The 144,179-nt window shown below is 39.1% G+C and overlaps 1 protein-coding gene and 2 non-coding genes across 3 annotated transcripts; 2 read left to right on the top strand and 1 right to left on the bottom strand.

The window, feature by feature from the left end:
• Positions 1-40,824: 40,824 nt before the first annotated feature.
• Positions 40,825-133,851, top strand: RAB2A (RAB2A, member RAS oncogene family). Its single transcript, XM_066378999.1, has 8 exons — positions 40,825-41,183; positions 77,241-77,312; positions 87,222-87,289; positions 96,712-96,794; positions 97,195-97,287; positions 105,279-105,390; positions 129,961-130,029; positions 132,545-133,851. Exons 1-8 carry the CDS (start codon positions 41,138-41,140, stop codon positions 132,638-132,640), a joined length of 639 nt encoding a protein of 212 aa, XP_066235096.1. The 5' UTR covers positions 40,825-41,137; the 3' UTR covers positions 132,641-133,851.
• Positions 128,454-128,529, bottom strand: TRNAS-AGA (transfer RNA serine (anticodon AGA)). The gene has a single exon. It is a non-coding gene; the product is annotated as a tRNA-Ser (tRNA).
• LOC136401744 (U1 spliceosomal RNA) lies at positions 131,091-131,249 on the top strand. Its single transcript, XR_010750745.1, has one exon. It is a non-coding gene; the product is annotated as a U1 spliceosomal RNA (small nuclear RNA).
• Positions 133,852-144,179: the final 10,328 nt, after the last annotated feature.

Here is a 144,179-nt window from a genome sequence, read left to right as displayed (position 1 = left end):
ACAATTAAGAGTAAAAAGAAAGGAATTCTTCAATGTATTGACAAGGAAATGAGAGTCTGCCTTTCAAATATATGCCCAAACATTGAAGAAATCACTAGGACACATCAGGCTCATGTTTCTCATAAACACAAGAATGAAAAAACTTAACACATCCGCACTGGAACCTGCCGAATTTACTAAATCTTACTAAGAATGTATCTATCTATATAAAAAGATAACTTTTTTGTCATTTTTTAATTTTTTAACCCCTCTTTTTTACAAATTCTAAAAAGTGTAACTCAAAAAAATATAACATAAAAATTTTTTGTTTTTGTTTTTTTTTAATTTTTTTACAGAGACAGAGAGTGAGTCAGAGAGAGGGAGAGACAGGGACAGACAGGAACGGAGAGAGATGAGAAGCATCAATCATTAATTTTTCATTGCACGTTGCAACACCTTAGTTGTTCATTGATTGCTTTCTCATATGTGCCTTGACCACGGGCGGACCTTCAACAGACCGAGTAGTCCCTTGCTGGAACCAGTGACCTTGGATTCAAGCTGGTGAGCTTTTGCTCAAACCAGATAAGCCCGCACTCCAGCTGGTGACCTCGGAGTCTCGAACCTGGGTCCTCTGCATCCCAGTCTGATGCTTTATCCACTGCGCCACCGCCTGGTCAGGCCATAAAAATGTTTTTTAATGTCAGAATAAATTTAATTTTGTCGTATTTATTTCATTTAACTACCATAAAAACATACTTGGACTTTATATTTTTTCTTTAATACTTGACTTAATTATTATAACATATTTCTCAGAAATTTGTATATAGTGCACCTACAATTTTTTGTAGGATTTTAAATGCACCCCAGCTTCAAAAAGTTTGAGAACTTCTGCATTAGAGCCTCAGACTTTATATAAAATAATGTTTTTTTCACCATAATTAATTCATTTATTTAATCAATAGGCACATGCACACATCTATACTATAAGTCAAACTCTGTGCTCAGTACTCAGTGTATAAAAGTGAAAAATTAATGCCCAATCTAGTGGGGAATTATTTACCATTTATTCACTGCCAAACCTGTAAATAAATAAGTACAACAAAATATTTCAGTATGAGCAAAGAAAGCCTGGGAAATATTTGATTTTACCTAGGAACATCAGGAAAAGCTTGACAAGAGAGATGATTCTTGAATCTTGAAAAATGAATAAATGATCCCAAGATGGATATTTTACATGAAGACAGCAGAAAACACATTCCAGGAAGACAGATCAGAACAGTATCATGAATACGCCAAAACTAGCCTCTTGTGTCTACAAACAGCTGGGGATGGTTTAAGCCTATGTGAGAAAGGAGGCATTACATTAAAGTAAAACAGGACTAGCCTTTATTTCATCCTGGGAATTTAGATGTATCCTTTGAGCAGGAAGAAGAATTAAAGGATTTAAGCATGACCAGATTTGTATTGTAGAAAATGGATCTGGCAAAGCAGTGGAGATTGAATTGGGAAGATAGGGGGACAAGTGACAGGAAGTGGAGTTAATCACAACTGCCCACACTTCAGGTGGTACTGTGGTTCAGACCATGGCAATAGCAGTGGAGTGAAAAGGTAGAGAAGATATGAAAAATTCTGAGGAAATGGAGAAGTGGAAGGAAGGGATTCAGTAGGGCTCCTAGCTTTCTCCTCTGAGTGAATGGATAGATTTTGGTATCATTCACTGAAATGGGGATTTAAAAAAGATGTTATAGGGGAAATGGTGAGATTGCTTATGGAACAAGTTGATGAAATATCTAGCAGATAGTTAAAAGGATCTAGAATTCAAGGGAGTTCTGGCCTAGAGCTATAGATTTGGGAATAAACACCTTGTAGCTAATAAAGATAGAAGAATTGATGAGGTCATCCAGAAAGAATATGCAGGTCAGTGTTTCTCAAAGTGTGATTCTTTCACCACATGCATGAGAATCATGGAAGAGCTTATGAAAATGAAAATTCACATGCTCAATTCCATACTTACTGAAGTCATATTGTAAAGAAGGGATTCACTGGGTATTCTGTATTATGACCAAAACACCTTCAGTGATTTTAATGCCACTGGAGTTTGTCAAGGTTGTCCTGAGAAAATAGAACCAGAAAGTGTGCATGCGTGTGTGTGTGTGTGTGTGTTTGTAGCTAGATTATAAATATCTCGTATATATATGAAAGAGAAAAAGAGAGAGAAAGAGAGATGTATTTTAAGGAATTGGCACATATGATTGTGAAGACTGGTAATTCCAAAATCTGCGGGTAAATTGGCAGTCTGAAGACCCTGGGAAGAGGTATGCTACAGCTTGAGTCCAAAGGCTGTCAGCTGGTAGAATTCCCTCTTCATTCTAAGAGATCAATCTTTTTTCTCTTAAGGCCTTCAACTGATTAGATGAAGTCCACCTACATTATAATCTCATCTAAAAATACCTTCACAGAGACATCTAGAATTATGTTTGAAAAAATATCTGGGTCCTGTGGCCTAAGTTGACATATAAAAATTAAACATCACAGGTGGGAAATCAGTGAGTGGAAAAGGAAGAGTTAAAGAAAGAACCCAAATGGCCCTGGCTGGTTGGCTCAGCGGTAGAGCGTCGGCCTGGCGTGCGGGGGACCCGGGTTCAATTCCTGGCCAGGGCACATAGGAGAGGCGCCCATTTGCTTCTCCACCCCCCACCTTCCTTCCTCTCTGTCTCTCTCTTCCCCTCCCGCAGCCAAGGCTCCATTGGAGCAAAGTTGGCCCGGGCGCTGGGGATGGCTCCTTGGCCTCTGCCCCAGGTGCTACAGTGGCTCTGGTCGCGGCAGAGCGACGCCCGGAGGGGCAGAGCATCGCCCCCTGGTGGGCAGAGCGTTGCCCCTGGTGGGCGTGCCGGGTGGATCCTGGTCGGGCGCATGCGGGAGTCTGTCTGACTGTCTCTCCCCATTTCCAGCTTCAGAAAAATACAAAAAAAAAAAAAAAAAAAAAGAAAGAACCCAAATGGACACAACACTGAAGAACCAGGCAAAGCAAGAAAGGATGGAGGCAGAGAAGAGCAAGGAGAATGACACAGAGACATCAGGAGTATTTCAGAAATGGTGCCATAAAAGCCAAAATAACAACAACAACAACAACAAAAAACACACCTAAACTAAAATGGTCAATAGTGTTCAATGACATTGATAAATCAAGAAGACGAAAATAATAGAATTCACTGAATTTGGGAAACAGGTATTTGGTGCTGTGCCAAGCAGATTCAGTGACACAGTGGAGGTAGAAACTTAATTGAAGTTAAATGGAGATAAAATCATTAAAAAACAAGAACAAAGATTACAACCATAATTGATAAAAGTGAAGGGGATGTACTGTTCAAAAAAAGTACAAATAGTATGAATTTTTATATCAAAAGTCTTAATATGATCATACCATTTGGCAGAGTTATTCTACTTTTAGAAAATTATCCCAAGTAAATAAATGTATATCTATGCCAAGATTTAGCTATAAGCTATTTATCTGAATACAGTTTCTAATAATATTATCAAAAAAAGAAAAAAAGAAAGAAAGAGAGAGAGAGGAAAGAAGGAAGGAGGAAGGAAGGAAGGAAGGAAGGAAGGAAGGAAGGAAGGAAGGAAGGAAGGAAGGAAGGAAGGAAAAAGGAAGGAAGGAAAGAAGGAAGGAAGGAAGGAAGGAAGGAAGGAAGGAAGGAAGGAAGGAAGGAAGGAAGGAAGGAAGGAAAAAGGAAGGAAGGAAGGAAAAAAGGAAGGAAGGAAGGAAGGAAGGAAGGAAGGAAATAAAGAAGGAAGGAAAGAGAAAGAGAGAGGGAGAGAGAGAGAAAGAAAGAAAGAAAGAACTTAAATGTACAATAATAGGATATTGAGTAAACAAATTATGTTTTATCCAAGGCAGATTTACTGTGAAGATAATGAAAGTTGAGTTTTGAAGTCTTCATTTGCATGGAGTAGGTTCTCATAATTTTGTATAATTTTACAGTGTTTTCCTTAAATAGGGCCCACCAAATTGTATAATCTTTAGTCCCCCAAACTACACAATGGGAGAATATATTTGACAATACGTCTGATAAGGGGTTAATAACCAAAATTTATAAAGAACTTGTAAAACTCAATACCAGGAAGACAAACAATCCAATCAAAAAATGGGCAAAAGAAATGAATAGACACTTCTCCAAAGAGGACATACAGATGGCCAATAGGCAGATGAAAAAATGCTTAACATCACTAATCATTAGAGAAATGCAAATTAAAACCACAATGAGATATCACCTCACACCAGTCAGAATGGCACTCATCAACAAAACAACACAGAATAAGTGCTGGCGAGGATGTGGAGAAAAGGGATCCCTCCTGCACTGCTGGTGGGAATGCAGACTGGTGCAGCCACTATGGAAAACAGTATGGAGATTCAAGAAATTAAAAATCAAACTGCCTTTTGACCCAGCTATATCACTTTTAGGAATATACCCCAAGAACACCATAGCACTGTTTGAAAAGAAGAAATGCACCCCCATGTTTATGGCAGCATTGTTCACAATAGCGAAGATCTGGAAACAGCCCAAGTGTCCATCAGAGGACAAGTGGATTAAAAAGCTTTGGTACATATATACTATGGAATACTACTCAGCCATAAGAAATGATGACATCGGATCCTTTACAACAACATGGATGAACCTTGATAACATTATACTGAGCGAAATAAGTAAATCAGAAAAAACTAAGAACTATATGATTCCATACATAGGTGGAACATAAAAATGAGACTCAGAGACATGGACAAGAGTGTGGGGGTTATGGGGTGGGGGGGAGGAGAGGGAGGGGGTTGGGAGAGGGGAGGGGCACAAAGAAAACCAGTTAGAAGGTGACGGAAGACAATTGGACTTTGGATGATGGGAATGCAGCATAATCAAATGTCAAAATAACCTAGAGATGTTTTCTCTGAACATATATACCCTGATTTATCAATGTCACCCCATTAAAATTAATTTTTAAAAAATCTTTAGTCCCTTCCAAAACTGGATTCCTTCTGTGTGTATCTATATATAGTTATAAAAATAAAGCTGTGTTTAATAAAACAAACAACTTCCTCCAAATGGACAGATGATTGAACAGGGATTTCATCACAAGGGAGATATTGATGGCCTAGGGAAATGCAAAACACCGCTTCTCACCTACTAGAATGGCTAAATTTGTTTTTTAATGCTGGTGAGGATGCAAAGCACATAAGAGCTCTTCTATATTACTATTGGGAATTCAAAATGGCAGTGTACCACTTTGGAAAAAGTGTGGCAGCTTCTTATAAAGTTAAACCTGCACTTGCCATATGACTCAGCAGCCTCACTCCTAGGAATTTACCCAAGAGAAATGAAATTGCAGGTCCACACAAACACTTGTACATGAATGTTTATAGCAGCTTTATTACGGATCACCAAAGACTACAAACAACTCAACTGTCCATCAATTAGTGTATGGATAAATAATCTGTGGTACATCTAGATTTTTAAAAAATAAATTGGACTTTATCAAAATTAAAATCTGGCCCTGGCCGGTTGGTTCAGCGGTAGAGCGTCGGCCTGGCGTGCAGGGGACCCGGGTTCGATTCCCGGCCAGAGCACAGGGGAGAAGCACCCATTTGCTTCTCCACCCCCACCCCCTCCTTCCTCTCTGTCTCTCTCTTCCCCTCCCGCAGCCAAGGTTCCATTGGAGCAAGGATGGCCCGGGCGCTGGGGATGGCTCCTTGGCCTCTGCCCCAGGCGCTACAGTGGCTCTGGTCGCGGCAGAGCGACGCCCCGGAGGGGCAGAGCATCACCCCCTGGTGGGCAGAGCCTCGCCCCTGGTGGGCGTGCTGGGTGGATCCCAGTTGGGCACATGCGGGAGTCTGTCTGACTGTCTTTCCCCGTTTCCAGCTTCAGAAAAAAAAAAAAAGAAAAAAAAATCTGCAGCTATTTGAAAGTCATTGTTATGGAAATGAAAAGACAAGTTACAGATTGGGAAAAATATTCACAATATGTATATTTCACAAATTACTTGTATCCAGAATTTATAAATACTTTTCACAAATTTATAAACCCAATTAGAAAATGGGCAAAATATTTGAACAGATGATTAACCAAAGAAGAGATTCTTATAGCAAACAATCACATGAAAAGGTGCTCTACATCATTAGAAAGATGCAAATTAAAATCACTGCAATAGGCTCTGGCAGAGCTGCTCAGTGGATAGAATGTTATCTTGGCATGCCGGGGTCACAGGTTCCATCCCTGGTCAGGGCACATATGAGAAGCAACCAATGAGTGCATAACTAAATGGAACAACCAGTTGATGCTCTCTCTCTCCCTCTCTATTCAATGCAAAAAAAAATTTTTTTCTTGTTTATTTTCTCCTTTTAAATTCATTGTGTTGATATAGTTTCAAGCATCAATGGAAAAAAATTTTTAATTAAAACCATTGAAATTATTGAGAACGCACTCAACACCCAGAATGGCTAACATAAAAGAACAAATAAACAATAAATTCAGCAGTAAATAGAAACATACTATGGAATACATTCAACAATGTGAATGAATCTTAAAAGCCTATTTTAAGTCAAAGAATCTAGATATACACACACAAAAGTCTAAGTATTATATAATTCTATTTAAATGACATTCTGGAAAAGCTAAAACTACAGGAACAGAAGTCATATCCATAGTTGCCAGAGACTGGGAGTGAGGAAGCAAATGACAGAAATGTTTTAGATCTTGGTTTTTGTAGGGTTTATATGACTGTATATATTTTTCAAAAGCATCAAACTGAGCACTTAGAAAAAGGTAAGTTTTACCACATGTAAATAATATCTTAATAAATCTGGCCTAAAAAATGAAATTGTAGAAAAATATTTAATGACATGGAATGATGGCCATGTAATGTTACTAAAGGAAGAAAGCAGATTATTAAAAAATCTATATTCATTTTTATAGGTCAAATATTTTACATTAAAATAGATAAATATAAATACATGTACAGAGAAAAGAACAATATTTCAACTATAGTTACTTTGGAGTCATTGAATCATAAGTAAATTTTAATTTTTATATTTGGGGGAAAATGAATTTTCTAAATTTTTTGTAACAAGTATGTACATCATGTAATTTTTGAAGTGGATTTTTGTTGATGATGGTAGGGTGGGAGAGTTTTTAAAGAACATAGAAGAAGTGGAGGAGCCAGACACAGAGATTCTAGTCTGTTCTGACAGGCATGGCTGTTTAGAAAGTTATTATAAAGAGGTTCAGATCAAGGAAAGATCTTTTTGTTTTGTTTTGCTTCGTTTCTTATTTTATATTGAGAACTTTTCTGTCTGGGAAAAGTGAGAACAAGACACCCATGCAATCAAGCAGTAACATGATATTACCTGGGAGACACAGTCACGAAACAGTGTTGGGAGCAAAACACAGTTATCCTGAAATGCCTTGATGACTCACCTGTCCCCAAATAATGCTTTTGTTTTCCTTGGTACCCACCCACATAAACTCTATGTTCTAACCAAGAGTTTACTCATCATTCCCAACCAAAGCTGAACTCCTGCTCCATGCCTCTACTCTGTTCCTCTGTCTAGAATGCTCCCCCATCGCTCTGTCTTCAAATGAGAAGCAACAGTTAATCCCATCCACTCCATAACAGGCTTGTATTTCTTTGACACTGTCACCTAGCTATACTGTCTCACAGTTGTCTGTGATTCCCCTCTCCCTCATTATTCTTAACCTCTTAGTCTCTTTATATCCTCCATAGCATGGGACACAGTGCCTTATAAAAATGTTTGCTGATTTCCATTGAAGATAGCATCAGATTGAGGGTGCCAAATTATGGTACATCCATAAACTAAAATGCTCATACAATGAACTGATTACTGAGATCAGTCCCAGATTTGGACCAGTTATGAGAGAGAAACCACATTGATGGCCTATTCCAGAACATAAGTCTTTGAACCCTGGAGTTAGTAAGCAATGTGACATAGAAATGGACTGCCAATACAGAATTCAAGTATAAATATAACAAAAGTAAAAAAATTATGTCAAGACAACAAAATTAGAATCTATTTAAACAATGTTCATAGTTTCTTTTATTTTTTTAATCAAGCTGTTCTTTCAAATCTATATCTGTTTCAAAGTATGTTTTTTCAGGGACCATTACCAGCTTATTTTCATTATTGAAAATCATGTCTACATGCTCAGTGAGGAAGGGTCTGGCTTGATATTGTTTTTATTGAAATGAGTGCTATGGATTACGAATCGACTGATTGAGTTGTTCATTTATTAACAATAAAAGTGCAGTTGTGACAACATGCAACTGATAAAAATATACAAACTGTGAATACACTTCCTATAGTTGAGAGACTTGGAAATCACTATTTCAGGTTCTACAATGAAAGATGTTAAGTGTTTATGTCAATTATTTCTGTTCATGCAGCTAGTCAGCCTTCCCACATCTTTCAGACACTTTTAGGTTCTATGTCTTAAATCATCTGAGTTTCTCATTTTTGGAGGTCATTCCTGGGGCTATCCACGAATCTGGTGACATTGGGTGGAAGCCATAGACTCTCAGGAAAGCCATACAAAGACCCAGCCACCTTTAGGACTAAATTTGTGGCTTTTCCCAAGGGTGTGTGAACACAAAGCCAGTCAGACATCTTCCACAAGTGTTATAAATGTTTCTTGGCTATGTGAGTCAGAAGATTAGGGTAGTAATCTTCAGAGATGTGGACAGTCATCAGCCTAAAGTCAGTGACTGAAGTCATGACAGCAAATATGATCCTCACGGGCAAGTGAGTGTTAAGAAATGAAAGGGAAGAGGATGTTCATGTAATCGAGCAAAGAAGAAACCATCGATGGTGACCCTAGAAGAATAGGTAGAGATCAAAGAAAGACCAGAGCACATGATATCCTATTAATTGTGGTGAACAGTGTCAAGTGTCAATGCAAAGATGAATACTAAAAATGGCCAATTACTTGATAATCTGTCCACCAAAAGGTGGAGTTCTATGCCCTCTCCCCTTAAGTCTGGGTGGATTCTACAACTGTTTTTTAGCCTATTGAAATACAGTAGGAATGATGCTGTGCTCATTTTCAGGCATAGACTTGAAGAGACCGGCAGCTAATAATTTTTGTCCCTTGGAAAACTTCATCAAGAAGAATTCTGTCTGGCTACCCCAGATTATCACAAGAAAGCCCAAGTTAACCATAGGAAACAGATGTCCAGCCAGCCATGGATGCTCCAGTCATTTCATCTTACTGCAATTGCAAAGGAGACCTCGAGTGAGGACCAATTAACCGAAACTGATCAACCTGCAGAACTGTGAGAACAGTGAGTGAGAGAGAAAGAGAGAGAAGGGGGGAGAGGGAAGGATTTATTGATTATAAATAATTGGCTTACATGATTATGTTGGTTCAGAAACCCCATGATATGCCATCTGCAAGCTGGAGGTCCAGGAAAATCAGTGGTGTAAGTTGCAGTCCAAATCAGAAGACCTGAGAACCAGGGAAGCTGATGATGTAAGTCCTAGTCCAAGTGCAAAAAAAAAAACAACCTATCTCCCAGCTTATACATTTAGGCAAAGAGAGTGAATTCTTCCTTCCTCTGTCTTTTTGTTCTATTCAGTCCCTCAAGTGATGAGATGATGCCATCCACATTGAGGAAGGGAAATCTGTTCCATTCACTACCAATTCATAGGCTAGTGTCATCCAGAAACACCCTCACAAACACAATCAGAAATGATGTTTTGCCAAATATCTGGACACCCAGTGTCCCAGGTAAGTTAACTCAAAATGAACCATCACCCTGGGGTAACGTGCATCCTGTGCCTGAGTGAGATAGAGATGTAAGGTCCAGCCTTCCACCTAAAGCCTGTACCACAGCACAGCTTCTCCATTTGCACAGTGCTGTTTCCTCTCCTTTCCTTATATGAGTGTTGATTCCTATTGAATATCTTGTACCTCAAGCTTGGTCTCCACATCTGCCTCTGAAGACATGAATCTTCTCCATGTCTCCCTGAGTGCAAGGACACAGATTTTGAAGACGGACCTAGGTTTGAAACATAATTCTTCTACTTATTACCTATGTGATATTGGACAAGTAATTCAACATCACTTAGTTTTCTCATCTGTAAAATTTGAGTAAAATCTAAGCACCTTTCAGGGTCTGATGTCCATAAAAACCCTGGTGCATACAAACAATGGCATGTTAACAGGGATGGTACATCAAAATCCAAGAGTCACATCTTAAGTTTTCTAAATAGTTTTTGAAGTCCCTCTCGGATGACTTCCGGTGAGAGAGAAACTCTCTTCCCTCACCCATATGAGTGAAGGAGTGCAGAAAACCTGCAAATCTGTCCAAAATAATATGGAGGTGAGTGATCAGCTAACAATGGCCAGGACATTTCTGGATCAATCCCTTTTGCAAGCCCTGCACAGTGCACAGTGGCACCTATTGTTAGTTTCTCAGTCTCTTGTGCGTCTTCAAATCCTTTAAATTGCATTTAAAGTTCTATTTCACAATGATTGGGGGAAAAAAATCTTTGTTTTCATGGATCTTAGAGTCCATTAAGAGAGAGAAATAACATATGCAATATATAATTGCAAACAATGATGAAAGAAAGTAGTATGAAAGAAAGTTTCAATGGATATGTAGACTTTGGTGGTCCCCAATGAACCATGTCTCCTGATATTTTGTCCTTGTACAATCCCCATGTTGACACTGGTTTGTCCATGTGTCAACTTGTCCATTTTGACTGTTGGGACATTACATACATGGTTCAATCAAAGGTGTGATGAGCACTTGCACAGTGGGACTAGACCTCCTCTAATGTACTTTCTTAGAATCCAGGTATCATTCTGTGAAGAAGCTCATCAGCCACATGGTCCATGTGGAGGATAACCAAGGACCTTGGCCAACAACCCTGATTGAGTTCCCAGTAGGTGGCCAGCCTAATATGCCAGCCTGTGACCTTCCAGCTATTTCAGCACCTCAGACAAATATACATGATGCAGTGGCTCTCTCTACGGAGCTCGCCAGCGCTTTTCCCCACCCTCTTCTCTCCCCAGGGTGCTCTCTCTCTCTCTTTTCCAGGCACTCCTCACCTTTCCTCCCTCTTTGGTCTCTGAAGACGAATATCTTTCTCCCTCTTTCTCCTAAGCTCCAAGGGCCCTTCTACCTCAGCAACTTTCTAAATAAACTTGCTTATTTAAAAAAAAAGACCTCATGAAGCAGAACCACCTGATCAACCAAAAATAATAATAATAATAATAATAATCACGCAGTAAATAATAAATATCATTAGTATTTAAACTACTAAATTTTGAAGTAGTTTGTAATACAGCAATAGATAACAAAAACACAAGGACCTGAACACAGAAACAAATAATTTTATCTATGCTGAATAATTTGGAGTCCTTTCCAGAAAAATTGATTATTTACAAGGACTCTATTAAAAAAGTAGGAGTCATCTTCCAGAGAGAGCAGTATGCACAAAAGCCTGTGCTTGAAGGGAATAAAATGCTTTAAACCTGAATGAAGGCCATTTTCTTATGCATCTTCAGCTAATTATGAAACATATAAAAATGGCAAACATATGTGTGCATACATATTTTATTTTATATAGTAATAGTATATTTAAGAAGGAGATGAATGCCCAAAGCTAAAACTGATATGCCTATTTTTGCTTATTACTCCAGACTTGCTAGTATGAGCCATCTGTGACATGAACACATTGTGCTGGGACCATCTGTAATGTTCCTAGTCTAATGGTTTAAATGATGGCTCATGCTATCATTAGAAGATATTAGCACCTCAAAAAACATTTGTTGGAAATAGCAAGGTACTGATCCCTTCAATCCTAGCAAGTGGCTATACTGTAAATTAATGCACGAAAGAGCAGGCAGAAAGGAAAGTAATGCTCATTGAGTCCCTTCTATGGACTAGGACATTTATATTGTGTTATTAATCCTCTCAGTAATCTCATGAGGTAGGTATTATTATTCCATGTTTACTTACTAAACAAAAATAAGGCCTTTTTATTAACTTGCTCAAGATGACACAGCTCCAAAGTGGCAGAGCCAGGATTTAAACCTCTGGCCCTCTGCTTCTAAGATCTATCATATCTACAGTAGCTGTTGTCGGTTGCCTCTCCTATATCCACATGTCCCTTCCTTCCAGATTTTTGTTCAGATATCCATGTTCTTCTGGGGTGTTTTCCAAAACCTGTGAGCAGTTCTCAATGGACATTGACTGTGTGTTCTACAAATTTAACTCAGTTCTGACTCCATCTACTTGTAAATAGCAGTAGATCCCACAGCTTAAGGTCTCAGTCCCACCAAACTGCTCCCATTTTAGACAATAATCGCAAGTCTAAGGGGCCACCTGCATTGCTTGCTGATTGACCAGCTATTAACTGGAGTTCCCGGGACACTCACCTCAGGTCTGATCATTTGCTAGACTGTCTCACAAAGCTCGGGGAAACATTTACTTACATGTACCTGTTTATCATAGAAGGATATCGCTCAGGCACAGCTACGTGGATGGAAGAGAAGCACTCTCCTGGCACACCACCCTCCCAGCACCTCCTTGTGTTCACCAGTCCAGAGGTCCATCAAATCTCTCCTTGTTCAGGAGCTTTTCTAGAGCTTAATCTGCAGCAACCCTTCCTTTTCCTAGAGGTTGGTTGGTGGGCCTGAAGGTTCCAGTACTCTAATTACTTAGTCTTTAGAGTGACCCGCACCATCCTGAGACTATGTAGGGACCCCACCCTTAGTCACTTTATTAACACAAACTCAGATGTGATCAAAAAGGGACTCCTTATGAATACCAGAAGTCACTCCCATTGCTCAGCAATTTCCAAGGGTTTTAGGAGCTCTGTACTGTAAGCAGGAACGAAGACCAAATATATTTCTTATTATACCAACCTCCTCATGAAGCCAGTGAGTTTCAAGCGTCAAAGGGCCTCTTTGTCTATAGCAGTATTTCTTAGCAGGAGGCACAAGTAGCATTTTGGGCTGGCTAGTTCTTTGCTTTGCAAAAAACTAGTCGTCTAATTTTTGCCCCTAACTTCTCTAATGAAACTGTACTGGCAATATTCACTGATGTACTCCGAAATGATAAATACAATAGGTGTTTTCATCTTCATAATTTCTAATCTTTCTGTTAAATGTGTCAATCAAGTCTTCCTTCAAAAATTCTCTTTTGGTGTGTGACTACCTACCACCTTCTGATGCATAAGTCTTTTTGTTTTTGTTTTATTCAGTGAGACGAGGGGAGGCAGAGAGACAAACTCCTGCATGCTCCCTGACCAGGATCCACTGGCAAGCCCCCTACTAGGTGATGCTCTGCCTATCTGGGGCCTCTGCTCTGTTGCTCAGCAACCAAGTTCTTCTTAGCACCTGAGGCGGAGGCCATGGAGCCATCCTCAGTGCCCAGGGACAATTCACTCCAATCAAGTCATGGCTGCAGGAGAGGAAGAGAGAGACAGAGAAAGGGGGAGAGGTGGAGAAGCAGATGGTTGCTTTTCCTGTGTGCCCTGACCGCAAATCAAACCTGGGACATCCACATGCTAGACAGACACTCTGAGACAACCACTGAGCCACTGAGCCAACGGCCAGGGCAAGAAGCATAGGTTCTTAATCTGGAGTCCATGATTACTTAAATATGGATGGGTCAGGGTGAAGGGACTGCTTCAAAACCACATGCGACTGACAACTACAGTCACTGGGTTTGTTTTGTTTGTTTGTTTGTTTTTTCAGTCACTGGGTTTTACAGCATGGGTTTACCTAAGGATTTGGAAATAAGTTTGTATCCTGATAGTTTATTTTAAAATCCAACATACAGCCTGACCTGTGGTGGTGCAGTGGATAAAATGTCGACCTGGAAATACTGAGGTCGTCAGTTCGAAACCCTGGGCTTGCCTGGTCAAGGCACATATGGGAGTTGATGCTTCCTGCTCCTCCTTTCTGTCTGTCTCTCTGTCTCTGTCTCTCTCTCTCTAAAATGAATAAATAAAAAATATTTTTAAAAAAATCCAACATACAATTATGGCATGTGTTGATAATAACATAACATCCTGAAAGCCTTTCATGAACTCGGCACTGCGTGGTAACCCTATGACTTTGATATTATTTTCCCATTTTACAGAGTAAAAGACTGAAATGCAGATGGAATCAATGGCCTAGCTAAGTCATATAACCAGTAATTAATGAGACAGAGAGCTAACATACAGCAAATGAAGTTATAGGAGTGACCTAAAGATCTAGTTTGGGCCCTGGCCAGTTGGCTCAGGGGTGGAGCGTCGGCCTTGCGTGCAGGGGACCCGGGTTCGATTCCCGGCCAGGGAACATGGGAGAGGCGCCCATTTGCTTCTCCACCTCCCCCCTCCTTCCTCTCTGTCTCTCTCTTCCCCTCCCGCAGCCAAGGCTCCATTGGAGCGAGGATGGCCTGGGCGCTGGGGATGGCTCCTTGGCCTCTGCCCCGGGCACTGGAGTGGCTCTGGTCTCGGCAGAGCGACGCCCTGGAGGAGCAGAGCATCGCCCCCTGGTGGGCAGAGTGTCGCCCCTGGTGGGCGTGCCGGGTGGATCCCGGTCAGGTGTATGCGGGAGTCTGTCTGACTGTCTCTCCCCGTTTCCAGCTTCGATAAGGAAAAAATAAATAAATAAAAAATAAAATAAAATAAAAAAAAAGATCTAGTTTGGATCCCAGAGCCAGAACTTGATGACAATTGATGGAATTTGTTAAAATTTGAAGTGATTGTCCATCAGAAGGAGGGCTGGTCAGCCTTAGAAGCTCAAAAAAACCAGAAGTTCTCAGTGATAAACACTGGCATTCTTTATTGAATACTACTCAGAGGAGTTCTTCACAAATCAGCTTATTTGATACTTGGTTAAGGTCATTGGGCCAGGGTTACAATGCCTTTAGAGGCCACACAGATATGTCAAGCAGCTCAGAGTGAGACAACAAGCTGTGGTCAGAGGGATAAAATGGGAGAGTGATTGAGATGACAGAGGCGTTAGGAGTCACAAATTTTTCTTTCCCAGAAAGATTATCTCAAAAGTGAGATGGATGCTTTATATTCTCTTAGCTTAAAGTCATTAAATATTTCCATACACTTTAATTCTTGTCCAGGATAAGAAAAAGCAAATGACATAGATTTTATATATTCCTGTCTCTTGGACAGTGATTTCTCATGGCAATCTACTTTTAAAAATCAGACTTATTAACTAAGTAAACGTGAATCCAATCCAGGAAGAAGAATTCACTCTTGCTGTAAAGAGCAATTAGTTTCTAAGCCTGAGTTACTAAATATACCATCCTGTGAGATCCCTTAGGAGACTTGCTGTATTCCTCCTGCATGAACTTAAAGTGTCCATCTATCACTTCCTATTGGAGGACAAATACATTTTTCTTATGTGTTATATACAAATTTACATATATTACATATGGAGGTCAGAACTCTCATTAGCTTTCAGCACTGCCACTCGGCTGTCCTAAAGAGAAATTATTTAATCTCTTTAAACCTCAGATTTTCTCTATAAAATGAAGAATTTAAATTTTAAAATAAATGTATCAAATTTGTTGTGAAGTTTAGATGATTTGGCATAACCTGATGTTTATCAGGTACTTTAAAAAACATTTGGCCCCAATAATCATACCTGCTATATGGTATTTCTATCTCTAGTGCAGACCACTCCCTCAAGCTTCAGATTCAAATAGCCCACTGCTCATTTGACATCTTTACTTGGATGTCTATTGGAATCTCAATTTACCTGTTCAAAACAGAATTCTTCTTTTTTTCTTTCTTTTTTTTTTTTTTTAAGAGAGGGAGGAAGAAGAATATTGAGCTGCTCCTATATGTGCCCTGACCAGGGAATCCAACCAGCAACTTTCACACTCTAGGACTACACTCCAACCAACTGCGTTATCTGGCCAGGGATTAATTTTTCTTTCTTTTTTTTTCTCTTTTCTATTTTTTTTTTTTTTTGATTGATTGTTTAGAGAGACAGACAGAGGAAGGGAGAGGGAAGAAGGGAAGCAATCACTTCTTGTTCCACTCGGTTGTGCATTCTGGTTGCTTCCCGTGTATGTCCTGACCCGGGATTGAACCTGCCACATTGTCATTTCTGGAGGACGCTCTCAACCGACTGAGCTAACTGGTCAGGGCCAAAAACCAGAATCTTTGATTCTCTCTCCTCTTTCCCACACACCTGGTTTTCTCCTAGCTCAATTAATTGCATTACATTGTTCATTGGGCAAAATAACTAGCAATCTGCTTGCTGTTCTTCCCAGTCCTTCCATATACACTATGGCCCGAGCTGACCAGGTTAGACCCTGGATCTTGAGTGGTGCCTGGCCCACCCGGAAGCCAGAGAGGAGTGACATGGTTAAGTCCCTCAGACAGCCAGGGAAGATGTATACCCTCCCTCTTTCCTCACAAAACAATCGCATCCTTTCCGGAAGTTCACGTCTCAAAACTACACCAGCAGAACTGAAGAGAGAAAAGAACAAGTGGTAGGGACCCTGACCTGCCTAGATACCCCACCTGTGTGATTTGGGGTGACCACGGGTTGGGTTACAGTATTCTTTCTAACCCCACAAATTATGTTTTTTCTGGCCTTGAGGCCAGCCCTTTTCACCTATTCCCATATCATAATTTCTGGTCCTCTTCTGTTGGTTACCAAGCTTTCAGGAACTTCTTTGAAGTCAAAGTGAAAACTAATGAAGCTTAAAGTCAGCATCCCTCACTTGCATGAATCCTTCCCAAGGCAAATGTTTTAGTATTAGTGATGTGCAAGAGGCTGGAAAGCACAAGGATCAGGGCAGGTCCCCTCTCCTCTGAGTCCAAGACAGGCACTGAGCCTGCCTTATTATTTCTTTTCAAAATGCATTTCATCCTTGTAATCAACTACTAGTTTTGGTGTGTTCTGTAAAGACTTTTGTTATGAGTTAGTTCTCTATGACAAAATAATTTTATTAATTTATCATTCATCTAAATTGTATATTCTGTCAGTTTTTATGAACTCTTTTTTGTTTTCTTTTTTTGTGTAATGTACTCTTTTAATAAATAAGTGTCTGAAATTTCTCATTAGTTTTAATAGAAGTATTGCAATTACAGTAGTTTATTAGTCATGTCAACTTTTTGAATGAATTTCCACTTTATATTTGATTTTTCTTCCAAGTCTTGAAGGATATATATGCTCAGTTAAAAAGCTCTGTAATAGCCTGACCAGGCAGTGGCGCAGTGTATAGAGCTTCGGACTGGGATGCAGAGGACCCAGGTTTGAGACCCCAAGGTCGCCAGCTTGAGTGCAGGCTCATCTGGTTTGAGCAAAAGCTCACCAGCTTGGACCCAAGGTCACTGGCTCGAGCAAGGGGTCACTCAGTCTGCTGTAGCCTCCCGGTCAAGGCACATATGAGAAAGCAATCAATGAACAACTAAGGTGTCAAAACGAAAAACTGATGATCGATGCTTCTCATCTCTCTCCATTCCTGTCTGTCTGTCCCTATCTATCCCTCTCTCTGACTCTCTGTCCCTGTATAAAAAAAAAATGCTCTGTAATAGGTATACCTTGTACTAACCTACATATATGCCATGCTGGTAGACAGAAATCTAGTGTGGTAGGCTAGATGTGGAAGTCTAAGATGGCCCCCAAGATCTCCATACACTTCTCCCAGTTGTTTAATGAAATACTAATTTAGATGCTTATGGGGATTTTGCAGATGTAATTACTGTTCCAAATGAATTGATTTTAATATAGGGATATTGTCCTGGTTGGGCCAGACCTAATATTAAGTTTGTAAAAGAGATGGGGCCCTTCAGGACAAAGAGATTCAAAGCACAAGGAATTAAAAATAAGGGATTCTCTACGGTTGTCTTTGAAGAAGCATACAGCCATGTGGCAAGGAATGCAGGCAGCTTCTAGTTGCTAAGAGCAGCTCCTGGCCAACAGTCAGCAAGGAAATAGGGACCTCAGTCTTCCAACTGTAAGAAGCTGAATCCTGCCACACCACAGGAGCCTGAAAAATTACTTCAAGCTCCAAATGAGAATGCAGCTAAACTGAAGCCTTGAGAGAAAGACAGACAGACTGGAAGGGAGAGAGATAGGGAAGGAGATGAGAAGTATCAAATCGTAGTTGCTTTACCTTAGTTGTTAATTGAGTGCTTCCCATATCTGCTTTGACTCAGGGAGCTCAAGCTGAGTCAGTGACCCCTTGCCCAAGCTTGTGACCTTGGATTCATGTCAGTGACTTTTGGGCTTCCAGCCAGAAACCTTTGGGCTCAAGCCAGCACCCTTGCGATCATGTCAGTGATACCATATTCAAGCTAGCAACCTCATACTCAAGCTGGAGACCTTGGGATTTCATACTAAGGACCTCAACGTCTCGGGGCCCACACTCTATCCACTGTACCACCAGTGGTCAGGCAAATGCCTTGATTTCAGACTTGTGAGACCTGAGTAGAGAATTCATTCATACCATGCCAGACCTCTGCCCTACAGATTAGTGAGATAAAAAATGGGTACTGTTTTTTGTCCCTAAGTCTGTGGTATTTTGTTACGCATAGGTAGAAAACGAATCCAATAGGACATGCTTACATTGAGATATGACCTCCGCACACATGATGTGGTGTGAATCAGCACAGTAGGGACTGCAATATTCCTGGAAGCCTTTTCTACACCAGACAATGTGCTCTAATTCAACTATACATACAAGTCACTAAAAATGTTTATTTTCTTTTTCTTTTTCCTATACAAGGAATTTTATCTGTTGTTCAAAGAGAGGGCTGTCTGGCTCCCCAGAAGGTTGTGGGCTCTATTAAGATTGTCCATTTCATGACTCTAACTCTAGTGCTTCTTAGAGATGAAGAGATCCAAAAGCTTATGATCATGGCACCGATGAGAGCAGTGCCCCCTTTGGTTCTCGCTAAATCCCTGATGTTTAGGTGTGGGAGCTGGATTCTTGCTTCCTGGTCCAGCTCCTGAAGTAGCTGCATTAGGAGAATAAGGTTTTAAGGGGTGGGAGGCAGTTCCCTTTATTCTGGATCACTGCCTTCTTGGCCCCATCCTGCTTTCTCTGATTTGGGATCTGCAGCATTCTCATTCAGTCCCCATTCCGACCTTCCTACCCTGGAGCCAGTACTTGAAACAGCTCTGGGATCAAGTCTTCTCTGTAAGTCAGAAGTCAGCCAAGCAAGCGTATAGCTCCCAGCTTCCCAAAGTCATTGAGCTTTTCAGCATAGTCCCTCATCTAGTTCGTGCACGCCCATGACACTTTGATGCGTTTCTTTTGCATTCATCCTGTAAGCGAACTCCAGAATAAGTGGATGCAGCACCAGAGGTTGAGACCCAAGTGGTGGAATACACGGCCCTGGGAGATGGTAAAGGTGATGACAGCAGCATGCTGCATAAATATTTCTTATGAAGCTAAATGTGTTTCCAACTTAACTCTTCCTTAACCAGTAGAAAAATCCACAGATTTATATATATATATATATATATATATATATATTCATATATATATATATATATAAAAATCTGTGGAACTCTAGTACCTTCCAACACTAGGGGAAGGGTGACAGAAATTCTGAGTGGAGAGAAAGAACAGCATTCATGGATGAAGGTTTAAATATTTTACTTTAAAAATTTTACAGAAAGAGAGAGAGAAAGAAAGAAAGAAAGAAAGAAAGAAATAAAGAAAGAAAGAAAGAAAGAAAGAAAGAAAGAAAGAAAGAAAGAAAGAAAGAAAGAAAGAAAGAAAGAAAGAAAGAAAGAAAGGAGGAAAGGGAGGAAGGAAGGAAGGAAGGAAGGAAGGAAGGAAGGAAGGAAGGAAGGAAGGAAGGAAGGAAGGAGGGAAGGAAGGAGAAAATTGACCAAGTGAACATATTTGTCTTGTAAAGGGTTCATGCAAGTGAGAAACACTGAGTTTAAGTTGCATTAGCTTCATGGTAAACCTTTCTCTATATCTTATGCATCTACATTAAATTAATCATTGAATAGTTGTTTGTTGCAGTGACTTAGTGACTTCAAAATTTTAAGTGCATTAATGTTGAGGGATGCCTGTATACTGAGTCCACTTTCACTAAAATAAAATAAAATAACTGGGTCACTTATAATAAAACATTATATATTTATTTCCTCATCTCTGCTTGTTTTCAAGAAAGAAAAGGTAATAATTCAATCTTTGTTCTTCAGATAGTAATTCAAGAACTTCCATCTGTTCTTCTATAAATAAGCAGAATAGCTTATCTAAGGGTTCAGATGAGACAATCTCACATTTGGTGTTTAAATTTAGTGTCTTTTGGAGTGAAGTGAAAGAAGAACCTTCCAGAAATGTATTCAGTTCATTCAAAGAGAGGAATCAGGATCGAGTTATAAAGAGTTTTTTGTCTATAATTGATTTTTTAAAGGAAACATTAACAAAAAGTATAATATATCAATGTTGAATAATCAGCTCTTTCTAACAGGCGCTTTTGTGTTATAATTTTTATCAAATGCAGTATCAAGGAAATTAAAATATCCATTTACTAAGAGTAAAAAATATTGTCCATTAAGTCTAGTAATAAAAACTTCAAGATAAGATTCTAAAAATGACACAGGCCTGCAGTTCTTCTAATAAAGATTGTTAAACTATAGTACTAGAAAAGACCAATTTTAGGGAATGATAGTCAAACTTCTACTTGTACCTTAACCACGTTTAATTAAAGTCCATGCTTCTTCTACCTCATTTAATGTAGATTTATTTTATTTTATTTTTTAATATTTTTTTTATTTTGAGAGAGAGACAGGAAGGAAGAAAGAGGTTGAGAAGCACCAACTCATAGTTGCTTTTATTTAGTTGTGCATTGATAGCTTCTGAGAGAGAGAGAGGAGAGAGAGAAAGTGAGAAGCATCAACTTGTAGTTGCTTCTTATATGTGCTTTGACTGAGGGTGCCAGTGTCTCCTTGCTCAAGCCAGCAACCTTGGGCTTTTCATGCCAGCAATCTTTGGGCTCAAGGTGGCAAGCTTTGGGATCATGTGGATGATTCCCCCACCAAAGCCAAGGACTCCATGCTGACAAGCCCGTGCTCAGAGTCAGCAATCTCAGGCTTTCAAACCAGCAACCTCAGCATTCCAGGTGGATGCTTTATCCACTGTGTGACCATCAGTCAGGCTAATGTAGATTTTTATAAAATGCATAATCAACTATTATAATATTTTGATATAAGAGTTTTCACAGGTAGGAAAATACTAAGGTCTCATAAAAGTATTTAAAGACAGTGAAAAAGTTAAAATAAGTTGCTTACTCTGTTGAATCACATGAATCCTTAAGAACTTAGGATGGCCTGACCAGGCGGTGGCACAATGGATAGAGCATCGGACTGGGACACGGAAGACCCAGGTTTGAAACCCCAAGGTTGCCAGCTTGAGCAGGGGCTCATCTGGTTTGAGCACAGCTCACCAGCTTGAACCACAGGTCACTGGCTCAAGCAAGGGGTCACTTACTCTGCTGTAGCCTCCCCCCCCCCGCCCCATCAAGGCACATATGAGAAAGCAATCAATGAACAACTAAGGAGGTGAAACAAAGAGTTGATGCTTCTCATCTCTCTCCCTTCCTGTCTGTCCCTATCTCTCTGTTTCTGTTTCTCTCACAAAAAAAGAAAAAAGAAAAAAAGAACTTAGGATGAAAAAAACTCTTTTTAAAAAGAATTATATGTTGATTTTAAAGAGAGAGGAAAGAGAGAAAGAGACATCAATTTGTTGTTCTACTTATTTATTTGTTCATTGTTTAGTTCCTATATGTGCCCTGACCAGGGATCAAACCCACAACCTTGACATATGGGCATGATGCCCTATCAACTGAGCAACCCAGCAAAGCCTGGAAAGAAACAACTCTTTTTAAAAATCATTTAAGTAACTACATTGTCATTGTATTCTGTCCTCAATTGCTTTGAAGTATAATTCTTTTCTTTTCTTTTTTTTTCTTCTTTTTCCAAGTGAGAGGAGGAGAGATAGACAGACTCCTGCATTCACCTCCCTCACCCTGCACCACACTGGGATCCATCCAGCAATCCCTGTGTGGGGCCGATGCTCTGTCCATCTGGGGCCATGCTTACAACCAAGCTATTTTTAGCAACTAAGGTTGAGGCTCCATGGATCCATCCTCAGCACCCGGGGTAATGTGCTCAAACTAACTGAGCTATGGCTGTGGGAGAGGAAGAGAGAGAAAGAGAGAGAGAGAAAGGGGATGGGTGGAGAAGCAGCTGGTTGCTTCCTCCGTGTGCCCTGACCAGGAATCGAACCCAACATCTACAAGCTGGGCCAATGCTCTACCACTAAGCAAACCGGCCAGAGCTGAAGTATAATTTTTTAAAACTGAAGAGGATTTTCTTTTCCTTTTCCAATTGTAAAATAATTATTTTTAGGTCCTTTATCTAAAATATTTTTTGAAGCACCCAAAACCACCATTAACTTCTTTATAAACTAATCTATTTTTAGTAAAACTGTCTTATAGACAAGTTAAGTGAACCTGATTTGCCCCAAATGTATCTGATTTCATATTGTTAGATATAGGGAATCACCCATTTAACCTTGAACCCTCTATGACTTAGATTGGGGAATTCTCATTAAAAGCCCTGAGTGAACATCTCTTGGATGCAAACACCAAAAAGCTGTGTGAGTGAGTGACCTATGTGCAGACACAAAGGAATGCATGTGAACAGACTTTAGAAAATTAGCCTAGAGGTTCTAGGTTGCCCCTTTCTTTGTGCTTGTTAATTAGCAAAAGAAAAAGAAGTACTGACCCAAATTAACCCTTTCTCTGTGTCAGCAAAATGGCCATCATGTCATTCTTTCCCCTTATCATCTGATCTCCCTCCCTGTGATCCTGTTACCTCTGTTCTGCCTCTGATCAATAAAAGCTAAGGGAGAAGGACATTCAGGAGGTCTTCTTTCCATCCCTTAGCAGACCACCCCCTCTCTTCCTCTTGACATAAATTTGTGTCTTGAGTAGATTCCTTCCATGCGACACTGGTAGTTCCCAGTGGGCTGGAATACTAGAGTTAGATATTTATTAGATTATTGTTTATATTTCTTGATCTTTTCAGGTTGTGATAACTAGCTTCTGAGATGACCCCCAATGATCTTTGCCTCAGGTATTAATATATTGCTCACAAAAATTAGGGGATATTTCAAAATGAATATGAAGCGATAAAAAAAGCATTTGATTTTTTTTATTAAACAAGAACATCAGAAAAGCAAATGATAAGTCAAAGAAAGTTGTTCAATTATACAAATGAGATGCAAAACCAACTTTTATTTCATTGGTGAAAATGCACTATACAAAAGGCTGAAAGTACTGGAGTATCTGCATGTTCCCTGATCCCCTAATTTTTTTTTTTTAATAATTTTATTTTTTTAATGGGGTGACATCAATAAATCAGGATACATATATTCAAAGATAACAAGTCCAGGTTATCTTGTTGTTCAATTATGTTGCATACCCACCACCCAAAGTCAGATTGTCCTCTGTCACCTTCTATCTTGTTTTCTTGTGCCCCTCCCCACCCCCTTTCCCTCTCCCATTCCCCCCTCCCCCCGTAACCACCACACTCTTATCAATGTCTCTTAGTTTCACTATTATGTCCCACCTACGTATGGAATAATACAGTTCCTGGTTTTTTCTGATTTACTTATTTCGCTTCGTATCATGTTATCAAGATCCCACCATTTTGCTGTAAATGTTCCGATGTCATCATTTCTTATGGCTGAGTAGTATTCCATAGTGTATATGTGCCACATCTTCTTTATCCAGTCATCTATTGATGGGCTTTTTGGTTGTTTCCATGTCCTGGCCACTGTGAACTATGCTGCAATAAACATGGGGCTGCATGTGTCTTTACGTATCAATGTTTCTGAGTTTTTGGGATATATACCCAGTAGAGGGATTGCTGGGTCATAAGGTAGTTCTATTTTCAGTTTTTTGAGGAACCACCATACTTTCTTCCATAATGGTTGTACTAATTTACATTCCCACCAACAGTGTATGAGGGTTCCTTTTTCTCCACAGCCTCTCCAACATTTGCTATTACCTGTCTTGCTAATAACAGCTAATCGAACAGGTGTGAGGTGGTATCTCATTGCTGTTTTGATTTGCATTTCTCTAATAGCTAAAGAAGATGAGCATCTTTTCATATATCTGTTGGCCATTTGTATTTCTTCCTGGGAGAAGTGTCTATTCATATCCTCTTCCCATTTTTTTATTGGATTGTTTGTTTGTTTGTTGTTGAGTTTTATGAGTTCTTTGTATATTTTGGATATTAGGCCCTTATCTGAGCTGTTGTTTGAAAATATCATTTCCCATTTAGTTGGCTTTCTGTTTATTTTGTTATCAGTTTCTCTTGCTGAGCAAAAACTTCTTAGTCTGATGTAGTCCCATTCATTAATTTTTGCCTTCACTTCTCTTGCCTGTGGAGTCAAATTCATAAAATGCTCTTTAAAACCCAGGTCCATGAGTTGAGTACCTATGTCTTCTTCTATGTACTTAATTGTTTCAGGTCTTATGTTTAGATCTTTGATCCATTTTGAGTTAATTTTTGTACAGGGGGAGAGACTGTAGTCCAGTTTCATTCTTTTGCATGTGGCTTTCCAGTTTTCCCAGCACCATTTATTGAAGAGGCTTTCTTTTCTCCATTGTGTGTTGTTGGCCCCTTTATCAAAAATTATTTGACTATATATATGTGGTTTTATTTCTGAACTTTCTATTCTGTTCCATTGGTCGGATTGTCTATTTTTCTGCCAATACCATGCTGTTTTGATTGTCGTGGCCCTATAATATAGTTTGAAGTCAGGTATTGTAATGCCCCCAGCTACATTCTTTTTCTTTAGGATTGCTTTGGCTATTCGGGGTTTTTTATAGTTCCATATAAATCTGATGATTTTTTGCTCTATTTCTTTAAAAAACATCATTGGAAGTTTGATGGGAATTGCATTAAATATGTATATTGCTTTGGGTAATATAGCCATCCTGATTATATTTATTCTTCCTAGCCAAGAACAAGGTATATTCTTCCATCTCATTATATCTTTTTCGATTTCCCTTAACAATGGTTTATAGTTTTCATTATATAAGTCCTTTACATTCTTTGTTATGTTTATTCCTAAGTATTTTATTTTTTTTGTTGCAATCGTGAAGGGGATTATTCTTTTGAGTTCCTTCTCAGTTGTTTCATTGTTGGCATATAGAAAGGCTATTGACTTCTGTATGTTAATTTTGTATCCTGCGACCTTACTGTATTGGCTTATTGTTTCTAGTAGTCTTTTTGTGGATTCTTTGGGGTTTTCGATGTATAGGATCATATCATCTGCAAAAAGTGATACCTTTACTTCTTCTTTTCCAATATGGATGCCTTTTATTTCTTTGTCTTGTCTGATGGCTCTGGCTAGAACCTCTAGTACCACATTAAATAAGAGTGGAGAGAGTGGACAACCCTGTCTTGTTCCTGATTTAAGGGGGAAAGCCTTCAGTTTAGTGCCATTTAATATGATGTTAGCTGATGGTTTATCATATATGGCCTTTATCATGTTGAGATATTTTCCTTCTATACCCATTTTGTTGAGAGTCTTAAACATAAAATTGTGTTGTATTTTATCGAAAGCCTTTTCTGCGTCTATTGTTAAGATCATGTGGTTTTTGTTCTTTGTTTTGTTGATATGGTGTATTATGTTAACTGTTTTACGTATGTTGAACCATCCTTGAGATTCTGGGATGAATCCCACTTGATCATGATGTATTATTTTTTTAATATGTTGTTGTATTCGATTTGCTAGTATTTTGTTTAGTATTTTAGCATCTGTATTCATTAGAGATATTGGTCTGTAGTTTTCTTTTTTTGTGCCATCCTTGCCTGGTTTTGGTATGAGGGTTATGTTGGCCTCATAAAATGTGTTTGGAAGTATTGCTTCTTCTTCAATTTTTTGTAAGACTTTGAGTAGAATAGGAACCAAGTCTTCTTTGAATGTTTGATAAAATTCGCTGGTATAGCCGTCAGGGCCTGGATTTTTATTTTTGGGGAGGTTTTTAATGGTTTTTCCTATTTCTTCTCTACTGATAGGTCTGTTTAGGCTTTCTGCTTCTTCTTGACTCAGTCTAGGAAGGTTGTATTGTTCTAGGAATTTATCCATTTCTTCTAGGTTGTTGAATTTAGTGGCATAAAGTTTTTCATAGTATTCTACAATAATTCTTTGTATATCTACGGTGTGCGTGGTGATTTCTCCTCTTTCATTTTGGATTTTGTTTATATGAGTTCTTTCTCTTTTTTCCTTGGTAAGTCTTGCCAAGGGTTTGTCAATTTTGTTGATCTTTTCAAAGAACCAGCTCCTTGTTCTATTAATTTTTTCTAGAGTTTTTCTGTTCTCTATTTCATTTATTTCTGCTCTGATTTTTATTATCTCCTTTCTTCGGCTGGTTTTGGGTTGTCTTTGTTCTTCTTTTTCTAGTTCCTTAAGGTGTGAAGTTAAGTGGTTCACTTGGGCTCTCTCTTGTTTGTTCATATATGCCTGAAGTGATATGAACTTCCCTCTTATTACTGCTTTTGCTGCATCCCATAGATTCTGATATGTCGTATTGTCATTTTCATTAGTCTGTATATATCTTTTGATCTCTGCACTTATTTCTTCTTTGACCCATTCATTTTTTAAAAGTATGTTGTTTAGTTTCCACATTTTTGTGGGATTTTTTTCCTCTTTTTTGCAGTTGAATTCCAGTTTCAAGGCTTTATGATCAGAAAATATGCTTGGTACAACTTCAATTTTTCTGAATTTGCTGATGTTGTTTTTGTGGCCCAACATATGGTCAATTCTTGAGAATGATCCATGTACACTGGAGAAAAATGTATACTCAGTCACTTTGGGATGAAATGTCCTGTAGATGTCTATCATATCCAGGTGCTCTAGTGTTTTGTTTAAGGCCACTATGTCTTTGTTGATTCTCTGTTTGGATGACCGATATAGAGCCATCAGCGGTGTATTGAGGTCTCCAAGTATGATTGTGTTTTTGTCAGTTTTTGTTTTAAGATCAATAAGTAGCTGTCTTATATATTTTGGTGCTCCTTGGTTTTTTGCATATATATTAAGAATTGTTATGTCTTCTTGATTCAGTGTCCCCTTAGCCATTATGAAATGGCCATTTTTGTCTCTGAGTACTTTTCCTGTCTTGTAGTCAGCATTATCCGATATGAGTATTGCTACACCTGCTTTTTTTTGGATGTTATTTGCTTGGAGTATTGTTTTCCAGCCTTTCACTTTGAATTTGTTTTTATCCTTGTTACTTAGATGAGTTTCCTGTAGGCAGCATACAGTTGGATTTTCTTTTTTAATCCATTCTGCTACTCTGTGCCTTTTTATTGGTGAGTTTAATCCGTTTACATTTAGTGTAATTATTGATACTTGTGAGTTCCCTATTGCCATTTTATATCTTGCTTTCTGTTAGTTTTGTGTCTTGTTTGATCCTTCTCTTTCGTTTTTCTATCTTTTGTTTTTATTTGGTTGTATTCCATATATCTTTCCTCTGTTGCTATCTTTTTTATCTCATGTGCTTCTGTGGTGGTTTTTTCAATGGTGGTTACCTTTGAATAATGAAAAGGGTCCCTACCCTGTTCATTGTAGCAAACTATTTTGTGAGTACTTTTGCACTCCATCGACCTTTGCTACTGTTAATCTCCATCTTCTCCCCCTCTTTCTTTTTGTTGTTGTCACAGTTTAAATTTGGTTTTATTGTGTTCTTTTTGGAGCTTTTACTTGTGGCTCTGTTTTTTTTGTTCTTTGTATCTGATTGGAGAACCCCCTTTAGTAATTCCTGGAGTGGGGTTTTTCTGATGATAAATTCCCTCATCTTTTCTGTATCTGTGAATGTTTTTATTTCTCCTTCATATTTGAAGGATAGCTTTGATGGGTATAGTATTCGTGGCTGAAAGTTCCTCTCTTTCAGGACTTTAAATATTGGGGTCCACTCTCTTCTAGCTTGTAGAGTTTCTGCTGAGAAATCTGATGATAATCTAATGGGCCTTCCTTTATATGTTGTATTCTTCTTTTCCCTGGCTGCCTTGAGAATTTTTTCTTTGCTGTTGGTTTGTGTCAATTTCATTATGATATGCCTTGGAGTAGGTTTGTTGGGGTTAAGAAAACTCGGAGTTCTGTTTGCTTCTTGAACTTGAGGCTTTATTTCTTTCCACAGGCTTGGGAAGTTCTCATCTATTATTTGTTTGAGTATGTTCTCCATTCCATTTTCTCTCTCTTCTCCCTCTGATATACCTATTATTCTTATGTTATTCTTTTTTGATGGAGTCAGATAATTCTTGTAGGGCTATCTCATTTTTTTAAATTTTTGAGTCTCTTTCTTCTTCTCTCTGTTGTGCCTCAAGTTGCTTGTCTTCTATTTCACTAATCCTATCTTCTATCTGGGCTGTTCTATTAGCTAAGCTTGTTACCTCATTTTTCAGCTCATGAATTGAGTTTTTCATCTCTGTTTGATTTGTTTTTATAGTTTCAATTTCCTTGGTCATATATTCTTTGTGTTCATTGAGTTGTTTTCTGAGCTCCCTAAATTGCCTTTCTGTGTTTTCTTGTATATCTCGGAGGATTTTTAGGATTTCTATCTTGAATTCTCTGTCATTTAGCTCCAAGGTTTCCAATATATTAAATTTTTTCTCCATAGATTTGTCCTCATCTAGCTGTGTTACCTCTCTTTCTTTTGTATCCATGATATTCGATTTTCTCTTCCTTAATGGCATCTGAGGGTGGTTTTGTTGATAGTATTAATGAGATTTAATAAAGAATAAAGAGTTAAAAAAATTAATAAAAAAATCGAAAAGAGTTGTTTTTTTAAAAAAAAATTAATAATGAAATAAAGAAAAATAAAATAAAATAAAATAAAAATTTTTTAAAAAGGAAATTATTCCCCCCCTCCTTTTTTCCTCTCCTCTCCTCTCCCCTCTTTCTTGAGAAAATCTTGTGGTGAACTGTGAATTATAACAAACAATGCCTGTGATGGAGGGCCTGAATTGGGGAAAAGTAATAAATGGGCAAAAAAAAAAAAAAAAAAGAAAAAGAATAAAAAAGAAAAACGAAAAAAAAAAAAAAGAGCGTATGGACCCACAAAAAGCAAATAAGGAAAAAATTTGGGTCAAGAATAAAATGATTTGCCTTTAGGTGTTGGTTGTCTAAGAGTTATGATGAGAGGAATAAGAGGAAAACAGAAAAATGGGGGGACAAATTAAAAAATTACTATTGTATTTAGTGGAACAAGAACTAGATATAATGGAGAGCCAGGGATGAGAGCACTGCTAGTGAGTTAAAAAGGTGAAGTAAAACCCCCCCAAAATGCCACAAACATAAGTTTGAGTCCCAGATAAGATAATTTGTTTGTTATTGAGGTTTGAATGAGAGGAGATGTAAAGGAGAAAGGAAGAAACTAATATAGAGGGAGAAAAGAAAGAGAGAGAGAGAGAAAAAGAGGGAACCACTAAAAGAAGAAAAAGGAAAGGAGAGAGAGAGAGAGAGAGTTAAGGGTTTTGGAGTGCAACCCTCATAGAGAGAAAGGAAGAGAAGAGAAAAGATAATGGGAGATGTAACACTTATGGGTAGTGTAGTTCAAGGAGAGGAGAGAGTAAGACCGGCAGAGAGTTAATCGGCCAAATTGGAGGAGGAAAAAAAGTATCAAGAATGAAGATAAGAGAAACAAACGAACAAATATAATAAAATGGGATAGGTTATAAAGTCTGCAGACTATTCTTGATTTTGAGAGGTTATCTTCTTGCTTCTTCTTTTCTCTCCCTCTTCCTGGTCGGTGACTCTGTACCCCGGGTTCTGCCCCTTTGGCACGCTCAGGTAGAGGTTTGCAGTTGATAAGTCTCTATGGCAATGTCATGTATTGTGCTTTAGTCTCGTTGGCAGTCGAGGCTCATTAGCATTTATAGGCTCTGACAGTGAGAGAGTCCGTGTTCCTGGAGCCTTTCTCCTAGTCTTTCCTTCCTCAATTAGTAGCCTGATAATCCAGCTATGGGGTTGCTGCTGCCTCTGCCTGGATAGTAAGAGGCTCAAAGAGCTGGCAACTCCCCACTCTATTTCCACTCAGCACAGGGCTCTGGGTAAGGCTCAGTCAGTCAGAGCTGCTAGCATAATCAGGCGGGCTTTCCGCCCACTCAAAGACCTTTGGCTCTGTCTGCCACTCTGTCTGGTAACACAGGCGGGCGCCCACTTTCGGGGCGCTTGGAGGAAACTCTCACTCACTGGCTGCATGCGCAGACCAGGATATCTGGCCAGCAGTCTCACGCTCTGAGTGAAACCCCCAACCGCAGTGAAAAGTTGCAGCGTTGGAATTGAGTCTCGCTCCGTCCCCGTGCGCGGCTTTTGCAAGGCGCTGGGGTGGCCCGAGATTCTGCTTTGGCCCACACAAAGGCCCCTGACTCTGCCCCTCTGTGCGATAACATGGGCGCGCACTGCCGAGGCACTCGGAGGAATCTCTCATTCACTATCTGCGCGCGCAAACCAGGATATGAGGCCGGCCGCGTTTCCCTCTGAGTGAAACCCCTCCAGCACGGAAAATCTCCACCGTTGGAATTAGTTCTCACTCCCTCCCGTGCGTGGCTTTCCCAGGGCGCTGGGGCTGCCCAGAGACTCTGCCCTCGGCCCACAGAAAGGCCTCTGAACCTGCCTCTCCGTGAGGCAACACGGGCACCCACTCTTGGGGCCTAGGAAGAAATCTCTCGCCCACTAACTGCGCGCACGCCAACCAGGAGACCGGGTAAAATAGCCACCCCGCTTGTCTTTCTTTGTTTGGGTTTGGCGCGAGTGTTAGCTTGTATTGCCCGGGTTGCCACAGGATCAGTTTTTCCTCGGCTTGGATCTCCATGCCACAGCCTGGTTCGGCCGTTTGTGCCGCGGCCTGGATCTATTCACCCCCTTTGCCCGCCTCAGTTTCTATATTCACAGTTACCAGAGAAAGCCGCCCTGTTTAGGTTAGTGAGGAAGGCGGAGCATTTCTTACTCCCTATTTCCTTTGGGGTTTGGTTATATATTTAGCCAATTTTTCACTCGACCATACCTTTGGGTGTATTGCGAAGCTTCTGGAGGCTCCAAGTATAGGTTTTTCTGTTTCTGGTTGAAGCTCTTGTTGAGTTTTGGGGGAGATTTATCGGTATCGCTTCCTACCCCGCCATTACTCTGACGTCATCTCTGATCCCCTAATTTTTGTGAGCAGTGTATATAGCATAGTCCCTTTCTAAATTTTACCATAGTGGGTCCATGGAACCAAGAAAATATACAGAAGTGATGGTATGTGACTTCTGAGGCTAGATCGTAAAAGACTTTGAGGTTTGGTCTCGTCCTTTCTCTCATATCACTCACTCTGGGAGAAATCAGCTTCCATGTCATGAAGATACTCAAGAAATCCTATGAGAGGTCCACATGGTAAAGAACTAAGGACTTCATCAAATGGCATATGAATGAGCCATCATGGAAGTGGATCCTCCAGCCCCAGTCAAGCCTTCAGATAACTGCAGCCCTGGCTGAAAGATGAATATTTCCAAGCGAGATCCCAAGCCAGAACCACCCAACTAAGCTGCTCCTAGATTTCTGAAGCACAAAATTGTGTGAAAACAAATGTTGATCACTGTTTTAAGGTTGTACTATATATACTACTTCATAATCTTTTTATTTGAAGAAGTTCTTGAGAATTGATCCCCAGATTCCTTTCAGGGTCCCCAAACTTTTTACACAGGGGGCCAGTTCACTGTCCCTCAGACCATTGGAGGGCTCCCACATACAGTGCTCCTCTCACTGACCACCAATGAGAGAGTTGCCCCTTCTGGAAGTGCGGCGGGAGCTGGATAAATGGCCTTAGGGGGCCAAATTGCAGCCCACGGGCCCTAGTTTGGGGACGCCTGCAATGTAAAAGAGTAGAAGTGCTCAACAATTCTTGGAACAAATATAAATTAGCCTTGCAGATTTTTAAATGTGAGCCTTTTGATGTAATCGCAATATTTAAAGAACATATTTACTATTTTAATAACTTTTATTTTAAAAAATAAGAAAATTTAGGAAAACATACTATTTTCTTTATACTAGAAGTGGAATGTGATTGTGTGGAGTTGTTTTCCTCTGTTTCTCACTCCATATGTTGAAAATCTGATAAGAGATTGTTAGAAGCAGAGATAAAGATTAGATAGGACGGAGAGGAGATAGAAGAAGGTTGAAATGTGATTTCACAATACCCTATACCACTTATTTTCTAAGATCCCATCTCACACAAAAGACAGTGACAGAAGGTTTTCTCTGTCCAAACCTCTCAATGGGACAGAACTAGCTTATCATTTCCTCAAAAAGTGAGAGAAAACTAAAAATTTAAAGATGTGTAGGGGTAAAGATTAAAAATAATTGAAGCATTTACAGAAGTTGTAAATTTTACTAATAATCCTCATGTAATCAACATTCTCATTTCAATCCCAACCTTTCCAAAACAAGGAACCCCTACCAATGAACACAAGACACTAAAACACAGTAAAAATAAAGGGAGAGTAGGGTTTGAAGCAATTGTGCGGTGTAGTCTCTGCTGACACACACAAAAAAATGCAGATACTAAAATATCATTGCTCTTAGATGGTTGGTCTCTTAATATACTTAGATATATGTGCAGAAAATCATTTGCTCACCATTTGGTATATGTACCTTCTCCTAGTAATAATGTACTTTTCAGAGTGTTCTCATTTCTACCTCCCAGCAATTCTATTATATAAGCCATTGGAATTATTATATCTATTGAACATATGACAAAGGTTGAAGATAATTTTCTCAAGGTCACTAGATAGTGGCAAGGAAGAGATAATAATTCAGGCTTCACAGAATTCAATATTGGGCCTTTCTCCAGACTACTTTCTCTGCTGAAAGCATTACAGCAGGGGTTGGGAACCTATGGCTCGTGAGCCAGATGTGACTCTTTTGATGGCTGCATCTGGCTCGCAGACAAATCTTTAATAAAAAAAAATAATAACATTAAAAATATAAAACATTCTCATGTATTACAATCCATTCATTTCCTACCGCTCATGTTCATGGTTGCAGGTGGCTGGAGCCAATCACAGCTGTCCTCTGGGACAACACCAAATTTTTTTTCTTTATAAATAAATTTTTATTAATTTTAATGGGGTGACATCAATAAATCAGGGCACATATATTCAAAGAAAACAAGTCCAGGTTATCTTGTCATTCAATTATGTTGCATACCCATCACCCAAAGTCAGATTGTCCTCCGTCACCTTCTATCTAGTTTTCTTTGTGCCCCTCCCCCTCCTCTTCCCCCTCTTCCTCCTTCCCTCCCCCCCCCCCCGTAACCACCACACTCTTGTCCATGTCTCTTAGTCTCATTTTTATGTCCCACCAATGTATGGAATCATGAAGTTCTTGGTTTTTTCTGATTTACTTATTTCACTCCGTATAATGTTATCAAGATCCCACCATTTTGTTGTAAATGATCCGATGTCATCATTTCTTATGGCTGAGTAGTATACCATAGTGTATATGTGCCACATCTTCTTTATCCAGTCTTCTATTATTTTTTTTACAGTATTTAAAGCCTTTAAGCAAACTCTTGGCCAATACAGCAAGAATCCATAAAAGAGTAGTGTCCTTAACATGTTCACCAAATCCAAGTTGGCACCAACACCATTCCAAATCCCTGTGAATGCAACCCAACCCCAGTTCAGTCCGTTAAGAGCTGTCACAAGGAGCAGGAGTCCAGGAAAAGTCCACATCCAGGAAAAGTCTACATGGCACTGGAATTGTCATAATTCTATACTTTGCAGCTCATGTCCAAGTCCCAATGACCACTGCTTCTAGCTGGTAATGATTCAGGTAGACTGGAAAAGCCATCCGCAGCATGTGTGGATATGGAGCTTCTGTTCTCCTCTGCCTGGAGAGATGAGACCAGGTTGCTTTTCCCTGGAACTCTGCGACTGTGGAGTAGTAAAGAGAACCTTGGGATACATTAAGCTGGGTGGCAAAAGTAAATTCATAATAGAAGTTGGCAAAAGGGGGAAAGAGAGCTCTAAATTAGGAGTAAGTCCCAGCCTGAAATATGAGTGGGGCATTGAGGTAGGAGGAATAAAGGAAACACTATATATTAAACAAAGCAGCAGAAAATAGGACTATCAATACCCACAACAGAGATCTTTGAGGGAAGAATAAAAAACCTGACTCTTCAGGCAAGACATAGTTAAGTGGCCCTTGTGCAAGTGAGATCAGTTTACCTGCTTCTTGGAAGAAATACCCTAGGCTTGTCCACAGTGTCATAGATGGGGCCAACGGCCTTGGGCACCTTCAGCCTTCAGTGGCAAATCCCAGCATTCTGGGCAAGGTTAGGTCATAGGTGGCTGGAGCAGGGCTGGAAAAGACTGAACCCTCCCTTAGAGGAGCAAGGGGGAAGGCTACCTTCCAGCATCCCTTTTTCCTCACAGAGAAGGCATGTAAGCCTGGCAGGCTTTAGCTCAATGACCTTCCTATTCACTATTGAAGCAGGACCCAGATGGAATCCTATGAAACCCCTTTGGGGCGTTGGAGCCTTTAAGGGTGTATCCTAAAAGCTGCTAGTTCACCTGATTTCTATTGGGCTTTTTCTGCCTCTTGGTACCTTAAAAGCCACGCTCAGAAGATCTCGCTGAGGGGTTTGAGGATCCCCATCCACCTATATAAACCTTTTCCGTATATCTGGAGCTATTTGGAAAAAGACAAAACAGTGTTATTAGTTGGATCAAATAAAAGAAGGTAGAAGTTTGCAGGAGAAAAAGACTTAGTGTCTGCTGTTCATCAGCATTCAAAAGAAATTTAAATTTTTTTAAGTAAAAAGCATGATATGGTAGACCCATAGGAGTTCCAGGATATGACTCCCTCCTTTTAAATTTTTTTAAATTGACCTTAAAATATTTTCTGGGTACACTTTAATAATACCTTGACTTTAAAGATTGTAAGAAGTACCCATAATTCGAAAGGTTTGGCAAAATACAGTAAATGCTTTTGCTACATATGCAGGAGCATTGTCAGTTTAACCAGTTTAGGAAATCCAATATTAGAAAAGTGCATACAGACAATGAGCTATAACAGGGGTCCACAAACTACGGCCCGCGGGCCACATGCGGCCCCCTGAGGCCATTTGTCCGGCCCCCACCGCACTTCCGGAAGGGGCACCTCTTTCATTGGTGGTCAGTGAGAGGAGCATAGTTCCCATTGAAATACTGGTCAGTTTGTTGATCTAAATTTTCTTGTTCTTTATTTTAAATGTTATATTTGTTCCCGTTTTGTTTTTTTACTTTAAAATAAGGTATGTGCAGTGTGCATAGGGATTTGTTCATAGTTTTTTTTTTATAGTCAGGCCCTCCAATGGTCTGAGGGACAGTGAACTGGTCCCCTGTGTAAAAAGTTTGGGGACCCCTGAGCTATAACATGCTTAGCAGCCTCTCCTGTTCTGGCAGAGGTTACTATAAATCCAGAATATGTATCCACTGTAACGTGGTCATAGGACTATTTGCCAAATGAAGGTATATGAGTAACATCCATTTGCCAAAGTTGTCCTGGTAGGAGTCCTTGAGGGTTAACTCCAAATGAAGGGAGAGATTATAGTATAGGACCCCTTAGACAGGATTTACCAATCTGCCATGCTGCTTCCTGAGAAAGTTGAAACTGTTTACACAGGGCTACAGCGTTCTGGTGATGAATAGTATGAGACTGAATTGCTCGATCAACACCAAATTTTTATTGGATAATACGTAATGTACACAGGTCGTTGTATGGCTCTCACGGAACTACATTTTAAAGTATGTGGTGTTCCTGGCTCTCTCAGCCAAAAATGTTCCCGACCCCTGCATTACACAAATGTTAAGGGCTTAGAAAAGTAGTTAATTTAAGAACACTATGGTGGGCCCTGGCTGGTTAGCTCAGTTGGTTAGAATGTTGTGTCGTCTCCATAAGCCAAGGCTGTGGGTTAGATCCCCAGATAGGCCACATACAAAAATCAACCAATGAATGCATAAATAAGTAGAACAACAAATGGATGTTTCTCTCTCTTTCTCTCTCCTTTTCTCTCTCTCTAAAATCAATTTTAAAAAACTATATGATAGAATAAAACTATTCTGGTTTTTAACTCTTTTAAGATTTTTAATTATGAACACAAAATATTTCATGTAGTTATATTTTTAATCCACTATTTTATAAAATAACCTTATTATTATTCCTATAGTCACTGTTTCTCTGGTCCATGCACTCATGTAGGTCCCCAGTATTAGTAATATCAATCTATTGGTAAAAAGAATAGCCTACATATAAAAGAAAGTATCTTCAGTCATTTACATACACATTGACTAAGTATGTGGATATATAATTATTCACTTTAAAATTTATTTATTTATTTATTCATTTTAGAGAGGGCAGAGAAAGAGAGAGAGAAAGGGGGGACAGGAAGTGTCAACTGCCATATGTGCCTTGACCAGGCAAGCCCAGGGTTTCGAACTGATGACCTCAGTGTAAGGTCGGAGGATAATGGGAAAGGTCAGACCCACGAACTTTGGCTAGGATCGCCCACAACCAAGCGCGTCAAAAGAAACTTCCCAGGAACCCTTTGGAAAACAGCGACCATCTGCCAGCCAGTGAGATTTCACTACGTCATATTAGCCCGACTTCCCTAGAGGGATCCCTTTAAATATCTCCCACGCGGTTTAATCCTTGTGACTTCCCTGGCCTCCATCTTTCCTCAGGGCCAGGGAACCTCGCTAGGCAGGATGCGTGCTCTGTACTCAATAAAGCCTTTTGTTATTCCAAATTTGGTGGCTCTGAGCCCTCTTCCTTCCTTCTTGGCGGGGGGGGGGGGGGGGGGGGGGGGGGGGGGGGGGATACCTTACACTCAGCATTACAGGTAAACGCTTTTATCCACTGCGCCACCGCCACCACAGGTCAGGCTAATTATTCACTTTAGATTCTTCAAGTAAGCTTGTGAAGAATGAGCAGATGGAATAGAAGAGAGAAAACAGTCATATCTAGCTTTGACAAGTAGGTAACAATAGGTCATGCATAGAAATGTAAAACAGGGAATACTAGTGGGTTACCCAACTAGAGCGGAAATGGCAGATCAGGTGGATAAGGGGAACAAAGTACAAGGGAGAAAGCTGAAGCATTTGGAATGACCAGGTTAAAGCAACAACTATGAAACTATGAACCTTAAATGTTCAGTATAAATAAGTATCCTTTCATAAATCTACCCTCATTTCCCAGGACAAAATTCTGTACTCTAAAATAATACAGTACCTCTCCTGTAGCCTTCACTAGGTCAAAGTCACTCATGGCTCAACACAAGGAGATTCTAATCTCCTTTAAGGCAGGGTCTTTATTGGCTTCATTTGACTCCTACAGTTATTAGTGACAGGTTGGAAGTAGAGAACAAGGAGAGATTGAAAAAAAGGAGAAAATTACTTCAATGTTTATTTAATGTCTACTTGGAGCTTGACATTATGCTATATGCTAGATGCTGCACTTACGTTATCTCATGAAAAAAACTAAGGCTTAGGGAATTTAGTAATTTTCCAAGATCACTCAACTGATAGGTGGTAAATTCAATATTTGAAACTAGTTGTATCTTCCTCTAAAATTGGTACTGAGCTTATTAGTATTTGCTGAAAAATTAGTTCTATCATGGTATTTAGAAATGGTTAAAGAGGGCATTTCATAGTGGTTCTTAATTATTTTCGGGTCATAGACTCATGCAAGAAACTTTGCCATAAAATTGCATATATGCAAATACATAGAACATTTTTCATACCATTTCTAGAGGATCAGAGCCCCCCAATTTCATTCCAGAACTGGCTAAGGAAATCATGGAAACCAAAGTAAGTACCTATGGATTACAATATTCTAAACCACTCTTTCTCCCATCCCGACCCACCCTACTTTTCTTCCCATGTCTCAGAGCAAACAAAACCTTAAATAATGTAAACACATGAAAAGTTTGACTGAGCAGTAAATGCAAAATTCCAATATAATACTGTACTTTAAAATGTCATTGCCCTGGCCAGCTAACTCAGCTGGTTAAAGCATCATTTTGATATGCCAAGGTTGCAGGTTTGATCCCAGGTAGAGCACATATAAGAATCAACTAATGAATGCATAAATAAGTGGAACAACAAACTGATGTTTTCTTTCTGTCTCTCTCCTTTCTTCTTCTTTCTCTAAAAAAAGAAATCTATAAATAAAAATAAAATGTCATGGAGAACTTGGTTAAGAAGACCTCGGAGAAGCAGTCTCACAATCTTTAAATTTCAGTTATGACCTTCACACCATATATGATGTAAGACTCAGATATGAGGCTATTGGAATTCATTCCCAACAGGGTGAAATAGCTAAAAGCCAAACTGAATGGAAAATCCTAGGAAGTATCCTACCACTTAAGGGAAAAGAGGTTTATTTCTGTCATTTTGCTAGAGGAATTTTTCTTGAAAAATGTTTTTGAATTTTTGTTGTAAATGTGTTTTGCTTTTCGTCATAAATGTTTTAAATGAAGTTTCTGTGGCTTTTTAAAAATACTCAGTATTGTTTCAAAAAGGATTTAAGACAGCATCTAGGCTTAGAGGAAATATTATAAAGTACATGTAGGAAAAAATAAAGACAAAGATATAAAATAGAGACAGAAATGGAAGCTGATTTTAAAACATAAATTTATATTGTAATTGAGTCTTTACTCCCTCAAAGTAATTGTTAAAAATTATGCAGCACTAACAGTTTTATGTATTAAGTATATATTTTTCATAATTAACAGAATATTTTCATATACATTATCTCATCTGATCCTAAATTGACTTTGTGAGGCAGTTATTATCTACATTTTCTAGATAAGGAAATCAGGGCTCAGGGAAGGATTTGAAAATCAAGTCCTTGCTCTTTTGAAATTACACTGCTCAGCAGCAACTGATCATTAATTCCTGTGCACAAATAAGTAATGCATTTCAGTTCTGTTAAAGAATATACATCAAAATCCGTTGGCACTGACATTTTCCTGAGAGGATTATTACCTACTTTACAGGTGGCTTTAGATCTGTACATCAAATAAAAGGACTTCAGACTTGGAACAGCCCTCTTAGATATAACACTTAACTCCTTCAACTCATAGATGAATGCACTGCTCTAAGAGGCCAAATGATCTGTCACAATCATCTAATCAGTTAGCCGTAGGGCCAAGATCAAAAGCCAGGTTTCCTAAGTTCTTTTCTTTACATTGCATTGTCTCTATAGCATTATGTCCACTTCTATGATGTCTTACATGCCCAATTCTGGCCTTTCTTTTGTTTCCCTGGTGTCCACTGGGTAAATTTCTATGTGCACAGTGACATGGCTATAAGACCTAGCATGACCTGGCACCAATGATTTCTGCACCTCCTCTAATAGTATGGGAATGTTCCTGACTTATAAGGATGCTAGCTTTTGTGTAATATCCTGACACAGCTGTCTTATTGGGGCTACAAGGAGAGCAGTACCTCTGAAAGTAGTAGGAAACTGGGTTTCTCCTGGAAAGAGGGGACATTCTTGACGTCTGTCACCAGGAAAGATGAGAGAAGGCACTCAGATGGGAGGGACAAATGGGCTCTGGGACTCACAGGCCTTGGGCAGGGATCTCCCCTCCCCCAAGCAAAAGATTAGTGAACCAGGCAATTCTAGGTGACTTTTCATGTCAAATTTTTGTATGATATCCCTGAATCTTTAGTAAAATCTCCAAATACTCTAGAAAGAAACCTGAGTTCACACTTGGCAAGGCCATTCAAACCATGTAGCAACCAAGCATAGGCAGACTGGCATGAAGACGTTAACCGAACTACATGATAAACTATCTCAAAAGAGAGAGAAGAGTATTAGGAAACAGGAACCAGCCACAAATCCCAGTCACTTCTCCGCTTTACACAACTTTCAATTCCCTGAATAGATCCATGAACTTTGCACATTCTATTTCTTATGCCTAAAACTTCAGTTTCTTTCCCTAAATTTTTGTCCTTTCGACAAATTCTTATTCCTAATTTATATGCCTGGTTCAGACATGATCTTCTAGTTGCCCATGTGTTTTCTTTCAGATTGACTACTCATATATGGGTATTTAAGTATATTCCTGTCCTTATTTTTACGTAATAGTAAAAAATAATCTATATTTGTATTGATATAGCAACAAAATACTACATATCACTTATTATATTACAGGTAATTGTTATATATATTATATAAATAATATGTACTATAAATATGCATTTATTCACTGAGTCTTGTGCTTCCTTTTCACTTAACATGTCGGGCTTTTTATATTTTTTAGTTAAGAGCCTCGTAGTATTCCACAGTAGAGGCATACCATCATTTACTCCACATTTCCTTATTTACAGCTTTCAATATACAAATATTTCCATTTTCACTGTCAAGGCCGGGTCACCAAATTCAGAAATATCATCGCACTCCAATTCCGCTTAGGGAAGCTCCTGCATTTTCAAACGCCTTTTCATGATTCCCAAGGCAGGACCTGCGCCGACGCAACGTTCCCGGCACGTGCCCCCCGCGCGTTGCGGCTACAGAACACAACCCTTCCCTCCCTTCTCTCCTCCCGCTTCTCCGGGCCAACGCGGTACTGGCTCAAACCCCCTCGCCGGGCTTTGCGCGGATGGGGTGCGGTCGGCTACGACTGGACGAGGATCTGGCTGGGCGGGGCGGGGCGGGGCCCTGGCTGGGCGGGGCTCCGAGCTGCGGGCGCTGCCGGCGTGCGAGCTCCGCCCCTTTACTCCGCGGCTCAGGCGGTGCCGGCGGCCGAAGCCCTTCCGGGTCGGCGCGGAGGCGACGCGGAGGTGGGGTGGAGGTGCGGCGACGGCTGTTATTGTTCGGCTGGGCTCGGCTGTGCGCTGTCTCGCTCGGCTCTAGTGGTGTCAGTTTGTCGGGCCTCTCAGCTCCTCACTCCCGGTTGCTGACGGTGACGGGCGGCGGTTGCGGCGGGCGGGGCCTGGCGTTTCGAGGCTGAGCGTCGCCGGGTTGAGGGGCGCGGAGGAGGAGGAGGAGGAGCAGCAGGAGGAGGAGGAGCCGTGTGCCCTGGCACTGAGCGGCCGCGGCCATGGCGTACGCCTATCTCTTCAAGTACATCATCATCGGCGACACAGGTGAGGGCCCCGGGCGCGGCCGGGCGGGTGTCGGCGGCCTGCGGGCCCGCGCTAGGGAGAAGAGGGCGTCGGGCCGGGCGCGGGCGCCGACGCCGACCGGCGCCGCCCTCCGGGCCGAGCCGCTCCATTTCCGCAGTGGTAGAGCTGGTGACGTGGGCACTGCGAGCGGCCGCGGCCGGGCCCGGCCGGGCCCGGCCCGGGACCCCGCCCGGAGCGGCCCTGCAGCCGGCCCGTGGCAGCCCGCTGCGGTGCTCCTCTGCGGAGTGGGGCAGAAGGGGCCGCACTCTGGGCCGTGGGGGCCCGGCTCAGATGATTGCAGTCCCTCGCCAGGGCTTCTCTCTTGGAAGTCTCTTCACCGCCCCCGAATAGGCAGCGGGGAGGCAGCGAAGAGCAGAAGGTGATGGACGGGAGGAGGGTCTCGGGTTTCCTCCGCAGCCCATCTCCTCCGACCTGCATGCAGCTGCCTAGGCCTGGGCAAAGCGCTCCCTGATGTGGGACAGCCAGCCGAGGACGACAGCAGGAGGCCTTTCAAAACAATTAATTTTTTTTTTCAGGGTCCACAAATAAAAGTTTTTTCTTTTTCTAACGTCTTCAATCCTCAAGTCGGAATAAATCACATCCCATTGCTTGATGACTGAGGAATCCCTTTCCAGGTCATTAAAGCATGAAACAGTTCTGTAGACTTTGCCACGTGTAACCTGGGGGGGTTATTTAATAGTAATGCAAGGCCTTCAGTGGGGTGTGTGTGTGTGTGTGTGTGTGTGTGTGTGTGTGTGTGTTGGGGACACTGATTTTTTTCGATATACCAAATCCAGGAGACAACTGCCCATTTTCAGGTGGCCTGATGTCTGTTTAAAGCAGAAGGGAATTCGGTTGTTCTCACTTAAAGTAACACCTGAGTGTATTTCACAGATAAGTAAATATCATAAATATTTCTTAATACCTGTTATTATTTGGAATCTAATAATAAAAATGAGGCTTCCTCAGGTGTTATAACTATTAATATACCAGAGTCTGATTTCACTGATGACTCTTGCACAACTTTGGACCCTTTACACAACTTTGGAAATGTAAGCTGCAGCTTGTGGTTGCACTACTGATGTAGCAAATTCAATAAGTAATACTAGAAGGATGTTGATTGCTACCTAGAAGAAAAACTGTCTGCCATAAATAAGATTTTTCAGCTGTTTTTTGGTGTGTGTTTGGTTTGGAAACTGGATGATTTTCTACAGAAAGCCCCCGTGAAGCAGAGATTTGCAAATGTTTAGTAGTGAATTTCTATACTTTAAAAAATGTTGTGGCATATTTTGAAGGAAAAAGAATTGGGGTTCTAAAGCCTACTGGCAAACTTGGATTTATGCTGTAAAACCAAGAATGGAAAAGGACTTCACCTTAACTGTAATATGAGTGGTTTTGAAAAGGATAGAGAAGAGTGATTGTGGACATTTAGCAGTAGTGAAGGTTTGAATTAGCCTTTGCAAGTTTCTTTCTTTCAGCTTACTTATTGAGCATCTGCCATGGGTAAGGCATTGCGTTGGGAGTAGTGGGGCTACAAATGTTAACATGGTGGTGCTGTTCTTTTGGATTTTGCTCACGTTCAAAAATAGTCCCTAAGCAGTTGAAAAGGAACACACTCCTTTCTTGCCATTGCTGTTGTTTCCACCTAGTTCAGACACTGAATACTTGACACTGGACTCTATCTATACTGCAGTGCTTTCTCCCGACACTAATTCAGCCTGCATAGTTTACTATCAGATTAATTTTCCTGAAACAGGGGTTTAGTAAGCTATTTCACTGCTTACATTGTTTTGCTTGACCTTCAAGAAACTCCATATTTTAGCCCTGTTTCCTTTTCATTGTTCCCTACCTTGCTTCTGCCAGTGAGGCCCAGTGGTCTTTTTTCGGATCCCTGCTGCTCCCTCTGCTTGGAGTGTCTTCTCTGTGGAAATTCTGTTAAGTCTTTCAAAGTCTAACCTGGGTCTTCCATAATGCTTTCATAGTCAACATATATTAAGCTCTTTTGATGTGTTAAGCTTTTCCTGGTATGCAGGCTGGAAAGGACTACTTATATGGATGTATCTCACTTTGTTTCATCTTTCTGATATTAATCTCAAAATGTTTTGTAGATACTTGTGTAGGCATCTATATATGATTATGTACTTTTTGAGCACAGAAAAAATATTTTGTATGACTTTGTATTTCAGGAAGAGCCTAGTAGCTGAGTGGGCCACTGTTTCTATTAATATGCATTAATAACTTGACAGCAGAATTTTTTAGCCCAATTCTGCCACTTTCTTACTATCGACTTTGGCCAAAATGCTTTACCATGTTGCCTTAACTCAGGGGTCCCCAAACTACGCCCCGCGGGCCGCATGCGGGCCCCCTGAGGCCATTTATCCAGACCCCGCTGCACTTCTGGAAGGGGCACCTCTTTCATTGGTGGTCAGTGAGAGGAGCATAGTTCCCATTGAAATACTGGTCAGTTTGTTGATTTAAATTTACTTGCAGTTTGCATAGGGATTTGTTCATAGTTTTTTTTATAGTTCGGCCCTCCAATGGTCTGAGGGACAGTGAACTGGCCCCCTGTGTAAAATGTTTGGGGACCCCTGCCTTAACTCAAAATATACAAATAGTTGTAAGATACGCTTAATGAGCCTTTCCTCACAGAAGATATTAAATCAGTAGTGTGAGATCTATGTTGATTTTTTTAAAAAGTTGTAATGTGAAAAATATGTATCTTAGGATGAAGGAAATCCCTATGTTTCCTGTTTCTCACTTTCCCTAGCCTATAAAATGGTTATTAGCCTTCACTGCTCTCAAAGTGAGAGAAATGGGGACAAATGTCAAAGTATCATACTCATATTCTCTTTCAGAATTCCTTCTTTCATAGTAAAGTTCTTAAAAACTTTACATGATCGTGACGATCGGTTGAAATGTTTGTTTTTATTCTGTATGACCATATACAGTTTTTTTACTTTGTATTGATTGATTGATTGATTGATTGATTGATTTTAGCAAGCGAGGAAGTGGTGGAGGGAGAAAGACATGGGAACATTGAGCTGTTCCGGTATGTGCCCTGACGGGGTATCAAACAGGCAACCTCTGGGCTTTGAGCAATACTGTTACCAACCTAGCTATCTAGCCAGGGCAAAATACCGTTAAAATATAGCTTTAAGGCCCTGGCCAGTGGGCTCAGCAGTAGAGTGTCGGCCTGGCGTGCGGGGGACCCGGGTTCGATTCCCGGCCAGGGCACATAGGAGAAGCGCCCATTTGCTTCTTCACCCCCCTCCTTCCTCTCTGTCTCTCTCTTCCCCTCCTGCAGCCAAGGCTCCATTGGAGCAAAGATGGCCCGGGCGCTGGGGATGGCTCCTTGGCCGCTGCCCCAGGCGCTAGAGTAGCTCTGGTCGCGGCAGAGCGACACCCGGGAGGGACAGAGCATCGCCCCCTGGTGGGCGTGCCGGGTGGATCCCGGTTGGGCGCATGCAGGAGTCTGTCTGTCTCTCCCCGTTTCCAGCTTCAGAAAAATACAAAACAAAACAAAACAAAACAAAAAATATATATATATATAGAGAGAGAGAGAGCTTTAAAATTTTCCATTGGTCTTGAGGTGGTAACACACAATGCAATGTACAGATGATGGGTTATAGAATTGTACACCTGAAATCTATGTAATTTTATTAACCTGTATTACCTCAATAAATCCAATTAAAAATAAATAAATAAAACAGTGAGAAAATTTTTTTTTATCATTAGTAGTGTCTTATTCTTGAAAATCATTTAGCAAAATGTGTCATTTAAATCTAGATATAAAGTAGAAAATGTTTTCTTAACAAGCCTGACTTAATATCATAGGCAGATTAATTTTCAAGTATTGAGGGAGAGGAAAATTGTATACTTGTTGCTCCTAAAATTCTGGCATCTGCCTACAATTTTAATTTTAACCTCATTACTAATCTTCCCTCCCCTACCCTGCCACTCAACTAAGCACAAAAAAGCACAAACTGGTTGTGTTCTATCTGAAATGCCTTTATTGTTCTGCACATACATACCCCCGACCTCCCCCCCCCAAAAAAAGAAAGGTCAGAACTTTTCACCTGACCAACTCCTATTTATCCATTCTCCCCCCCCACCCAATTCATCCATTAAGATGATAACAAACCCCACCACTTCTTACTGCATTTTACTGGTCCCCCTTCACTTTTCATTCTTTTGAGGACAAGTGCTATATAAGTAAATAAATAAGATTAGCCTGGTTATATATTATATTACCTTAATGTTTTAATTGAGATATAAATGACATATTCAGGCATGTAACATAATGATTTCATACATGTATGTATTGCAAAATAATTACCACAGTAAATTTAAATTTAGTTAAACTGTATTGCTACACATTAACAAAATTTATTTTTCTTGTGTTGAAAACTTTTAAAACTTTAGTCTCAGCAACTTTCAGCTATATAATCTAGTACTGTTAACTATAGTCTTCATGCTATACTTCACATCCCTAGGACTTATTTGGTACCTTTTAGCAGTTTCACCAGAAAGCAAACAGTGGAGAAACAAACTGGCAACTACATTGATAGACCTAGAAAGTATTATGCTAAGTGAACTAAGTCAAAGAAAGACAGATACCATATGACTCAGTTATGTGCTGCATCTAAACAACAAAATGTCAAACAAAACAAACTCATAGATGCAGAAAACAAATTGATGGTTGCCAGATTGGGGGGTTGGGATGGGTGGGAAGGGAATTAGATGTATAAATTGTCACAGAAATAAGCCTGACCTGTGGTGGTGCAGTGGATAAAGCGCCAGCCTGGAACGCTGAGATCATCAGTTCAAAACCCTGCACTTGCCTGGTTAAGGCACATATAGGAGTTGATGCTTCCTGCTCCTCTCCCCCCCCCTTCTCCTTTCTAAAATGTATACATTTAAAATTTTTTTTAAAAATTGCCACAGAAACAGTCACTGGGATGTACAGTACAGCATAGGTAATATAGGCAATAATATTGTAATAAGTATATATATATATGGTATCGGATACTAGGCTTACTTGGTGATCACTGTGTAAGTTATATAAATGTCTAATCACTATGTTGCACACCTGAAACTAATATAATAATGTATGTCAACTATAATTGAAAACCTTTATTTTTAATTTATTGATTTTAGACGGGGAGAGAGAGGTAGAAACATAAACATCAATGTGTTGTTCCACTTATTTATGCATTTATTGGTTGACTTTTGTATGTGCCCCTCACTGGGGATTGAACCTCAACCTCGGCATTTGGAGACGACCCTCTAACCAACTGAGCTACCTGGCAGGGCTAAAATAATCTTCTAGAAAAAGAAAAACTGGGAAATTCAGAGGTAGAAAAATTCCATTAAACTTATTTTATTGTAGATACAGAATATGAATATTTTATATATGATATGCACCCATAGTTTAATAGTTTTGAAGAATAGTAATAAATCAAACACTTGCGCTAAAGAAATACAGATCTTCATCACATACCTTTCCTTCTTTCCCAAGCTTCCACCAGCCTGAAGTCTGTATTAATCCTTCCCTTACGTTTCTTCTTAGTAGTGTAACTTATGCATCTCTCAACTGTATTTAGTTTTGTCAGTTTTTAAACGTTTAGTAGTTTTATTCAACAAGAGAGCTAAAACATGTCTGAAACATACCTTTTAACATTATCTGAAATATGTCTGTTATACTTAAATATTTTGCTTTATGCATTTTATTTGTAGCCTTTCAAGATTTTTGATCAGCCCTTTCCTTTTCCTTCTCTCCTACCCAGTTTATTTGCTCCTTGCTTCCCCTAATATTTATATTGCTCCTGAAGCTTTATATTGAATCATAGGGACCTTGACACCCTGTATTCTCATTCTGTTTTCTCTTTCTTCACTTTCCTAGTGAACCTACCTACTCATCTCAAATAATGCCCCTCTCTGCCTTCTCAATGGTCTTGTTCTTTTTGTCCTTATTCCATCACTGTTCCTGCTCCAACATGAAATTAATTTTTTCTTTTATTATCCGTACTGCTCCCCCTACCCATTTTATCTTGCCAGCTCTCCTCTGGCAGTGGCCAGTAATTTTGCTGTTTTATGTGAGCATATCAGTTTTGCCAGCTCAGCTGTTTTTCCTTCTCACTCTGGCCCAGCTGTGCTTGCTCCATTTTGTTATTCTGTGCTCATCCTCAGTCTGTGAGGCTGTGTCCTTTGCTACAAAAGATGCACCCACATCTTGACCTCCTTTGTCCTCCTTTCTACTCTTTTTTTTTTTTTTTTTGTATTTTTCTGAAGCTGGAAACGGGGAGGCAGTCAGACAGACTGCATGCGCCCGACCGGGATCCACCCGGCACGCCCACCAGGGGGCGATGCTCTGCCCATTCGGGGCATTGCTCTGTTGCAGCCAGAGCCAGTCTAGCGCCTGAGGCAGAGGCCATGGAGCCATCCCCAGCGCCCGGGCCATCTTTGCTCCAATGGAGTCCTGGCTGCGGGAGGGGAAGAGAGAGACAGAGAGGAAGGAGAGGGGGAGGGGTGGAGAAGCAGATGGGCGCTTCTCCTGTGTGCCCTGGCCGGGAATCGAACCCGGGACTTCCGCACGCCAGGCCAACGCTCTACCCCTGAGCCAACCGGCCAGGGCCTCTACTCATTTTTTACAAGAAACCTTCCCATTTGATTCCATCAGCCTTGTTTAGTTGTAAGATTTAAATACCCTACATTCCAGCTGTTATCCTTCACTTGTGGCAAAGGACACCTGGCAAAAAGATGCTAGATTCCCTCTGCTATCATACATGTATAGCCACCCCCCCCCCCCTTAATTCCTGCAGTGTTTGTCAACTCAGATGGCTTGGGTCTACTCCTTGGAGGTGCTATTTTAGATCTGCAGTGAGTCCTGGACATCTGTTTTATCTATCATCTATCTATTTTTGAGAGTACGTTTATTAAAGCTGGGGACAGTGAAACAAGGTAAGGGCTTAGGATAAAGGAAGCAACAGGATAACGCCTAGGTGGTGCTCTGCTTTGACTCTAGAAATGTCATAGGAAAGAATTGAGCCACATTGGGCTGCATGAATTCACTGAGAAGCAAAAGTCACTGACAAAAGGGTGCCAAAGTGGGGCTGCTTTTAAGCTCGCTGAAAAGTCTAGAAGTAACAGGAGAGAGAGCTTAGGCAGTGCTGTGCGTTAGCCCTCTGGAAATGTTTTAGGAAAGAAGTGAGCCACATGGATTCACTGAGAAGTAAAAGGAACAGTGTGGGGCTGCTGGTAGCTCATTGAAATGTCAGAGAAAACGGGGCCATGGAGACAGGTTCAGGGGGTAAGCCCAGGACAAGCTGCCACTGTTCATTCCTTCCCTGGTTGCAAGTCACGTGAGAACCTTAGATTTTCAGGAGAGAAAAGTAAAGATGCAAGCCTGAGAGGAAAGAAAGGTGTGGCTGTGGTCCAGAGAGAGCCTGCAGACATAGCTGGTTTTAACTGTTGTTCATAGCAGTAGTGGTAGTATGACATTCCCTCTACTGGTCAGTCAAAGACCTTTTTTGCTTGACTATTTTTCTAAAATTGACTTTTTTATTGTCAGATTTTCTGCTTTCTGAGATTTTATTTAAGTCATGCCTAAGATACATCCAGGCTGAATTTATATAGAATTCTGTATCACATTAGCTTTTGTCACTGTTTGTGTAATACATTGTCATAAGGAATTCTTGACACTTTTTATAGCTCAGACACAATATCAAAAGCTTTTTATCTTTTAATCTTTCAACATATATATGTAGTTACCATTTTACAGATGAAGAAACTGAGCTATGTCGTTTGAAGTAAATTATTTACTTATTTTTTTCTCCTCTTACCCCCACTTCTTTGAAGTTTTTACTTTTCATAGTTATGATGTAATGTAAATGTTTAAGTTTCTCCCAGTTTTCTTTTCAAAATATTACTATTTTCCGGTGTAGTTGAAAATTAACTGTATTTCTGCTCGTATCTAAGGGAGAAAGTAATAAAATAAATATTAAGTGATGCATGCTGCTGTGAAATTCTTGAATGCAAGTCTGTGCCTGGCACAGAGTGCCTCAGAAAACCATGAGTGTGTTCTAGGTAGCCTCTGCTGGGTAGGCTACTTGCATTGACCAGTTTATTTCCCCTGTGCAAAAAAGATTATGGTCACTTAGTAAAAATTTTTTTACAGTTTTTAATGCAAATGAGAGAAAGGGTGCATTAGTTTTGTGTTACTACTGTAAAATACCACCTTTAGCAGCTCAAACAACACAGCTTTGTTACCTTATAGTTCTGAAGTTCTATCTAAATTCATGTACATGTCAAAAGTCTGACGTGTCTTACCTAGCTAATGTCAGGGTGGTTTTAGCAAAGCTGGGTTTCCTTGTGGAGGATCTTTGCTCATTCATGATGTTGGTAGAATCTAGTTTATTGCAGCTGTAGGGCTGAGATCTCTGTTTTCATTTGGCTGTCATCTGAGGGTTATTTCCACCTTCTAGAGTTCACCCATATACCCCCATTCCTTAGCTCTCTTGTCGGTGAACTGCGACTCGCGAGCCACACGTGGCTCTTTGGCCCCTAGAGCGTGGCTCTTCCACAGAATACCACGTGCAGGCGCCACCTCGATAAGGAATGTACCTACCTATATAGTTTAAATTTAAAAAATTTGGCTCTCAAAAGAAATTTCAGTCATTGTACTGTTGATATTTGGCTCTGTTGACTAATGAGTTTGCCGACCACTGCCTTAGCCCATGACCCCCTTTTCTCTATCTTCAAAGCCAACAGCAAGCTAATCAAGTCCTTCTAGTTTTGAATCTTTCTGAGTCTCCCATCTCTCTTACTGAAGTTGGGAAATGTTTTCTGCTTTTGAAGACTTGTATTTAGATTAGGTTTACCTGGATAGTTCAGGATTATCTCTAAATCTGTAATCTTAATCACATCTGCAAAGACCCCTTGGCCTTGCAGGGTAACATATTCACAGGTTCTGGCGATTAGAGTATATGTGCCTTTGGGTGGTGGTGGTTCATTATTCTGCCTACCATAGAGTTCTGGGGAGAAACCTAAGAAACAGTAAGTTAAAGTCAGAGGTAATATTAATACTTGGCAGTGACTGTTGTACCTTTTTCAAGTGAGCACTGTATTTAGCATTAAACAGTACAAAGAGAAAATGCTGTTTATTTACCATAATTATCTGTTGCTTTTTTTCAAAAGTATGTACATGTATGTACTTAATTATAACTGATTTTGTGTATGTATTTTTTTTTCTTCTTTAGCGAGAAAGAGAGAGGGACAGAGACAAGGACAGACAAGGGAGAGAGATGAGAATCATCAATTCTTCGTTGTGACACCTTAGTTATTTATTGATTGCTTTCTTATATGTGCCTTTACTGGGGGGGCTCCACACAAGCTAGTGACCCCTTGCTCAAGCCAGCTCCTTGGGCTCAAGCCAGTGACCTTTGGGCTCAAGCCAGCAACCACTGGGTCATGTCCACCATCCCACACTCAAGCCAGCAACTCCATGCTCAAGCTACTAGTGAGCCTGTGCTCAACCTGGTGACCTCAGGGTTTTGAAACTGGGTCCTCAGCATCCCAGGCCAATGCTCCATCCACTGTGCCACCTCATGGTCAGGGTTAATTATAACTGTTAATAGGTCTTAATGTATATGTAGTGTAGAATATAAATATGTAACTGGTATATTTATTCTACATATATAGCCTTTTCTAATGGTTCAACTGATTGAATCTGAACAGTAATATCCTTGAGGAAGGCCACATCTTAGAGTTGAGGAAAGGGAGACTAATTGTCACTTCACACAACTAGTAACTGACCAAATTGGAATTTGAGCCCAGGTCTTTGACTCCAAGGTCCATGCTGTCTCTTTCATATCAGACATATACCTAGATACCCTCAAATTCCCTATCAGACCTCTACTTTTGGCTTACTGGCCGTTTTGTCTGTTGAGTGGCTGGGGGAGTGCATAGTCACTTAATTCCCTTTACTTAAACCAGAGGTCCCCAAACTTTTTACACAGGGGGCCAGTTCACTGTCCCTCAGACCGTTGGAGGGCCGGAATATAAAAAAAAACTATGAACAAATCCCTATGCACACTGCACATACCTTATTTTAAAGTATAAAAACAGGCCCTGGCCGGTTGGCTCAGCGGTAGAGCGTCGGCCTGGCATGCGGGGGACCTGGGTTCGATTCCCGGCCAGGGCACATAGGAGAAGCGCCCATTTGCTTCTCCACCCCCACCCCCTCCTTCCTCTCTGTCTCTCTCTTCCTCTCCTGCAGCCAAGGCTCCATTGGAGCAAAGATGGCCCAGGCGCTGGGGATGGCTCCTTGGCCTCTGCCCCAGGCGCTAGAGTGGCTCTGGTCGCCGGCAGAGCGATGCCCCGGAGGGGCAGAGCATCGCCCCCAGGTGGGCAGAGCATCGCCCCTGGTGGGCGTGCCGGGTAGATCCCGGTCGGGCACATGCGGGAGTCTGTCTGACTGTCTCTCCCCGTTTCCAGCTTCAGAAAAAAAAAAAAAGTATAAAAACAAAACGGGAACAAATACAATATTTAAAATAAAGAACAAGTAAATTTAAATCAACAAACTGACTAGTATTTCAGTGGGAACTATGCTCCTTTCACTGACCACCAATGAAAGGTGCCCCTTCCGGAAGTGGTAGGGGCCAGATAAATGGCCTTGGGGGGCCGCATGCGGCCTACAGCCTACAGGCCGTAGTTTGGGGACCCCTGACTTAAACAGATAACCACCTCCACTCATGCAAAATAGAGTAGAACTATTCTCTATAAAACAAGAGTAAGGAGTTTTCTCTGCTCCTTAGCAGCTTGAGCAACCTCTTGAATCTCCCAAAGTCTCATCTATAAAATAGAATGGATGCATGAGATAATATGTATAACACGGTCATGAATAAGAAATGCTTGATATTTTATCTTTACTTTTTATCCTGCTTCTTTGAATGTTTCTATACTTTCTCCATGTGCATTTGAAACAACAACAAAAAATAGACTCTAGGAATTTGTTCTAGGAAGGACTCTATTATTACAAAGAACAGAAACCTACTCCAACTACCTTACAAAAAAGAAGTTTTGATAAGAATTTAAAGGATCCTCATAGGAATCCGAGAAAACGTGTGTAAAGAAAAAACAAGTCTTGAAGAACTGGCCACTCTGAAATCTTTTTTTTTTCCCTTTCATAGCTTCTCTTTCAACCCTTGAGGTAATTAGGAATGTATGTTTTGGGTTTTAACTATTTATTTTTATTTAACTATATTTTGATTGTTGATTTATGACTTTATTTCTCTTAGGTAAGAGAACATATACTGTGTGTGTTGGTTCTTCAGTGTTTAAGGCTAATTTTGTATCTGAGTACTTGGTCACGGTTTGTATGTATTCCATCTGTGCTTAAAAATGTGTATTCTTGGGTATGTGCAGGATTCCGTTCATGTCCATTAGTGAGTTTTGGAATGAGATGTTAACATCTATTATGATAATAGATTTTTTTTCTTTCAGATTAAATTTTTTCCCCCAGTAAATTTGAGGGCTCGTTGGTAAGGCGCATATAGACTAAGGTCTTTACGTCTTGCTGAAGAGCTAGTTATGCCTTTGTCATTAAGTTACACTCCAGTTTTTACATATTTGGTAGTGTAGTTTTTGGTATTCAAGTGTTTGATCTTACTTTTGAATATTGCCTTTTGATTTATATTTCCCTAACATGCACTTTTTAATTCTTGTTTCTTTTTATTCTTGGAATCAGGGTTTTTTGTTGTTTTGTTTAGGAAACAAACATTACAATTATAGTCAAAGCCCCTTATATTCTCTTTTACCTTTCACCTTTCTTCATCCCTGGAGGTAACCGTCTCCTGAATTTGGTGTTTATTATTTCTTTGAAAGTTTCTGAACGATTACTACATATGTATGTATTTGTAAACAATGTACAATATTTTATGGTTTTTTCCCAACTTCATATTAATGGAATTGTGTTTGCTCTGAAACTCTTTTTTTTGTTTTGTTTTGTTTTTATTTTTTGTATTTTTCAGAAGTTAGAAGCGGGGAGGCAGTCAGACAGACTCCCACATGCACCTGACCAGGATCCACCTGGCTAGCCCACCAGGGTGCGATGCTCTGCCCATCTAGGGCATTGCTCAGTTGTGGCTGGAGCCATTCTAGCACCTGAGGTGGAGGCCATGGAGCCGTTCACAGTGCCCAGGCCAACTTTGCTCCAATGGAGCCTTGGCTGCGGGAGGGGAAGAGAGAGAGAGAGAGAGAGAGAGAGAGAGAGAGAGAGAAAGGAGAGGACTTGCACACTCCTGGCCGACACTCTACTGCTGAGCCAACTGGCCGAGGCCGAAACTATTTTTGTTCAACATTATTTTTAGGAATTTATCTAGATCACTACTATGTTTTGCTCAATTTTGTTGATACTGTTTATTGGTTTAATTTATATTCTATTGTATGACTATGCTACAATTTTCCCATTCTCTTTATTTAAGCAAATTTTAAGATGGGTTGTTTGTTGTATTGTGAAAAGACACTATTGGATGGATTATTCATGTGCCTGCCTCCATGAACACGTGTGCTAGAGTTCTGTATACCTTGAAATGGACTTGTGAGTGTAAGATATATACATCTTTAGGGTTACCAGCTAATCTAAATCACTCTCCAGAGTGGTTAGCAGTTAACTTTCATTCTTGTTTTTTCAGCCCTACTCTATCCCTTCCTTTTTTAAAAGAAAAAGGTCTATGTTTTTTTATATACCCCATTGCTATGTTTTTTAAAAATTCAGTCTGAGAGTTTGTCTTTTACCAGGGCAATTTAATTATAGATAAATTTGAATTTATTTTTATCAGGTACCACCTTGGTTCAGTGACATGGTGAGGGACCAAGGCATAGATCCTAGGTACACCCATTTGCCCTGGGCTTGTGGATGAGTCAGGCAGACAGCGATATGATGGTCATGTTTCCCAAGCATGTAGAGTTTCACTTGTTTCATTTAGGACACTGTAGGAAGAGTAATGGAAAGAGGATATCTTCCACTAACTTATTTTTGCAAATTAATTATTTTAAACCCCCGAGTTTTCTGTTATAGAATGTGTATTGTACCTGCCTAGTGCACCGTATAGGGTTGTTCAATGCCATAGGTTAACTTCTTTCTGGTTATTTTGGCACAACACTCTTGAAATTTTTCCCAAGAAACTAGTATTTGTAATTAGAATATCTTTTTTTTTTTTTAAGAGGGAGAGAGAGAGAAAAATATCTATTTGTTGTTTCACATATTTATGCATTCACTGGTTGATGCTTGTATGTGCCCTGACTGGGGATCAAACTGTGAACTTGGTGGATGGGAGGACACTTGAGACAACTGAGCTAGCGGCCCAGGGCCTGTAATTAGAATGTCTCGATTAGCATGGTGGATTCCTCTGCTTGTTTCCATGATAAAGTTCAAAATGCTTCAGTTTGTTTTCTCATCTAGAAAAAGGCAGTAATGATACCTGGCTTATCTACTTCAGAGGATGTTTGTGAGTTTGAAGTAAACAATGTTTATGGGTGCCTTCTAAGCTGCAAAGTGCTTTATTAATAGTAATATCTTAAGAGTTAATTTTTTTAGTCTGTTGAGCCTCTTAAAATTAAATTACTGGGGTGGGGAAGATCTTGCCTATATAAAAGGTAGTCACTACGCTGACTTCAAACTGTAATTACTTGAGTTGAAGGAAACAAGATCACATTGTTAGTCTGCAAAATGGCAGTTCTTTCATCTTGAAATTTTCTCGGGTTCATAAGAAAAAAGTCGTTTTTCTATCTCACATGTCCTCATGGTCCATTGAGGTTGAGAAGGGTATCAAGGAGGAGGTGCTCATTTTCATTAGTCTTCAGCAATGAGATGGTAAGGCCAATATGCAGTTGTTTTATCCCAGTTGCTTCCACATCCACTCTTGGTACCTTGTGATATGTCCTGAATGATTTCTCTCAATTGTAAAGACCTTTGGGCAGAGACAGTTTTTAGACAACAGACATCTTCAGTATAAATGAATCTGTTGATCAAATATTATCTTATCTCCTTAGACAAAGTATTTTTAGTTCGGTTTTAAACATTTCAAAGAGCAAATTAAAAGGGCAGGTTTCACATTAGTTGTAGCTGGAAACTAAACTGAAGAGGATTGGACACTAAAAATAACATATTAGTTGGTTGTATATGTAGGGCAGGGGTCAGGAACCTATGTCTCGTGAGCCAGATGTGGCTCTTTTGATGGCTGCATCTGGCTCGCAGACAAATCTTTAATAAAATAAATAATAACATTAAAAATATAAAACATTCTCATGTATTATAATCTGTTCATTTCCTACCACTCATGTTCATGGTTGTGGGTGGCTGGAGCCAATCACAGCTGTCCTCCGGGACAACACCAATTTTTTATTGGATAATGCCTAACGTACACAGGTCATTGTATGGCTCTCATGGAATTACATTTTAAAATATGTGGCATTCGCCCTGGCCGGTTGGCTCAGTGGTAGAGCGTCGGCCTGGCATGCAGGAGTCCCAGGTTCGATTCCCGGCCAGGGCACACAGGAGAAGTGCCCATCTGCTTCTCCACCCCTCCCCCTCTCCTTCCTCTCTGTCTCTCTCTTCCCCTCCCACAGCCAAGGCTCCATTGGAGCAGAGTTTGCCCAGGCACTGAGGATGGCTCTGTGGCCTCTGCCTCAGGCACTAGAATGGCTCTGATTGCGGCAGAGCAACGCCCCAAGATGGGCAGAGCATCGCCCCCTGGTGGGCATGCCGGGTAGATCCCGGTCGGGCGCATGTGGGAGTCTGTCTGACTGCCTCCCCATTTCCAGCTTTGGAAAAATAAAAAAAATTTTTAAAAATGTGGCATTCATGGCTCTCTCAGCCAAAAAGGTTCCCGACCCCTGATCTACGGCATTGGTTCTTAACTTTAGTGCACATCAGAATCAACTGCAAAGTTTGGTAAAACACAGATTGCAGGGCCTCTACCCCAAAGTTTCTGATTCAGTAAGTCTGGGATGGAGCTGATAATTTGCATTCTAACTAGTTTCCAGTAATGCTGATGCTTCTGGTCTGAAGACTACCCTTTGAAAATCAATGTTTTAGGGAAACCATATAGTTTATATCTTGCGAACTGATCCATACTTTTTCAGAACTGCAACCTACCCCTTTACAAGTCAGGAGATAGAGTCATCCTAATTTTACCTAATGGAAAAATCTTTTTACAAAGAGGTTTATGTAATAGAATTTTCACCTGGTAGATGACTCATAATACCCAACTTGTATTTATTTTATTATGTTAAATCGCCAACAGATGATTCAATCAGATTTCCTCCTCGATTCTTGTCCTTGCAAAATGTTAAGAGAGAATAGAAGTATTCTAGATTCTTTAAGCTGATTTATTTTGCTGTGAATACTAGCAGAATTGTAGATGATTTCTTTCATTGGATGTGTAGTTGGATTAGATACTAGAAAGTAATTTTCAAGTTTGTTTTTATAGTAATATGTTGCAACCCAGTGCTCAGATATATGTGTAAGCTTTAAAAGATATATGTATATAGCTTTAAAACATAAGTTTCCAAACAGTACTTACTATCTCCTAACATTGTGTAGTGAATAGTCTAATATTTACTCTTTTATACTAGTCATTTAAAAATTATATATTGAATTTACTGGGGTGACATTGGTTAATTAAATTATACAGGTTTCAAGTGCACAGTTCTACAATATAGCATCTGTGTATTGCATTGTGTGTTTTACCACCCCAAGTCAGGTCTCACTCCATCACCATCTGTCCCTCTGTTCTAGTATTTTATTTTATTTTATTTTATTTTATTTTTGACAGAGACAGAGTTAGAGAGAAGGACAGATAGGGACAGACAGGAAGGGAGAGACATGAGAAGCATCAATTCTTCATGGCACCACCTTAGTTGTTCATTGATTGCTTTCTCATATGTGCCTTGACTGGGGGGCTACAGCAGAGTGAGTGTCCTTGGGCTCAAACCAGTTACCTTGGACTCAAGCTAGCAACCATGGGATCATGTCTAGAATCCCACACTCAAGCCAGCGACCTTGGGGTTTCAAACCTGGGTCCTCCACGTCACAGTCCAAGGCTCTGTACACTGCACCACCACTTGGTCAGGCTTGTCTTTTTTTTTTTTTTTTTTTTTTTTTTTGCATTTTTCTGAAGCTGGAAACAGGGAGAGACAGTCAGACAGACTCCCGCATGCGCCCGACCGGGATCCACGCCCACCATGGGGCGACGCTCTGCCCACCAGGGGGCGATGCTCTGCCCATCCTGGGCGTCGCCATGTTGTGACCAGAGCCACTCTAGCGCCTGGGGCAGAGGCCAAGGAGCCATCCCCAGCGCCCGGGCCATCTTTGCTCCAATGGAGCCTTGGCTGCGGGAGGGGAAGAGAGAGACAGAGAGGAAGGTGCGGCGGAGGGGTGGAGAAGCAAATGGGCGCTTCTCCTGTGTGCCCTGGCCGGGAATTGAACCCGGGTCCTCCGCACGCTAGGCCGACGCTCTACTGCTGAGCCAACCGGCCAGGGCGCTTGTCATTTTTTAATGCTAGTTGTGATCGCCTAAATTTATTTCATGACCTAACTGGTATAGCCTACTGTTTAAAAATCACTGCACAGAGAATCTGTGTGATTCCAATAAACTGTGACATTCTAAGATTCTGAAAGGTAGTTATATTCAGTTTTCTTTACTCTGATTCTTCTCAAACACTCTAGCCATTCTCTACCATTACAACCAACTAATGGGGGAAGGTCTCAGAAGTTGAGAGAGAAAAGAAAATGATGCTATTTTTATGACATTCTGCTGACTTGCTATTAGTTTAATAGTCTGTCATTTATTCCCTATGAAAATTAGCATATGCTCCATTTTATTTTCTAATTTTTAAAAATTTAAATTGCATCTAGCTTGTAACTGTGAAAACTTTGCACTAAAATAAGACAAACTAGGCCTTTATTAATAAAATCTAAACTCAGCTTGTATTCAAAATTTAAAAATAATAAAAGTATAATGTGATAAATGTTTAATAAAGTGTGTATAGATACTCTGACCTTAGCAAGGGATAAAGTGTCAGCCTGCCTTTAGGCATTAGGGAATGAAAAAGAAGAAGATATAATATCTCATTTATTCTCCACATGCTAACTCTTATATTCCTTATAAAAGCCTTATGAATAAGGTGGTTGGTATTGATTACCTTTATACAAATAAGCTAACAAAGCCTAGCGACCTGAAATAACTTTTTCTACCAGTGTCATAGACAGGATCCAAATTTGATCCAGTATATTTGTTATCTGTTAAGTTTGTACTGATGTACTGCCCCTGGTCGGGTAGCTCAGTAGGTTAGAATGTCATCCCAATATGTCAGGGTTGTGGGTTCCATCTCCAGTCAGGGCACATACAGGAATCAACCAATGAATGTGTGGAACAATAAATTGATGTTTCTCTCCCTCCTTCTTCCTCTCGAAAATTAATAAATATATTAAATAAATAAATGGGTGATGTACTTTGAAATGTAGAAAGCTACAATAGCAAAAGTTTACCAGATGTAAAACAGGACGAGATACTACTATAATGGATTTTTAAAGTGAATTATAATGTTCCACTTCTTAAGGGGTTTATAGTCTAGCAGTGCTGGTAGAATGTGATAAGAGCTCTGATTGAGGTACTTGAAAAAGCTTAAAAATGGTAAATGATCAAAATGTAAAAATTTGTGTGCCCATCTGAGTATTTGTCAGTTATTGCACATCTGCTGAGTGCCACACCTTGTTACCTTTCTCAGTATGAATCATCCAGTTTAATTGTAGACTGTATAATACAGTTACTTGAAATAAGGATGGAAAGATAAATTCATTAAACATTTTGGACCTAGGCAAGTACTAGATTATGACAAGGTAGAACTTTGTTCTGTAGACAGTAGAAAACATTGATGTTTTTAAAGGAAAGAGTACAGAACTAGAGTTAAAATTAAATTAGAAGATATATATATATCTTCTATATATATGGTCTACCGGAAAGTTCTGTCCGTTTTTGGAATAAAACAAAATACAAATTTTTCTTACCGTCAATAAACTTTATTAAGTAATATATTTCCACACCAATCCTATCTTCCGAATATGGTCCGAAATGGTTTGCTGAGCTGAATTAAGCCTTTCTGCGATCTCCGATGTTGTCAAAAAGGATCTTGCTCCAATATGGTCTTAACAACATCGTCATCAATCAAAGATGGTCGCCCAGAACGTGGCTTATCAGAAAGATTGAAATCACCTGTTTAGAATTTTTTGAACCATCTTCTGCATGTCCTGTCAGAAACTGTACCTTCACCAAACACTTTCAATAAATTTCTGTATGCTTCTGTAGCATTTCTTCCTTGTTGAAATTCGTATACAATACAGTGGCGTAAATGAACTTGATATCAGTAGCCATGGGAAAACTATTGCTTCACACATAAGACTAACATGAATCAACTTGTAGTTAATTTGCTACGTCAGTATGTATACATTAAGTGATAAAAATAGAGAGGCACACATGTGCCAAATAAATGTGCTTATGTGTTGAAACATGATAGAAACGGACAGAACTTTCCGGTAGACCTTATATATATGTTCATATTGTTGTACAGTCTCAGAGACATCCTAGATGTTAAATGTAATCCTTTCCTTCTATTTTCATTTCTCATGCATCCCTTGTGCAGTTATATGTAAGATGGATGAGAAAGCTGGGATGTAGTTAGATGGTTATTACAGTGGTCCAGATAGGAGGTAAAAAGGAGCCTTATCTAAGGTAATGGTAGTAAAGGTGAAGAGGAAGTTACTGGTGAAAGCTCAAAGTAACAGGGTTTAGGGAAGGATGTTGTAGGGAGTGAAAAAATCAGAGACAAAGGTAGTTTTCGGGCACTTTGCAGTTCAGAAGACTGCATGCTTCAACTACAGGCTCTTTCATTTTTTAATATGAAAGCAATGAATTTTTAATATAAAAGTAAAGAATGCCAACGTTAAAACACTAGAATGGCAGAATATGGGATATGGGGGGAGGGTGACAGATGGCATCATACAAAGAGAAACAGTTCAGGGGAAGCACAGAAGTTAAAACTTGGATAAGATCCACTCCCGGCCCGGTTGGCTCAGTGGTAGAGCATCAGCCTGGCGTGCAGGAGTCCCAGGTTCGATTCTTGGCCAGGGCACACAGGAGAAGTGCCCATCTGCTTCTCCACCCCTCGCCCTCTCCTTCCTCTCTGTCTCTCTCTTCCCCTCTCGCAGCTGAGGCTCCATTGGAGCAAAGTTGACCCGGGTGCTGAGGATGGCTCTATGGCCTCTGCTTCAGGCGCTAGAATGGCTCTGGTTGCAACAGAGTGACACCCCAGATGGGCAGAGCATCGCCCCCTGGTGGGCATGCCGGATGGATCCCAGTCGGGCGCATGCGGGGAGTCTGTCTGACTGCCTCCCTGTTTTCAGCTTCAGAAAAATACAAAAAAAAAAAAAAGATCCACTCCCCAAAATAGTGGGCTAAACATAGTGACTTATTTCCAAAGAGTATATTGTGGAGCGGGATGGGGAAGAAGAGTTATTTTGCATTGGAGAAACCTGGCAAGGTACCTCAGCCAGGAATCAAGGTTAGCAGCAGTAATTGGTCATGTTGATAGTAGGTATCCTTGTTTTGTTTTGTTTTGTTTTGTTTCATTTTTCTGAAGCTGGAAACAGGGAGAGACAGTCAGACAGACTCCCGCATGCGCCCGACCGGGATCCACCCGGCACGCCCACCAGGGGTGACGCTCTGCCCACCAGGGGGCGATGCTCTGCCCATCCTGGGCGTCGCCATGTTGCGACCAGAGCCATTCTAGCGCCTGAGGCAGAGGCCACAGAGCCATCCCCAGCGCCCGGGCCATCTTTGCTCCAATGGAGCCTTGGCTGCGGGAGGGGAAGAGAGAGACAGAGAAGAAAGTGCGGCGGAGGGGTGGAGAAGCAAATGGGTGCTTCTCCTGTGTGCCCTGGCCGGGAATCGAACCCGGGTCCTCCGCACGCTCTTGTTTTGTTTTGATGTGATGAAAATTATACTTGCTGTAATCTTCCTCCCAAATATCCATAACTTCAGTGAATCGGGGGGTGGGGAATCAGACAAATCCCAATTAAGGGACATTGTGCAGTATGCCTGACCAGTACTCCTGAAAACTGTCGAGGTCATCAAAAACAAGGAAAGTGCCTGACCAGGCGGTGGCGCAGTGGATAGAGCATCAGACTGGGATGCCGAGGACCCAGGTTCGAGACCCCAAGGTCACCAGCTTGAACGTGGGCTCATCTGGTTTGAGCAAAAAGCTCACCAGCTTGGACCCAAGGTCGCTGACTCGAGCAAGGGGTTACTCGGTCTGCTGAAGGCCCTCAATCAGGGCACATATGAGAAAGCAATCAATGAACAACTAAGGTGTCGCAACGCGCAACAGAAAACTAATGATTGATGCTTCTCATCTCTCCGTTCCTGTCTGTCTGTTCCTGTCTGTCCCTCTCTCTGACTCTCTCTCTGTCTCTGTAAAAAAAACAACAACAAGGAAAGTGAAAAACTCACAGCCAAGAGAAGCCTAAGAACTCAGGACAACCAAATGCAGTGTGGTATTTTGGGTAGGACCCTGGATAGAAAAAGGGCATTAGGCAAAAATGTAGTGGGGGAAAAAAATCAAAACTTTGGGGAAGTAAAAGTAAAGTGGCTTCATAAAGAAAGCAGAGTAGGGGATAAAGTACTCAAGGCTTCTACACTCACTATTTTGTTCCCATAGCTGCTCAGTAAATAGTGGCTAAGTAAATACTGTGATTGAAACTCTTCCTAAGTCTGTTTTTAAAATAATTTTACCCTTCAGTAAGGCTTGACTTCTTTATCTGTTGTTTCCTAGAATCCATGCCACACCCAGCATGGATGAGATCATCTTTTCTTCCTCCTCCAACATTTACAATAGAGGATATTGTTTTTTCCCCCCTGAAAACATACAGTTATATTATAACACATAGTCAAAAAGTCTCCATATAACTCACTGTGCAGAGGTAGATGTGTATTATAGAAGCTTCCTAGCGGTTATGGCACTTAGTTTTCTGTTCTTTTTTATTTTTAGAGAGAGAGAGAGAGGTGGATAGGAAGAGAGAGATGAAAAGTGTCAGCTCGTAGTTGAGGCACTTTAGTTGTTCAGTGATTGCTTAAACGTGTCAAAACCAGGGGGCTCCAGCCAAGCCAGCGACCCCCGCTAAAGCTGGTGAGCTGGTACCCAAGCTGGCAATCCCACGCTCAAGCTGGCAACCTCAAGGTTTCAAACCTGGGTCCTTAGCATCCCAGGTTGATGCTCTATCCACTGCACCACCACCCTCTGATCAGGTGGCAGTTTAGTTTTAAAGTAGCTGTTAGCTAAGTGGACAAAGGTGACTCCCATCTTGGGGGTGATGCTCAAAACAAGCAAGCTATCCTCTGCACCTGGGCAGTGCTTGAACCAGTTGAGCTACTGGCTGCGAGAGGGGAAGAGAGAAAGAAGGGGGACAGGGACGGGAAGAGAAGCTGATGGTTGCTTCTCTTCTGTGTGCCCTTACCAGGAATTGAACCCAGGACGTCTGCATGCCAGGCTGACACTCTATCCACTGAGTCAACTAGCTGGCCAGGGCCTCAGCTGACAATCTTATGGGAGCTTTCTTATAGGTAACTGACTGCATTTCTCTTGCTGCTTTTAAGATTCTCTCTTTGTCTTTAACCTTTTGCATTTAATTTTTTTTACTTTTTAACCTTTTCATTTTAATTATGTGCCTCTTTAGGACTCTGCTATTTCCGGACTTGTATGTCTATTTCCTTCACCAAGTTAGGGAAGCTTTCTGTCATTATTTTCTCAAATAGGTTTTCAAGTTCTTGCTCTCACTCTTCTCCTTGCAGCACCCTCCTGATAGGAACCTTGGTTGGCTTGAAGTTGCCCCAGGCTCCTTACACTGTTCTCATTTTTTTTTTTTTTATTCTTTTTTCTCTCTGCTCTTCTGATTGGGTGAATTTTGTTGTTTATATTCCAAGTCACTGATTAGATTCTCAGCTTTATCTACTCCACTGTTGATACGTTGTAAGTTATTCTTCATTTCAATTAGTGTATCCTTCATTTCTGACTGGCCCTTTTTTATGCTGTGTTTAAGTTCTCATTAAGTTCATTGAGTATTCTTATAACCAGAGTTTGGAACTCTGCATCTAGTGAGTTGCTTGTCTCCATTTTGCTTAGTTGTTTTTCTGAAGTTTTGTTCTGTTATTTCATTGGGACATATTTTTTTGTCTCCTATTTTGGCAGCCTCCTTGGTTGTTTTTATGTATTAAGTAGAGTTCTGTGTCTCCCGGGCTTGATAGCATGGCCTTGGTAGTCAATGTCGGATCCAGTGGCACAGCCTCCCTGTTCACTAAGCTGGGCACTCCAGGTGTGCCTCTTGTGTGGGTTGTGTACACCCTCCTGTTGTAGTTGATCCTTGATTGCTGTTGGCACCTCAGGAGGAGGGACTTGCCCCAAGGCCAATCAGCTGTAAGGACTGGCAGTAGCCACTGACCACTGATCTCTGACCACTATGGAGGATCAGCAGGGCTTTGATGCCTGCTGAGTGTGCCCCTTGAGTGTATAGCTTGTGGAGGTGTTTGGGTGGTGGTGCTTTCATGTGGTCTGAAGCTGTCCACTGGGTACACTGGCTCTGGGGCCTCACGAGAGGTGTGGGCCAAAGTCCTCACTGCCTGTGTTCTGCTTGAGGCTACCCGGCATGAACTGCAGAGCAATCTGCAGGTGGCTGCTGCTTGAGCTGGGCTTGGAGTTTCTTAGTGAGGCCAAGCTGTGAACCAAGGATGGCTGCTGCTAGTGCTAGGGCTGGGGCCACTTAGCAAGAGGTACTGGGCTCGCTGAGGCCAGATGCTGCTTGTTTGAAATATTAGGAAAATGTGAAGCTTGAGCCAAGACACAAACCATTTGTACAGAAAAGCCACTGGAAACAGCTTGGATGGGCCTGAAGATTGGGTTGGGTGGGGCCTTGGAATCACCAGGGTGGGACAAATAATATAAGCCAGGTTATTGGAGTCTCAGATATGGCGCCTGCCTGCTAGCTCTGTAGGGTTGGGGTTCAGCCAAGAAACAGTGGCCTCTGCCAGCCCTTCTATCTGGGAGAAAGCTGTCCCCAGCTTTTACCTTGATGCTGGACAGTTTAGTTCCTCCTCTTATGTATGTCTTTGGTGCCTTTTAAGCTGCTGCTCCCACACTGGAGCTCAAAGAGAAGGAGTCCAAGTTAGTTCTTATGTGGGCCCTTTAGGAGGAACTGTGTAAGACTCCATCCAGCAGCCCTCTGTTTCCCTCAGCCTCAATCCTCACTGTTTTTTACAGCCAGAAGTTATTGGGATATCTCTTCCTTGCACTGGGCTATCTGGTGTAGGGCTGGGAGACTTGCTCCTCAGGGGGTGACCTGAGGAGCTGAATATTCTATTTTTATCTGCTACATGTGGGTATCACATCTGTGCCCCCCTACAAGTCTCAATGTGGCTTCTTTAATTTCCCCAGTTGTAGGACTTCTGTTCCATTTGATTTCAGGTGGTTCTGAATGGTGGTTGTTCTATAGTTGTAATTTTGATGTGATAGTAGGAAGAGGTGAGTACTGCATTTACCTATGCTGTCATCTTGATTTACTTGTCTTTTTAAAGATACCTATATATTTTAAATCATTTTTTATTTTTTAATTACAGTTGGCGCTTTTTTGTATTTTAATTAAAACTGTCTTATGATTTAAAAATAGAGTAATCACCAATTTTTAAAAATTATCATGAAATTGGTGGAAGTCAGTTTAAAATTAGAAAAATAAACTTCGGTCAAATACCTAGCACACATGCTAGTTTTCTTATGGAGAAAAACCTATCATTGACTAAAAGTCACTAAGGGACTTATTAATTAGATTCTTGGGCCCATCCAAAGACATACTAAATTGGAATCTCTGGGGTGGGGCTTTAAGAATATGCATTTTAAAAATATTTTATTGATTATTTCAAAGCAAGAGAAAGGGAGAGAGAGACAGAGACAGACAGGAACACTGATTTGTTCCTATGTGTGCCCTGACCAGGGATTGAACCAGCAACCCTGTGCATCGGGACAGTGCTCCAACCAACCAAGCAATCTGGCCAGGGCAGGAATCTGCATTTTTAACAAGTGTTATTTATAATTGTTTGGCATTGATGTGGTATTTAGGTACACATTTCTCACCACAGCACTAGGTCCTACTGAAGACAATGACTTGGACCCTGAGTAAAGGAAGAATGTAAGGTGAGTTCATGGTATGAACTCTTAACAGCAGCAATATTAAGTGTAATAATTTGTATTAATTAAAGAGTGGTTGAATAGCCAAAGCAATCTTAAGAAAGAACAACAAAGCTGGAGATATTACAAAGCTAATAGTTAATCCAAACAGTATGGGATTAGCATAAAAAATAGAAACATGGATAAATGGAACAGAATAGAGAGCCAAAAATTAACCCATGCATGCCTGTATGATCAATTAATCATGACAGAGGAGCCAAGCATAAACAGTGGAGAAAGGACAGTATCTATAGTAAATAGTGTTTAGAAAACTGGGCAACTACATGCAAAAGAATGAAACTGATATCATAAAAGTCCTAAAAGAAAACATACATGGTAAGTTCCTTGAGGTCAGTCTTGGCAATGATTTTTTTTGTATGTGACAACAAAAGCAAAAATAAACAAGTAGTAGTTCATCAAACTAAAGTGCTTCTACATAGCAAAGGAAACAGAGAGGCCAGTGGTTTGTTCAAGGATAGGCAACTCGTGTTTTCAACCACTGATACACAATGCTGACACTTCATTCAGAATCTTGGTAACTGATTTAGGGATATTTTGGTAAAGATCAAAAACTTGTAATGAGTAAAACGTGATTTGAGAGTGGGCGCTACTTCACATAGAATGGTTAGAGAGGTGCCAGGTGGTGGTAGGAACCCAGCCATGATAGTGTCTACAGGGGAGAGCCAAGAGGATGTGTGAAGGCCTTGCAGGTTCCAGTGGTAGGAGATGGATTTGGCGAGGCCATGTTTGTTTTTTCTGTTTCTGTTTAATTCTGTGATTATAAAACATGTACTTTTATAAAACAAACATATCTTTTTATGCTAGTTTCTCTCTTCATATAGCTTTAAATACTATCTTCATGCTGACAACTCTTAATTTATGTTTCCAGGCTAAACATCTTTCCTGAAGTCTAGATTCATATATCCATTTGCTTACTCAACTTTACCACTTGAGTGTCTAATAAACATCTGAACTCAAAATAAGCCAAACTGGAACTAATGATCTTTCCCTATTTACATACAGTTTTCCCCATCTCATTGATTCCTCCATTTGATTGGGCAAAAATATTGGAGCCATAATTAACATACTTCTCTCAAAACCCACATCAACACTATCAACAAATTCTTTTGGCTCTGCTTCAGAATGTATACAGAATTCAGGCACTTCAGACTGCCTCCATTGTGACTGCTCTGGGCCAAGATACCATTTCTTGCTTCATTGAGAAAGCCTCCTTAACCAATTTTTTTACTTTCTCTCTCATCTGCTTCTATTTACAGGGTATTCTTATTGTAACAGCCAGAGTAATGTTAGGATTTAAGTCAAGTTATGTTATTATGTTACTCTGTGCTCAAAACCCTCCATCTAGTGAATGAGTCTTCCAGGTTATCACACATAAACTTAGTCCTGCAGTGTCTGTTCCCAGGGTTATGACCCTTCCCTGCCTCTTAATTTTTAGCCACTTTGGCCTTACTGCATTTTCTCCAGCACATGTCACCTTACAGCTTTTTTCCTCTAGCTGTTTCCTCGGCCTACAGTGCTCTTCTCTCAGTAATCCATCTGCCTATATCCTCACATCCTCTATAGTCTTGACCCAAATTTCCCTTTTCATAGAGAACCAAGTTTAAATACTACATCCTTTAATACACACCCTGCAACTAATTTAGCCCCTCTCTCTTCTCTCTTTCTGTATATACACATACATATAAATGCACACATACATGTTTTTTAAAAGTTTTGTTCATTGGGCCCTGGCCCGTTGGCTCAGTGGTAGAGTGTCGGCCTGGCGTGCGGGAGTCCTGGGTTCAATTCCCGGCCAGGGCACACAGGAGAAGCAACCATCTGCTTCTCCACCCCTCCCCCTCTCCTTCCTCTCTGTCTCTCTCTTCCCCTCCCGCAGCCAAGGCTCCATTGGATCAAAGTTGGCCCAGGCGCTGAGGATGGCTCCATGGCCTCTGCCTCAGGCACTAGACTGGCTCTGGTCGCAACAGAGCGACGCCCCAGATGGGCAGAGCATCGCCCCCTGGTGGGCGTGCCGGTGGATCCCGGTCGGGCGCATGCGGGAGTCTGTCTGACTACCTCCCCTTTTTCAACTTCAGAAAAATACAAAAAAAAAAAGTTTTGTTCATTGTCTCTTTCTCCTCCCTTCACAAGGAAAGGGGACCTTTGTCTTTATTGTTTGCTGATATATTCTAATTGCTAAGTCTTAGAACGTAGTAGACACTTGATATTTCTAGAAAGATTGACATTTGGCAAGTATTGGAGATACATGTGGTTACACTGAAAATGAATAAAACTTGGGTCCTCTGCTTTTAGGAAGCTTAAAAAGTATAAACAGACATAGTAAAAAGTGACAGTAGTATTAATAGTATTAACGTTTGTTGAATTTAACTATGAGCCAGGCACTGTTTTAAGCACTTAATACATGAACTCATTTAAAACTCCAATAAACCTGTGAGATAGGTATTATAGATTAGGAAACTGGGGCATTGAAAGGATAAATAATGTGAGGTTTTATCAGTAGTGCAAAGTTGGGATTAGAACCCAAAGAGTGGGCTTTAGAGTTATAAATCTGGTATAATGTTCTTAGAACTAAGTGAGTTGACATATATAAAAACACTTAGAACAGTGTTTTGAACAAGAGAAAAGAAAGTCTGTGTAAGTTTTATCTGTTTTCAGAAATCATAATTTTTAATGTTTTAGAGTTGTTGAGAATATAGTCATCATGATATGAAAATATTCATTGGTCACTTAAAAGACTATTTCTCATTCAATTATCTTAATGTCTCCCTCCAGGAAAATCAACATATTTTCTCTGTGAAAATAAAGGATGTGAGTCAGTTACAAAAATATATATAGACAAAATATGTAGGATTTCATCAGTTCTGTGAAAATGTTGGAGCACTACTTGAATTCCATTATAGTGCCATTGATGAGTGGGGGTCTGATATTTAGATTAATAAACAGCTAAAGAAGAGGAAAGATACAAAAGATGCTTTTAAAGAACTATTTGAGGCCCTGGCCATTTGGCTCAGTGATAGAGCATCGCCCAGTGTGTAGATGTCCCGAGTTTGATATCCAATCAGAGCACACAGAAGAAGTGCCTATCTGTTTCTCCAGCCTTCCCCCTCTCACCTTTCTTCCCCCCCCCCTCTCTCTCTCTCTTTACCCCTACTCTTTCCCCCTCTCTCCCTCATTCTCCCCCTCCTGCAGCCATGGCTTGATTGGAGCACATTTGCTCTAGGTGCTGAGGATGGCTCCATGACATCTGCCTCAGGCACTTAGCAATGGAGCAATGCCCATGATGGGCAGAGCATAGCCCCCTATTGGGCTTGCCAGATGGTTCCTGGTTGGGGCACAGGTAGGAGTTTGTCTTTGCTTTCCCTCCTCTCACTGAATTAAAAAAAAATTTTTTTTTAAGAAGAACTACTTAAATATCAAACTTTAAGAGAGACTTATGGGAAAATTGTAAAATCTTAGAGATTTTTATATACTTTTCTTTTTTTAGAGAGAGAGAAGAAGGATCAACGCGTACTTGCTTCATGTTAGTTGTTCATTGATAGCTTCTCATGTGTCTTGACCTGGGGGCTCAAGCCGAGCCATTGACCCCTTGCTCATGCCAGTGACCTTGGGGTCATGTTGATGAACCCATGCACAAACCGGCAACCTCGGGGTTTCAATCCGGGACCTCAGCATTCCAGGTCAATTCTCAATCCACTGTGCTACCACCAGTCAGGCAGCCTTGGAGATAGTTATCAGTTTTACTTTATACTATATAAATAATGCCCTACAGTATGCATATTGCCAAAATCTTTAACTTAATATTGATTTCGTTCTTTGTTCAGGAGTATAGTTATAATTGCAAATTAAATTTTATTGCATTAAATATATTTAATAATATATTATATTTAGCATCTTTTTTAAATGTTTTTGATTTCAATTTACATGAAATTTGGTCCCTGTTTAATGGTTTCATTTTAGAGGCTTATTTTTTCCTCCCCCCAAAATGGGGAAATTATTTAAAGAAAACATCAGATTTGGACATAAGTTTGGTTATTTTTTTTGTGCTGAAATCACTATTTTTCTTTACAAACTATTTCACATAATCATAAGTTCCAAGAATTCACTGAAAAATCTAGCCTCAATGTAGAACATTTTTTAAATATGGAAAGCATGACATTTTGGTAAAATATCTTCTTTCTGCATATCTGATCAATGAATGATACAGGTTAGATATAGTAGAAGTTCTCAGAAGGTCTTTGCATCAGTCTTGTGGGGTTAACAACTTGAGCTGAGAGCATTGCTGTTCCTTAAATCTGTTGAATTAAGCGTGCATTTCACTTGAATATGGAGAGATGTGGCTTATATGTTTTAACCATATAGCAGTCATAATATATATATACATGGTCCCTCATCTATCACGGGGCTCGTTCCAGAACCCCCCCACCCCTGTGATAGGCGAAAATCCGCGAAGTAGCAACCTTATATTTATTTTATTTATATATATTTTAAAGCTTTATTTCAGTTTAATATTCTTTTTATGTTTTAATTTTTATATATTTTTAATATTGTTTTCAATTTTTTAGGCTAGAAAATGCTTATTTTACCACAAAAATAATTAAAATAATAAATATATAAAAATACCTACATACTGCAAAATCCCGCAATATAGCGAAAAATCTGCAGTACAAAATTAGGTACAGTGGTGCCTTGAGATACGAATTTAATTCGTTCTGTAACCAAGCTCGTAAGGTAGTCAACTCGTATAAACTGCCGATACTGGACCCATGTGCCAACTAGCGGCAGTTTCCCGAATCACAACTCGTATCTCGGAACTTCGCTCGGATCTCGAACAAAAATAGGGACCGAGTCACAGCTCATATCTTAAAAAATTCATATGTTGGTCTGTTTGTATCTCAAGATACCACTGTATATACAATTTAAAAATCTGCAATACAGTGAGACCGTGGAAAGTGAACAGCTATATGGCAAAGGATGGCTGTACCGTATTTCCCCATGTATAAGACATACTTTTTCCAAAAAAATTTGGGGTATAAAAACTGGGTGCGTCTTATACAGTGGTTATAGATTTTTTTTTACTTGCTTTTTCTGCTTTTTCGCACTTGTTTTTGTGCTCATTATTGAAGAAAGTGATTCGTCATCAGACACAGATGAGGACAAGCTAATGGATGGGAGTTTTGACAGTGATGACGATTTGTATAATTTTGTGATGAATAAAACTTGAGTTCAATAACTTGATGTAATACTTTTTTTTTTTCAAATTTCGGACCCCCAAATTAAGGTGCATCTTATACATGGGAGCATCTTATACATGGAGAAATACGGTAATAGAGCACTTAAACAGCTTAATACAGCAATGAAACAAGTGCTCTTAGATTTTAAAATGCAGTAAAAGTCTTAAATATTCAACATAGTATACTTAATCATAAAATAAGGATTGGCCCTTTTTCTGGAAGTACAAGTGTGTTCAAAAAAAGAACTTACCACTTGGTGGCATTGTTTTTGCTATATTCCAACACAAGAATCTGATCATACTCTTAAGTTGAAAGGAAAAATCCTCTGTGGTATTTTACATCATATTACTGTGCTTTGTGGCATGCTGGATCCATTGCTTTTCATTTAGATTTAAATAGGTGATTACTTGTTAACTTAAAATTCATTCATAGTAAAAAGAAAATCTTAAAAAATTTTAAATTCTAGTGATATAAATTATCATAACTAAATGATAGAGTTAGGGCCCTGGCCGGTTGGCTCAGCGGTAGAGCGTTGGCCTGGTGTGCAGGAGTCCCGGGTTCTATTCCCGGCCAGGGCACACAGGAGAAGCGCCCATCTGCTTCTCCACCCCTCCCCCTCTCCTTCCTCTCTGTCTCTCTCTTCCCCTCCCGCAGCAGAGGCTCCATTGGAGCAAAGATGGCCCGGGTGCTGGGGATGGCTCTGTGGCCTCTGCCTCAGGCGCTAGAATGGCTCTGAATGCAGCAGAGCGACACCCCAGAGGGGCAGAATATCGCCCCCTGGTGGGCATGCCGCGTGGATCCCGGTCAGGCGCATGCGGGAGTCTGTCTGACTGCCTCCCCGTTTCCAGCTTCAGAAAAATGAAGAAAAAAAAAATGATAGAGTTAGAAAGAAGTGTAATGATTATCTGGCTCAAATCTCTGTACATATAGTAAAATTATGTCCAAAAAAGGTTAAATGAATTGTACACAATCCCCTTGGTTATTCCCCTGCAGGCAGCCATCTTCCTGAGGTAGGGAGAAAAAAATCAAAGCTATATGTGCAAAACAATTAAAAAATTTTTTTTAAGAGTTTATTTGAGCCAAACTGATGACAGTGGCCATGAAGCAGGATCTCAGATGCTTTTCTCTCCTTTTTTTCATGATGGCTAAGACAATTTTTGTAGTAAGAAAAGAAGGACAGAAAGAGTCTTTATAAAACTTGCGTTGTATCCATTATGTGCTGGAGATACATTCTTGAATGTGGTCTCTATCTTAATGGAGCTCATTTTCTGTTGGGGGTCACATTCTATTGCTGGAGAGCCTATAAAGCATTATGATATAATTGATATACTAAAGGAAGAAGGGAAATTAAGGGTGATTGTGAGTTTCTTGCTGGTGTGGTCCATTGGTAGGCAGTGCTTCAGGTAAGGAAATACTGAAAGAGAAGCTAAGTTCTGAGTTATTGTTTGGTAGGATGGGTGGTGGACAGGAAAATGAAAAGGGATGGCTTAGGTTTTGGAAGTTTTGAGTTTCAGGCCTGAAGGAATTAAAGTGGGACATGTTCAGCAGGCAGTGGAAATAATGAGAGTGAAGTTAAAATGGTGACTGGAGAGATGGATGTGACTAAAGTTGAGGCTCTATGACTTGGTTAGATCTCTCAGTTGAAAAGTACCATAATTAAAGATGGGAATGTGAGGAAAACATCCAATATTGAAGGTTTCATAAAGGAAATGGAGCAATTGTCACAGAATTAAGAAACCAAGGAGATAGTTACAGCCAAAATAAAGCCAAAATTATTTTCAAGGAGATTGCAGGCAGATAAACTATAGTTTGTGGCAAAAATAGTCATATTTCTGGATCAGATAAGATGAGGACTGAGAAAGGGCTAATTCAATTTGGCAATTTAGAAAAGCATTGGTGGTTGTGAGTCAGACACCTCAAGTATTTGGAAACAGATTTATTTAGAATTAAAATAGAAGTCAATAAATACTGAATAAGATAAGCTATCTGTAAATATAACCGATTCTAATAAATGGCAGGTAGTAAAATTTAGGAGACTTGGAAAACATGACAATGGCACTTGGATATATTTTCTGCTTTGAGAGATACTTTGATTATCTAAAGAAAGAATGTGGAGTGTTGAAAGTGAAGAACCAAAGAGTAAGCGTTTTCTGTATTTAACGAGGACTTGGTCAGAATAAGTGACATTGGTATTACTAGAGCAATATACAGTGTGTCTGTCCTTAAAGTCATGGTGCACTTTTGACCAGTCACAGGAAAGCAACAAAAGATGATAGAAATGTGAAATCTGCACCAAATAAAAGGAAAACCCTCCCGGTTTCTGTAGGATGATGTGGCAGCATGTGCGCATGCGTAGATGATGACGTAACACCGTGTATACAGCGGAGCAGCCCACGGCCATGCCAGTCGAGATGTGAACGGTACAGAGAAAAGTTCAGTGTGTTCTGTGGCTCGCTAAATTCGAATCTGTGACCAAAGTGCAACATGAATATCGGCGCGTTTATAATGAAGCGCCTCCACATAGGAATAACATTACTCGGTGGGATAAGCAGTTGAAGGAAACCGGCAGTTTGGTGGAGAAACCCCGTTCTGGTAGGCCATCAGTCAGTGACGAATCTGTAGAGGCTATACGGGATAGCTACCTAAGGAGCCCTAAAAAATCTGTGCGTGAGCCCACATCGAACTGCACTGAATAGGTATGAAACTGGGAGAGTTTTCCTTTTATTTGGTGCAGATTTCACATTTCTGTCGTCTTTTGTTGTTTTCCTGTGACTGGTCAAAAGTGCACCATGACTTTACGGACACACTGTATATCCTGTTGTGAGGTAAAAAAGAGTTTTCAGGCTTTTGTATCACCTAAATGACTGTTAGATGATTTTTTAGGTTTCTCAGTAACAAAATCTGTGATTTCTAATTATATTTTTTCTAGACCATATGAGAAACTTTGGGGTGTTAAAAATAAGAAATGAAGAAAAGACACAGAAGAATCTTAAGTACATATTACTAAGTGAAAGAATCCAGACTAAAAAGGCTACGTAGTGTATGATTCCAGCTATATGACAATCTCGAAAAGGCAAAACTAAGGAGATGGTGAAGACTTGCTAGGGGTTCGGAGTTATGGAGGGACCAATAGGCAGAGCATAGGGGATTTTTAGGGCAGTGAAACTATGGTATTCTGTATGTTATAATGGTGGCTACATTATATATTTGTCAAAACCTGTAGACTGAACTCTAATGTAAATTATGAACTTTAAATGATGATGTGTCAGTGTAGTTTCATTGATAATAACAAAACAAGTTTTACTGTCCTGATGCAGGATGTTGATAGTTGAGGAAAATGTGCTCTTGTCGGGTAGGGGAAATATGGGACTTGCTGCTGTACTTTCTGCTGATTTTGGTTGTGAACTTAAACTGCTCTTAAACATAAAATTTATTTTTTAAAAAGAACTGAAGAATAGCGCTGACCAGTTGGCTCAGTGGATAGAGCATCGGTGCTGTGTATGGATGTCCTGAGTTCAATCCCTGATCAGGGCACACAGGAGAAGTGACCATCTGCTTCTCTCCCCCTTCTTTCTGTCTTTGCCTCTTTCCCTTCTGCAGCCAGTGGCTCAGTTGGTTCGAGCATTGGCCCTGAGCGCTGAGGATAGCTCAGTTGGTCCAAGCATCAGGTTCAGTTGCTAAAAATAGCTCGGTTGATTGAGCATCGGCCCAAGACAGGATTTGCCGGGTAGATACCAGTTGGGGTGCATATGGGAGGCTATCTCCCCTCCTCTCACTTAAAAAAAAAAAAAAAAAATCAAGGTGTACTAATTTGTAAGCAAATGTGAAAACTTATAAAAAAATTTAAAAATAAGATTTATATCTCAGTGTTTCACCTATTTTGTACTTTCATACTTGCAAAAATATTTTTCCTTTCTATCCTAAACCTGAAAAGCTATTCAAAGTTAGAAATCTGATAAATGGGTTAGTCTTTGTGCATTTTGTAATATAAGAGAAATCATGGATAAAAGAAGAAAACTAAGATCAAATGTTTTGAAATTCCATTTTATCTTAAAACAATTTTGAACAAGCCCTGGCCGGTTGGCTCAGCGGTAGAGCGTCGGCCTGGCGTGCGGGGGACCCGGGTTCGATTCCCGGCCAGGGCACATAGGAGAAGCGCCCATTTGCTTCTTCACCCCCACCCCCTCCTTCCTCTCTGTCTCTCTCTTCCCCTCCTGCAGCCAAGGCTCCATTGGAGCAAAGATGGCCCGGGCGCTGGGGATGGCTCCTTGGCCTCTGCCCCAGGCGCTAGAGTGGCTCTGGTCGCAGCAGAGCAACGCCCCGGAGGGGCAGAGCATTGCCCCCTGGTGGGCAGAGCGTCGCCCCTGGTGGGCGTGCCGGGTGGATCCCGGTCGGGCGCATGCGGGAGTCTGTCTGACTGTCTCTCCCCGTTTCCAGCTTCTGAAAAAAAAAACAAGAAAAAAAAAAAAATTTTTGAACAAACAATACACTATTTTCTAAAACACAACTGTCTATATATATGACTTATTTTAAGAATATGTTTATTAAATCTGGGTACAGTGAAACAGGAAGGGCTTGGGATAGAAGAAGGAACAGGAGAGAAACGAGACGAGGCTGCTTTGGCTCACTGTAAATTCAGAAAAGGGGCCTCCTTGGAGACACGTTGAGGAGAGTTAGCCTGGGATGAGCTGCTACTGTCCATTGCTCCCCTGATTACAAATCTTGTGGGGTTCGTTAGAGTTTAGGAGATCCACCTTGTGGAGAAGAGGAGGTGGAAGGGAAAGGTGCAGGAGTGCTCCCAGGAGGGAGAATACGCCAATAGGACATTTCTTTGATTTGTTATTGGGCATTTTGTCAATCTTTATAACATTTGACATGGACCAGTCATTTGGCAAAATTAAGTGCCTTATTTCTCCCATAAGGCAGCAAGTGACAGTATATTCATTGTCCTCTCATGAGTTTATAATCTAGAAGACATTGAACAGCTTAGTTTGAGTGTCACATCCTTAGAAAGACCATCTCCAGCCCTTCAGTCTAAATTAAGTCTCTGCTGTTACTCATCCTAATAAACTTGACTCTCTTCTTTCAAATAGAAGTTATATTAATTAAGGTATTTTAAATTACAGTTCATGTAGATTATTTAGACATTCATCCTGTTTAATTTCTCTACCTATATTTGACTCTTTTTTGTATTTTTCCGAAGTCAGAAGCAGGGAGGCAGTCAGACAAACTCCCACATGCGCCCTACTGGGATCCACCTGGCATGCCTACCAGGGGACAATGCTCTACTCATCTGGGGCATTGCTCTGTTGTGGCTGGAGCCATTCTAGCGTCTGAGGCGGAGGCCATGTAGCCCTCCTCAGTGCACCAGCCAACTTTGCTCCAGTGAAGCCTTGGCTGCAGGAGGGGAAGAGAGAGAGAGAGAGAGGAAGGAGAGGGGGAGGGGTGGAGAAGCAGATGGGCGCTTCTCCCGTGTGCCCTGACCGGTAATCGAACCTAGGACTTTCAAATGGTGGGCTGACACTCTACCACTGAGAAAACTGGCCAGGGCCTACCTGTATTTGACTCTTATGGAAGGAAGCATAACAGTTTTTTACACAATTTTGTCTGGTATTTTTTGTTTGTTTTTGCTAATCTTTTCAGTATTATTCCAATGTTAGTACATGTGCTGCCTAAGCGAGCACACACACACTTGTATCTTCAAGTCCCTACTGCAGTGCATAGTTAGCATTTGATAAAGACTGTTTGAGTGAGTGAGTGAATGAATGAATGGTGACTGCCTTTAGTGTTTTGTAGAAGTGCATGATGCTCTCTAGTGAGCAGACTAGGTCTAGTGTGAGGATAAGGGCCTGAAAATGAATAGGAAGGTTGTGTTGGTGTTCAATATACATTTCTTGTTAGAGGACAAGTAGGAGTAGGTAGAAAATATACCTTTAATTTAGGAATGTGGAAGTTAATTCATAACCTTAATGAGGTGAAATTTGGTGGTAGAGTGAAGGAATGCAATTCAGGTTTCATTAGTTGATCTAAAATGAATTAGAACATACAGCAAGCATTTTTTCCAGAAAAGTAGATCCAAACAGTTAGCTTATTTATTTGTTTTTTTACAGAAAAGAGTATAGACTTCAAAAAGAAGAGATTGTTTTCAAATATTTTTACTACTACACAGAGAGGAAACATAAATGAATACTTAACTGCATGACTCACTGTGATAGAGGCTACTTGGAAGGACTGCTGTTATCTTTTAGCAGTTACTGCCACTTTTATCTTTCAGATTGATATGTTGAATGAATAAGAAAGGATGAAAAGAGGTATTTCTCAAGAAATTAGAGCAATTAGAAATCATGGTAGATTGTTTACAGAGCACTGGAAATCCTAGCTGCCTGTTTTTCATGTGCTTTTGTAAAGTTTCTTAATTTCTGAAGTTTCTGTCTTAATTTTTTTTTTTTTTAACTTCCAGGTGTTGGTAAATCATGCTTATTGCTACAATTTACAGACAAGAGGTTTCAACCAGTGCATGACCTTACTATTGGTAAGTTTTATCAAGAGATGAGAAGAATTCAGAAGTTTCGGGTAATGGAAATGGAACATGCTTAGAGGGTTCTATTCATTTAACTAGTATGAGTCAGGAAAATTGGTAAAACTCGATTTTTTGCTGTGCAGAGTTCAGTCTCCATCACTTTTTAAAAATACAAGTATGGTAAAAATAATACCCAATTTTGTAAAAGTGAACAGAATGCAGCAAGATATTAATATTCTTTTATTTATTGCTTTTTTAGTGAGAGGGAGAAACATTGACTTGTTCTACTTATTTATGCATTCATTGGTTGATTCTTATATCATTCTGACCAGGGACTGAAATCTACAACCTTGGTGTCCCAGGACAAAGCTCCAACCAACGGAGCTACCCAGCCAGGGCAGTATTTTTTATTATATATATTTAATGATGAAGCAAATGAGAGACAAGATAGCCTAGGGGTAAGAGCTGAGACTTGGGACCAGCTTGCCAGCATTCAAATCAAGGCTCTGCCACTATCTGGGCATGCCAAATTACCACTCCATCAGTTTCTTTATCTGTAAAATGAGAATAATAGCAGTACCAATCTCACAAAGTTATTGTGAACAGTAAATGAGTTAACAATAATGAAGCATTGGAACAGTTCCTGGCAATATGGTACATACTCTTGGTTTACCTATAATTACTCATCAAGAAAACTACCATTAAGCATTTTTTTAGTTTCCTCATTGTGAAGCATAAATGAGACAGTTACTGGTAAGGAGTTGTCAACAAATATTAGCCATTATTATTGGTGGCATTACTCATTAGTATGCCTGCATGGAGAAAAAACAGAACCATGCTAACTAGTGTCATATTAATTTCTTGGACACTGACTTCTAACTTCTGGGCAGTTATGCTTTATTTCCAGTCCATTCATTCCACTTTCTTGTACAACTGTATAATACCTTCTTGTTCTTTAAGCATGCAGCATCTTTTCTTTTTTTTTTTTTCTGAAGCTGGAAACGGGGAGAGACAGTCAGACAGACTCCCGCATGCGCCCCGACCGGGATCCACCCGGCACGCCCACCAGGGGCGAAGCTCTGCCCACCAGGGGGCGATGCTCTGCCCCTCCGGGGCGTCGCTCTGCCGTGACCAGAGCCACTCTAGCGCCTGGGGCAGAGGCCAAGGAGCCATCCCCAGCGCCCGGGCCATCTTTGCTCCAATGGAGCCTTGGCTGCAGGAGGGGAAGAGAGAGAGAGGAAGGAGGGGGGTAGGGGGTGGAGAAGCAAATGGGCGCTTCTCCTATGTGCCCTGGCCGGGAATCAAACCCGGGTCCCCCGCACGCCAGGCCGACGCTCTACTGCTGAGCCAACCGGCCAGGGCCATGCAGCATCTTTTCTATCTTCATTCTCAGATGGTAACTTTGGTTACTATTTCACTCAGGAAATAGAGACAAGTAGAAGAGCATTTTCACAGATTTCTACCCCCACATATAGACCCACCTGCCAGCATTGTGCCCGTAAGCTTGCCCTTCTTGCTACTGTGGATGAACTCTTACCTTGTTAGGAACGCCTGCTCAAGAACACTGCTTCAGCAGTTTTTTCTTTCAGCTGTCATTAATTTTTCCCTTTTTTATGGTTATATTTCATAACTGTTTTCTAGTTTTCAATCCTTTTCTCTCCTTTTAGCAAAACTCTTCTTGACTATATTTTCTATCTCTAATTCTTTTCCATTCATTCTTGAGCCCACTCCAACTAGGGCTCTTCCCTCCATGTACACATGCTCAGCTTCTTACTCAGTGTTTTCTCTTTCAGATATCTAATAGGCATCTCAAATTTAACATGTTCCAAATAGCTCCTGACTTTTTTCCTCCCAGGTTTCATAAGTGTATACATGTACACACACCCATACTCATCCTCTTGCCTAGAATTTTCTTAAGTGTTTTTTGTTTGTTTCTTTGTTTTTGTTTTTTTGAGACTACGTTTATTAAAGCTAGAGACAGGGAAAGAAAGGGAGGGCTTAGGATAGAAGAAGCAACAGGAGAGAGCCTAAGCTGGGCTGCACTGGCTCTCAAGAGACATTATAGAAAAGAAGTGAGCCAAGGTGGGGCTGCTGTTAGCTCAGTGAAATACCAGAGAAAAGGGAGCCTTGGAGAAAGGGTTTGCCCGGGATGAGCTGCTACTGCCTGTTGCTCCCCTGGTTGCAAATCTCATAGGGACCCTTAGAGTTTAGGAGAAAAAAGTAAAGATGCACACCTGAGCGGAAGAAAGGTGTGGGTGTGGTCCAGAGAGAGGCTACCTCTCAACATTTTATACAAGTGTGTAGATGTAAGTGAACATTGCCTCCCACCATTATAAAGTATCTATATTTTATTCATTGCTGTATCTCCAGGACCTGGTACATATAAGGACTCTATAAATATTTGCTAAAGTAATGACTATGGGGGGAGGAGCTTCATAAAACAGCACTTAACATTACAGTGATTAATGTTATTCAGTTGTGTTGCTTTCAAATAATTCTAAGTATAGCCCACTAAGTCCCACTACATTTATTTCAGTACCTATCTGCTATTGAACAGTTTGACAAACACTGGTCTAGAGGCTGGGCCATTTGTATGTTAATACTACCTTCCAATTTATCTTCCCTACTTCCTTAAACCAGTCAACCTGTAAGAAATGACTGCTAGAAATGAAAGTATACTTTTGTGTAAAAGGTGGTAGAATTGAAGCATCATTTCTATCAGGCTCCCCACAGTCTATCAATTAAAAAAAACCTCATTTCTTTGGAGTTCAATTTTCTGTTAACTTTTGAGTTACCTAGAATAATATTGCCAAGAATTAGAAAAGTAGCTTAAAAGTCCTCTTGTGAGCATCTAATTTAGATCTCAGAGTTTATGTACCTGAATTTTAAAATATAAATATATTTTCTTGACAGGGTATGATTGCTATTAAAACATTATAAAAATCCAAAGAAAATTTAATTTCCTATGTAGCTTGCCTTTGGCCTTCTAGCCACCACTGTGAAGAGTTCAGTGTGTGTATCTCCTTCTAGAGTTTTAAATATATTCATAAACACACACAAAGCTCGTTTGCACTTCTTCCACCAGTGTACTAAAGTACCTTTTTCTTCTTACCCTTGCCTCGGCTGTACTTACTGTTTTTAAAGTTTGTGACTTGGAGAGGGAAAAATGTTAATTTATTTTTCAGTTTTTTTATTTTCTAGCTCACTGAACCTTTTTTCCCCTGTGTTTAAGAGCCACGTTTTTGTTTTCTCTTTCAATTACCTGCTTATATCTTTGTGCCTTCTGCTTGTGGTTTTCTTTGATCAAATCCATTGATGTTTTTCTGTATGGCTTTCAAACCTTACTGAGGAAGGCTCCCTAGTGCAAAAACTACAGACATATTCTTTTAAATATTCTTCTGATACTATAAATTTGCACTCCATCTGGCAGTATGGTCATATAACGTGATTTTCTTTTATCCATATATAATTTGTGGTCCCACACCATAAGTTAAATAAGCCATTCTTGGCTCTGACTAGTTACTTAGTTGGTTAAAAGCATCATCTCAAAACAACAAGGTTGCAGGTTTGATCCCCATGTCAGGGCACACATGGGAAGCAACCAAAAAATGCATGACTGAGTGGAACAACAAATTCTTCCCTTCCTCCTCCCCCTTCTCTCCCTTCCTCTCTCTGTCTCTAAAAATCAATAAAATATTAAGCCCCCCCAGATAGCTCAGTTGGTTGGAGCGTTGTCCTGGAGCACAGAGGTTGCCAGCTCAATTCCCCAATCAGCACATACAGAAGTAGCTCGATTTTCCTGTCTCTGTCTCTCTCCCTCCCGCCATTCTTCCCCCTTGCCTCTCTAAAATAAATAAATAAGCCATTCTTTCTTTTTCCTATTTGAACAATCACCTTTGTCATATGCTAAATCTCTGTATGTAAGCAAGTTTGAGACTTTCAGATCTATTCCGTATATGGGTTTTGTTTTTGTTTTGTATTTTGCTATTTTCTGAGTCAGTATCACATGGTAGTATTTATAGTAACTGTAGTATATATGTGATTGACATTTTTCCTTTTCTAAGTATTCTTGATTGTTCTGTGCATTTGTTCTTCCAGATAAACTTCAGTCTCAGTTTGCCCCAAGTTGCAAAATTTTTAGTGAGACTTAAAATTTGATAAGAATTTTACTAACTTTCTAAGTTACTTTGGAGACAATTTATGTTTTTATTGTGTTGAAATCACTTGTTTACACACATGTATTTTCATTTATTCCAAATTTTTAAATGCTCTTCAGTAAAGTTTTACAGATTTCTACATACAGGCCTTGTGCTTTTCTTAAATTTGTTTCAGTATTTATATATTGTTTTACTATTTTGAATAGGATTGTATTCCATAATTATTGTTGTTAGGTTAACTATTTTGCATGTTGTGTGTAGATGGTTGGGTCTTACCTGGAAGTCATACTTTTTTTTCCTTAGCTAATATTTTTATACCGTTTTGTTTTACTGTTATAATTTATGGCCAAAATCTCTAGAATAATTTATAAATCGAGGGCATTATCTTTTTTCAGTGTAATTTGAATTCCTGTAGTGTTTTACCTTTAAGTATGGTGTTTCTGGTTTATTTTTTATAGAAAATTAGGAAATTATCTTTTTATATATAGTTTCCTCTTTGTTTCTACATTTATGAAAGCCTTTTTCCCAAAGTGTCAGTTTTAAACCTCTGCAGTGTCTAGGTTCGAGAAACAAATCCCTGTGTTCTTAGGCTGATATAAGAAAGGCTCAGCCTGTTTGTGTGGTACCTGGTTCTGCTCTCTGTTTGGGAACCTACCTGGGCGAAGGAGGCACATTCTGCCTCTGGACCTCTGCAGTCACCTGGCTCTGACAGGTGGCCTTTGCTTATAGAGGCTAGCATTATTTGTTTTGTGAATGATGGTTTAAAAATCTTGGTTACAATATGGAAGAATTATAATAATAGCTGAGACATACTGAACACTTCCTGTGTGCCAATCACTGTTCTATTTTATATGTAATAATTCTTTTAATCTTAAAAATATATCTTTATCATTAATACCACCTTATACATAGGAAAACTGAGACACAGAAGTGATTTTAATAACCTGCCCAGGTGTCAGTTAGTAGATATTGTTGAATGTTCAAAAACTGGTTACTATGCAAGGATGCAAGTACTTACTATGCAAAGATGAAAATGATATGAAAACAATTAGAAAATGTGTATTTACATCCTGAGTATTTTGTTCTGGAAGGTCGGAAGTCAATAACATTTGAAAAAATAAGCATCACTCCCTGACAATGTCAGGTAAATGAGACCTTGCCTTTGGTTCCACCGACAGTTTCTCTGGCAGCCAAATTGATAATTGAAAGTGTATCTGGGATGACAGCCTCAAGGGTATAGGGGATGACAGTTTATCCTATTAAAAAAAAGATAAGGAAGCCTTTCTAAATAGAATTCTCAGGCGTGTGTGTGTGTGTGTGTGTGTGTGTGTGTGTGTGTGTATGTGTATTTCAAAGGTTTTAAAATTTTAACAACTATTAGAGAGCTAAAGTGTTCAGGTTTTTTACTTGTTTGGTTCTGAAATTATCAGGACACTTTAGGTTTCAGTCTTTTATTTGCCACATAGCACAGAAAGGTGAAACCTGCCCTGAACTCAGTTAAGAATGAGAAGGTAAATGCGAAAGAATTATGTTTCTGAAGCTGAAGTTGAATTTTGTCTATTTTTGTTTCATTTGATAGGAAAATAGAACTCAGATTTTTTTTCTGTAAATAACAGTGCTTGTCAGTTCTCCTTTTTGAGGTGTGTATTTCCTTCCTACCATTGTTCTTTATCTCATTCCTGGGTAATAATACAGTATCCTTTTTTTTTCCTTTTTTGTATTTTTCTTAAGTGAGAAGCGGGGAGGCAGATAGACTCCCGCATGTGCCTGACCGGGATCCACCCGGCATGCCCACCAGGGGCCAATGTTCTGCTCATCTGGGTTGTTGCTCCTTTGCAACTGGAGCCATTCTAGTGCTTGAGTTGGAGGCCATGGAGCCATCCTCATTTGGAGCCTTGGCTGCAGGAGGAGAAGAGAGAGATAGAGAGAAAGGAGAGGGGGAAGGGTGGAAAAGCAAATGGGCGCTTCTTCTGTCTGCCCTGGCCAGGAATCAAACCTGGGACATCTACACACCGAGCCAACGCTCTACCACTAAGCCAACTGGCCAGGGCTACAGTATCCTTTTAACTAGTTTCTTTGCCTCTTGTTTTTTTAATTCTCCATCCTAACCCTGTTGATAAATGAAGTGAAAACATCAACTTTATTCTGTCATTTCCCTATTTTAGGAACAATCCTGATTTTTACGTAACATTTCTTTAAAATTGGTTGTTTTTAGAGGCAGAATCTTTGTTTAAACACTTTTAAGCTTCGACAGTCTCTGTCTACTTACTTGGAATAAAGATAGATAGATAGATAGACCAAAATCCAATATGGCTAAGTTAAGCAAAAGGAAATATATTAATTTATCTAGAATTTTACGAAGAATTCACAGGAGGGTGGAGACTTGGACTTGGGAATGTCCAGGAATGAAATGAAGCATCTTAAAGCCCTGGACACAGGAACCGTACGTAACAGTGGTCTTGCAGCAGAGTAGCCTTAGCCTTTTATCTTCTAGGATGGAATGGTTGCCAATCAAGTTTAGTATCTTTATCCCTCTACTCAAGATGTCAGTTCCAGAGCAGGACCATCTTCTTGACCTTGCTTGGCTTGCCTGCCATTCCTTGGTAACAAACAGTTAAGGACCTGTTTCTGATATGTAATTTTTTGTTTGTTTGTTTGTTTTTGTGTCAAATTTAGCAGTGTTCATTGGATTGACGAAATCTTAAATCCCAAAGAGCAGTGCAGATTTCTTTTGATTGTGATTAAAAGCCCATTCATGATAGAAGAAGGAAGAATAGGGTTTTTCGGGTTTTTCTCTCCATTTGTGGCTAGAAACAATAGATACATGAAAAGACTTCTATTTTGTCAAATATCTTGCGTATATGTAGTATTTTGTACTTTATTACACTTCTTTTAAATGCAAGATATTTCAAAGACTGTTTTTACCATACTTAGTGTCTGGTGTTTTTCCTCAGCTACTCTCATTTTTATATCATTAATGGTAAGCTAGTGGATGATCGTGTTGTGTGCCCTCTTACCCTGTGACATAGAATGTATATGACAATGTATATATAAATATACTTGTAAATGAATGTATATGTAGGAATATAGGTAGGTAGATCTGCGAACACTATAATGGTTTTATATGGTATAATTTAAAATATTTTCAGTTTTTATTCTAGTACATCCTGACTCCTGGGTCTCTTCTCTAGCTTTCCTATAGTTCTGAATCTGAGAAGCATACTGTTAGTTTCTTAGTATTGAGTATGCCTCTAGGATGGAATAATTGTTAAATATAGTGTAAAAACTCCATCAAGTTATCATGGGAGGGCCCTGGCCAGTTGGCTCAGTGGTAGAGCGTCGGCCTGGCGTGCAGAAGTCCCGGGTTCGATTCCCGGCCAGGGCACACAGGAGAAGCACCCATCTGCTTCTCTACCCCTCCCCCTCTCCTTCCTCTCTGTCTCTCTCTTCCCCTTCCGCAGCCGAGGCTCCACTGAAGCAAGATGGCCCAGGCGCTGGGGATGGCTCCTTGGCCTCTGCCCCAGGCGCTAGAGTGGCTCTGGTCGCAACAGAGCGATGCCCCGGAGGGGCAGAGCATCGCCCCCTGGTGGGCAGAGCATCGCCCCTGGTGGGCATGCCGGGTGGATCCCGGTCGGGCGCATGCGGGAGTCTGTCTGACTTTCTCTCCCCGTTTCCAGCTTCAGAAAAATACAAAAAAAAAAAAGTTACCATGGGAGGACAAATTGCCCTATTTATTTATTTATTTACTTACTTACTTATTTATTTATTTATTTATTTATTTTCAGTGAGAGGAGGGGAGACAGAGACAGATTCCCATGTGTTCCCCAGCTGGGATTCACCCGGCAAGCTCACTAGGGGGCAATGCTCTGCACATCTAGGGTGTTGCTCCATTGTTCAGCAACCAAGCTCTACTTAACTCAAGGGCCATGGAGCCATCCTTAGGGCTGAGGACCAGCTCTCTCCAATCAAACCATGGCTACAGGAGGGGAAAGGAGAGAGAGAGAGAGAGAGAGAGAGAGAGAGAGAGAGAGAGAGAGAAGGGGAGGGGAGGGGGTGGGGGAAGGGGAGGGGTGGAGAAGCAGATGGGCACTTTTCCTCTATGCCCTGAATCAACTCTGGGACATCCACACACCAGGCCAACGCTCTACCACTGAGCCAACCAGCCAGGGCCCAAATTACCTTCCTATTTCACCCTACTAATCTCAGTTTGGAGAATTATAGGAGATGCTAAAATGGAATTCTGACACTGGGCAGTATGCCCTTCCCTGGGCAACTAGAGGCTGATTTTCTGCCAGGAAGACATTTGCTTTCTGAAGATCACATGTGTCTTTCCTTCACCCTGACTGATCTAAATACTGATAGAACACACTGCAAGCAGTACTGATTTGGTGTGATAGAAGTGATAGACTTCTTTCAGGGCTTTCTTCACACCTGTTTTTTTTTTTTTCTGAAATCATCCCCTCTTTTTCTTTTCTTTCCTTTTTTTTTTTATGATTGAATGAGTACTTTCAAAAGAGATGATAAATGTAAGGGGAAAGCCAAAGTAAAAATGGTAAGTGTAAAGTTTGTATTCCCTTTGACCTGCAATTTACCTAAAATCATAATTATAAATTGAAAATGTATACAGGAAAGTTAATTTCAGCAATTGTTGAGTGTTCGTATACATATCTTAGTGAATTTGAGAATGACCTAAATTTGTAACAATAGAGTACCAACTTTAGTAAAGTGAGTGTGTGCATATATGTATGTCTGTGGATAGATGCACACACATATACACAGAAATACTATACAGCCCTTATAAATACTAATGGTATAGTTTTATATATTTATTGGCAAAGATATTTGCCATGGAATAATGTTTATGACATGTTGACTGAAAAGCAAATTGCAGAACAATATTTGTTTCCATTTATGTACAGTTGTATACTTATTTCTACATGTGTGTTTATTCATGGAGCAGTATCTGAAAATAGGTTTTAACAGTGGTCATCTCTAGTGGACAGAGTTGGAGATTTCTTTCCTAGTTGATGGCCCATACTGGGAACCAAGATTATGATGTTGGATTTTATTCATCCCTTTTAGTGATTTTTATATGACATTAATTGTTTTTTAAGAAACATGTTAATGTTTGTTACTAAGCATTATGATTCTTGAATCTCATTTTTAGTTTTTTTTAATTGAGCTTGTGAAATATGAATTATCACAACTGGTTTCTTGACTACACTAGCCTCAAATACCTTAGTTTTTTATTTATATACTTAGCTTAAGTCTTATTAACACCTCTGCCTTAACATACCATATTTCCCCATGTATAAGATGCACCTTAATTTTGGGGTCTGAAATTTGGAAAAAAAAGTATTACATAAAGTTATTGAACTCAAGTTTTATTAATCACAAAATTCATACAACTCGTCGTCACTGTCAAAACTCCCATTCATTAGCTTGTCCTCATCTTTGTCTGACGACAAATCACTGTCTTCAACAATGAGTGCAAAAACAAGTGCAAAAAGGTGAGAAATGCAAGTAAAAAATATACAACCACTGTATAAGATGCTTCCAGTTTTTAGAATTCAAATTTTTCGGGGAAAGGTGCGTCTTATACATGGGGGATACGGTACATTTATTAAGAATGAGAGGTGTATTTTTGTACATCTGTGTATCACCTAGCATAGCATGTTCTGGAACTAAATTTTTGTTTTTAATCCTTAAATGTGAAATATATTCCCACTAGATTGTGTAACAAATCATTTTCTATTTTATTCAGGTGTAGAGTTTGGTGCTCGAATGATAACTATTGATGGGAAACAAATAAAACTTCAAATATGGGATACAGTAAGTATAACAAAAATACATTGTATGACTTCAGTAAAGTTGTTTTATAAAAGTACATTGTATGTTTGTTTTGTTTTCCTTTATTTTAAGCCTGTAATGGTTTGTTAGACATTAACACTCCCTGTAGCCATGAAATGAAATGTGGTACCATAAAAGATTAGTTGTTCTTATGCAGTGTTTTCAATGGGTGTACCCCAGCTATTGGATGTTGCTGAACACATCTGAGTAAATGCTTAGGTCGGAGCCTGAACATAAATATTCTAGAAACTATGTTTTTAAGGAAAACAAGCAGCATGTCTGAAGGACATGTGAAGTAAAATATTTACCATAGAGTCTTGATCTTATAGTTCATTAATTTATTGTAAAAGTTTGATTTAATCCCAGTCATCTGAAGCCACCTTGTTTTCTTTTTTTTTTCTTTTTGCATTTTTCCCTAATGGGGAGGGGGCAGACAGACTCCTGCATGCGACCAACCGGGATCCACCTGGCATGCCCACCAGGGAGTGATGCTCGGCTCATCTGGGCCATCGCTCTACTACAGTTGGAGCCATTCTAGCTCCTGAGGTGGAAGCCTTGGAGCCATCGTCTGTGCCTGGCCAACTTTGCTCCAGTGGAGCCTTGGCTGTGGGAGGGGAAGAGAGAGACAGAGAGGAAGGAGAGAGGGGGAGGGGAGGAGAAGCAGATGGGTGGCTCTCCTGTGTGCCCTGTCCGGGAATCAAACCTGGAACTTCCACACACCGGGCCAACGTTCCACCGCTGAACCAACCAGCCAGGGCCGCCACCTTGTTTTCAATCCTAATTCTATCACTTACATTCATTGAATGCCTCTTATATGCCATATAATTTTTTCAATGTTATTGAATTTATTGGGATGACACTGGTTAATAAAATTATAGGTTTTAAATGTACAAGTATATAATATATCATCTGTATATTGTATTGTGTGTTCACCACCCCAAGTCAAGTCTTTTTGCATCACCATTTATCCGACCTTTACCTTCCTCTACCTCCCCCCACCTCCCTTTCCCTCTGGTAATCCCATACTGTTTGTTGTCTGTGTCTAAATTTTTTTTTCTTTGCTTAATCCCATCACCTTTTGTACTCAGCCCTTCCATCCACCTCCCTTCTGACAGTTGTCAGTGTGTTCTTTGTATCTCTGAACCTGCTTCTGTTTTGTTAGTTTATTTTGTTATTCAATTCCACATATATGTGAAATCATATGGTACTTGACTTTCTCTGACAGGCTTACTTCACCTCATATAATAATCTCCAGGTTTTCATTCATGCTATCGCAAATTATTTCCTTTTATTTCTTTTACAGCTGAGTAATATTCCATTATGTAAATATACCACAGCTTTTTTACCCACTCATCTACTGATGGGCACTTGGGCTGCCTCCGAATCTTGGCTGTTGTTTAAATAATGCTGCTGTGAACATAGGGGTGTAAATATACTGCTCACAAAATTAGGAGATATTTCTAAATGAATTTGAAGTGTTAAAATGTCCCCTAATTTTTCTGAGAAGAATTGAGGGTTATTTCAAAATGAATGTAAAGTGATACAATATCACCTAAATTTTGTGAGCAGTATATTCTTTCACATCAGTGTTTCCTGTTTCCTTGGATAAATCTCCAGAAGTGCAATTATTGGGTTATGGACCAGTTCCATTTTTAATTTTTTGAGATAACTCCATACTGCTTTTCATAGTGGCTGTTCCTATCTGCAGTCCCACCAACAGTGCAGAAGGGTTTTTTTTTCTGCACATCCTTGCCAACACTTTTTGATTTATTGATGGTAGCCATTGTGATAGGTATGAGGTGATAGCTTATTGTGATTTTAATTTGTATTTATCTGATGATTCGTGATGTGAGCATTTTTTTATACGTCTATTGGCCATCTGTATGTTCTCTTGGGAAAAGTGTCTATTCAGGTCCTTTGCCCTTTTTTGAAAATTTTTTCATAGATTTGAGTCATAGAGAGGCAGAGAGACAGAAGTATCAACTCGCTGCTCCACCCAGTTGTTCCATCCAATTGTACACTCACTGCTTCTCACACGTGCCCCAACAGGGGTCATACAGAGACCTAGGGTGCCAGGTGGACACTTCATTCACTGAGCCACTGAGCGGGGGCCCATTTGCCCATTTTTTAATTGGACTGTTTGGTTTTTTGGTGTTAAGTTTTATAAAGTTTTTATAAATTTTGGATGTTAACCCCTTGTCAGATATAATATTGGTAAATATGATCTCCCATTCAGTGGGTTTGCTTTTCATTTTGTTGATAGTTTCATTTGCTGTGCAAAAACCCTTTAGTTTGATGTAGTCCCATTTGTTTATTTTTTGTTTTGTTTCCCCTGACTGAGGAGATACATCAGAAAAAATATTTTTATGAGAAATGTTCAAGATTTTACTGTCTAGGATTTTTTTTGCTTCTAGTATTTTTATGTTTGCAAGTCTAACCTTTAAGTTTTTAATTCATTTTGAATTTATTCTTGTGTATGGTGTAAGAAGGTAGTCTAGTTTCATTTCTTTGCATGTGTCTATCCAGTTTTCCCAACACCATTTATTGAATAGACTATCTTTACCTCATTGTATGTTCTTGCCTCCTTTGTCAAATACTAATTGACCATAAAGGTATGAGTTTGTATATGGGTTCTCTGTTTTGTTTTGTTGATCTACATGTCTCTTAATGCCACTAACCATGCTGTTTTGATTACTATGGCCTTAGAGTATAGTTTGATATCAGGTAGTTTGATTCTTCCAACTTTGTTCTTCTTTCTCAGTATTACTGTGACTACTCAGGTTCTTGTGGGTCCATATAAATTTTTGGAATATATATTTTATTTCTGTGAAAATACACCATTGGTATCTTGATAGGAAGAATTGCATTGAATCTATAGATTGCTAAGGGTAGTATGGATTTTTTTTTTTTTTGTATTTTTCTGAAGTTGGAAACGGGGAGGCAGTCAGACAGACTCCCACATGAGCCTGACCGGGATCCACCCAGCACGCCCACCAGGGGGCAATGCTCTGCCCATCTAGGGCGTCGCTCTGTTGCAACCAGAGCCATTCTAGCGCCTGAGGCAGAGGCCACAGAGCTATCCTCAGCGCCCGGGCCATCTTTGCTCCAATGGAGCCTTGGCTGCAGGAGGGGAAGAGAGAGACAGAGAGGAAGAAGAGGGGGAGGGGTGGAGAAGCAGATGGGTGCTTCTCCTGTGTGCCCTGGCGAGGGATCGAACCCTGGGACTCCCGCACGCCAGGCCGATGCTCTACCACTGAGCCAACTGGCCAGGGCCAGTATGGATTTTTTAATGATGTTAATTCTTTGTATTCATGAACATGGTATATGCTTCCACTTATTTGTATCTTCTTCAGTTTCTTTGGTGTCTTAAAATTTTCTGAGTATAGGTCTTTTACATTCTTGATTAAATTTATCCCTAGGTATTTTATTTTAATTTTTTTAAGTAATTGTGAATGGTATTGTTTTTCTTAGTTTCCCTTTCTGATAGTTTATTTTTGGTGTATAAAAATGCAACTGATTTCTGGATATTTATTTTGTATCCTACTGCTTTACTGACTTGAAAGTTCTAGTGGAATCTTTAAGGTTCTCTTTATACAGTATCATGTCATCTGCCATGCTATATAATTTTTAATGGCAATTTCTTTTCTGGAGCACAGACTATGATTTAAGTGACTATTTTCTCTATACTGGCATTTTAGATGCATAAAAGAGAAGTGTATTATATACAGTGGATGTCTTAACGTATCAGTTCTCGAATTTTTTGGTCTCAAAATCCCTTTATACAGTTAAAAGTTAGTGAGGACCCTAGAGAATTTTTGCTAATGTGGCTTATAATTATCAATATTTACCATATTACAAACTAAAACTGAAACTTATTAAATATTCATTAATTAATTCACTTAAAAATAACCATAATACATTTATATGTTGGGATAAACAATAGAACTTTTATAGAAATTAACTGTTTTTGCAGATCCAAAAATAACACTATTTTTTAGTGAGAAGAGTTTCATTTTGTTATATTTAGAAAAATCTCTTTATTTCCTTCTTCTGCATTGAGTCTTATGTGTATTGTTTAGTTGAAGTATATGAAGAAAATACAACTTTACACTAATAGATAGTTGGGAAATGGGGGGACTTCATGGACTCTTAAAAATGCTTGGACATCCAGGAATCTTAGGATCACACTTTGAGGAAAACTGCTTTGGGGCAATTAACACTTAATTCTTCGAGGAACCCTTGTTCATACTTCCTCTAGGGGGGTAGTCTTTTTTTCCTCTGTGTCTAAAAGGGATTTGTGGTGCCTCTGAAGACATCATGACCCCATCCCCAAAAGAATCCCTGGGCTTCTACATGGAGGATGCTAGAGGCCTGTTCCAAAATTTTAAGGAATGTTCAAAAAGAGCCTGTTAACTTAGTACTTTGGAAAGTTGTGTTTTTGAGTTTCTGCCTTCCAGCCTTTTCTCTTACTGTCATTGGTTTTCTTTCATACCTAATTACCAAAACTCTTTAATATATATATATATATATATATATATATATATATCTTTTTTTTTTTTTTTTTTTGTATTTTTCTGAAGCTGGAAACCGAGAGAGACAGTCAGACAGACTCCCGCATGCGCCCGACCAGGATCCACCCGGCATGCCCACCAGGGGCGATGCTCTGCCCCTCCGGGGCGTCGCTCTGCCACGACCGGAACCACTCTAGCGCCTGGGGCAGAGGCCAAGGAGCCATCCCCAGCGCCCGGGCTATCTTTGCTCCAATGGAGCCTTGGCTGCGGGAGGGGAAGAGAGAGACAGAGAGGATAGAGGGGGGGGGCGGGGGTGGAGAAGCAAATGGGCGCTTCTCCTATGTGCCCTGGCCGGGAATCGAACCCGGGTCCCCCGCACGCCAGGCCGACGCTCTACCGCTGAGCCAATGGGCCAGGGCCAATATATATTATTTGACACACATTAAGTTTGGGCCCACAGTCAATATATATCTGAGTGAAAGTTTCCCATATCATTGCTTTGTAGTGTGTCTCTGCATTGGATAGCAAGCTGCATTTTTAGCAAGGATCATGTCTATTCCTGGCTTAATACATTTACAAGACTATTCTAGAGTCCTTCAAAGAAAATTTTTCCAAATGTTATGGTTAATTTTATTAGCCTTAAGGAAATTATTTTTCCTCTAATTACTAAGTTTCAGTATCTTAGTATATTTTTTATCCATTGTATATTCATTCCATTTACAAAAATATTTATATTTACCATCTTTGTGTCACTTTTTTTCTTTTATGAGAAGTCAAATGTGTGCTATTCTCTGTCTCTGTCATGGTAAGCTAAGAAACAGAAGTTGCAACCAGTTCCTATGCGTTAACCGATGCAGAAGGCATAAGAAGTCCATTCTCACTCTTAGACCCTCATCTAGCCTTTACCCACCTCCTTTTTCTATTCTTGTCTTCTGATTTTTGTCACTTATTCAGTCACCTTCCTAGCATATCCAGATAAATTTTATTCTCCTCCCAAATTTGTAATATGGACTTTTTAAGTTCATATATCTGCTCAGTTTCCCTAAAAATATTTTTATTTTGGATTCACAGATATTTTTGGCATCAAATGAGAGTGAAACTATGTAAAAAATATCATGTGAAATATGTATGCTAAAACTATCTTTCTAGCAAAACAGGCATTTTCTAGGTCCTTTGTAAACTATGTCAGTTTATACCCAACATTTCACCCCTCAAAATGAATATTTTTATGTATCAGCAGAGTAGTATGGATGGATGACCAGGATTCAGTGGGACTAGGGAAAGAAATGGTCTGGAACCAAGCCCTGGGAAACAACCCTGCTCCCACCCCTAACCCAGTAGTTGAGGGGCTTTTGGAGGTTCAGCTGTTTTGCCTCCTTTTGCAGCTGTTCATCAACCTTTTCTTGAATAGCCACAGGGACAGAGAGCTATCTTAGACATTTCAGTCTACTCTGTTTACTTCCCACCTATGGTCTCTATTTTCTCTTAAATGGCAGCATTAAAAGAATCTGGAGTCTTCAACAACATCCTCTAAGTCTTATTTATAAGAGTAGAGTCTCAGTCTACTAGGAGACTCCCTTGAAAGGTCTAGAATTATAGTCCAGGTAGAATTTTTCTCCATCCTTGCTGTGAACCCTGCCACAGCATAAAAGTTACTTTGATTCTTACTAAATGCCACTGTTGTCTAAAACAGAAGTCTTGTTCCTGCATGTAGATTTCAATGCATTAAATTTTCAAGTTCCTCTGTGATAGCAGTTCTTGATCATTGTCTTAGATTTTTAGGTTGAGTCTGGTTAGTGAAGTACCTGAGATTTCAAGTTTGGGCACTGGACAACTTATTTGGCCCCTTAGAAATCCTTTTTTTTTTTTTCCTTTTTTCTTTTTCTTTTTTTGGTTCTAGGCTAGGTTTTGATAACTGGAATTGATAAATGACTAACAGGGAACATAAGAGGTGTTACTGTAATATTGATTTTTGCAGATCTTAATTTTCTAACTTTATTGTCTCTTTGAGATCAATCAAGATAAGATTTTAGTGCCTTCTATAAGTATACTTTAGTATTCTGTAAGTCTATTCCTCAAGAACTGAAGAGGAAAAAATGATAAGTATTTGATTTTATCTAATCAATAGTATTAGAATTAAATGATCATATGAAAGTGCCTTTGGGTTTGTTAGAAGAAAAGGTCAACTATGGGCTGTGGTAGAGGAGCTTGCTAGCTTTGTGAGAGAAGTAGGCCTTGAACTGGTTGTCAGAGGGCATAGAAATTGGATAGGAGAACAGAGAAAATGTTTTTTCAATCAAAAAGGTAAACAGATACAAAAGCAAGAATAATCAGAATATATGCCAGATATCAGACAAAACATTAGCGGCATGACCAAGACTTACTGACTAGGAAGATAAAATTCTGAGAAACAAATAGAGATCAAATTCCTGAGAGCTTCAGGGTATTTAGAGAGTTTTAAGCAGTAGCTTAGTGTGTGTAAAGTATGTTATAGAGGTAACAGGAGAGGAAGAATTAAGTTGCCAACCAGGTTACTACAGATTTATTATCAACAGAATGACTCATGTATGTGGGGAAGCCAATTTGGGCAAATATTTATCTGGCAATGCATAGAAGTACATTTTAAAGGTATAGAGCAAAGAATCAAGTTTATTTGATTTATTATGAAAAATGAAGGGCTTGAAGGCTCTTTTTTACACGTTTTATGACTCTGATTTTAATCACTAAAAATAGTTGCCCATTATCTCTCTAAGCGGATTTGCTCTGTTCTACTTTGTCGATATTTGGGTATCCTTGCTGATGTACAGAAATAAACAGCTACATTGTCCACTCTGGCTGGCCTCCAGGTATATCTGGTGTTGTTCACTTAGCCAGTCATTCTCACTTCATTAAATGCGTTTTTCTTTATACCTCTAGCTTGTATTAGGAATCCCTTAACTACAAAGAATTCTTCTGTATCCTGTTCAGTTTCAAGCTTCCTAAATCTCTTTAACCCAACATTTTATAGTGAAGAGGATCAAAAATAACATCTCTACTTCTTATGTTGATATTCTTTTTCATTTAAAACAGTATGGTCAATCACAATTTGGACAAGTTTAGATTACTTTGCTTGACCAGGTGGTAGCACAGTGGATAGACAATTGAACTGGGACACTGAGGACCCGGTTCAAAACCTGAGTTTGCCGGCTTGAGCATGGGGTCACTAGCTTGAGCGTGGGATCATAGACATGACGCCATGGTTTCTGGCTTGAGGCCAAAGATCACTGGCTTGAGCAAGTGTCACTGGCTCAGCTGGAGACTCCCCCCCCACTCCAGTCAAGGCACATTGGAGTTGCAATCAGTGAACAACTAAAGTGCCGCAACTACGAGTTGATGCTTCTCATCTCTCTCCTTTCCTCTCTTTTTCTCTCTCAAAACAACAAACAAAAAAAACTAGATTACTTTAATATGATCACGATAATTAATCATTTGTCTAGCTTTAGCTATAGTTTGTTTATAGTTGTTTAAACCATAATAAAACACTTATTTGAGCAAGATTTTTTTTAGGGCTACCAGTGTCATTAACAAACCCCAGAGTGGGATGATTTTTCTACAAGTCAGGTCTCAAGAATTTGGAAACTATTCTGAGAACGGATTTTTGCTTATTATATAAGTAGAGATTTTAAGATGCACAGCTACATTTGTAGTACTCACTTGGAATGTGTACTTTTTTATTGCATTTTTGTTTGATTTTTATAATGCTGGGCAAAATCCAGATTCAATGGACTCAGGATAAAGTGATGCATTATATGTTATTTCCATGTTGTAACATGTTTGTTCTTGGTAAAATAATTCAAGAGGAATGTGTGCTGCTGCTTTTCCTCAATCTAGATTTTATTTTTTACTTTTCTTCCCTAGTTTGTAACACTGAAATTTTAATTTTGTAGCGGCATCCCTATAGCAATGTATTTATTTTAACTTGTCCCACGGAATGTTCCAGCAAGTTTTAAAAGACTTCACCTTGCTTGAAAAGAAGTGATTAAAAATGAAAAAGTATATTTTGATAAGAACTGTCTCAATTTCAAACTCAAAGGCAATAGGCATATTCCTCACTAGCCTTTCTTAAAAAACAGGACATTAGTGCCACCAGTAAAAGAGAAACTAACTAATTTTGCATAATCTCTGGTCTGTTTTCACAAGTGGATATAAAGATGACTTTTACATCCTGTTGCCTTTTGACAGCATTATATATCAAATAGAGAGAAAATTGATTAAGTGTGGAGAAAAATTATATAAATTAAAGTCAGAACCATTTTCTGTTTTTCATAATAAAATGATTGCTCAAAGAATTCCATCTGATGACTGTTGAAAGCTCACTGCAGTTTATGATATAACTGATAAAATCTGCATCCTTGGCCTTCCGACAACCTTTACACCAGCAGATGGTGGGCGTAAAGATGTCATTCATCATTTATTTACAATGGACTTTATTTATTCTAGTGTCAACAGCTGCCCCAGGGAGTGGGTTATTGAATTCAAATGTGAGGCTCTGGGTTATTTGCTTCCTTTCAAATTTGTCTTCAGAGCTTAGTTGCTAGGAGTCCATTCTGTTCTCTAATAATGATTCATGTATTGTGAAGCCATTCAGTAAATTGGGTTGTCAGGGATTGCCAAAAAAGGTTTAGAGGTCTTATGGGGGGGGGGGGGGGGGGGGGTAGGGGAGGGATTGCATGTGCATCTGGTTGACTTGAGCAGTAGTGGTAGTATGTGACTTTTTCCTAAGATTGGTGAAGTTAGGTTCTTTTTTTCCTTATGTACTCATTCCCTACCTGCTCATATTCTACATATGAATAATAAGAAAATGACGAGGACAGTTTATTAAAGGAAACTCTCAACCTTTTTTTCCCCTCACAGGCAGGGCAAGAGTCCTTTCGTTCCATCACAAGGTCATATTACAGAGGTGCAGCAGGGGCTTTACTAGTATATGACATTACAAGGTGAGGACTTGGAAATTTTTCAGTTCTATGGTCAATGCAGAGAATTTTTCTAGGTAAATATGGTTACTAGTAATAAATATATATATTGTTTCGCCTTTATGCTTTGGTTCTTTGCCTTCAAAATTTGTGTGTCTTGAATTAAATTTAAAATTTTGCAACCAAATAATTTCCTTACATGAATAAGTACCCCCAAGTTGATCAATGTTGTAATATTATTTATGCGTTGGAATTGCTATTATCTTTAAATGTAACTATAATCAGGTTCTGTACTTGAAATCTGTTTTTGTTACATAAGTTGATGTGGTTAAAAAGTTATCTTTAATGGAATATATACTGTTCCATAATACACTGCTATGGGAAACCTTTTGACAATAGTAATCAAAGTATCATTCATGTTTAGGCGAGATACATTCAACCACTTGACAACCTGGTTAGAAGATGCCCGCCAGCACTCCAATTCCAACATGGTCATTATGCTTATTGGAAATAAAAGGTAAAAGGAATGACTTACGCTTTTTTTTTGCATTAATTATGAATACATTGCTAGCTATTTACGGTGATCACTGTTAAAATTTTTATCTTGTCCAAATGAAAAGTGCTTACATTTGTCCAATGTAAGTTATTTGTTTCTTAAATTATAAAATTTTGAAAACCTTAAGATATTTCATCTGATTTTTAAAATACAGATAATAAATTTTGTTGGAAATTATTATTACTTCAAATAGTTGTTGTTGAAAGGTATACTTTAAAGAGTAATCTGAAAGTTTAACTGATTAGTAATTTAAAATAAAGCCCGCTGGTTTATTTGGGAGATAAATTACTGTTAAATATTATCCGAATCATTTTTAAATACTTCCAGTAGAAATAAGTATCTGTCAGCACTCAGAAACATATTTTTCCCTTTTTCATGACTTAATGTATATTCTGTGAGTTAATACAATGCAGAGATTAATCCTGTATATTTCTACTTAAAATTTTGAAACTCTTTAAATACTGTTTAGTAGATATCACATTAGTACTTTTAAAATTATCTCTAAAGACTTATATTGGTGTCATTAATGTTGTTTTTTCAATCTAATTTTACTTTATATTTTCTAGGAAGCATTATCTGCAGTAAATATCTTTTATGTTCTACATTTAAAAGGATAGCATATGGGAAAACATGTTCCTTTCCATAGTTGCTATAAACATGCAAGAATATGGGGAAATTACCACTAATTTTAGTAGAAAATTACAGTGGTAAGAAATGAAATTAATATTTCTAAATTCATTCTTTAGGTTTATAAAATAGGGTTAAAAGAATGTTTTTGGAAAGGTAAATCATGACTCATAAAGAACACGTGAAAACTTATTTAACTTAATAATTAATAAGGGAACCAGTAAGATACTAGAGTTGATATAAAAAAGAACTCAGCACCACATATATAGTCAAATAAAGAATATTGAAATGAATTTACAAATGGATACAAAACTGAACAATATTTATAGGATGATAATTATATTTCACTGAGCGCAGTCAGCATTTCTAGGGACTACAGTTATTTACATTATCATCTATTTTCAAAAAGTCAATTTCTATCTTACAATCTTTGAAGATTTGTAGGATACAGTTATGTATCCTTGTATCCTACAAGTTCTTAGAAATTATTACACTAAACATTTATGTTAGGAAAAAGTTTCAAACAAGTAACCTAAACTTTCAATTTAAAACTAAAACTAGAACAGTAAGAGCAAATTAAACCTAAGGTAAGCAAAAAAGGAGATAATATGAAAACTAATGAAACCAAAAATTAGTTCTTGAGAAGATAGATAAAATAGATACTGATCATAAATAAAGAAGGCATATTGTCAATACCAGGAATAAAAGAGGTATACCACTACAGATTTTTCAGGTGTTATTCTTGTAAGGTATTTTCCCCGCCGAGAAAGAAAGAACGGCGTAGCCACGAAGTGTGGAATAGCAAAAGCTTTATTTAGTAGAGCGCATCCCAGATGAGGTTCTCTGGTCAGCAAGAGGGGCCAGAGAAGTCGCGCCACCTCCCGTTTGTGGGTAATTTAAGCGTGATAGAGTGGTAGGGTTGATAGGACGTGACAAAATTTCATTGGTTGACAGACAGTCGCTCTTTTTCAAAGGGCTCCTGGGAAGTTTCTTTTGGTGCGCATGGGTGTGGGCGGTTCCAGCCAAAGTTCCCTGGCCTGATTCCTCACGTGACCTTCCCCCATTGCCAACCGACCTCACAATACTTATAATACAAGAATATTGTAAAAAAAATAAATGGGTTGGGGAGATGTTGGTTAAAGGATACAAACTTGGACTTAGAGGATGAATGAGTTCTGGAGACCTAATGCACAGCGTTATGATTGTGGGACTAGTACTGTATTACACACTTCAGAGTTGCTAAGAGACTAGATCTTAAATCTTTTTACCACGGGATGAAATAATTGTGTGATGTGATGGAGGTGTTTACTAATGCTGTGTCGGTAATATACTGTTATGTAAATACCAAATCAACAAATGATATACCTTAAACTTACACAGTAGTATGTGTCAGTTATATCTCAATAAAGAATAAATGACCCCTAAATAATTTATTTAAAAACTTTTCTTTACAGCTGTTTGATTCCTCAATTCTCAATTACAATTACCCTGGTCTTCCTAAAATTCCTGTGTTAGATGACTACTTTCTCATCTTTAGAGTCTATCTTAAGTCCCCACCCAAAAGAACCCCATAAATAAATGGAGAGATAGACCTGTAGTCATGTATAGGAAAACTAAATTTTGTATGTGTGTGTATGTGTATGTGACAGAGACAGAGAGAGGGACAGAATGGGACAGACAGGAAGGAAGAGAGATGAGAAGCATCAATTCTTCATTGTGGCACCTTAGTTGTTTATTGATTGCTTTCTCATATGTGCCTTGATTGGGGGGGGGGGGCTACAGCAAATCAAGTGGTCCCTTGCTCAAGCCAGCAACCTTGGGCTCAAGCTGGTGAGCCTTGCTCAAACCATATGCGCCCGCACTCAAGCTAGTGACCTCAGGGTTTCGATCCTGGGTCCTCCGCATCCCAGTCCGATACTCTGTCCACTGCACCACCGCCTGATCAGATGAAACTAAATAGTTTTTAAGACGTCAGTTTTTTCCAAATTTATCTAAAGATTTACTGTAACTCCAATCAAAATTCATTCGAGTTATTTTTGAAAGGTAGAGATTGACGAGCTGATTTTAAAATTTATGTGACAGTATAACTCTGGCCAGATAGCTGTTGGTTGGATCATCAGCCCCAAGTGTAGAGGTCAAAGGTTTGATCCCCATTTAGGGTACCTACAGGAATGGAACGATGTTCCTATCTCTCTCTCTCTATCTCTATCCCTGTCCCTATCCCTTTCCCCTTCTCTCCCTTCCTCTCTGGCTAAAATAAATAAATTTTTAATTTAGATTAAAATAAAAATTGAAGGATTTACTGATTTCATTAATACTGATTTCAAGATTTATTATGTTATTATAATCAGTCTGATAATGGCACGCATAAACATAAGTCAGTGGAACAGAGCAAGAAGTCCAGAAGTAGATCCATATGTATTGGTCACCCAAATTTTTGACAAAGGTACTAAAGGCAGTTCAGTGGGGAAAGGGTAGTCTTTTCATCAAATGATGTTGGAACAACTGAACAGCCATGTACACACAAAAAAAGAACCTTAACTTTTGCCTCATACCATATATAAAATTTAACTGAAAGTATCTTAGACCTAAATGTAAGTGCTAAAAGTATTGACAATTTCTAGAAGAAAACAAGATTTTAATGTATTCAGTATTGTCAAGCATTTCTTAAATAGTACAGAAACATAAAAAGGGGGCACAAGGGATCAATAAATCATACCTCTACAAAATTTAACACTTGTTCTTTAAAAGACAGTTTCAAAAATGTAAAGGCAAGCTATAAATTAGGAGAAAATAAATATATGTAGAACATGTATCTGACAAAAAATTTGAATCTAGAAGAAATGTAGAATTCTTACAATCCATTAATAAAAAGACAACCTAGTTTTTTGTTTGTTTTCTTTAGTGGAAGAGACAGACAGGAAAGGAGAGAGATGAGAAGCATCAACTTGTAGTTGTATCACTTTAGTTGTTCATTGATTGCTTCTCATATGTGCCTAAACTGGGGCAGGGGGTGGGCTCCATCTGAGCCAGTGACCATGGGGTCATGTGTATGTTCCCACGCTCAAGCCAGCGACCTGTCCCCACCCCACCCCACCCCACCCCCCACCGTCCCACACACACACTGAAGCTGGCAACCTCGGTGTTTCTAACCTGGGTCCTCAGTGTCCTAGGTCCCTGGTCGGCAAACTGAGGCTCACGAGCCACATGCGGCTCTTCGGCCCTTGAGTGTGGCTCTTCCACAAAATACCACATGCGGGGGCTACCTCGATAAGGAATGTACCTACCTATATAGTTTAAGTTTAGAAAATTTGGATCTCAAAAGAAATTTCAATCGTTGTACTGTTGATATTTGGCTCTGTTGACTAATGAGTTTGCCGACCACTGTCCTAGGTCAACACTGTATCCACTGCTCCATCGCTTGATCAGGCAAGATAACCTAGTTTTTAAAAATGAGCGAAAGATTTGAACTAGCACTTCACTAAAGAAGATATACCAGATGGCTAATACAAAAATATTTAAAACTACTGAAGGGAATGCAGGTTAAAATCTCAATAATATACCATAGCACACTCACTGAAATGGCTAAAATTTAAAAGATTTAACATACCAAGTGTTAACAAAGGTGAGAGGAACTGAATCTCATAAAGGGCTGGTGGGACTACAGTGATACAATTTTGTAAAACAATTTGGTAATACCTTTAGAAAGTAAACATGCATCTGCCATACTACCTAGCCATTTCATACCTAGATTTTAACCCAAGATAAACATGCTTCATATGTCCACACAAAGAATTATACACAAGTTTTCATAGCAGCTTTATTTGTAACAGCCTAAAACTGAAAATAAGCCACATTTTAATTAACTGGTGAATAAATTGTGATATAGCCATATAATGAGTACCACTCAGTAATAAAGAGGAATGAGCTATTGATATATACAACAATGTGGATGAATCTCAAAATTATTATGCTGAGTGAAAAACAGACAGTAAAGAAGACATAGCATATGATCTCATTTATATAAAATCCTAGAATATAAAGAAGAATCTGTAGTGGCAGAAAGCAGATCGTTAGTTGCTTAGAGTACAGGGCAGGGGGAGGAAAAGGATGTATTACAATGAGGTAAGAGGAAATATTTTAGAGGCTGATACCTTCACAGGTATACATATATCAAACTCATCAAACTTTTATGTACATAACTTTTATGTCAGTTATGCTGTAAAAGTAAAATAGCAAATAGCAGTATATGTTATAGATTTGAATGTGAAAAGTTGTTTTAATGGAAGTCTAGATTTGCTGTTAAGAGAAAATACTTATAAGTACTATAAGCCTTTTACAATGGAAGTATTAACTTTTGATTACTTTGTAACTAGATGTATGTATTATCTTGGCTTTCACTCAAGGACTTTCTTGCTTACCCTTTTCTTATTTAAATCACTTCACTAAACCATTTAGGATGAAATATATGGAAATGAAGTTTTAATTTTTGTAATATGGAAGTATTCATACTATCTTTCAGTGAGGATATGTAAAATAAATTTAGATTTACATAAAATACTGCCAGTCTTACTGGGTACTCAATAAAAAGAATATTGTAAAAGACAACAAAAGTGCCCTGGCCAGTTGGCTCAGTGGTAGAGCATCGGCCTGGTGTGCAGGAGTCCCGGGTTCAATTCCCGGCCAGGGCACACAGGAGAAGCACCCATCTGCTTCTCCACCCCTCTCCCTCTCCTTCCTCTCTGTCTCTCTCTTCCCCTCCCGCAGCCAAGGCTCCATTGGAGCAAAGTTGGCCCGGGCGCTGGGGATGGCTCCATGGCCTCTGCCTCAGGCACTAGAATGGCTCTGGTCGCAACAGAGTGACGCCCCAGATGGGCAGAGCATTGCCTCGTGGTGGGCATGACGGGTGGATCCCGGTCGGGTGCATGCGGGAGTCTGTCTGACTGCCTCCCCATTTCCAACTTCAGAAAATACAAAAAAAAGGAAAAAGAAAAAGACAACAAAAGTGAAAGTGACATGGGAAAATGATCCAAGATTTAGTAAATTTAAAAAAGCAAATTACAGTGAATAGTGGGTGTGAGGGTATTTTGGTAGGGAAAAGCAAAATGAGTAATATAGAATTACATTCACCAAGATGTTAATTACTTGTGGAAAATAAAGTTATGAGTAGGTGTTTTTTGTATTTTTTCTTATTTGACCAAAGTTCTTAAATATAATTGATTATCAGAAAAGGTAATGATTAAAAATGTTTTAATGATACAGTATAGCACAGTGGTCTAGATGGAATCACTACATCAACTCTTCACAGAATTGATGCTTTACTTAACGCCTTTGTGCCTCAGCCTCCTGATCTGTCATGTGATTTAAATGAAATTTTAAATGACTATGTCACTGGAGAATTTCAAATAAATTGTTGCAGTCATTTAATAGAATATAATACAGCAGAAAAACATTAAGAAACTAGACCTACATGCATTATGTAGATAACTTTGAAAAACATAAGATTGGCCAAAGTTACAAGTTGTAGACACTAGCTACATCTGAATTTTTTAAAACATGCAAAAAAAAAGACCTTTTCTATTTATGACTATGAACATGAGTGTAAATATAAAAACGAGAGAATGAAAATGCCAAATACAGAGTAGTGGTTACCTTTGAGTTAAGAGGAAAGAAAATGGAATCAGTAAACAGGCACACAGGAGACAATTTAGATGTATAACTACCGATTTTATTTCTCAACAGGAAAACTGATACTAATCTGTCAAAATGATATGTGTGAAGGCTAGATGGAAGTACATGAGTATTATTTGTCATCCTTTTCAGTGTGCTTAAAATATTTTATAATAGTAAAGATTAAATATTTTCAACAATAAAACACACTTGAAGGAGACTCTTAGTTTCCCCTCTACCCTACTAATACAAGTCCAGTAGGATAAAAGTGAGTATCATACTTTTGTCCTCAATTTCTAGCTTCGATTTCTCTCTTTTTTGTTATTAACAGTTATACTGAGAATTACACCAACAGGGATTAATAATCTAATTTTGTTTTTAGTACTTTAAATTTTATTAGTTTCCTTCAGCATCTGAAATTGTGTGACTTTTTTTTTTTTAATTCATTTTTAGAGAGGAGAGAGGGGGGGAGAGAGAGAGACAGAGAGGGAGAGAGAGGAGAGAGACAGAGAGAGAGAGAAGGGGGGGAGAGCTGGAAGCATCAACTCCTATATGTGCCTTGACCAGGCAAGCCCAGGGTCTCGAATCGGCGACCTCAGCATTTCCAGGTCGACGCTTCATCCACTTCACCACCACAGGTCAGGTGTGTGACTTATTTTTTAATCACATTCGTAGAAAGTATTTCTGGCTGAAGGATGAGGAAACTAATGTAGTTCTGTTTTCTCAAATTATTACTTTGAATAAAATGTCTTCCTTCTTTGAGAATGCACTATACTCAAAGGCAGGGTATTAGGCAAGATATTTCCTTTAGGTTTCTCCTAGTTTTGGCATTGTAGGACTGTAATTCAGAATATTCTCTTGGATTGTTAGTTCTTTTTTTTTTTTTTTTGGTATTTTTCTGAATTTAGAAAAGGGGAGGCAGTCAGACAGACTCCCGCATGCACCCAACCGGGATCCACCCGGCATGCCCACCAGGGGGCAATGCTCTGCCCATCTGGGGCGTCGCTCTGTTGCAACCAGAGCCATTCTAGCGCCTGAGGCAGAGGCCATGGAGCCATCCTCAGCGCCCGGGCCAACTTTGCTCCAATGGAGCCTTGGCTGCGGGAGGGGAAGAGAGAGACAGAGAGGAAGGAGAGGGGGAGGGGTGGAGAAGCAGATGAGTGTTTCTCCTGTGTGCCCTGGCCAGGAATCGAACCCGGGACTCCTGCACGCCAGGCCTACGCTCTACCACTGAGCCAACCAGCCAGGGCTGGATTGTTAGTTCTTTGAAACTAAGCAGTGTGTTCTAAATACTTAGACCCTCATAATACCCAGGCTAATGCAGTGATTATTATGTAATAAAAATTAATTTAAAGCTTTGGTCCCATAGCTCAGCTGCTTAGAATATTGTCCTAGTATGCCAAGGTTGTAGGTTCAATCCCCAGTCAGGGCACATACAAGAATCAACCAATGAATGCATAAATAAGTGGAACAACAAATCAGTGTTTCTCTCTCTTCCTCTCTATATCCCCCCCCCCTCTAAAATCATTAAATTAAAAAAATAATTAATTGAAAGAATGATCAGTACAACATTGAATCTATTGGTACATTTTCTATGGATATCTCTATTTGTCCTGTGTTGGTTAGTAACATGGCTCTTTCTTTCCTATGTTTAGTGATTTAGAATCTAGAAGAGAAGTAAAAAAAGAAGAAGGTGAAGCTTTTGCACGAGAACATGGACTTATCTTCATGGAAACTTCTGCTAAGACTGCTTCCAATGTAGAAGAGGTAAATAAGAAGCCCTTTTAAATGTTCATCATCTTTTTACTTAATAGAATTGTTCTATATACTTTAATATTCATTCATTGGTATCTCCCATAGCTTTTTAATCACTGATAGTCTTTGAATATCATGAAGTAGGAAAATTTCTTTCCTTGGTGAATTGCCTTTTAACATTGATTTTATATCAGTCTTGAATTATATTCTGAGCCCTCTCTTAAAGCCAGAATGCTTTAACACATCTTTGTATGCGTTTTCCCAAAATCTTTTTTATGTTGCATGAGAGGGAGCAAAACAACACTAATGAAGTTTGAATAAGTAGATAATTATCTTTTACAAGGTAGATACATTGCTATACTCCATTTTATAAAAAGAAGAAATGAGGCTAAAAAAGTAAGTAGTTTGCCCAGAATAATGCTGTATATCCACCTTCTGTATAAGAATCTTAACAGCAACTGCAGGAAGAGATTCTAGAATACAAATGATTAAAGAATCTCATTGTTCTAAGGATAACACGGGATGAGGTCATAGGCAGCAGCTAGCCTTCAACATAGTAAACAGTGAGTAAATAGTTATTAAATAGATACTTAGAGCTCTTCTAATTAACCCTCAAACCCAGAAATTGACTATAGTAATTTAACAACATTGATATTCACTGAAGAATTGTTTCTTAGGTGAGATATTACACTTATCCAAACTTGATGATTATATTCTCCTTAATGCATTTCCTGTAGTCACCTGCTAATGCTTTACCATATTTTATTGCCAATAATTTCAACTTGGTAACATATAAGAGCAATGTTTCACTTCACACAGCAAACTCAGAGAGAAATCTGTTCCGTACCTTTGTTTGACTTATAATAGATATGTAAACCTGCCTGCTTTCAGGGAGGGACTTCTTTATTACAGGTACTGTATTTGAAACTATAAGGGCCAACATGTTGTGGGGGTTTCAAGACATCTGAAATGTATCCTTACTGATTAATAACAATGGATTTTCTTGCTGTTTTTTTGAGCCACACAGACAGTTGTTTGCATTTGAATGATGTACCATACTGTGAAGTCAGATAACAAGGCATCAACTACTGGAAAATAATCCTAGATTTCTAGTTGTGTCTAATGCTTTTGTGTTCATTTTTCTTAGTTATAACAAGTAACAGTAGGTGCTTATTTGTAAATAGTAAAACTACTTTTATCATTTAAATGAAAAAAATTGAGCTGCTGCTTTTACCATCAGCTGACTAGTAGTAAGGTTCTTTCACACTTATCATTTTTCTGTGGGAGCAGTGTTAGAGGAAGCCAAATAAAGCATAGGTTTAAATAATAAATCTAAAGTCTTATAAAAACAGTACCCAAAGTGTCAAGGTTTCAATAAAAAGTTACTCTTCATACCTAGAACCAGGAAGGTCTCAAACTGAATTGAAAAAAAAAAAAAATCAAAGAATGCCAGAAGCAAGATGACAGGTGTTAGAATTTCTATCTCACAAATATTTTCTTAGACAAGCATTGTAAAAATACCTCAACAGGCCCTGACCGGTTGGTTCAGCGGTAGAGCGTCGGCCTGGCGTGCGGGGGACCCAGGTCTGATTCCCGGCCAGGGCACATAGGATAAGCGCCCATTTGCTTCTCCACCCCCGCCCTCCTTCCTCTCTGTCTCTCTCTTCCCCTCCCGCAGCCAAGGCTCCATTGGAGCAAAGATGGCCCGGGCTCTGGGGATGGCTCCTTGGCCTCTGCCCCAGGCGCTAGAGTGGCTCTGGTCACGGCAGAGCGACGCCCCGGAGGGGCAGAGCATCGCCCCCTGGTGGGCAGAGCGTCACCCCTAGTGGGCGTGCCGGGTGGATCCCGGTCGGGCGCATGCGGGAGTCTGTCTGACTGTCTCTCCCGGTTTCCAGCTTCAGAAAAATACAAAAAAAAAAAAAAATACCTCAACAAATAGAAGCAGACTTGAAACAGTGAAAAACAGTCTCAGCAAAAGAAATACAAGGTAAAAAGAAGAACCAGATAGAAATTTTAGAACCGAAAATATAATAGCAAATAAAAAACTTGGTGGATGAATGAAATCAGCAGAATGAAGGGGACAGAGGAAACAGTTTGTTAACTGGATGACAGAACAATTGGAACTACTCAGTCTAAACTACAGAGAGAAAATAGACAAAAAAAATTAACAGTGCCTCAGAGACCTATACAATAACCTAAGTTCTAACATAGTGTTATCAGAATTCTAGAAAGAGAAAAGAAAGAAGATGGCTCTGAAAAAGAACTAAAATAATGACTGAAAACTTCCCAAATGTGGCAGAAGTTATAAACCTATAGATGCAAGAAGCTACGCCAAATCCAAACAGGATAAACCCTAACAAATCTGTACCAAGACATACTTCCATTCAGAGTCAAATCTCTGACTAAAGACAGAGAAAGAATCTTGAAAAAAAACTTTACCAAGTTGAATAACAGCAAATTTGTCATCAGAAACCACATTGGCCAGAAGGAACTAGCACAGCATGTTTTAAGAGCTGAAAGAAAAGAACTTTAAGCCCTGAATGCTAGAATCAGCCAAAATACCTTTCAGGAATGAAGAGAAATCAATACATTCCTAGATTTTTAAAAAAAAACTAGGAGTTTATCAATAGCAGGTCTACTGGCAAAAGGAAGTTACAACCTAAATCAAACAACAGAAGAAAGAGTCTTGGGTGAAGGAACACTAGTAACCAAAAATATGAATAATTATGATAAACTTTTTCTTAAAACTTCTGAGTATTGTAAATAATGTTTGACAATTTAAGCAGACCTATAATGTCTGATGTGGTTCTCTGCGTACATACAGAAAATACCATAAATCATTGTGAAGTAAGGGATGTCAAGGGAGGTGAGACTACTACTCTTCACCTGATTGGGTAAAATGACAGTATTAGTAGACTGTGATAAGTTTTATATACACTATTTAATACCTGGAGCAACTACTAAAAATATACAAAGAGATACACTAAAAAACTATATAAATCAATATAGAAATAAAAAAAGTTTCCATTAATCCTAAGAAAGGCAGGGGAAAAAAACAAAAAAATAACACGAAAAAATAAAATGGTAGATTTAAGCCCTCACTTAGCAATAATTACATGAAATGTAAATAATCTAACTGCAACAATCAAAAGACAGATTGGCAAACGGGATTAAAAATCATAACAGCTATATGGTGTCTACAAGAAACTCATTTCAAATATAACAGTGTAGGCAGGTTGAAAATAAAGTGATGGGAAAAGATATATCATACCCTAATCACAAAAAAGCCAGAGTGGCTTTATTAGTATCATATCAAGTAGACTTAAGAGCAAAGAAAATTGCCAGAGACAGAAAAACATATAATAACAAAAGGAGAATTCATCAGGAAGATATAGCAATACTAAATTTGTATCACCAAACAACACTGCTGAAATATATGTGAAGCTAGAACCAATAGAATTAAACTAGGCAGTGGAATTAAACCAGACAGAAATCAAAGATAGTCTCCACCTATAATTATGAATTTGTCTCTTTTTCCTTTCTATTGGTTCCAGTTATCAATAACAGATAATTGGAAAATTCTTCAAAGACTTGGAAACTAAACAGCATACTTCTAAATAATATATGTATCAAAGGAGAAGTTTAAAAGGAAAATTTAAAATACACTAAACTTAATGAAGATGAAAATAAAGCAGTTTTTGTGGGTAACAACTAATGCAGAGGTAAATTTATATCATTAAATGCCCACTTTAGAAAGGGAAAATCTCAAATCAGTAATCTTTAGTTCCTACTAAAGAACCCAAAGCAAATAAAATGAAGGAAATAACAAAGATAAGAGCAGAAATCAGAAAAAATTGAAAATGAGAAAACAATAGAGAAAATAAATGAGAAAAAGCTAGTTTTTTAAAGTTCAATAAAATTGACAAATTTCTGGCAAAACTTGACAAAAGAAGAAAAGAGAAAAGACACATCTTACCAATATCAGGAACAGAACAAAATACCACGATTTATTCTGCAGACATCAAAGGAATAATACATAAATATGATAAATTAGATGAACAAAAAAACCCACAAACTACTACAACTCCTCTTGTGTAAAACATTATTTGAATAGCCCTCTAGTAAGGAAATTGAATTCATAATTTTAAAATTTCTTGAAAAGAAATGTCTAGGAACAGATGGTTTCATTGGAGAATTTTATCAAACATTTAAAGAAAGGATAAACAGCAGTTTTTTGTTGTTGTTGTTTTTTTTATTTCTATTTATTCATTTTGGAGAGGAGAGGAAGAGACAGAGAGGAGAGGAGAGACAGAAGGGGGGAGGAGCTGGAAGCATCAAGTCCCATATGTGCCTTGACCAGGCAAGCCCAGGGTTTCGAACTGGTGACCTCAGCATTTCCAGGTCAACACTTTATCCACTGCGCCACCACAGGTCAGGCCAACAACAGTTTTATACTATCTTTTCCAGAAAGTAGAAGAGATTAAACATTTTCTTATTTATTTTATAAAGCTATTATTACCTGATACCATAACCAAAGAAAGTAAAAAAAGAAAAGAAAAGTACAGACTGGTAGCTTTTATTAATACAGAGTGGGGCAAAAGTAGGTTTATAGTTGTGAGTACATGAAACACTTTTTCTTGCATTATCACTATATTTTCCGTACAAACAACTGTATATAAACAAAAATTCTAGACAAAATATCAGCAAATAGAACTTCAACAATATATGAAATAATGTATGTACCTCATGCTGATTGGAATTTGTTCCAGATATACAAGTGGTTCAATATTCAAAAGACTTGAGTATTGTAAATTATGTATAATCACCCATTTTAATAGGATTAGGAAAACTACATAGCAGTCAATGCAGAAAAAGCATTTGACAAAATTTAACACCCACTCATTTTAAAACTCTCAAAACATAAAAAATGAAAAGAAAGGAATTGAAGAGAACTTCCTCAGCTTGTCAAAGAGCATCTACAGGAAACCTACAACTGACATTATACTTAATGACAAAAGGCTAAATACTTTAATGCTTTATCCTTTGGAACAGGATAAGAATGTCTGCTCTCATTTAACATATTGGTGGAAGTCCTAGCCAGTGCAACAAAGCAAGTAAAGGAAATTAAGGCACACAACTCAGAAAGGAAGAAATAAAACTGTGTATTACGTGATTGTCTCTATAGGGAATTCCAAAGAATTCACACACACACACACACACACACACACACGAGGTGACAAATGAGTTCAGCAAAAATACAGGGTGGAGCAAAAGTTGGTTACAGTTGTATGTGAAACAGAGTATATCCTTGTATTATTATCTATTAATGTATTTTCCATATGAACAACTGTAAATATACTTTTACCCCACCTTGTATATCAAATCTTATTTATTTATTTATCTTTTTTTATTATTATTAAGTGATAGGTGGGGAGGGAAGGAGGGAGGCAGAGAGACAGACTCCCAAATGACCCCGACCAGGATCCACCCTGGCATGCCCACTGTGGGGCGATGCTCTGCCCATCTGGGGCCGCTGCTCCGTTGCTCTAAAGGAAGCTAATTCAGCACCTGCACCTGAGGTGAGGCCATGGAGCCATCCTCAGCACCTGGCCAACTTGCTCCAATGGAGCCTTGGCTGTGGGAGAGAAAGAGATAGGGAGAGGGGGAGGGGTGGAGAAGCAGATGGGCGCTTCTCCTATGTGCCCTGGCCAGAAATCGAACCCGGGACTTCCACAGCAGTTCTACTGCTTAGCATCTAGCCAGGGCCAAAACTCTTATTTCTTATACTAGCAGTAAATATCAAAATTTAAAATACAGTACTGTCTATAGTCACAGAAAAAGAAAATGAAATACCTAGGTGTAAATCTAAAAATAACATGCATAGGATGTGTATGCTGAAAACTACAAAACACTGATGACAAGTCAAGATCTAAATAAATGGATATATATATATATACTCATGTTCATTGATTAGAATACTCAGCATAGTAAAGATGTCACTTTCTTTGCAAATTGATATACAGGTTTAACCCAATTCCTAGGAAACAAAATCTAATAAAGAGTTTTTGTAGATACCTGACAGTATTAATATAAATTGATATGGAAAGACTAAGGAACTAGAATAGCTAAAAAAAACTTTGAAAAAGAATCATAAAGTAGGAAAATCACTGTTTGATTTCATGTCTTAAGTAGCTATAGTCACTGAGACAGTGGTACTAGTGGAGGGATAAGTAATCAGTGAAAAGAGTAGAGATCCCATAAAATAGACCCATATAAATATGCCTAGTTGATTTTTTTTTTTTACAGAGACAGAGAGAGAGTCATAGAGAGGGATAGATAGGGACAGAGAGAGATGAGAAGCATCAATCATTAGTTTTTCGTTGCGACACCTTAGTTATTCATTGATTGCTTTCTCATGTGTGCCTTGACCATGGGGCTACAGCAGACCGAGTAACCCCTTGCTCAAGCCAGCAACCTTGGGTCCAAGCTGGTGAGCTTTGCTCAAACCAGATGCGCCCGCGCTCAAGCTGGCGACCTTGGGGTCTCGAACCTGGGTCCTCTGCATCCCAGTCCGACACTCTGTCCACTGTGCCACTGCCTGGTCAGGCGCCCAATTGATTTTTAACAAAGGTAAAAAAAACAGTTTATGGAGGAAGCTATCTGCTTATACAAATGGTACTCTAGCATTTGGATAAATTATCTCCTATTCTTAGGGAAACAAATGAGAAAATCTTTAGAATCTGGCACTAGGCTTGCTTGTCACTAAAAGCATGATCCATAAAAGGAAAAATTGATAAGTTGGCCTTTAAAAATGTTTAAATGATCCTGATAAGAGGATTCAAAGACAGTCTACAGATTGGGAAAAAATACTTACAAACCAAATGTACAAATAACAAATAATATCTAGAATAAAGATCTCTCAAAATTCAAGAAAAAATTTCAATTAGAAAATAGGCAAAAACATGAGCAGACATTTTTATGAAGAGGATATATAAGTGACACATAAACACTTGAAAAGATACAGCATCACTAGCCATTAGAGAAATACAAATTAAGACCTCTGCAAGGTATCATCACATACCTATAGGAATGATTAAAATAAAAAATAGTGACAACACCATATGCTGGCAAGATTGTAGAAAAAGTAAATCACTCATACATTACTGGTTGGACTAGAAATGATACAGCTACCTGGAAATATTTTGGCAGTTTATTTCAGAACTAGACATACAAATACCATACAGCCTAGCTTTGCACCCCTGGGCATTTATCTGAGAGAAATGAAGACTTAGGTTCATGCAAAAACCCATACACAGATGTTCGGAGCAGCTTTGTTCATCATAGCCAAAACTGGAAATCTAGATATCCTTCATTGGATGAATGATGTACCCACACCACGGAATTCTACTCAGCAGTAAAAGCACAAACTTGATACGTACAACAACCTAGATGAATCTCCAGAAAACCATACTTTGATTAATGGTTACATACTGTGTGAGAATTTCTTGAAATGAAAAAATTAGAGAAATGGAGAATAAATTAGGGATTGGCAATGTTAAAGAGGATGTCAGGTTGAAAAGGAAGTGGGTATTGTAAAAAGACAAGTGGTAACAATTGTTCTGTGTCCCTTTTTTAATATTTTAATTGTAACAATGTACGATACATTTCCAAGATTTCACCAATGGGGGTAACTAGGTAAAGGTTACACACTGTCTAGTATACCTGCATAAAAGCTTGAATTATCTCAAAAGGCTTGATCAGAACACCATAATAACCACATACAAACTAGTTAAATTTATCCTTGGATTACAATGTGAATTTAAGATTATAATGGCAATTTAAAAAAATTTAAGATTAAGAAGCCTCATAATGGTTATAATAAAACACTAATCTGAGAATATGGGTTATAGTTGTAAAAGCTTAAATGGTACTTTTTGAATTCATGAAGATCATTTAATTTATTTTTTAAATTACTAAGTTTTTTATTAAGCATGGCTTTTTCATGAGTTGGTCACATTTCTGCACAGCACATTTTACACATCAGCCATCCTGCTAACCGGCTGAATGGTAATGTTTAGCATATGCCTAACAAATTACAGTTACTGTTGAGATTTTTATTATGCATAGACTTTCTTAAGATTTCTCAGGAGTAGCTAACAGTGAGATTATACTGATATTTATTTTTAAAAGACAAGGTTATATGGAATTAGAAAGACCTGGTTGGAAGAGGAGTTTTTCACTTTAACAGACTAGAATTTTTTTAAGGATTCAGTTAATTCATGAGTCCTATACAATGTTATACTTTAAAACACAATTAAGTACATCACTATGTAAAGAGTATTTGTTGGCCCTGGCCGGTTGGCTCAGTGGTAGAGCGTTGGCCTGGCGTGCGGGAGTCCCCGGTTCGATTCCCGGCTAGGGCACACAGGAGAGGCACCCATCTGCTTCTCCACCCCTCCCCCTCTCCTTCCTCTCTGTCTCTCTCTTCCCCTCCCGCAGCCAAGGCTCCATTGGAGCAAAGATGGCCCGGGCGCTGAGGATGGCTCTGTGGCCTCTGCCTCAGGCGCTAGAATGGCTCTGGTTGCAACAGAACAATGCCCCAGATGGGCAGAGCATCGCCCCCTGGTGGACGTGCCGGGTGGATCCCGGTCAGGCGCATGTGGGAGTCTGTCTGACTGCCTCCCCGTTTCCAACTTAAGGAAAAAAAAAAAAAAGAGTATTTGTACAGTGCACATTTATTCATTAGTTTATTTTTCTATATCACCTGTATTCAAGATTGAGAGAATTGCTTTTTTACTCATAGCTACTTTGCTTCAGTTGTTCATTGCTCACTTGTTGTATGAGAGAGAACTGCTATTCTAAATCAGTTTAAACTGTCACCATTTTAAAAAGTAAATCCTTATATGCATTGTCTGGCTTTAGAAGTTAGCACCATTTTAACAATTTTGTTTTATGATATTCCTTGTTTTTTAATCCAATTTCAGAACTGTGTGACCTATAAATATTTCAATGTCAGTAACTTTAGAAAATATAACCACAACACCATTATTATACCTAATGAACTTAGCAATAATTGCTTAGTAATATCTGATACCAAGTCTGAATAGCACCCTTTTTACTTTATTCAGCAATTAATGTTGGAAAAGAAGGACTTATTTTCTTTTTTGGGAATCAGGAAAAACTAACAAGGTATTCCTTTTACTTCAGGAAGGGGAAGAAGGACAACTAAGCCAACATTGATCAGGCTCTGCATTGCGATAGGCACTCAGCACCAGTCTCTGTAGTAGGAAAGCAAAGGTCTCAGTGGGAAACTATACAGCTCATAAAATTAAAATATATTATGTCTGGGTTTAAGCCTGAGTTAGCCTGCTAGAATTGAATCAAAAGAGGAATCATCAGCTTACTGCCTGAACTTGGAGGGACACTCCTAGAGGAGAGCTGATCATGTGAGAAGTTTAAAGAGCAACGAAGGTATCCTAATGACACATTGTAGTCATCAGTGAGAGTGGTGGTTGGTGTTTGGCTTACAGGAGAAGTCACTGTCCTCGTTTTATATAATCTATTGAGAATTATCAATTCATAGCCAATCCTTGGCTCTTGTGTGGGAACCCCAACTTAAAAAAAAACTCTTAAATGCCTTTTTTAATGAAAATTATTTTGAGATAATGATGTTAAAAGATAGAATTATTTTTACAAATGCCAGTGTCCTGATTATGGACCACCTAAGGGTTCCTTTTAGAAATTTAAAACTACATGATTATTTATTAAGATAAACATACTGGTACATTGATTATTTCTTTTTGTTTAAAAATTGACCTGTTTCCTTTTGCTATTTTGCTGTAGTCTTTTTATATTTTAATCAAGATCTAGTTACTATATAGCAATAGGGGATTATGAAGTTTAACTCTTGTGTTTCTGTATAAGAGATTAGATAGTTTGCAGCATTCATATAACATCATTTTTCCAGCAGTAGTTGAGTTGTTGCTGGAAATAAGTGTACTTTTAATCTGTGGATCTATGATTTACTTAACTTCATTTTTATCCAGGAAGGACCTGTTGAAGGGAAGAAGGATCAGAGTGGTGTTAGCGAAAAATATTCAGAATAGCTTCCCACAACAAAGAATGATCTGGCCCCAAATGTCAGTAGTATCAAGTTTGAGAAACACTGAGCTATAATAAAAGGATACAGTTAAAATCAGTGAAGTTAAGTGCCAACAACTCAGCATAATACATGAATCATTCCTCTTTATTATTTAGTAGTAGATGGGGGGGTGGTAAATGATTATGATCTTTAAAATGCTTCATTTCAATAATAAACTAGGGAAGAGAATGAAGACTGGGAAGTACTGTTACAAAATGACATCACTTCTATTTTATGAACTTTCTCTGACCTATGAATTCTACAGTGAGTTTCCTCAACTGTTTCGGCATCTTCCTGATGACGTTGCCACCTGGATCCAAATTCATTCAATTCCTAAGCCATACTGACCTTCTTCTCCGTTCCACTTCAGGCACCCACTCATTCCATCATTCAACACTGCTCTGCTTAGAATGTCTTGAACTTTATATTTTCCTTCATAGCCTCTGAATTTGTGCTGCTGATCTTTAACTGAGATCTTAAATAAAAATGGCACCCAAAACTCTACTTTCAAATTCTTTAAAAAAATAATAATTTTCTGAAAAGCACAAAAAATAAAATGATACTCTAGTCTGCTTAATCTAGGTATTACTTAGAGAAGTAAGAAATTCTGAGACAAGATCTATGTATTTAGTATGTAGATATAATTTTGTTTATAAAATTATGTATACCACACATATGCACATGCATTTATTATATATACATATAACTCTTTATTCATATAAAATCTCTGTATTAGCAAACTGATATGGTACATAAGTGTTATGTTTAAGTATATTTGTTTTCAAACCAAAAGTTATAATTTTCAACTTAAAAGTTATAGTAAGAGAATTCATTCTTTCTATGAAGTGGATTTAAATCACTTTTTTATAATTTGGGGTGGCTCCAAATGTACCATTATCATTTACCTTTTTGTAACTAACTGAGAAAATATAACCGTAAATGCGATAGAAGTACACTTTAGAGTTCATCTCCTAAATGACAACAAAATTTAAAGGCCAATTTCAACCAAAATAGTCTTGTTTATATGGTATTCCCGTAGTAATAGCAGATCAGAACTCATTCTGTACATTTTCAATTCCCATTACTATCATTTTTTTAAACATAATATTTAGATGCTATACACATATTTGAGTACAGAGCATGTAGGGGGAAAATCCTGTATTTAGTTGCCTACCATCTATTTAAGTAATATTTGTACTGAGTGTACAGACCATTTATAGTGTCATCACATTTCAGATTAAGAAAATGACATATAGGCCCTTTTACCTCAGTTGACAAAATTATTTTGATCTTTTTTTACTGACATTTTGTTGATAAGCAAATAAGAATCAATGTGGTGATCAACAGTAACTCTTTAATTTTGACTTCCATTTTCAAGTAAGACTTAAAGGTCTTTGAGGACACCTTCATGAAAAGACGTTATGTCTGCCTGGTGACTGCCCTGGGTCCCCATCAGGTTCACAGCTCTTCATCTGCTACCCTCTGGCAGTTTATTCCAGAACCATAACTTTGTTTAGTGTCCTACTCTGCAGGGTTCCAGGGATTTCTTACCCCTGCGGTCTGTCCTGCAGCAGATTGAGGAGTTGGTATGACGATCACAAGGACCTCTTCTGTCACTGGAGTCCAGTGATTGCACATGTGTGGTATCAGCACTAGCAAGAATCTCATAAGCAGAAAATTTCTTTCATAAGTATTTTTAAATGATTAAAACACATCAAGTACCTGAAATAATAATGCTGTTGTATTTTTGCATGGCACGTTGTCAAAGTTCTTTTACATACGCTGTCCCCATTTTTCCTAGAGGACTCAAACCCAGGGGTTTCAGTTCCCCATCCATTCACTTTTGGTTGTGCTACACAGTGGAGAATAGCACAGTACTGAAAGTTATTCTTTCCTTCTTTAAGGAGTGTTGATTAAAATGATCATGTCTACATAGTCAAATATGTATAGGAGGAGCTGGACAATTATCTGCTCCCCTTTAAAAAAAGAACAATATACAATGGTATATTAGTTTTTGAGAACCCACTGTTAAGAAACTTGTTGACTTATATGAAACCTAGAGATTTTCAAGTGTGATTTAGCCATTCCCCCACAAAATGGGATTAGGGGTGGGAACACATAACATTGGAGAGTTTGGTGTCTCTTATTTTGCTTATTCTTTTCATAGTAACATACAGGTTATAGTGGAGGATGTGAAGACTATTTTTAAGCTCAGAATATGTTCTAACATATTTTTTCCAAATAAATTGTATTTAGAGCCTGACCTGTGGTGGCGCAGTGGATAAAGTGTCGACCTGGAAATGCTGAGGTTGCCGGTTCAAAACCCTGGGCTTGCCTGGTCAAGGCACATATGGGAGTTGATGCTTCCTGCTCCTCCCTCCTTCTCTCTCTTTCTCTCTCCTCTCTCTCTCTCCTTTCTAAAATGAATAAAAAATAAAAAAATAAATAAATAAAAATTGTATTTAGAGAAGCTCTTCTCAAACATTAATGTGCATTCATAGCACCGAGGAATCCTGTTAAAATGCAGATTATGATTCAGTAAGTCTGGGGTGTGGCCTGAAAGTGCATTTGGAACCAGCTTTCAAGTGGGGTTGATGCTGCTGATCATGGGCTCTGAGCATAGAGATTGTGAAGAATCTGGCAGAGTCCTTTCCCATCTCCTCACACATCATTTCTTTGAACTTCTTCATTTTCATCTCTGCTATCAATTCTTGGTTCTCATATAATTACATAATAATGTTCAACTATCTTAAAAGTCTGTCATTTCCAGTTCTGGCTATGTTCTCTTCTAGCTTGTAGTAAGATGTATCCATTTTCTCACTCTTTTTCACACGTCGGTGACTACCTCTACCATGGCTAAGGTCACCCTGGACCTCTTAATTACCTCACCTAACAAATGCTTTTCTGTTCTTACCTTAATCCCTTGGGGATGTTTGACATTTTGACTACTCTTCTATAAACTTCCTTTTTCCTTAGCTCCATGATATCATTTTCTCTTCTTTCTTTGTGCTTCGTTAGGCTTCACAGATGTTTTTTCCAGCTCTTTCATGTTGAAATGTCACCTAAAATCCATGACTTCAGATACCCTTCTTAGGCTTTGTGTTCAGCACCACAATGACCACTGATCCCTCGATATTTACGCGTGAGTGGTCCTTGTACCCTCCCAGTTTATCACACACAGACCGAACTGATAACCCTTTTCTGGTCTGCACATCTTCATTATCCTGCATCCTAGAGCATTCCCTTTCTCCAACCCCTTTACAGCTATTCAGTCAACATTTATCATTTTCCACTTGTGTCTTGTTATTTCTAACTGTTAAATACATCTCCAAATTGTCCTCTTCCTTAATTGCCTCCTAATTGGACTCCCTGTTTTCATTTTTCAATCATCTACACTGTTGCCTTCAGATCTTTCTAAAAATGAAAATTGAATGTCACACCCCAGTTTTATTAAATCATGTCATGGTTCCCCACCACTTCAGAATCAAACTCTGTTGCTTAGAATACAAGTTTCTTTATCTGCCAACTCCCCAGTGTGCTCTCTACTTTAAACTAACTGCCAACAACTGGGTGGCACTCTTGATCCCCCTTCACAGAAAGATCTCTGTACTTGAAATGTTCTTCCTTTCTACTTGACCCTTCAAGGATATAGTCAAATCTGGTGCATCATGGAATGACATGGTACCAAATCCCTGCCCCACCTCACCAGCAGCCACCACACACCATACACCACACACACAGGCAGAATTTATATGCTCTTTTCTCTGTATCCATTCCTGTGTCATCCTGGGCATGAATTTATTTTTGCCCTCTATGACATTTATTTTTCATGTCAGCTCACCATAAGGGCAGAATTCCTTGAAAACAAGCTATCTTTTCATCTCTGCATTTCCAACACCTAGCACAGTTTCTCCCCGCATGTAGTAGATAACAGATGTTTGGATAGTTGGTTTAATTCAGCCTTGCTCCTTTTCCTTCAGTCTTTAATCAGGTTATGCCTTAGTCCTACTTGTTAACATGTAGGTGGAATTCTGTCCTATGAAACTGTTGGAAACCCTAATGAACAGATTGGCTCCTCCTTTGATCAGGAGCTTTCTCCAGTGGCTGCCTGGGGTCTGCAGTTTGAAAGGGTTTTTTTAAACCCAGAGTGACGACTGCAGTAAAAGTTGTGGCAGGCTAGGGGGAATACCCCTGCACAAAATTCTCATGCCAGATTTTTGAAGACTCTAAAATACCCCACAAGTGATATATTTACTTCTGTAATTCCTTCCTGTTTTCTGTGTGTATTTTCCCTCTGTAAACATTTTATTTCCTTAGAGTTTTACATTACCAAAACTTAAAATATTATTATATTCCCTCTGGGACCCAAAGTTGCTTGTGGTATAAATAATGGTTAAATTTACCATTTCCCAAACATTTGTCACTTTGTCAAATATTCTCAATATCTTAGCCATTTGATGGGTTGTTTTTTCCTATATTCATCAATTTTACTTAAATATAAGATTGGAAATTTATGTGAAACAAAATATATTATAAACATCTTATTGAGTTATGCAGTTCAAACCTGTATAGTTTTCTGAACAAATGTTGCACCAATAAATTCAATATATATGATATATAGCCTGACCAGGTGGTGGTGCAGTGGTTATAGCGTCGGACTGGGACATGGAGGACCCAGGTTCAAAAGCCCAAGGTTGCTGGCTTGAGCCCAAAGGTCACTGGCTTGAAGCCCAAGGTAACTGGTTTGAGTAAGGGGTCACTCGCTCTGCTGTAGCCCCCTGGTCAAGGCACATATGAGAAAGCAATCAGTGAACAACTAAGGTGTTGCAATGAAGAATTGATGCTTCTCATCTCTCTCCCTTCCTGTCTGTCCCTCTCTCTGATTCTCTGTCTCTGTCAAGAAAAAGTGTGTGTGTGTGTGTGTGAGAGAGAGAGAGAGAGAAAGAGAAATTGAGGCAAAAGTCTGATAATTAAAAATATCTTAATACTATTGAAAAATCAGGGCTGGAAATTCCTGGCTTAGTTGTTCAAGTACTAAAGGTAGAGCCAGCTAACCCTAAGACAGATTGCAGAAACCTGCCAGGCCATCTATACTGACATCAAATAGGTGGATTTCTATGTCTGGGGAAAACTTACAACTTGGTAAGACTTTAGTAACTAAGACAACCATTATCAAGGCCCCTTGCTAAGTAAGACTTGTGTCCTGTTCAGTACTTGAAAACCTACAGACTTAATTTTCATTGAGAATAACATGTTACTTACCTTGGCTGTTTTGGCAGGGTTAAGGGTACTTTTCACTGGAAATCTGACCTGACTTTATCAGGCTGAAAGAGAGTTTAGTTTAATAAATTTTACTACTCTCTTCCACAAATTGGAAAATTTTGTTCACTACCATCAGCTTCTCCAACCTTATTTAGCCATTATCCTACAAAACTTGAGGATCATCCAAAGCGAACTAACTTAGAAAGTTACATTCATCTTCTCTACTTTTTTCTAAATTTATTTTTACCATTGGGTTGTCATGCCTATTGTGGTAGTTTCCATGCTGAGTTTCAATTTTGGATTTACATCTATCCTGTACCATATCTTTGGGTTAAAGATACTCATATTTACCTCACTATGCTCAGTCCATGCCTGCTACAAATCAAGTACTCAGTAAATGCTTGGATGGAAGAACTAAATTACTAAGGAATTAAACATATCTGTGTGTTATCTGTGACACACCATAATTATCACCAATTAAACATATCTGTGACAGAACATAGGAACAGGAAATTCGTAAATACTATAATCTCCCATACCTTTCTAATCTAGTTCTGCTCCCCCCTCCTTTATTTCCCTGGTAAAATTGATCAAGATTTGTTTAGGCTCCCTCTTTTCCTTCTTAATAAGCATTCACTGGTAATGTTAATTTTTGTAAAGGGAAGAAAGGACACAAAGAATGTCAATAATCACAAGTACTAAATACTTCTCAAGATAATTCTAGAAATCCAAAGTGATTTCTAGCTAGAAGCTTTTGAGGGATATAAGAAGTGTGCTTTTTAAAATCAGTAAAGTTAGCAGTGCCCCCCTCCTTTTTAATGGAACACAGGAAACTTGTATGAAAGAGATAAAAGTGGAACAGCTCTGCTTGTGGTTCCATGGGAAATGAGAGGGGAAGAGGAGGAAATGGTCTTCCCTCCACTGGGCTCTCCCTTCATCCCCAATAGGTGGTCCCTGCAAGATTTCTGTAATAAATAGTTTGAAAGCTACTAATTTGGATGATGTATGTATGGGTCCTCTCCCAATGAAGCTAAATCAGATAACATCAGAACATTTTAAAGTCACATAATTTAAAGGAGTTTTGTATTTAATCTGCACAATCCTGATTTGTAGTCTAATGTTCTTTCCCTAAGAATTTCCTGTCTGCATTATATTTAATTAAGTCTGAACTTAATATATTTTTTAATTGATTTTAGAGAGAAGGGAAAGGAGAGAGAAGCGTTGATTTGTTCCCCTCATTATACGGTCATTGGTTGATTCTTATATGTGCCCTGACCAGGATTGAACCCATAACCTCAGCATATCGGGATGATGCTGTAACCAACTGAGCTACCTGGCCAGGACTCAGTTTTATTCTTTAGGGCTCACTGAACACAGTACATGTTGCTAATTTACTTTTTTAATGTTTATTTTTATTTAATCAAGAATTTAATCCACTGAAGAGCACTGATCACTATTTCTCTCTTAGTCTACAGTGTTTCAGGCACATTGACATTTAGCACCTGTACCTTTTATTGTTCCTGCATGTCTTCGTATTCAGATACGATGATGAGAGCTAACATGCATTGAATACTCCATGGCAAGCACTGTTTTTGTTGTGTTACATTCATGTGTTATATTCATCCTCCCCGCAATTCTATAAAGTAAACACCATTATCCTCAGTCTACAGGGAGCTTAAGCAGTGGTTCCAAAGCAACACATCTGGTAAGTGTGTCACTGGGGTTTGAACCTAGGCAGTCTTGTTCTAGAACTGCACCCTTAACCAGTCTGCTAATCTTACACATATAATTTCATCCTACAAAAAGATTTTATTGAAAGAAAATAAAAATTAATTTTCTTATATTTATTCATATTTTGAATTTTGCTTCAGAAATAACACCTATGTGAATAATTTAGAATAGTGCCTGACCAGGCGGTGGCGCAGTGGATAGAGCATCAGACTGGGATGCGGAAGACCCAGGTTCAAGACCCCGAGGTTGCCAGTTTGAGCGCGGGCTCATCTGGCTTGAGCAAAAAGCTCGCCAGCTTGGACCCAAGGTCGCTGGCTCGAGCAAGGGGTTATTCAGTCTGCTGAAGGCCCACAGTCAAGGCACATATGAGAAAGCAATCAATGAAAAACTAAGGTGTCGCAATGCGCAATGAAAAACTAATGATTGATGCTTCTCATCTCTCCGTTCCTGTCTGTCTGTCCCTGTCTATCCCTCACTATGACACTCTGTCTCTGTAAAAAAATTAAATTAAATTAAAATTAAAAAATAAGAAAAAGTATTAAAAATAATAATTTAGAATAGTGACTGGCGCATAGTAAGTACTTAGTAACCATTGGTTGTCATTAGCTTCGGCAAATGGACACCTGTAATGTCCATAAGCATTGTTAGCAAGTGAGAAGAAAATTAAAAAGCATTCTAGTTATTTTATGTTTTCCAGTTCTAGGAGAAAACTGAAGAACCACTTACTTTACAGGGTACTTTGTCTCTAGCATCTGTTCAAGACAGTTAAATAAAATTAAGATACTTTGATTTATTTTGAATTCTAACCTAACAGACGCTGTAATTTTTATCTTTCCACCAGGTGGCAGCATGTTATATAAGGGAATAATTTAAATATTACTCTGTTGTAGGATTTTCAGTATTTTGCCTTGAAAAATGTTAAACCATAATGGAAAATAAAAGATTTTGCCTCTAGTCTCTCTCATGAGAAGACTGTGAAGTCCCCCTTAGCACATTGTCCTGCAGCCAAATCTGCCTAGTCCTGCCTTAGTCCTGCCCTGCACACATTCTTCCTAAGTCATCAGTGCTCATTAACTTCAGCAGGAGGAACTATATCCTCTTCCTTTATCTTTCATAGTACCTAGAGAAGTCCTGAGTCTGGTAAAGGACAAAAGATGTAGGCAGGATACACGTAATTTTGTGTGTTTACTGAATATATATTTAAATCCTAATGCATTTACAGTTTTTTGTTATTTAATTTGTGCTATAAAAGTCACTGAAATTTTACTTTGGTTTAGATATTATCAGGACCATTCATACAACTGTTGTTGCCAAGGGTTGAAAAATTAGTGCCTGAGGTGGAAGGCAATTAATGGCTAATGAAGGTAAAGGACTGAACATGGCAATTAATCAAAGCAGGGTAAAGGGGAAGAGCTAATGGTAAAATGAAGAGAGGCTCCTGATACTGGAGTGGAGCACTGCATGGGAACGCAAGAGGCTTGCCAGATTGTTGGATGCAAGGGACTCTGTATACTTCATAATTATGGTTCTGCCTAGATATTGTTTCACAGTGCTGATAATGCAGTCCTTTGACACAGTGTCTTTAGCAAATATTTTTCCTCTTTAACCTATTAATATTTTGATTGTGAAATGTGAAGTATATGTATATGAATATAATGTTCTTAAAGTCTGATTTATGTGTCACAAAACCTGTGATCTTTAGGTGTCATGTTTTAAAAGTATTGCCCTAACTAATGTTCTGTCTTTCCTCTTTCCCGTCCTCTCTCTCTAAAATCAATACATTAAAAACATTCTTTTCGCCCATTTGCTTCTCCACCCCCCCCCCCCTTCCTCTCTGTCTCTCTCTTCCCCTCCTGCAGCCAAGGCTCCATTGGAGCAAAGATGGCCCGGGCGCTGGGGATGGCTCCTTGGCCTCTGTCCCAGGCGCTAGAGTGGCTCTGGTCGCGGCAGAATAACGCCCCCGAGGGGTAAAGCATCGCCCCCTGGTGGGCAGAGCTTCACCCCTGGTGGGCGTGCCAGGTGGATCCCGGTCGGGCGCATGCGGGAGTCTGTCTGACTGTCTCTCCCCGTTTTCAGCTTCAGAAAAATACAAAAAAATAAATAAATAAAAACATTCTTTTAAAATAGTACATTAATGTTAAAATTTTTCTGTAGATATGCTATCAGCTTGCTCATTTTTCTGACATAAGGAATTAAGTGTTCCAGATAAATGTTGTTGTTATTATTATTATTATTATTATTAGAGTGAAAGAGATGAGAAGCATCAACTCATAGTTGTGGTACTTTAGTTTTTCATTGATTGCTTCTCATACGTACCTTGATTGCGGTGCTTCAGCTGAACCAGTGACCCCTGTGCTCAAGCTGGTTGAGCCCACACTCAAGCTAGCGACCTCGAGGTTTTGAATCTGGGTCCTCAGTGTTCTAGGTCAATGCTCTATCTGCACCACCACCAGCAGGCTATTCTAGATAGATTTTTAATTTTACCCTTGTGAAACATCAACCCTTATAAGAATAATAAAAGTTTTCCAAAACAGATTTTTTGTTTCTTACATTAAACAGCAAACACAGAACCTCTCTCCTGGAGGACTTGGACTATCTTCATTAACACTTGTCCTCAGCCATCAGGAGCTGTCTGCACAAGTCATGCCACAGCTGCTGCCGTGTGCAAGTTCCCCTAGTGCCTCTATCCCTGATGCTGCACATGCTCAGTCCCCACTTACATACACAAACACACCCATCACGTCTGCTCTTTATCCCTCCACCCCTAGAATTTGCTTCAATAGCCTTGGAAATAGAAATGATAAAACTGGTTAAAATTCTGTCTAAAATTAGAAGGAATTTCAAGTTAAGGCTGTCCTATTAAAGCATGAGCATTTAATGTGAAGCTTTTGTAGTATCTATTTAGTTAACTTGCTAATTTTCTCTTTTTTCTGTGTTCTAGAGGTATTTCAGAATGTTACCTCTCTATCTTGAAAAATACATATATGGGGATTGAATTTTAATGACTAGAGTGAAAAGAGAAATTAAAGAAAATTTTGTCCATTTTCTATAACAGATATGTATCTCTTGTCTTTCTTGGTTCTTGAGATGCTTTGCAGCTTTAGTGAACAGATATTGTCTGTGACACTCAAGGCTCTTAGAAGTTTCATTTGATCTCTAATAAGCCTTAATGTTTATTATATTTGGGAACTGGATAATTTCAATTTATAGCTACTCTCTTTTAAAACAAGTATACTCAGGCCCTGGCCAGTTGGCTCAGTGGTGGAGTGTCGGCCTGGAGTGCAGAAGTCCCGGGTTCGATTCCCGGCGAGGGCACACAGGAGAAGCGCCCATCTGCTTCTCCACCCCTCCCCCTCTCCTTCCTCTCTGTCTCTCCCCCTCCTGCAGCCGAGGCTCCATTGGAGCAAAGATGGCCTGGGCGCTGGGGATGGCTCCTTGGCCTCTGCCCCAGGCGCTAGAGTGGCTCTGGTCGCAACAGAGCTACGCCCCGGAGGGGCAGAGCATCGCCCCCTGGTGGGCAGAGCGTCGCCCCTGGTGGGCGTGCCAGGTGGATCCTGGTCGGGCGCATGCGGGAGTCTGTCTGACTGTCTCCCTGTTTCCAGCTTCGGAAAAAAATACAAAAAAATAAAAAATAAAAAATAACCAGGTATACTCATGTCAGCATTTGTCACATTGAATTTTAAACTCTAAGGACTCATTAAAATTGATCACTAATTAATCACTTAATAATATTAAGTATGCCTGTCCTGTGGTGGCACAGTGGATAAAGTGTCTACTGGGAACACTGAGATAGCCGGTTCAAAACCCTAGACTTGCCTGGTCAGGCACATATTGGAGTTGATGCTTCCTGTTCCTCCCCCCTTCTCTGTCTCTCTCTTTTCTCTAAAATGAATAAATAAATCTTTAAATATAATAGTATTAAATGTTTTTGCTATGATGTAGATAAAATAATCTGTATAGCATCTTCTCTATAATAAGTACTACTTGGGTAATAAAAGTAGTGACTTGGAAAATGTTATCTAGCATAGCTTTCTTAAGCCAGTTTCTAAAGTGATTTATCAACAAATGAGTAAAATAATTTTTTTTACATAAATTGGCACATTTATAATGACTTTTATAACAAATATTCATTTATATGAAGTTTGAACTCACTTATGGGACCTTGTAGTTCTGTGTAACATTGTAATGAAATGTACACGTGGGCTCCCTTATAAGAAATTCCAACCCTGTGAATTTGTTGGCTTCAGTATTTAGTTAGCCTCCTTTCTGAAGCCATCATTATAATTGACATGTTATTGGAAATAAAGTTTTTCTTTATCAGGATAACTTTGATTTTGAGGAATGTAAATCAATTCATAGTTGGCTGAAAACCAGTTTCTCCTTCACTTTAACTCTAGTGCCCATATGAAAAGCACACTCACTTCCAAAGTGCCATATGAATCTGCAGTGATGAATTCTCATTATTTTGCTGCAGATTGTCATGACCCTCTCTGATGATTCAATCAGCCACTTAGAGTTTATGCATATTCATATCTCTGTGCTCCTGCCACTGTCGTTCACATCTCCCTTACTGACTTGTGTGTTCTTGGTGCAGTAATTGAGCTCCAGTAGATTGATTACTCTGGAGAGCTGTAAGGCCTTTAAAGGTGAAAACATATCAGTCCTGTTAATTAGGAAACAAAAGCTCTGGTGGCAAGTTCAGCAATCAGATATTTCCAGTGTAGAAAAGATGAAAGATATGATTTGTTCCTCTCCATGAACCCTAGTTTACTTTTCAAATTTTGAAATAAGTCTATATCAGTGCTAGTAAAGAATAGATTTCTTGATGAATTTTCATAGAATGCTAATTAAAGAGGACCTGATTTATTAATACTATTTTTTGTGATCTCAAATCTGCTAATTTAGAAACACCTTCTGTGGCATTGGCAGTATTTGCATAAAGTATTTTAATACTTTGTATAACCATAGAATGTTTGTGGGTTAATTTTGGTATTTAGAGGTTTAATTTTGTTACAGTGTTCTAACACTAATTTTTTTGTCAATGCAGTAGCATGCTGTATGGGGAAGAGGTGAAACTTTATTCAACATGGCATAGAAGTTGAGCTGTCTTTTTATCTCCTTATCATAAGCATCCTTTAATTTTCCCCTCTTAAACTGTGTAATAAGTAGTACCTTGTCCTGGCAAAAAAGGATTTTGTGTGAAACAGTAACCTCCAGAAGTAAGCTAGTTTCAACATGGAAGGTATTGCAGTTTATGTCGTTGACATGTTTTTCTCATGTATGCTATTCTCACACTATTGTATCCCCTGCTCCCCATCATTTTTCTTTTGAGATCTAATTCACATACCAAAAATTTCAGTCTTTTAAAAGGTACAATTTAGTGGATTTCAGTATATTCACAAAGTTGTGCAACCATTACCGCTAATTACAGAACATTTTCATCACCCCAAACAGAAACCCCCTACTCATTAGTCACTGTGCAGTCAGTCCCCCTGTCTTCATAACCCCTGATAGCCAGTAGTCTATGTTTCTCTCTTTGAATATTTCATATAAATGGAGTCGTACTAATGTGGTCTTTTATGCCTATTTTTACTTGGCATAATGTTTTTTGTTTTGTTTTTTTTTAATTTTTTGCATTTTTCTGAAGCTGGAAACAGGGAGAGACAGTCAGACAGACTCCCGCATGCGCCCGACCGGGATCCACCCGGCACACCCACCATGGGGCGACGCTCTGCCCACCAGGGGGCGATGCTCTGCCCATCCTGGGCGTCGCCATATTGCTACCAGAGCCGCTCTAGCGCCTGGGGCAGAGGCCACAGAGCCATCCCCAGCGCCCGGGCAGTCTTTGCTCCAATGGAGCCTTGGCTGCGGGAGGGGAAGAGAGAGACAGAGAGGAAGGCGCGGCGGAGGGGTGGAGAAGCAAATGGGCGCTTCTCCTGTGTGCCCTGGCCGGGAATCGAACCCGGGTCCTCCGCACTCTAGGCCGACGCTCTACCGCTGAGCCAACCGGCCAGGGCGGCATAATGTTTTTAAGCTTTACTCATATTTAGCATAAATCAGTGTTTCATTTTTTTTGTGGCTTAATAAAGTTCCATTATAAAGTGATACCACATTTTGGTTTTCATTCATCAGTGAAAACATTTGTGCTGTTTTCACTTTTTGGCTATTGCTGCTAATATATTAATGAACATTCACATATGTTGTTGCTCTGTTCTTGATCTTAGTGGGAAAGTTTTTAGTGTTCATCAGTGGGTATGGTGTTAGCTATGGGTTTTTCTTAGATGCTTGTTGATCAGGTTGAGGAAGTTCCTTACTAGTCCTATTTTGTTGAATGTTTCTATCATGAAAGTTTGTTGGATTTTGTCAAATGCCATTTCTCTATCTATTGAAATGATTATGTGATTTTTGTTATTCTATTACTATGGTATAATTACACTGGTTAATTTTGTTGTGTTGAACTTTATGATATTCTGTAGAGCTTTTTATATACAGCTAGTGCTCAACTTACTACCACGATTGGTTCCGACAGACCGGTCGTAACACGATTTGGTTGTAAGTTGAGTAGGCTATATGTCCAGTACTGTGAAATGATGTTATAAAAATCTTTAAGTAATATTTTATCATAATTCTCTTTCATTGTTATATATCATAATTTTCTTTGTTCATTTTATGCCATTTGTATCATCTCTACACCATTTTGTTTCTTATTTTTACATTCGTCAGGTTTAAGTAAAACACTGCATTACCAGTACAACTGATTTAATTTTTTTTTTTTTTTTTTTTACAAAGACAGAGAGTCAGAGAGAGGGATAGACAAGGACAGACAGACAGGAACGGAGAGATGAGAAGCATCAATCATTAGTTTTTCGTTGCACGTTGTGACACCTTAGTTGTTCATTGATTGCTTTCTCATATGTGCCTTGACCGTGGGGCTACAGCAGACCAAGTAACCCCTTGCTTGAGCCAGCGACCTTGGGTCCAAGCTTGTGAGCTTTGCTCAAACCAGATGAGCCCGCGCTCAAGCTGGCGACCTCGGGGTCTCGAACCTGGGTCCTCAGCATCCCAGTCCGATGCTCTATCCACTGCGCCACCGCCTGGTCAGGCTGATTTAATATTTGCAAAGACAATTTCCTCTTGGTAGACATCTTGGGAGGGGTTTGATGAAAAATATCCAAAACACAAATTGCTGTACCTAGTCTGGGATAACAGTTGATAACAGTCTGGTGCATGCGGAGATGGTAGTGCTGCTGGAAGCTGGTCCTCACTGTTGTACGCCCAGCTGGGCAACGCTTGCGCTGCCAGACGCGGAGCAGTCGTGGCTAGCGATTGTGGTCATAAAGTCAAATGGTCGTAAGTTGCATAGGTCATATATCAATCAATATTTGTAATGTCCTTTTGCTATTGTGGTTTTAAATAATTTGAACTAATTTCTCTATCTTATATTTCAGGCATTTATTAATACAGCAAAAGAAATTTATGAAAAAATCCAAGAAGGAGTCTTTGACATTAATAATGAGGTATATACACAAGTAAAATTTATTGGCTAATATTTGCAAATAAAATTTATTTGCTAATATTTGGGTTTTATGCTTTTATGAAATATTTTAAATTTTATTTTTCAGTTACAATTTACTGTTATTTTTTATGGTTTTAGATGTATAGCATCATGATTAGACAATCATATACTTCAATTAATTTGGAGCTTAATTACTAAGATTTATGGTTTTATATTTTTTAAACCATAAAATGAATATGTGATATCAGTTATACAAGGGTCGGCAAACTCATTAGTCAACAGAGCCAAATATCAACAGTACAACGATTGAAATTTCTTTTGAGAACCCAATTTTTTAAACTTAAACTATATAGGTAGGTACATTGTTACTAACTTAATTGGGGTACTCCTAAGCTGGCCCTTGCACCCACACTCAAAGGGCCAAAGAGCCGCATGTGCCTTGCGAGCCGTGGTTTGCTGACCACTGAGTTAACACATTAGTTAATAATCATCTAACTGAAAATTTGTTGGATGCTGTATAATAGTTAAATGTTTATGTTCTAGTATAGCATCACTTTATATGTGCAAATGGATTAAAATGAGTGACTCTATCCATTTATTGTAAGCAATGCAAAATAATATAAATCCTCCAAAGAGAGAAGAAAATTCACTTTCATCCACATGTCCATATCTGCTTTGGGGAATAATTTTCTAGTTGTATAAATGCGTATACTGTCTCACTAATAAGATACTCTCCCCGTAGTCAGTATGAAAGTGGGAAATGCCCAATTTGGAAATTACTCCCAGTGTAGCATAGCACTTTTAGGAAGCTAAATTATAGGTATAATTGGCAGTTAGCACCGGTTTATTTTTTTTGTTTTTGATTTTGTTTTTGTAAAATTATTTTGAGCAGTTTTGATCAACATGGTTAGCATAAAATGGAAAGCTCTGAAGCATGTAATTCAGAGTGTCTACCAATCAGTGGTCATCATTTTGACCTAAATTCCCACTGTGTGGACACAGCATATTATTTACTGTTACATAAACATTTTTGCCATTGTATGTTAAGAATTTTTGTTTCTAATACTTGTCAGGGGAGACACCATGATCAGGAAGGTGGTTTTCCCAGGGCAAGCTTTATCCATTGAACTCTGGATGTGCTGACCCTTGCAATTTCCCCAAGTGTGGAAAATTCAACTGCATAATTTGTGGGAGTGGGGAACTGCGGTTGTGCTCTCCACTACTTTAAAAAAAAAAACACTTTTTGCTTCTAAGGGAAAAACTTATTTCTCCCCCAGTTGCAGTTAGGAAAGCATTGTGTTAGGAAGCCATTGTATGTATGCATCTTGACCTGTACATAAATGAGATTCTTCATTACTGGTCTCAGTAGTCTTTGCTAAAACTAAACTATAATTTCCTAAGTTTTCCAGAAAGTGCTTGTTTTTCTCATTTATTTTAATTTGGAGTATTACGGTTTCTAAATCCTATCTTCTAGGCTAATATGGCAGCAGATCTTAATTTAAAGACGACACCATTCAGAGATGAATGCCACATAAACTGAACAGTAATTGGGCCTCTGTGTAAAAGCACATGTTCATTGTTTCTGTCTGGTTTCATATAGTAGCTGACTGCTGTACTGTGCCTGGTGCAGCTTTGATTGTAATGTACTGTCAGGAGCTAACAGGCCGTGCGATTTATTTGGCCTAATGCCAAGTGTGACTCCTTGATTCCTCAAGAAGTTGCTACCAGCCTAGAGGGGGCAAAACCAATGAGCCATAGGGCATGCTTTTTATTAAAGAGGAGTCAAAAGAGCGAAAAGAAACCACATCAGCTGCTGTCAATACTGAACTAGTGCCAGAAACCCCAAGGCTACTACTGTTGCAGAACAACTGCCAAGCACTATAAATCTGAGATTTACTGTGACGTAAAGTTTCCTTAAGAGCTTAATTTCTGAAGCTACTGTATTACTTTTCTCAAAGTGTTGTATTTTTAGGTAAAATCCACTTGAGGGAGTGAGGGTTAAGACATAAGTGTGAGTTTGATGAATGAAAGAACTGCTCTGTGTGTGGGTTCTTGGCAAGCTGCCATGTCTTTGGGGATCATAGAAATTATTGATGACACAGAACACTCATATGCCCTTAGTCTGTACAGCTGATTCAACATGGAAGAGAAATGCTGTCTAGAGAAAAGATTTGACATTGTATTAGAGCAGCATAGGCTTTACATATTTTTATCCTTCAAAGATGACTTGCAGTAATTGTTTTAAACATTTTCTCTATTGTGAGAATTCCCTGAAAAGCAGCACTATCCAGTTTCTGTGTACCCGGTTCCTGATGGGCTAAAGAATTATTTTCAGAAATATTTCCACAATACTGTTTCTAAACAGAAGAAATATCCTCTAGAAGAGATTGTTTTGATTGTTGCAAAAAATCTCCTTAATGTTTTTCTGAGTTGTTTGGTAAAATTGTATCATTAAGAATTAAATAGATTTTTATTGGATCCAGTTACATTTGTAATCCTTTTGTCTTTTATTTCAGGCAAATGGCATTAAAATTGGCCCTCAGCATGCTGCTACCAATGCCACACATGCAGGCAATCAGGGAGGACAGCAGGCGGGGGGAGGCTGCTGTTGAGTGTTTTTACTGTCTCGCTACCCAAATGGGGCCTCCTCACTATTTCATTCACCCTCTCTTGCTCAGCTGAGACATGAAACTATTCAAAATGGCTTTATGTCGCAGAAGACTTTAATCTTTTAAATTCTTGTATAACTTTGAATAAATGGTTAATGTTCACTTAAAAAGACAGATTTTGGAGATTGTATTCATATCTATTTGCATTTGATTTCTAGGTCAATTGATGTGATTATTTTTGTTAAATGTTGTCTTGTGCCCTTACCTAGAACTGAATTGTATTAAACACTACAGAGTCATCTTGAGTATTTTAAATTGGTTTGTGTAGTTAGGTTTCCCAACACCAAACAATGTTTAATATTAATAGAACTGTCCTCAAAAAGTTTGTCAATTTCCAAGGCTATAAGGAAAAACAGAAGGATTCTTTTAATTCTGTATTTATCATTTACTTACTGTGTATATAGTTTAATAACCTGCTTGGGTGTAATTTGCCAAGCTTGAATTCATTAATGCATTTGCATAAATTCTGAACTGTTTAGAGCTTAAAGCTACCGAAGCATTGTTAGGAATTGCTTGGACACTGAATTTTAAACTTTTTGACATTGTTAGCAAGCATGTTCATCTTTTCTTGTCACTAGTCCAAGAAAAATATGCTTAATGTACATTATAAAGGCTATGTATATGTTAACCTCTTTTAATGCTAAAAGTTTGCTCTTTGTCCATGATTTCTTTAAGACCTCTTCAGAAAAGGATTTGTTTGCCTTAATGAATACTGCTGGGTAGGAACAGTGTAATGAGGGAAATGGGTGGAAGCAAGAACTCCATACAACCTAAGTGACTCTAAGAAGAAGGAATGTCCACGTTGAGGTGGCACGTGATGAGGATTTTAATTTTTCCTTAAACACACTAATTTTTCTTTTATTCACATGATTTCTAAGTATATTTTTCATGCAGGACAGTTTTTCAACGTTGATGTACAGTGACTATGTAAAATTTTTCTTTCTGTGGTAACCTAGAATCTTTAAAATATGGTAAGCATCTTGTCTATTTTGAAGAGGATATGACCATAAATCTGCCAGATGGAAGACCCTGTTAAAAAGTAGAAAAGCTTTAGTAATTTACTCATTGTGGTGGGTTTATCCTTTATTTTCTTTTTTTCCTTGGTCTATACTGAAATTGTTATAGCAGTGCAAAATAAAATCCTATGTATAAAAGTGTTCTTTTTTTTATTATAACCACATTTTTTTAATGTATTTTTCTAGCCCATCCACAGTTTTTACATGTATCTAAGCATATTTTTTAAAATAGTCCTTTTAATGTTTAATGTCCTTTTTAAAAATTTTTCTAAAATGTGATGAAACTCTTTACAGTATTGAAGTTCTTTTTGTTATTGATGTAATCATTATTTTCTTCTCAAACAGCACAAAAGCACATTTAAACTATAAGAAAGCTTTATAAAGAATTTCTTAGTGTGAAACTAATACTTTCAATCACTTAGGTCTTCAACCTTCGTAGGCCTTCCCTGGGTGTTCAGCAATATTCTTTTAAGCTTTAACATTACTCTTATGGAAAGTCACCTATCTTTGTTTTAACTGGGTCCTGGAGGACCGAGGGAAAGGTGAGCAGAAATAGAGATTCTTGAGTATTTTTATTGTAAAATATTTTTTCTTAAAGTGGTCATACCAAAATCATTGATTGTACCATTAACTCTTTTTATAATGGGTGGGTAGGAAAAGTTATACTCTCTACCAAGAAGAGGATGATTGCTTAGATATTATATTTAAACTACTGTTAGCTTTTCCAGAAGTTTAATGTATTTCTTTTCCATGCTGTCTAGCCTAATTCTTTTATAAATCAAGTATAAGAAGAGCAACTAATGATTAAAATAAAACAAGAAAAACCAGCAGATGTACTTAATACCCTAAAAACAGATGGAGCATTAAAATACAGCTCTACTACAGCAACCTTAACTAGCCTTCATCCTGGGCAGCAGGGGTGAGGAGTGAATGGACTCCTCTCTAGTTCATCACCACTTTCTCTACAAATCTCTTCTCACATCAGCCAACAAAGCAGTGTTCCTTTCTGCTTTCTACTCTTTGCTCATTTTATTATTGGTATCACAAATAATGTAATAGTGGCACCTGTAATTGAATCTTTAATACTGTAATTGAGTCTTTAATCTTTGGTTAATTTTTGTGGCATCGTATGGACACGTTTTAAGAGCTAGAAGATCAGTCACTAAGAAATAAATGCAACTTTTAATGTCTCAACATGTACCATTCCAAAGTTGTAATCTTCATAAAGATAGTGATGCTATTTGTCTTCTGGATTAAAGACGGCTGAATGGAGGGCAGATTTTTGAAAGAGTAGCATATAATTAATTATACAATTCAACAATACAGGGTAGGGTAAAAGTAGGCTTATGGTTTTGTGTACACAATGAAGTTTCTTCTTATACTGTTATTTATTAATTATGGTATTATTTTCTATTCAAATAACTATAAGCCTAATTTTTCACCACCCTGTGTATGGAAACTGAACTGAATTGTTATACAAATTTTTAAAATACATAATTAGGCCCTGGCCAAGTAGCCCAGTTGGTTAGAACATTATCCAATACGCCAACGTTGTGAGTTCAGTCCCTGGTAAGGGCACATACAAGAATTAATCAGTGAATGCTTGGATGAGTGGAACAATAAATTGATGTTTCTCTCTCTCTCTTTCTCTCTAAAATCATTCAATAAATACAATTTTTATGTTTATTTGCCAAAAAATACACTATTAACAGGAAAATTGTCTCTTCTAATAGAGTAGGAATGAATGTAAATGATACTAAAATGTGTGTAATCAACCAAAAAGTAATTTATGTCTGGCTTTGGAACATTAAGTATTGGTTTTCTCAAAGGTAGTGAAGCAAAAAAAAAAAAAGTGAAGCCCCATTTGAGCTCAGTGATAACATTGGCAGGACAGTGTTTGAATATATGAGCTAAAAAGAAATACAAGAAAACCATAATGAAAAAAGATAACCCTGTTTTATAAGACTTGGCTATACAAACAAACAAACTCAGCATATTGACCTGTGTTTCTTAGCGTTTACATGTGCTTTGGTGTTCAAATGAAAATAGAACCAAACTTGCAGTAGAGTGTCTCATATTGCATTGGTATATACTCGTATAATGGTAGGCACATACTTAGTTGAAGTCCTAATGGGAAACTTAAAGTGCCAGTTCATATATTCAATGTTCATTATTTGAATAGTCCTGAGGCCAACTATTAAAAATTGAAGGACAAAGGACCAAGAACCTTATAGAAAAAAATGGGAAAAGATAGTCAATTCACCACCAAAAAAAAGATATAAAATGTCCCTAAAATATTTTTTTTTAATTCAAACATGGTTGGAGAAATGCAAATTAAAACATACTATTTCTCATCTATGAGAATAGGAGAAACGTAAAAAAAGGATGACAGTACATTCCGTTGGTGAAACACTAATGTTGTTGGTGGAAGTGCAAATGAGAACTGCCTGTCTGGATAAAAACTCAGCAGTACTTAATAAAACCAAAATATACTTTCACCTGTTGTCAGCCATCCCACTTGTAGGAAAGTAGCAATGCAAAGGCATTTATGCACAAGGTTACTCATTGCAGCATTGGTTGTCATTGCAAAATACTGGAAATGACATAAAGTCTATACATAGGAGCACTATTATGAAATAAACTAGTACATCTACACAGTGGAGTCCTTAACAGCTGTAAAAAGTACAAGGAAGAGTTCTATGAACTGGCACATTTTCCAGGATATACTGTTGAGAAAAATCAAGTGCAAGAGGATCTACAGATTACCACCTTTCGTGTAATAAAGAAGGCAATATAAGAATATGTATCTACTTGTCTGTGCAAAAGAGGAAGAATTAAACTAGAAACTAGTGAGGTGAGTTACCTACAGAGTGGGTGGGTACAGGGTAGGAAGTGATTAGGAATGGAGTATTTTAAATGAGTGACACCTCTCATATTTTTGTTTACCTCTGACTCAGAACTATAATAATATTCCAAAATATAAAATCAACCATGTTGTGCAGGGAACTCAACCTACAAACTAATGAATGAACCGCCTATATTCCAAATGAGTGACATTACCACACTGGATGAGGATATGAAAGAAAACCAGCATACGACCAGCAACTTTGGAAAACAGGATTTTGACTAAATACTATAAGGTTAAAGATAACGTGAACTATCCACAAAGTGTAGGGGGCTGGATTAGCAATTCTAAAAATACCTTTTCATATTAAGATTGAGCAAATATATTGTGGATAATGAAAGCAGAGGTTCTCATTGAGAAAGGACTTAAAAATAAAAGTTGGGAAAGGCACAAATAAACTGTGGTGTTGGGTTGGAATTGGAGATGTTAGCAACTCATGGTTCTGTGAACAGATGTGTAGAGAAATATAAATGAGTGTGTGAGTATACATATATCTATTTCCTAGCTTTGTCTGCAGTTGTGACCAAAGATACCTCAGTAGTAATGAGCAGACCTAGTGCTTAAATATTGATCTCTACCATTCTCTTGTGAGAGAAACTAGGGCTCCTTGGAGAGATGGTTGTTTCTGTGGTGGGGCAGTGAAATTAGAAAATGAGTTTGGAACATCTTATGATGCCAAAAAAGTAAGTAAGTACTCATAAAATGAGGGGAGTAAGCGTATGTCAAAGGACGACATGTTGCTTCCAATGGCCAAGTTTGGGACAATCTGAAAAAATAACTGATGCTAGTAACAAATTATAAGCCCTGGAGTCAAATATCCATGATATAAATGATTGAAGTAAATAAATGGGGAAGTGGGACAGCTTTTCCTTACAGAATACCAATTAGTAGAGACAGAAGGCATGGTATAAGCAGAAAATCATCGAACAACACAAGAATTGTTAAAAGAGGAATTGTTGGAGAATACTAAATGTAGCGGGCAAAACATGGCAAGATAATTTGCAGTCTCAGTATCTCCACAAGATACTACTACACATGGAAAAGTATTAACTTGATAGTTAACAACACCACCCTCATTAAGTGATCAAAAAGATTTGAGGACATTATGTTCCAACTGATGGGATACACAGGAGGAGCACAATTCTGTGGGATTCTTGCCAAAATACATAGCCTCAACTAGTCATTAGGAAACCTCAGACAATCCCAACTAAGAAACATCCTGGAAAGTGTCAGTGCTCTTCAAAAATATCAAGGTCATACAAGATGAATGAGGAACTGTCATACTTTGGAGAGAAGGAGGCATGACTAAATGCAATGTGGGATGCTGGATGGATCCTGGAGGAGGGTTTTTTTTGTTTGTTTTTGTTTTTGTGGTTTTTTTTGTTTGTTTTTTTTTTTCTTTTTTCATTTTTCTGAAGCTTGGAAACAGGGAGAGACAGTCAGACTCCCGCATGCGCCCGACCGGGATCCACCCGGCACGCCCACCAGGGGCGACGCTCTGCCCACCAGGGGGCGATGCTCTGCCCATCCTGGGCGTTGCCATGTTGCGACCAGAGCCACTCTAGCGCCTGAGGTATAGGCCACAGAGCCATCCCCAGCGCCCGGGCCATCTTTGCTCCAATGGAGCCTTGGCTGCGGGAGGGGAAGAGAGAGACAGAGAGGAAAGCGCGGCGGAGGGGTGGAGAAGCAAATGGGCACTTCTCCTGTGTGCCCTGGCCGGGAATCGAACCCGGGTCCTCCGCACGCTAGGCTGACGCTCTACCGCTGAGCCAACCGGCCAGGGCGTGTTTGTTTTTTTTAACAGAGAGAGGGACAGATAGGGACAGACAGGCAGGAACAAAGAGGTGAGAAGCATCAATCATCAGTTTTTTGTTGTGACACCTTAGTTGTTCATTGATTGCTTTCTCATATGTGCCTTGACCGTGGGCCTTCAGCAGACCGAGTAACCCCTTGCTCAAGCCAGTGACCTTGGGTCCAAACTGGTGAGCTTGGCTCAAACCAGATGAGCCCGCGCTCAAACTGGCATGGCAACCTCAGGGTCTCAAACCTGGGTCCTCCGCATCCCAGTTCGATACTCTATCCACTGCACCACCGTCCGGTCAGGCCAGAGGAGGGCCTTGATGAAGGAGGGGCACACAGGGCTTCTCTGGTGAGAGAGGGGGGTTACATGGGTAGTTCCTTTATAATATATGCATATGTTTTATGTACTTTCTTGTAAATACGAAAATAACAATTTTGTCTCCTTTAAACAAAACTGCTGCCTTATGACTTGCCCTCAGAACTTAAATGTGTGAAGTTTACTTTATCCCCTTGTTAATGGGTTGAATTGTATCTGCCCCGCCCCAAATATGCTGATATCCTAACCCCCAGTACCTCTGAAATTGTACCTATTTGGAAATAGGATTGTTGCAGATGTAAGTAGTTAAGATAAAGTCCTACTGATGCCCTTCTAAGAAGAGGGCCATGTGAAGACACAAACACAGGGAGGCCATGGGACAACAAGGTCAGAGACTGACATTATGCAGCCTCAAACCGAGGGACACCAAAGATTGCCAGCAAACCACCAAGAGGTTGGATGAAGCAGACCAATTCCCCTACCGGCTGCAGAGAGTGCTGCCATCTTTTTCTTTTTTTTTTAAGATTTTATTTATTCAATTTTCAGAGAGAGAGAGAAAGGGGAGGAGCAGGGAGCATCAACTCCCATATGTGCCTTGACCAGGCAAGCCCAGGGTATTGAACAGTCGACCTCAGCGTTCCAGGTCAACGCTTTATCCCACTGCGCCACCACAGGTCAGGCAGAGTGCTAACATCTTGACTGCAAACTTCTAGCCTCTAGAACTGAAAGAGTAAGTTTGTTGTGTTAAGCCACTCAATTTGTGGCACTTTGTTACAATCGCCTAGAAAATGAATACATCCCTTATATCTCCCAAATGAAAATCTTTTTTGATAGGTTGTACCTTCAGTGAAAGGGTATGTTGAAGCCGTGGAGTTAAGGGAAGGTAACAGCTGCTTCACAGCTCGGCACATGTAGCACAAGGCTAGTTGTCTGGAGAGAAGCAACATTAATATCTAGGAATTTTATTTTTCCTGCCTCAGAATAATTTATACATTACGGTGCTGTTCAGAATACAGTGGTACCTTGAGATACGAGCAGACCAACATACAAATTTTTAAAGATATGAGCTGCGACTCAGTCTGTATTTTTGTTCAAGATCCAAGCAAAATTCCGAGATACGAATCGTGATTTGGGAAGCTGCCGCTAGTTGGCGCACAGGTCCAGTATCGGCTGCACAACACCAGCATCTAGTTCTTTCTCACGTGTTACCTGCAGAATCAAGTCGAATCTCGTGCACTGTACTCGTTCTTGCACCATCATTGCATTTTTTACTAACTTTTTGTGTGTGCTATCATGGGGCTGAAGAAAGTGAGTGTAAAGGACAGTGGTGAGAAGAAGAAGAGAATGATGTTGATAGAAGTAAAGCAAGAAATAATAGAAAAACATGAGCGTGATGTACGAGTGATTGAACTGGCAAGACTGTACGACTGCAAATACATCTACAATTTGTACCATCCTTAAACAAAAGGATACCATCAAAAGTGCAAATCCAGCAAAAGGACCTATAATTTTGTCCCAATTGAGGACAAATATCCATGAAGAAATAGAGAAGCTTCTGCTGGTGTGGGTGAAAGAAAGAGCTGGCAGGAGATACAGTGACGGAGACTGTAATATGTGAAAAGGCACGTATTATTTATGGCGACTTGAAGAAGAAAGAACCATCAACCTCAAAAGAGGCAGCAGAAGATACGTTTAAGGCAAATCAAGGCTGGTTTGAAAATTTCAAGAAGAGATCTGGCATCCGCTAGGTTATAAAGGCATGGTGAAACTGCAACTGCTGATGTTAAGGCAGCTGAGGAGTACATTGCACATTTTGCTGCACTTATCGCAAAGGAAGGCTACATCCCCCAACAAGTGTTCAACTGTGATGAAACAGGATTGTTTTGGAAAAAAATGCCCTGGAGGACTTTCATCACCGCAGAGGAGAAGAAGCTGCCAGGCCATAAACCCATGAAGGACCATCTGACCCTTGCATTGTGTGCAAATGCTAGCAGTGACTGTAAAGGAAAGCTACTACTGTTAGTGTATCATTCTGAAAATCCTCGAGCCTTTAAGATTCACAAGATTCTTAACTGCAGGTTATGTGGCACACCAATGCTAAGGCATAGGTTACATGGCAGTTTTTTATTGAATGAGTAAATCTCGTCTTTGGTCCTCCAGTGAAGAAATATCTTCAAGAAAATAAACTCCCAATGAAAGCATTACTAATCCTTGAAAATGCTCCAGCCCACCCACCTGGTCTTGAAGATGACATTCTCAATGAGTTCAAATTCGTGAAAGTCCTCTACCTCCCACCCAACACGACTTCAATCTTGCAACCTATGGATCAGCAGGTCATTTCTAACTTTAAAAAGCTTTACACAAAGCACTTGTTCCGCCGCTGCTTTGAGGTGACTGAGAATACAAATCTAACCCTTCGAGAGTTTTGGAAAGATCATTACAACATCATGATATATTTACACATTATTGACTTGGCATGCCAAGAGGTTACAAGAAGAACCTTGAACTCGGCATGGAAAAAGTTATGGCCTGATATTGTTGCAGACAGGGACTTCAAAGGTTTCAAACTAGAGACCGAGACTGAGGTAGAAGTGTTGGAGGAGAATGTGTCCCTCAGAAAGTCAATGGGTCTGGAGGTAGATGAGGGTGATGTAAACGAGCTCGTTGAGGAACATGAGGAGGAACTCTCAACTGAGGAGTTGAAGGAGCTACAGATGATGCAACATATGGAGCTTCTGCAAGAGATTAGTAGTGAGGAGGAGGTAGAGTTGGAGGAAGTGATTTCTACAAGTGAAATTAAAGACATGCAGGCAATGTGGGAGAAGCTTTCAAGTTTCATTGAAAAGAAACACCCAGAAAATGTTTCAACTGGTCGTGCTTCAGCACTTTTTAATGACAGTTGTTTGTCACATTTCCGTAACATTTTAAAGGGCAGACAAAGCAAACCTCTTTGGATAGATTTTTACTCAAAAGTCCTGCAAGTGAAAGTGCCGATAGTGCAGCCCAAAAGGCAAAAACAGGTGATGAGTAAATGAAAAATAAGTAATGTTAAGCTTAGGTTAAGTTTAAAGTTAAGAAAGTGCATTTTTTTTACAATTAAGTTTTTGTGGTTTCATTTTAAGTAAAGAAAGTGCAATTTTAGTTTTGTTTAAAGAAAATGCAGTTTTACTTTACATTTTGTGTTAAGAAAGTGCAGTTTTAGTTTACAGTGCCTGCATCCCTTCCTCCCTCCCTTCCTTCTCTGCCATTCACCTCTGTTAGCCACACTCATCTGTCTCCAAGGTAAGAATACAGTACTAAATAACACTTTTTTCTTTAATTTCATATATTCTGTTATGCATTGGTAAAGTATACCTGTGTGGTTCTTAATTAAAAACATGTCTTTTTTCATACTTTAGGATGGTTTGGGGATGTTTCACAGGGCTGGAATGAATTAAATCTATTTCAGTTATTTTAAACAGGAGAAATTTGATATACGAGTTGACTGACTTATTAGCTCGGTTACAGAACAAATTAAACTCGTATCTCAAGGCACCACTGTATTAAATCTTTGTATGAATATTTCATGAGAAATATAGATATAACACATAGGCCTTCCTGGATATGACATTGAAGGTAACAAAATTTATAATTTTACACCCAGAATTCAGTTTAAAATTGAGGCATGTATCCAGTGTATGACCTTACAGTGACAATAAATTGATATAACAAATGTTAGGAATGGTGTTCTTCCTGTTGTGAAATAAGTGAGTAAGGACAATTAAGAAGTGAGGGCAAGCTGACCAAGGGGGGCAGTTTTGGGTTTGAAATACTGAAATTATTTATGATAATTAGAATATGCAAAAGTGAAGGCCACTAGCTGGAGGGTGAGGTAATCACTAGGGAGAAGGCTACTGCAGTCTTCTAGTTGACAATTAATTTTGCATTAAAATAGCCACATTTGGGTCCTCAGGAGCTGCAGCTGCACAGAGGCACATTTACCAGAACGTGGTATGTGGCCACGAAGTCGGCCCTCTGCTGACTTCATAAGTGCCTGTGCGTGGGTTGGGAGTGGCCGAGGTTCAAGTTACCCATACTTCATTTCCCTCAAGCAGGTGGTGATTTATGTTAAAGCACTGATCTCAGCATCGTCTTTGCAATTAGTATTATCAAAGCATTTATAAGGGCTGTAATCATAGTGGTTTAAGTGGATTAAGGACTGTAATCAAGCAATCAATGATCCTGTCAGGAGCTGTGGCCACAAAGTTATCTATTCCTAGGACCTATCCTATGGAAACTTACAATCTTAAAGAACCATGTGTTCATTCCACTGGACTGTCATAACAAAGTATTATAAACTGCAGGGCTTAAATAACAAATTTATTGTCTCATCATTCTGGTTGGTCCCTTCTGAAGGCTGTGAGGGAAGGATCTGTTGTAGGCCTCTCTCCTTGGCTTGTAGATGTCTGTCTTGTTCCTGTGTCTCTTCACACCATGTTCCCTTTATGTATGTCTTTATATCCAAATGTCCCCTATTTATAAGGATACAGCCACACTGGATTAGGGCCCACCCTAATTGCTTCATTTTAACTGGATTACCTCTGTAAAGATTCTGTCTTCAAATAAGGTCACATTTTGCCCTGGTCAGTTAGTTCAGTTAGTTAGAGCATTGGCCAAGTATGCCAAGTTTGTGGGTTCGATCCCCAGTCAGGGCACAAACCAGAGTCAACCAATAAATGCAGAATTGAGTGGAGCAACAGACCGATCTTTCTCTCTCTCTGTTCCCTTTCTCTCTCCCTCACCCTCTCTCTCTCTTTCTTTCCTAAAATCAGTAAAATTAAATTCAAATAAGGTCACATTCTGCAGTACTTGGGGTTTAGGATTTCAGCATACAAACTTGGGAGGAGACGACAATTCAGCCCATAACAAAAGTGGTTATGGAAGAGTAAGAAAGGGAAGCACTTGGCTTGCTAATCAGCCCAGTGTGTCTTTATGAAGAGGCTGGGGTTTGAGGAACACTGCATAGGATATCAACAAGCTATGTGTAAAGAGATTTTAATGAACACTTTCTTAATGTTCCTGATTTCTTCATTTTCTTCATCTGTGTCTACTAAATCTAGAGAAAAGCTCAGCACATGAAATAATTTCTTTCCTAATTTTTAATGTCTTACAACTTAACCCATTGAAACCCAACCCTTTGCCACTTGAGCCTCCATTATTCTGTGGTGCTGGCATGTGTCTCTCTACGTCATTGATCTGAGGTCCACATGTCCCCATGAGGCAGAATCACCCAACTCAGAACAGAATTTCTGAAAACTGTGCAGTGGCACCAAGCTTCCTAATTCTTGCCTTCCCACACCTTTCTCTGTCTGCATTTTTTTTCTTCCTTTATTTTAAACGAAGATGAAATCCACATAATATAACATTAACTATGTTAAAATGTACAGTTCAGTAGGATTTAGTTCA

Source organism: Saccopteryx leptura, chromosome 3 (genome assembly GCF_036850995.1).
Source record: "Saccopteryx leptura isolate mSacLep1 chromosome 3, mSacLep1_pri_phased_curated, whole genome shotgun sequence".
NCBI lineage: Eukaryota > Metazoa > Chordata > Mammalia > Chiroptera > Emballonuridae > Saccopteryx > Saccopteryx leptura.
This window is presented reverse-complemented; position numbering and strand designations above follow the sequence as displayed.

What these genes read in the sequence shown, in the direction of transcription:
- RAB2A (XM_066378999.1), top strand. Translation starts at nt 41,138, where the DNA reads ATGGCGTACGCCTATCTCTTCAAGTACATCATCATCGGCGACACAG. An exon ending in CATCATCATCGGCGACACAG is followed by an intron (nt 41,184 to 77,240) that starts GTGAGGGCCCCG and finishes TTTAACTTCCAG; the next exon opens with GTGTTGGTAAATCATGCTTA. An exon ending in AGTGCATGACCTTACTATTG is followed by an intron (nt 77,313 to 87,221) that starts GTAAGTTTTATC and finishes TATTTTATTCAG; the next exon opens with GTGTAGAGTTTGGTGCTCGA.